At 43.8% G+C, this 144179-nt stretch overlaps 2 protein-coding genes across 7 annotated transcripts; one reads left to right on the forward strand and one right to left on the reverse strand.

The window, feature by feature from the left end:
• The first annotated feature begins 2393 nt into the window (after positions 1 to 2393).
• On the forward strand, positions 2394 to 31981 carry MATCAP2 (microtubule associated tyrosine carboxypeptidase 2). 5 transcript variants are annotated; one of them, XR_012633237.1, is made up of 8 exons: positions 2394 to 2628; positions 9662 to 10344; positions 19609 to 19752; positions 21911 to 22043; positions 23229 to 23534; positions 24031 to 24128; positions 28752 to 30183; positions 30864 to 31981. XR_012633237.1 is itself a non-coding variant. In XM_074900799.1 (8 exons), exons 1-8 carry the CDS (start codon positions 2604 to 2606, stop codon positions 28911 to 28913), a joined length of 1503 nt encoding a protein of 500 aa, XP_074756900.1. In that variant the 5' UTR covers positions 2394 to 2603; the 3' UTR covers positions 28914 to 31981. The 5 variants fall into 5 exon arrangements, 4 of the variants coding, with proteins under 4 accessions (XP_074756900.1, XP_074756899.1, XP_074756901.1 ...); XM_074900799.1 differs by having other exon boundaries at positions 9662 to 10016; positions 10065 to 10344; positions 28752 to 31981; XM_074900798.1 differs by having other exon boundaries at positions 28752 to 31981.
• Positions 31982 to 32432: 451 nt separating this feature from the next.
• On the reverse strand, positions 32433 to 107600 carry EEPD1 (endonuclease/exonuclease/phosphatase family domain containing 1). 2 transcript variants are annotated; one of them, XM_074900802.1, is made up of 7 exons: positions 106430 to 107600; positions 70240 to 70291; positions 51146 to 51256; positions 47780 to 47914; positions 46349 to 46481; positions 40700 to 40894; positions 32433 to 40591 (listed from the first exon to the last, which is right to left on the reverse strand). In XM_074900802.1, the coding sequence occupies exons 1-7, from the start codon at positions 107281 to 107283 to the stop codon at positions 40392 to 40394; spliced, it is 1680 nt and encodes a 559-aa protein (XP_074756903.1). In that variant the 5' UTR covers positions 107284 to 107600; the 3' UTR covers positions 32433 to 40391. The 2 variants fall into 2 exon arrangements, with proteins under 2 accessions (XP_074756903.1, XP_074756904.1); XM_074900803.1 differs by lacking the exon at positions 51146 to 51256.
• Between the last annotated feature and the right edge of the window lie 36579 nt (positions 107601 to 144179).

The raw sequence follows: 144179 nt of genomic DNA on the forward strand, positions 1-144179 counted from the left end.
GAGTAGCTCATCTTTTTCACACTGTCTGTCCAGACAGACTTGCACGATAAGACGTTGAAGTCAGAACTGCTAGAGGTACATTAAATATATATATATAGAATTGTCATATTGAGATACTCAGTGATGTCGTTCTTGACTGAGCTTTCCATGTTGTGCTTTTAATCAACAAATGTGACAAAGCTTGCTCAGAGCCAAAGCAGAAAACAGGGGCAGGTGTCCTTTTAGCATCCCTCCTCTGTGCCTTCTGCTACTGCTTTTGGCATCCTCCTGCTAGAGCCAGGAGCTAGTATGACCTAACGAAACCTTCAAGCCACCCTGCAAAGGAAAGAGGCTAGCGGGAAAAGAAGTAAGATGGAGGCATCAGATTCAGGGGTGACTGAATGCCCAAGTGCTCAGTGAGAAAGGGCTCACAGACACCTGGGAGAAGTAGGCAGGTGAGAAACATGGAGAGAAGGCATTCACCGGAGGGAGTAAGGAGAGGGGGCATATGTGTAAAAAAAACATCAAAAGCTGGAGTTACCAATTTCATTGCTATTTCTTCCAAGCATATATAAAATATCATCTCTAAGAGGAGAGAGAAATCAGGGTTTACACAGCAAAACCATTGGGGAGTTTTGGTAAAATAGTACACTGACTTCATGTTGTAGCAGCCATGTGTCATTTCTTCATCTTCTGTGCGATTATTTGCAGTGCTTGAAACGATACACTGGTTTGTTTTTTTTTTTCTGAAATTGCCATGTACTACAAGCAAACTCTAACCCATTAGTGATAGCTTTGTCTCTCTAAATTTAGAAGTGTTTATTCAGTTCCTGCAATTTGAGATTTGGAGACAAGCCTGATACTCCAGTGTTAGCAAAGTACTTTAGATGGTATTTTAGGTTAAACTTAGACATGTTGACAGAGCATATATCTTCTCTGTTCCTCAAAGAATTCAAGTTAAAAGGGACATCAAATTTGTCAGCTAGGTAGAAGTGTATTTCAGCACTAGTTCTTCATTAACAGACTGAGAAAAATGAGACACCTCAGTCTTTTCATAGCTGGCACTCTTAAGTGCCTGTCTTCATGTGTGAGGCAGTAGTAAATAAAATGAAAATATGTGCTTTAAACTTTTATATTTTTAAAATTATTGCCTGTGAAGAGTGATATGAAAGCAGACAGAACTATCTGATTGGTGTCCACTCAGTCGTATGATTGCATACATGCAAGTGTCTCTAAGAAGGATTCATGAAGTTCAGTAAAACTTTTCCAGGTAGGACACAGAAAGGGGTTCTCAGAAGTATCAATGAGTTGTGATCTGTGGAATTCCCATCCCTGCTACATGATGATACAGCCAGATCTTGTACCACACAGGATGATGTTATTGAGAGAATCTATGTGTACAGGTAGGAATTTACAGATGGGAAGGAAGGTGGCAGACATTTAAGCTATTCAAACAAAGCAGCGCACAACTTCCCAACTCTCCTCTCCCTGGCAGATCACTACATTCACGTAACGTATGTTGAGCACTGTTGTGCTGTTAAGACACTTCCAATTAAATTGCTTCCTCTAAGTGCTGACCATTTAGAAAAGGCATTAAAATACTAAAATGTATTCTTGTGTAATCTGACTTTCAGTAAGGCCCTTAAGTCTGCATGAAGAGCACAAAAATCTTCCTACACCATGCCTGCATTAATTGGTTACACAACTGTAATTGCTGAGGTAGAATAGCTTGTTCCAATTTGATTGATGTTCAATAGGCATTTTAAAGCATGCAGATTACATTTCAGGGAGTGAAAGGTTTCACAAGCAAAGCAACAGATTGCACAACAAGCAACAGAAGGGTGCAATATAAAGTCTATCTTATGCTTTAAATTCTATTTATTACTTATCAATGTGTGACAGTTTCTTGATTAGTACAATCAGTTACTGCCGAAAACTGTTGCTCTGATGAAATTTCTCCCTCCTCTTTAGCAAGGGACAACAGCTCCTTGCCGACCTCTCCCAGGGCGGCACGCACCCTGCTGAGCACCCTTGCCTCATGCAGCCCTTTCTCTGCCCACCTTAGGCCCGGCAGGTAATTATCAATCACAGCAATTATTATCAATTACAGCAACGGTGACAGCTGATAATCATCCACGTACGGCAGCGCACCCGCTGGATTCAGTACAAGTTCTGCCTGCTTAGATTCCCGCAAGGGATGACACCGAAAACCCGGCGGTGGCGCTGGCGCCTCGTGCCGTGCCGTGCCGTGCCGTGGCGGTGTGACAAAGCGGGCTCTCTCGGCCCCGGTTTCGGGGTGGGAGCAGCTGAGCGCCCGCTGCCCGGCACTACCGTTCCCAGGGTGCACCGCGCCCCGCCCGCCCAGCGCAGGGCCTGACGGGACTTGTAGTCTGCAGGCGCGGGCGGCCGCTGGGCTCCCGCCGGCTGGGCCGGGCCGGGCCCGGCTCCTTCGGCCGCCACTCGGGGCCGGGCCGCTTTCGGTGAGGCGCTGCGCCCGGCGTCGCTCGCTGCCTCCCTCCCCGCCTCCCCTTAGGGCTCCCCGCTCCTCCCCGCCCAGGAGGCGGGAGCCCGCCGCGCAGGGGAAAGCAGCGGGGCAGAGCGGCGGCGCTGCCCGGTGGAGCACCATGCTGGAGTCCATCCGTGTCACCGGTGAGTACCGCCCGCGGCCCCCGGCTGCTCCCGGGGCGGCAGCCTGAGGCGGGGCCGGGCTCCTCCGGCGCCTCCGGGGCGTTACCGGCTTGGCTAGGGGCTTGCGGCAGCGGGAGGAGGGGCGAGGTTGGGGCCGCTTTCCCCGCGGCCCCTCAGGCACTCCCCACGGCACCCGGACCCCGGGCGGCACCGGGTTGGGTGGCGTGCTGGTCACTGCTCCCTCGCGGGGAAAAAATCACCCGGGGGGCTTCCTTGAGGGTACGTGCTCCGGCGGTGGGGGACGAAGGAAAGGTGCTTCGCACCCACCTGTCTCGAGGAGGGACGGCGAGGCAGGAGTCCCGTCGGTGAATACGGACGCGAGTGTGTTTACCTGCGGGTCCTGTCCCTTACCGGCGACACCGGGGAGTGTGGAGGTGACAGCCGCCCGCCTGTCAGTGGAGCGAGGGGCAGGACATGCAACTAAGATTGCTATTGAAACTACTACTAATTATATCTGGTGTCTTTCACTCTTCGGCTCTCCTCTTTGTCATGTTTTCAGAGAAGTTAACAAATCTTTTTAATATGTGTATATAAAAACCTGTATCGTGACTAGTAATACAGGAAAGTATTTGATATCACACAAAACTATTATCTTCAGTGATGTGTAATGTGGTATGTAGGAAAAACTACAATACAGTTGCTGCTGCAAAACAAATTTTTCTCTCTTTTTTTTTTTTTGTTTAAATTTGACGTCATTTCAGGTATCATTGCTTCAGCTACTTCAAGCCAATGTTATTTTGTCATGAGGAAATATATCTAGAAGAGAGCTGGTGGAGATGTCTTGGTGTCCCCTCATACAGTACTGTTACAATCAGCATTAGGATTTCTTACAGCTACTCTTCCTCTCTGCAATTTATATGCTGTTCCATCTGTGCATGGATATGAGTAGGGTGTTACTGCTGGTAACAGGAGTAGAAAAAGTTTGTGGAATCAGACAGAGCCTCCCTAGAGATGTGCAACAGGAACTGTAATCTTAAAGGTTTAAGATTTCTTACAGGAATAATTATTTTTGGTCCATACCGCTCCATCAAATGAACACACCTGTGCTGCAGCAGAGTGAGCTAGAGATCTGCTTGGGTGGAAGTTTCATCCTGTGCAGGTCTGTCAATAAATCAGTTTTGTGATTATATCCTGAGTTTATTAAATTAATGGGAGTTTGTTGCTTGGTTTCATTACAGCCAAGTCTTCACTTTTACTGATTATTACCAGCTATATAATTTAATTTGAAGAATCTGAATTTGGAGTCAATTACATAATGTCATATTTCAGTGTAGAAACATGTAAGGAAGAAACTGCTTGTAAGTCAGTTTATACTTCTTTTTTTTTTTTTAAGGCAGAAAGTACATTTTTCAATATCATTGCAATTTTAAAGACAAAAAGCAAACCACGCAGTCTAAAATCATGCCAGTGAATCCTTAAAATGGTGGATTTTTCAGATTTATTTACAAACACTGGCAGCTAATGAATCAAACATACAAGTTGGCTCATAGTTGAATCTTGCACTTGGTTTTGGAGCTCAGAATTAAAGCTGAATGACAGATATGCTTATACAGGAGAAAAGCAAATAGGTGGATAATTTGGTGGAAAAATTTTCATAGGTTAAATGTCAAATTTTCCAACATCATATAAGCTCTAGCTCATAACATGCTGTAAAAATAGAAAATATCTCAGTGTCATTTTTTTTTTTACAGGAGTTCACTGACTAATTCTACACCAAAACTGTTTTCAGTCATTATAGACAGAGCTTCTAGTGCTGTTTAGTTCAAGTGGCCTGACACTTTCTGTTCAAAGCTTGAGTATTTTTAAGCCTTAAAGGTGTTTATAGTGGTGAGCAAATATACTACAGGATTCTGGTCAGATTCTGTAACACCACAGAAGCCTGTAGTATTTGAGAGGCAGTGGAACATTATAGATTGATATAGAACACTCTCCATTGCCTGCTTGTTGCAGAATATTCTTTCTACAGCTCTTTGCACCCACAAACCTACAGCCTAGAGCTTGTAAACTAGAGAGCTGTTAATCTATTCACATTACTTGATCACTGAAGATAAAAAATTTATTTTTAATATAATTGTACATTTGCAGAATGTATCATAGCAGCAATCTTACTTGTCACATCCATATATTTTCTTTTCATCTTTCAGTTTCAAATGTCACTATTTTCTCATTGTAGATAGATCACATTATTTGCGGTTCTATAAATTTGAAAATTCAAGTCGAGCTATTTGTTTCTGATTTTGAACAAAAAGAAATTCAAACATATTCTAAGATGGTAATGCTGCACTGAAAACCTAAAGCAGTGTCTCAGATCATTACATTTCTAGGACAGGAGGAACTACTCCAATAACATCTTTGCTAAGCACCTCAAGAATCATACCTGCAGTTCAGAAATTATTTGTCTATTATGCGTATACAGCCTGAGTGACAGCTGCTCAAAAACCACAGGAGCTCTCTACTTTTTTTAGAGCAAGGCTAGCTGGACAGAGATACATCTGTGCCCACAAATGTCTATCATGGTTCACCTCATTCCACCTATGGAACAGGTATTTAAGAAGCTGCTTGAGTAGTAGCTACCGAGTAACCTAGAGGAAGATTTTTCTGTAATACTCTCCAAAGTCTGGAAAAATTCTTATGTTGGGATTTTACACCTATTGTTAACATAATAAAAGATTAGCTCAATTCAGCAATATCTAAAGGATGGAAGCCAGTAACATAATCTAGCTCCTGAATATAACATGGAATCTAACATATTTTTCCAAACAAATAACCTCTTACAAGATTAGGCAGTGTCTGCGATGCTACAAGATTGAAAGCTAGTGACTGAGGTGCAACTGAGACATGGAAAATATTTCATTAATGTAGAATTATAATGAGATTTGTGGTTCCCACATATCTTCTGATAGTGGTCTTGGGGTACATCCCTTCTTCAGTACAGCTGTGACACTGGAATAACCACATGTATAATAAATGAAGTGTTACACAGGGGTACAGCTCCCCTGTTGGCAAACTCGAGCCAGTGGTATTGTTCTGTGACACAGAGTACATTTGTATCTGCAGGATGGAGTAAGTCCAGTACTGCCAGTTCTTGAAAATACTGGGATTTTGGCTAGGGTATGACCTACTCTAATGTGAGATCATTTAAACACACAGAGGGGAATTGCCTCTGGCTGCCTGCCCTGCTAATCCACCTCATGGGGTAGCAGAAATCAAGCTCAGCTGCTCCAAAGAAGGGCAGAGCTCTACTCTGGCCCAAGACAGACCAAGTTCTCATGCAACAGGACGGTTTTCTGTCCCTTGATACCCTAACGATGCCAAAATGGTGACAGTTAGCTCTTCTGCCTTCTCCTTCTTGCCTCTTTCTACAGCACCACCTTCCACTCCAAACGTGGCAGATTGTTTTGTTTAGTAATTCAGCCATGTCTCTAGGACCTATGTTTTTACTACTGTGTTGTTGCAGAGAGGAACAAAATATAAATAAATGGAAGTAAACATGATGGGAAATCTTTCTGGGAGAGACTATTCTACTTTTGTTGTGGGTTTTTTTCTTTTTTTTTTAATTGTTCAAGAACTTGGGTTTTGTGACTTTGAGCGCTTGGAAGCGAGAGCAATGAAGAGAATCATAAATTGCACATTTTTAGGGAGGTTCTCAAAGGTAACTGGAGGCTTGGGTATATGTTCTTTGATAATTTTCTGCTGCAAAAGCTGAAATAAAGTCAGGAAATTCAAATTTGTGCTTCTCAGAACACACATAACACGTGGGTGAGATACAAAAGATAAAACCTATATGGTATTGTAGCATTATATGTGAGATAGAGTTATGCCATAGTACGGTGATTTTCAATTTGCCTTTTCCAGACCTTTTAGAAGTAATCTGTTGACACCTGTCCTATGGTATTCAGAGTTTAACAACTGAAAATTACTGTGGGTTGATAGTCTGTTCTCTGACTGGCTACTTCATAACACTGTGATACCTTGGTACTTTTCGAAACACTGAAGCATGTTTTCAGAACACAGGCTGTGCCATGAATTGGTTTTATATGCAGAATACTAGAACTCTGTTTCAATCATCAGGCATTGTTAATCCTTGGAAACTCTTGGGTATAGTTTAATAAGTCAAGTTGCCTAGAAGACAGTGTATTTTTAGTTTGGTTGATGTTGTCTGATGGATTAAGTGAGTTTGAAGTTATAACTATTACAGATTAAACCAATGAACTGGAGAAAGAACTTTAACATTTGGTGTTTTGCAACATGATTTCGATGTTTTCTCATATTTTTTTCTATTTTGTAAAATAAAAATGTTCACAGAACCAATCCAAAAGTTTAGAATGGCAGTTAAATGACTTCTGTGAAAAGTGTTACCTACTATATAATCTTTCAAATCTGCTAGATTATCCGTTGATTCTAGGTTTCCAGCACAAATATGTATTAAACAGTATCCTTCTTTAGTTGGAAGCAAATTAAGGACAGCCACACTTTGTTTGGCAGTTGAAAAATCACTTTGCTACAAGATTGCATATATAAAGTAATCACAGAATTGGGGACAACTATTTTTGATATCAACCATGTGCATGTGAAACCTGCCAGTGTGTGTTCAGCACTCGATCATCATTTGGGACACTTTCAGGAGAATTCTGACTCGTGATGTTCAGAAATTTTCTAGATATAAATGCATTTATTATTGGCCAACTGTACTACTTAGGTCTGAAAGCTTACTGTCATGAGTTTTTGATATTGGATTTCCACAAGAGCTTGGGGGCAGGGTTTTATGGTAATTTGTAGTTTCTGATTTATTCCCCCCCCCCGCCCCCCCCCCCCCCCCCCCCCCGGTTATCACTTCTTAGATACGTGTGTATCTAAATCAAATTATTCCCTGTGTAGTAGCAATCTAAGGCTTCTCTGCTCTTTGTGGCTTTTGAGAACTGATTAGTAGAGAAGGCAAAGTGTTACAGCTGTTACTATTATGTTACTATTATGTTGTTATGTTGTCTGTATTTTAAGAAGTAGGGGTGTGATTTCCAACTTCAATTTTGTCTATGTAGGCAAAGTCACATGCTCGGAAATTTAATATTTCTGTATTCAGAGTTTCTGGAAACCTGGCTTTTCATTTTCATTTAACCTTCTTAAAAGTAGGGATTCTCATACTGTAATACCTGGTACAGGCTTGAAGTTTTCAAATACTTGCCAAGAAATATGTGAGTGTGGTCATCTTATTCTGTTGTCCAAAAAATACATCTCATTTTATGGTAGTTGTTTTGATGTTGTTTTCCTTGTGATGGGAACTGCAGTTTCTCGCCACGACAGCTCATGGTAAAGCAAGATAAGCCATGTAGGCAGGTTGTCACGTATGTGATGAGAATGATCTGACTGAATTTGAACAGGGAATGCCAAGGAACGTGTTTCTGTGCCAAGCATCGAAAGCAGATTCACAAACTTACTGTGAAACAAAACTGAGCTTGCATAAGATATACATGCTTTAGTGGAAGAGAATAATCTAGTGCTTCTATCTCTCTCCTTCCAGTGGAGGAAACATCCAGGCTGCAGATTTCCCATTGTATGCTCATGCAAATAGGACCTCTGTCTTTTTGCTTTTTAGAACAGCATCTTCAGAAGAACTGAGGAACACAGATTGACATGGAACTGACAGAGGTCCAACAGCATGAAATACATTGTTATGGTGCTTATGTTGGGAGCAAAACCTAATTTTACTATGAAAATAAAGCTGAAATTAAGCTACTATCGATTTTTTTTTTCCCTTGGAGGCATTTAATGATCTCTTGCTAATGTTCCATTGAGAGTATAATTACTGTATGTAAAGTAATCACAGCTCAGCTATGTATAACTGTGGGCCAAAGCCCTTCTGCGGGCTTTAATCAAGCTCTGTCCATATCTCCTGTCTGTGAATCCTTCCCTTTTAGGTGCAGAAGTAGGAAGCATTTCTCTGTGGCAGGATTTATTTGTGCCCGCCCTTTCAGCTCACCTAATGTTCTAGGATGAATTGGTTGGCAAGAGAAGGGGATGGTTAGAACCAGTGAAGAAAGGTCAATTCTCTCTAACAAGCCAGCCACAAATGGCTTTAGTTCTCAGTGACTTTTCCATGCAGCTGCTGTGCACCAGGTACCCGTCTCCCCTGAAAGCTGTGCCAGGGGTCAGAGCAAGAAAGGAGGGTTCATTCATTAAAGGAAACTTACACTCTTCCTCTATTCATTTTAATTTACAATGTTTCTTCTCAAGTGTTTTCTTAAAGCCAGCTGTTATTGTAGAACAACTGAATAGACGACAGTGTTGTCTTAAGGATTCTTACGAGTCTGTTAACTGGCTGATCTCTCTTCTCTCTCCTCTTAAATATAGCTTACTGTGTGTATTATGAAGGAATATGTGAAACTGAAGTCTTTTAAATGTATATTACTATTTGTATGGTGTTATAACTTGTTCATAGTGGCTGGCCCATTCCGATGTTCTCATCCTTTCTGAGACTAAATTCTGTGAATCAGATTTTGCAGATGAGACCACACCAGACTGCTTCTATCACAGCACAGATCCCTGTGGGACTTCTCTGTAAATACTGTTCATATACTCCTATACAGTTTCTCATGTTTTAAGTTCCTCTTTATCAATACAGAAAGCCTTCCTTTGCATGATAAAGATCAATCAGATTTTGCTCAAAACTAAAAATCTGTTAATGTAAGAGTAAACATTCGTAAAGTCCTGCACAGAGTCTTGTTTTAAACAAGTTAGTTCAGCTGCAAACAGTGCACTCGTGCGTGGAGATGCAAGCATAAAATACTTGTTTAGCTGGATCTTACAAGTCCCAGTCTAACTGTTCACACACAATTCTCCTGTATGTCTAGAAGTCAAGATTAACTTGATGTGACTGCAGTTAAGACAAATTCTGTGTTTCGTTTGTGTTGCAGTTTTGAGTCCTTAAGATTAGCATTGCTGTGTGAAACAATCAAATTTGTCCTCAACTTTTTTTCATCTTCCTGTCTCAATGCAGAAAAACTTCACTGGCCTAAGACAGAGCTTTCTAAGAAATCAGTCCTGAGTCCAGAAGAACATAAGCTGAACATTAATAATGAAAACAGTCTCCAGCACCCACCTTCTGGGATCCTTAAGGACATTTTTACAACAGGAACCAGTAGCTACAATGTCCTTCTGCAGAGCAAAGAGGAGAAAAAACACCATGCTCAGAAGCAGTCATCTGCTCACCACAAAAAACACAGAAAAACTACAAAGTGTTTGACCACCTTGAGAAGCAATGAGCACCGCAAAATCAAAGTCCCACTCTCCTTGCTCAGCAGTGGATGGTACTGCACAAACAGACAACCCTCCCTCATCGTCACTGGCCCGGTGTCTACCAGCATGAAGTTTACAAACAGTATTTCGGTTGCCGGCAGCAGCATAGCACTGCCATCCCGACCCAGAAGTAGAACTAAGAGGCATTTTAATCTAACAAAGCCAAAGCAATCCCAGTCCTCAAAAAGCCATGGGAAAGAAGGTGATGTCTCTGGGCAAAAACTCTGTTTACTGACTGCAATCAAGCCTTCCAATGTGGAAAAAGAGAAGATGAAATTCTTCAAGTCAGATTTCACATACAATCCTCAATTCGAATATGCAAACCCTGCTCTGCCAAACGTGTTAGCTAAGCACAGCCATGCATCTGACAGATTTCTTAAGCAGGTATAGTTACTTTTTTCCCTCTTTTTTCAGTGGTTATTTTTTCCTACACCTATTAAGGTGGCATTTGGCTTTGTTTGTAGTGAGTTGTTTCTCCTTGTCATCCTCCCCTACTGTTTGAAAAATGCATCAAAGATGACAAAACAACAGTAGAACTAAAAGAAAATAATTTTGATTGAAAAATTAAAGCCTTCCTAATACTTACAGGATTCTGTAGGATAAAGGCACAATTCCTTTTAAATGGGCTTACATGAAACATAATTTAAGGCAAGAAAGCTTTTTAGGCAGTGAAGCGGAGTCCAATACAGGAAAAATATAATGCCTAAATAGGCTTTAATAAGCAGAGGAAAAAAGCAGTGAGCAATTCTGCCAATCCTCTCAGTGACACAGGGATTGGGAGGGGATAGCAATTTGAGGTCATGGTTATTCAATAAGCATATGTTGATGTTCCTTGTTTTAATCAACTTTGAAAGGATATTTGCATATACATTAGACTCAATAAAGCAGCAGACAAATTCCTTTCCACAGAGAGCTAAAATTTTAAAATATACCCCCCCTTTATTTTTCATAATATGCAGCCACACTGGTAACATAGCTACAGACATTCCCATTCTGTGTAACTAGCCTGGCTTCCTACCTGTCTTTGCGTTACAAAAAACCCAAAACCCAACAAGAACAATGAAAACCTCGCTTTCAAATTTGACCTAAGTGACAAAAATCAGAGCTTATCTATACGATATCAGTACCAGTCATCTTCACAGTTTTGCCATTTTAAAATGGTTTATAAAGACCTTATTTAAGTCTAACAAGCTCTGCTAAATGGAGAATCTCACGTTTCAAGTGATGCTTAACTTGGGAAGAGCTCCTGACATTCCATGAGTTTCACTTCTTTGTGATAAGAATATTTCACTGAAAACCCCTGAAAATTCCTGATGAAAAGGATGAATTAATTAAAGTACCATGGGTTCTAATAACTGACCCTTGACTTGTGAAGAGTGACTTCTTTTTTCTTTCCTAAATCCAAGAACGAACATAGGTGTTATTACCCATTAAGTCATTGTATTATAAGGCTTAGTCTGCGTTTTCACATTTAAAATATCTGTATATTTTAAAAACTCAGTAGCTGGGTTTTCATTAAGAATTTATTTTCAGAGAAAAGCTGTTCTGTTCTTAAAATCAGCTTCTATACTTCTAAACAACCAACTAAATCATACTGACACCAAATGAAACTACTCCTTGACTAGAGCTTTTTAGCAAGTTTTCCTTTGATTTTTATAGCAATATTAGCAACATTAATCATAGATTACAGCAAATTGACAATAGCTAATTTGCCAGACTGGATTTAATATAAACTTGTATGAGATAGCAGAGCCTTAAAAATTATCTGTGATTATTTTATAGAGCAGGCCTGTTATTGATTTACCCTTCTTTTATTTAAAAAAACCCACACCTAAATAATACGTATTTTAATAATGATTCCTCAATATTATTCTGATTTGTAACTCCACCTTTTTCCCTTTACATAAAAAGTATGAGAAAATAAAGGCTTTGTAACAACTTTATAAAAAACAGTGAAGGATTTAATGTTCAATGAAGTATGGTATTTCTGAAACTTACCAAGGAGGATATAAATTATTTCATAAGATTTAGTTTAAGTTACAGAAGTTCTTGGCAAGAAAAGCATTTCTTCAAAGTTCAGCTCCTAAAAATACTGAACAATATCTTGCACTTAAACTAAATTGACTAAAAAGTACAGCTTTAACCCAGCTCCAAGCCCAGCAGGTGGCAGTCTCTCTTTTTTATCTATTACTAGCTTTAGCAATTTTCAGCTCCACGCAAATCTGAATTTTATTTCATGCAAATTTCCTATCCAGAAAAAGCATTAATCAAAATTTTAATCAGCAAATATTGTACGAGCCCTTGTTTTTCCTCAGTACTATTTTTTTTTCCTTGCATATTTTGATTGTCAGAAGAAACACTTAGATATAGGAAGTGTTAAGTCCAGGAAAAATTACTTTAGTTGCAAAAAAAGTACTTACAGTGTCCAGATTTGGGTCTGCAGTAAAAACACAACTGAGTGTAGTCATCCTTTTTCCTGCAACAAGGAAGAATTCAATTTTGGCTTTTTGAAACATTTACTTTTATTTCTTGCTGTAATTATTTTAGGAATCTTTCCGTTCTGTGAACCAAACGAGAATGATTTCTGGTTTATTCTGTAAAAGCTGCTTACAGCAACTTACACTTGCTTGCTCTTCTATGACTAATGTGTCTGTAAAACCAACTTTTTACTGACAGAACTCACAAATTTTAAAGGGGGCTTTCAGGATACTTCAGTGAAGTGAGCTCCAAACCTGACATTTCAGAATTTTAGATGATTTTTAATCATTTCAAAAATATTTTTACCCACAACTGTGCATAGCCTGCTAGGACATTAAAACAGATTTCATTTTCTTATTGCCTTTTCTGCTTTTGTGCATGTCTGTGGAATTGGTTAATATAGCATTACTGCAACATATTTGGAAGATGAATCACACCCTGCCCCATTTTTTTTTTTTTTTTTTTTTTTAAGGCAAAGAACACTATGCGTTTGCAAACCATTAATACAGCAATGCTGCAATGGGGAATACACAGGGTGCTTATGAGTACCCACTTCTAGTCAGATCAAATATTTTAATCCTTGGACAAATCCCAACACTTTTAATGATTGACTTTTCACAGACATAGACTAAACATTTTTTAATTATTAATACATTTGAGAATAATATTTTAAATATCTCCTCATACTTTGTTCTGTTGTTTCTCTCTTTCTACTTTATCTTGTTTTCTTCCTAATAAGGTTCTTTCATGAGTCACACAATATGTGCCTTTAGGAAAGAGACCTTAAGAATAAAAAATTGTATGCAGACTTGCAGCTTTTCACATTGATTGACATATATAATATTACAGATATTAATTCTCTTATTGCTGTGTTTCAAGGTCAGTGCAGCAACTGTATGCTCCAAGTGCTATGAAAGTGTTCTTTATTAGCACTCCTTCTGGCTCAAACTACTTGTCCTTCATTGTTAAGTTTTCTTAACAGTTAAAGTGTTTGTTATTTTTGCACAGATGCTAGAGGTGGCAATACTTAGCTAGAAATAGTTGTCCCCTACATTTGCAAAGTGGATGACTTAACAGTTGCAATTTGCTGAACCAAAATCAGCAATGAGGTTGCAACTTCCAGTAACCTGTATATTAACACCCGTTTCTTTGAATTGTACATGAAAGCATGAAGTCTATTGTTATATACATATATATTCTAAAAAAATCATCATTTTGTTGAATGAGTAATCCCCCCTGTGAGAGAGCTGTACATCCTTTTCCCTTGTACTCATAAAAATATAGCAGTTCTGAGTTAATAAATGAATCAGTTGTGCCACATCACAAGTGTTTGTACTACACACATTTTAAGTTGTTAATACAAGTAGCCTACAATTAAGAAAATTTATCAGATGTTGGAAAAATAGTTAGGTGGAGCTGGAAGGCTAAACAACATGGCATTTAACACTGAGTAATCCTTTGCAGTGTCTAGGTGATGTCACAGCTTAGGCATGTTGAAGATTCAAGAATGTGTCCCTGGCTGTAGTTGTAAAACAGCTCATTCTCCACTAGTAACAAATTCCCTCCTAAACTATCTAAGATTTATAGATAAAGTGTGTTAATATATAACACGAAGCATATCAAGCCATCCAAGTAGCATAAGTTCTCAGGTCCTACACAAAATTCTTTTTCACTAGAAGAGACTGTAGATCACTTCTGGTGATACTACACTAGGAGCATCGGTTTATTTCAGGACACGGTCTCATAAAAAAACCCAAGTATTAATTTTTAATTCATTGCAAAGTATTTGAAAAGTATTTAATTAAAAATATTTCTACCGCCTCTAAATTACTTAAACATGCTCTTTGTCACACTGAGAACAAGCATGCGAAAGAAAAGCCACTGTAAACACTGAATAAAGTACCACAGCCTGAGTAGACTAGCCTCAAAAATCTGCTCTTACCTCTCTCCCTCCTTTTTTCCCTTGACCCAAAAAGGAGGCAGCCACCATTTTACAGCTGCTGTTTAGACTAACAAGTTACATATGGTACATCTTAGTGTTGCCTAAAGACGTGTCTGGGAAGCTTCCCCCCCCCCCCCCCAAATAAGCTATGCAGGGAGGAAAGTGATGGTGCCTGTGAGACTTTGTCTCACAAATCTCAACAGAAACTGCAACCCTTTTGTAGCAGAGCTGCTTCTGAATGAATGTAGGATGAGCTGACTGAATGCAGGGGCCTGACTCCTAGGTCACTGAGCCCGTTTTCTAACTTGATTGCCTCAAATGTTTCATGAGCATGTCTTACCAGTACATGCATCTACAATAACTCTGAAGTAACTAAGCTGTGTTGCTGCGCATGGGTGACTTGGGATTCAGAGACCTACTCAGCTGTAAATAATTTGTTTAAAAAAGCCAAACCACCACAACATAAACCTGTCAATTAGAGCCCTGTCTTGCTCTTGTTAGTGCTTCTGTGTCATTATTTTCTTGACCAACAGATTTGCTGCACAAGGGGACTTGTCTTGGGACCACTGCTTCTTTTGGCACTCTTCAATAGTGATAAGAGGGATTAAACCAGACCTTTTAGATAATAACGAAAAGAACAGGAATTACTACTCCTAACTAGTAACTTGGTACAGACACACAGTCCTTCTTTTCTTCCATTTTTTTACCTGTTGCTGAAGAGTTTAGTTTGGCTGTCAGAACTGTGACAGTATCAGTACCTTGCTTTCTGCTGGCCCAGAGGCTGGAAAATAAGCTCACGGTTGGATGCTGGAATAGGCAAGAGCTGTCAGGCTGGTCTGGATTTTCCCCTTTCCCAGCAAGTTCTTGCAACACCTGACTTTGAGTCATCTCACCTCAGAGACAGGTGTAGAACCCCAAGTGAGGGGCTCCGTGTTGTATTCAATGCCTGGGATCCGAAAATATCCTGAACCTTTTCCCTTCAGGAACCACCACCAGCCAGGGTGGTTGTAGCAAGAAGTGTCAAAACCAGCAGCGTCACTGGGGACAGGGCCCACCTCAGTGCTGGGACGATCTGCCGCTCCCCAGAGATTTATATGCTGGTGGCAATGTGTGTGTGTGATGGCTCTCCCTGTTGTTTTGGTGCTTCGAGTCACACCTGCCCACTTGGAAAGAATTCTCGGGACTTCTGTTTTGCTTGAGACAGAATCACGGAAGAAGGTGGTGGTGATGAGCACCCTTCTTAGTGATTTCCTAATGAAGAGAACGTGTTCAGCAATGAGGAGGCTAAAGCTTAGTGACTTTCTCAATATTTATGGGTTCAAACTTGCAACATCTGTTTGGAGGTGGCTGAACTGCCAAGATAGAGGTTATTCAGCATGGCACATAAGGTAGAGGAAGCACCCTTCAGTATCCCACTCTTCCCCTTGAAGCTGCAAACTGTGCACCGGGTTGAAGTGGGAGAGGCCAGAGTGGGTCTGTGCTTCTTCAGGGGGAAGTATCCCTGAAAACCAGCTAGTCATATTGTGCTGTTGATTCAAGTGTCTCACAGCATTTTAGGAAAAACCTGAAACAGCCCAGGAAGGATTCAGGAGGTAGAACTTGGGTCTTCTGACTCCCAAACTCGTGCTGCCTCCCTTGGCACACATAGGTCTCAGCTGCAGGAGTTTGCTGTTACAGATGACCAAGCAGGAAGTTTAATGCTTGTTCAGTGCTTATTTTCTCACTGTTTGCTGTGATTAAGTGGTTTTAGAAAATACCTGCACTCTGACTAAGGTAGGAGAGTCCTCTGAGAGAACACCACCAAATAAACCTACATAATGCTGCGTCTCATAGCAGTAATGCCTTTATAAACAGTGTCAAACAGAGAACTGGTTAATAGAGTTTACAAGCCATTTTCAAACACCCTTATTTTTATGAGCTTGCACATTGAGTTGAAACTGCCCCCTTGCTCTCAAACGGTTTTGGCAGTCCTCTGCTTCATCAAACCTGCTCTCATCCACCCCTACTCGACTTTGATCAGCACTCTAGATTTGTCCTACTCTTTTCAAAAAATACGTAAAGTATCTTTGCTATCCTTCAAGCCTACTTCTTATCTTTTTGCTACCTTTATTGGCTTCTTTCAGCCTGTGAATCTCACTTGCCCGTTTTTCTCTATCCAGAGGCTTTGCCATCACGTCGTCAAAAAACCTTTTTTGCATTGTTTGATATGAAACTGAACTGGACCTGATGTTTGGTTTGCTGAGAGGCAGTATGGGCATCAAAATGTAATATTCTTGTTCCTGTGTTTGTTGGGAACCCAACAGCCACATGATCCTTTGGCAATAGCCAAGTGTTGCCTGAGAGGAGTGCTGGTTCACCTTAAGGCAACACCGTGCCTGGGGGCCTACCAACCATTCTGCTCAGTGAATGGAGCCCTTCTAGCACCTGAGCCAATATCCTCTTCTTGTTTGATTTACTAGCAGACAGATGTAACCTGAGTGTTGGATACTTTCTGAAAGATGCCTTAAAAACCCTTAGAAGGGAAAGGACCAAATCCTGGTGACTTTTGAATATAACATCCATCCCAGCATCAGTTCCTGCAGTAAATAACTTCCAGAGAATTTAATGCCAAATCTTCCCACCCACAAGATCGACTGTGTTTTTAAATCACATTATTCAAAACTTTTGAGGGGAATTGCTGTTCTGTACAACCATACATTTGAACGTAAAGACCTATTTCAGAAAGTGAGGATTTGGGGGATACCGTGTAGTGTAGCTGCTCCAGGGATTGCAGTTCTCTGACAAGCCCTGTTGCATCTTAATTCTTCATCTCACTGTGATTTTTATAAAATGCTACTAATTATAATGATTTTTTTCCAGAACTTATTACTGAGAGATAGAATTGGCCACAGGAAGAGATAGGGAGAAAAGGAAGATGTTCAGGAGACAAAACATGGTGCTGCTGGGCCGCAATTCTCTTTAGGAATGGAAATCACTGGTGCACATTCAAAGGAACTTAAGTCTCCAAGAATTTATATGAGTACTTACTGTGTTTAATCTAATAGACTTAATTGAAAACTAATATCAAAAAGTTGTGGAGACAAATTTCATGCAAGAAGATTAATTCAGAGAAGACTTCTTTCAGAGTAAGCAAATAAAGTTAATTAAATGTTCAGAGAAATTAGATACACCAAACAACTACTAGGAGGCATACGTATGTTAAGGATCTGGCACCTTGCAAAGGAAACTGCAGAACTGTTGTCATTAATTACTCAGGTTGGTGTCTGAGAATAAACTTCCTGGGACAGGGGACAGGAATTTTTGGGTTATTCTTTAACCAAGGGTTTTGTGTAAGGCAGGAAAATGACTCAGCATTTGCAGACACTGAAAAACTTCTAAAAGAGCCCATGTTTTTAGAAGTTAGAAATTCATATGTAAATTAAAAAAAAAAAAAAAAAAAAAAAAGGAAAAAATCCTTTGGGAAGATATACAAGCTATTAAACAAGAACTAGATTTTGCTCTGATTTGTTCTTTACATCTAGTCCTTGATCCTAAACTTTGCTAGAAGGAATTGACATTAGTCTCCAGAAATATTAGGCCTTGCCTGAGGGATTAATGTATTCCTTCATTTAATACTTAGACACTAACCTTGCTTCATTTATTTGAGAGACTCAAGAAAAAAATATTATTTACTGACATAGAAAGACCTCTCTAATCTCCTTCTATAATCTTTCAGGCACTGCCACACCTATGCGTTTGTACAAGACCTGATATACAGGGAAGTTACCGAGAACCAAAATCCCCTTTACCTCGTTGGTCAGCAGTACAGATGTGTAGTTGTCCTTGCTTATATTTCTGTGCAATAAGTTTTAGGAGTAACAGCAAAAATAACAGCACCGAACTTCTGTCAAATACCTACAGCAGCGGGTTGGCAAAATGATGCCAGAGCTACCCAGTTTGCACCAGATGAGGGTATATCCTCTATTTGTGTCTTTCAGTAGCAATTACACAGGGTTGCTTGGTTTCAACTTGAAAAAAATTAGAACAGGATTGTTAGTAGCTGTGAGAGATACAAAATGAACCCTGGTGTTGTGGACAATCAGCCACTCTGGCAACATCAGAATTACATAGCTGGAAACAAGCATGTTATCAGCTTCATGCATGATATAAGTGTACAACATAAAAAGAGATTCAATCTGCAAGATTTCCACCTTCATCATTAGTGGTATTTTCTCAGCAAGAACATTCATTTTTTAAGGTAATATCAGTAATATTTTTTTATCTGGGGGAGCTTCTGTTACCATATCTGTGAAAAATGCCATTCCCTGTAGCTGGGCTATTGCTGGGCAAGAAGTTATTCTATAACATTTTCTTTTAAGGGTGTGAAATGACATGTTGGAAGTAAATTACTGGGAATGTGTATTTCACACCCTACCAGTAACATCTTCAACATGCAGAGTTCAGATCACATAATAGGTATCATGCTCTGCTTTCCATCCACAAGGGACTTCTAGCTGCAATATGTAAGAGAATTGTTGATACCAGTTTGTTTGCCTAATGAAACATGTGTCCTTCATTTTGGGGAGTTATAAGTAAGTATTGTGATTTAAATGAAAGGTTTAAATGAAAGTTCTATGAACAAAGTTCCTGTTCTCTCTTCTCCTTTCTGAAACAGACACCCATGGTGCAGAGGATTTTATTGTAAGAAGATATTTTTGGTAGAAATGCTATTGTTAAAATTATAGTTACACATCTGCCTAATCATGGTTCAGCATTTCTAAATTAGAAAATACCAAGAGATGAAGTGAGATGACAGTAATAGTTGATCTTTGTAAACTTCGTTGGAAAATCATAAAAAGAAACATGCTGACAAACTGCAAATGTCCTTGTGACCTGTTATGTCTGATTTACAAGGCAGTTGCACAACATTCCCAAAATTAAAAAGAAAATGGGTATTATTTCGGTAGACTGATAATCATCTGTGCCATGCTGACGTACGTGGGTCCAAGATGAGTTGATCAGAACATTTTTTCAGTACTTTGACATTAATGGATGTCTGAAGATGGTATAAATTGATTACAGAGCACATCAGCCTCTATGACTACAGTTTGATAGTGACTCCCAGGGAGTTAAAAAAAGAAGAAAGATTTTTTAAAAACAGAGATTGAGAGAGAGAGAAAGAATGCACATGCTAGTCTGACACAGGGGCATTGCTGCATTAATATTTGCTATGCTTTTGTATTTTATAGTCCATTAACATTATGGAGCGGACATTGCAGAAATATGGAAGCTATGAAAAATTTGAACAGGCCACTGGAGGCAGCTTGCTGACCAAAAGTAGGATCTGGAATCATGTCAGGAAATACATGGTGAAAGAAGGCTGTCTCGGTGAGGTAAGTCATACACTGGATCAGGAAAGAAACATTTATCTAGATCTTAGAAATTACAGATGGATGGACCTGACAGACCATCTGGGAGGCCTTTCTTTCCTCCACAATTACAAGAATATTCTTTACATCATATTTTTCTCATTCCTGTGCCCAGTCTGATTTCTGAACAATTGAAATGATGCAGATTCCTTGTGAATGCTTCAGCCATCTCTCTGAGCCTGTTTCCTGATTCATATATGCTTTTTCTTAAGTTCACCTCATATGGGAGTGCCCAAGAATGACACCCTTCCTTCTCTCCTTTTTTCAGCTGCTTGGAGACTAGCACATTTCCATTTATTCATCCGTTCTGCCATCCGTTCTCTTGTGTCAAATTATTCACACCAAAGGAAAGAGTTAAGAAATGGCCAAGAAAAATAAGCAGCAGCCCAAGAGACTGATTTATAAGAAGCAACACAAATGAAAGTGACATAAATGATTTAAAATGTCTGAAAGAGGTTGGCTTGTTGAGTTGGTTTGAGTGCTGGATTTTCCTGACTTCAACCATCTAATTTTTTTAGAGTCCTGTGCAAAAAAATTATTTCCTATATTCAGGATTTTAAAAGCCCACTTGACTGAGTTATGTAGAATTGCTTGGAAGAGTCAGATGAAATTGAATGCATAAAAAGAGAATTATTCCAAATGAAAGCACCAGCTGACACAATCTAAGACTTGGGTAAGATCACTGGCAGCAAGCAAGAGGAGTCTGGAATGGGAGGTTAAGAGACAAAAATGAGTTTCCCAGGAACTAGGTTTAATTAGTAAACATAATATTATTAGGAGAAACTGTTAAACTCATCACACCCTTTTGGGAGACTGTAACTTGACACTGATAGCAGACTTTACCTGTGTTTCTAAGAGTGAGGCTGTGAAACTACAGTTTAGAGCAAACAGAAAAAATTTTTTTGGTCTTTGCTGTGCTTTTATCTCCCTTTGCGTTCATTTTTGTCTTAGTTTGTCTTCATGGAAGCAGGATCCTACACTCTTATCGAACATCTTATATCCTTCTTAATGAAATACTTTACTTTCTCTGCAAAAATAGGGTTAATAAATCATGCTTAGTATGGTCTAAAATATTATGCAAATAGTCTCTCCAGTTGAAGAGGTGTTAATAAAGCTAAGTGGTACCCATGCTTTAAATCTAAATGCTTTGGGATTTACCTGTCTTTCCTGCATGTTAAATATAAGTTTTACGGGACTGATTGTTTGCTGTTGAACTTGAAGCTGAATGGTGGGTTTTGAATACAGGGAAGTGTCATGTTAATGGCTTTGATACCTGGGTCCTTTTTTATTAACTTTGACATGAAAAAAAATTTACATCTCTTGTAGGTACTCTCCCTTGTACTCTTCTGAGCAGTACTGTTTCTTTAGGCATTACATGAAGAGGGAAAGGTGCTTAGTCTTCAACAGAGTTTCTCTTCTCCCTCCCAGTCCCTTGTCTAAAAAGTCTTTTTAAATTCAAATAACAAAATATATCCCTGTGCATTAATTTTCTTCTCTGGCAGTTTTTGTTTTGATTACCAATTTTCCAAGAGAAAACAGGAAAACAAGAACTACATTCCTGTATAAAACAAACCAAACCCATACCAGTATTTTAATAATATTTCAAGCCTGTCTCATGTATCAGGAAAAAAAGTACACAGTGCTTCCCTCTCTCATTCATGTGGCTTTAGAAATGCAACAAAAAAGATTTCAGACAGTGAGGTATATGGATATCTAGTCAATTTATGTGTGCTTGTCTTATTTTTCAGTTCTCAGTAATACCAGGATGATTAGACACAGTTCAAAAAAGGGAATTTTTCTCTAATTTACTCTGCATATGATTGTTCCCTACCCCCCAAATCGAGTCAGTGTTACTGTATTAAATTTTACAGTCTCATGTCTGTCTATCTTAACCTTCATGCTAAGCCCCACTAGAGTCCAAGATTTGTTCAAGGCAGCAACACGGGTGACTAGGACAGCTGAGTGGAGTCAGAGGTGTCTCTCATAGGTGACTGCTGGGAGCAAGGAAGAGTTCTGAAGGGCAAGGGACCAGAGAGAAATGAAATAATGGGAGAGCTGAAGGAAAAAGCAGGAACAGGAGCGAGAAGAGAGCTCTTTGCCACCTGCACTCTCTTATCTTCAGATTGTGGTCCATCTCACGGAGGACCTGCTATCTCGAGCCTCAATGACAGTGGTGAATGGCCGCCCCACTCTCACTATCAATATCTCCACTGCGCGAGAGCACTGGCTGGAAGGGATGCTGAGACATGAAATTGGTATGAGCATGACATCAGTTCTTCAGGCAAAGGGGAGTACTTGCATGCATTCTTACTTATTTTGCAGTGATGGGCCAGGCACTGTATATATACAGAAGGAGGGAATGTCCCTATGCTGTAGGTGTGCTAATGGGAAGGAGAAACCTATTTATCACTGCAGCATGCAGTAAAAGGATGATAATTCACTTGAGAATTCCTAGAGTTCATGTACATTAGCATTCTAGGTCAGGTCAGGAGCGAGGTTTTGAAATGAGTCCACAAGCTAGTCCCACCTACTGCACTGAAGTTCACAAGCCAGAGGGATCTTGGAGCAGGCAAAGCGAAATCCTTTCAGATGATGCTAGGCCAGAGGCTATGCTCCAGGGCATACCTTCTGCACTGCCGCTGCTCAGGGTCACTTTGCTCATGAGAGCAATTTAGAGCTAGTCTGGAGTTAAAAAAAGGGGAAATAAAAATATTTGTGACCGTTCAACCTCAGCACCAGCCATTTCACTTTACAAATCTGCTTCTGTTATGCTGCACTGCTTGCAAACGTAGGCATGCTTCTAGTATGAAGAATTTACCCAGCGACCACTAAACTAGTGTAAGATTGCCTTGATTTTGCATTATAGAAGGTTGGCCCAGCCCCATGGAAAATTTCTACAAACCTTTCAGGGACTCTGTTTTAATTAAGTACATGAAAACTAGATAAATTTGGCTAGTACCTGAATTTCAACTGGAGAATAAGCCCTGCAATTGCCTTGGACCACTGTTACTCAGGGGACATAGCCTCTTCCAAGGCTGCAGCAGGGCTGTTTAATCACCTTCAAGAGGCAACATTTCAAGGACCTCCTTACTTTGATTCTCCTTCCTTCTGTTCACTACAATGCCTAGCCTATGCTGGAGGCATTCAGCTCGTGAGACACTTTCGTAAATTCCACGGATTTGGGAACTCAAGTCCAGCTAACACTTGTATTCCTTAGGCATTTTTGGGACTGCCACCTGCAGTCAGCAGATTAATAATTGCACCATGTATTTAATTCTGACAAAAATTCTCTGTTGTAGACAAGGCTAAAGTTGGCACTTTTCCCAGTGCTCAGTCCTACCAGTTCAGAGTTCTGAAATGGTCATCTCCTTCCATATTTTATAATTTCTTTTTAATCACTAGATGTTACTGTTCTAAATCCCATATTCCTTTCTTTTCAGGAACTCATTATTTTCGGGGTTTTAACAACAACAGCCAGCCTTGGTGCAACTGGAACGGACGTAGAAAACACGGGTTAAAACCAATCAACCCTACAGAAGAAGGGCTAGCGAGCATTCACAGTGTCCTGTTCCGCAAAGACCCTTTTCTCTGGAGAGCTGCCCTACTCTACTACACAGTGTATCAGGCCAGCCAAATGTCTTTCAGTCAGCTTTTCGAGGACGTGGGGAAATTTGTCAAGGACCCCAATACCAGGTGGGATTACTGCGTACGAGCCAAGAGAGGGTGGACTGACACATCACAACCAGGTGGGTTCCCTATTTGTCTTCTCTATTTTTGTACTTCAGGGAGGTTTTCAGAACAGAGCTCCTTCATCATGTCAAACAGTAAAACCTTTGCAAAAGGAAGAAGTGGGACTCTGCACTTTCTCAAATGAGGCAGCAGGAGGCTGAAAATGCACACCCATGAGACTTTCAAAATGAACCAGTAATGGATTTTTTTTGTTGGAAGTGGTAATGTAAATTGCAAAACCATGAAAAAGCCCATACTCCCAGTTTGACCTCCTTTCACGTTTATTACAAGAGATGTAATGTTGCTGTGGATATTCACATACACCATCTTCTGTGTTTGATTTCTTTCTCTGGCTAGTGGGTTTAGCCTTCTAGTTACATTTGGGGAAGGTTTTCAAAGTCTGGGATATAAATATCTAGTTTTTAAAAATAAAATTGTTCTGCTCATAATGGCTTCTGAGAATATGCCTTGAATAAACCCTGATAGAGTCCAACATATCTTGATTCCTTTTAGGCTGTTTCAATAAGGATCAGGTGTACTTGGATGGCATCCTCCGAATCCTGAGATACAGGGAGTCCATTGATTTCCATCTTCTAACAGCCCTTGGAAAGGTGAGCAGACTCATTCTTAACAAAGGGTACAGTTTTATCATTTCAGCAAGCCTGCCTGTAAAGAGCTGTGAGTCATTGTGCTCAGTTTTACTTTGATCTAGAGATCTCTTTTCTGTACAGCACCTTGTATTATGACACAGTGCAAGTTACAAATATTTTGAGGTTCTAAAAATTTCTATGAACTTTTCCTCATTCCTCAGTTATCAGATTGATTTTATGGTCGTATTTCTCAGACTTTCCTTTCCTCCCTTTACAGGGTACTTACCTGACTTGCAGTACAACAGACTGCCTTGGGCAAGCAGGACAGGGGCTAGATAAGGTGGTGGTCCTAGTAGAAAACAAAGTAAACCATTTGATGCTAACGTATCCCCCTCCACCACAAAGAGTTTTTAATCTCAAATATCTGTCACTGGTGGCACCTCTGATGTTTTTCAAAAAACAGTTTGGGTTTTTTTCCCCAGAAAATATGGTATTTCTACGTCCACAGAACATATTTTATGCCCATTCTAATTGTCACTGCTTTTTTGTTCTAAAATCATACTAAAAAGGTGCAGGGTCTGGAGCACATGTCGTACGAGGAGCAGCTGAGGGAACTGGGGGGGTTTAATCTGGAGAAGAGGAGGCTGAGGGGAGACCTCATCGCCCTCTACAGCTCCCTGAAAGGAGGGTGCAGAGAGCTGGGGATGAGTCTCTTGAACCAAGGAACAAGCGACAGGACAAGAGGGAATCGCCTCAAACTGCACCAGGGAAGGTTTAGTCTAGATGTCAAGAAGTATTTCTTTGCAGAAGGGGTTGTTGGGCGTTGGAATGGGAGGTGGTGGAGCCCCCATCCCTGGAGGGGTTTAAGAGTCGGGTCGACATAGCACTCAGGGATATGGTGGAGTTGGGAACTGTCAGTGTTAGGTTAACAGTTGGACTAGATGATCTTCAAAGTCCTTTCCGACCTAGATGATTCTGCGAAGGGCAAAAAATTTGTCACACTTCCTTAACCAAATCCTTGGATTGCTAAGTTTCCACAGCTCATACTCACATAAACCAGGATCCAAATTGATGTTAGGCTTGCATTTAGAGCACTTCTGCCTCCTTGGCAGTCATGGGCGATAAAGGGAATTGGCATATTATGATAGAGGGTTTTGGTCCACATTTAAGGAGTTTTGCCTTTAGTGTCAGAAACATCTGTATTGGTGAGCAGAGCTATTTAGGTAACTGAACCAAATTAGGAAGCTCTGAAAATAAAATCACACTGTTAAATAAGTCTCTGCAACCTTATTCTCTGAAACTTCCTTTTCCTTTAAGCCTGCTTAATTCCACACAGCCTCTGCCTGCTAAACTACTGAACACATACGGTTCCTGCGCAGCTTTATCCCCTTCTATCTTAAGGGAATCTGCAGGATTCTCAAGCCCCTTCAGAAACATAATAAGTCATTCCTTATATAATTAGAGATTCCACTATAATCCACATTGCAATGCATCCATATTAAGGGTCTACAAGCAATTTAATACTAGCAGTATGATAATTTATAAATGCTTGACTTTACAGTTTCTAAAATCAAGGGATCTTAAAGTCTACTCTGAATGTTTTTGTTGCACACATCTGCAATCAAACTGGAAATTTGTGTATAAGAGCAGTGCCTGCTTTCAGCATCACAAATTGGTTGAGGTCTTCAGGGATCTCTCAAGATCATTTAGTCCAACACCCATGCTTAAGGAGGCTCAGCTAGAGCAGGTTACCCAGGACCATGTCCAGTTGGGCTTTGAATATCCCCACTGATGGAGACTCCACAACCTCTCTTGGCAGCCTGTGCCTGTGTTTTACCACCCTCACCATAAAAATGTATTTTGTGAAAAACAAGTTCTCTGAGTGTAGAGAAATGTGAAACTTGCACTGAGGTCTAGCCTGTGGTTATTACAAGTTTATCAGCACTCTAAAGAGTGATTTATTTGTTTGCTTAGGGTGGAATAGGAAGATCAGGTTGTTCCAAAGGGTGTATTAAGGTCAGCTGGCATGTCTTCCAGGTTAGAAGAAAACACACAGAATTTAAACGTAGGGGAGCCCAGCATTTTGTGGGAAATTTTTCATTGCCTTTTGAAGGTTCTCAGTGTTGTATTGTAACATTTGAGCTCATCTTTCTCAGCATATTCAAAATATGCCCATCACATTTGGCATAATTTAATTGCAAATACAATAAAGGTATGAACATAATAGGAAATGAAAACAGTCAACTATATTGCTGACAACAAATAGCTTCTGTGCTTTAGTAGATAGTTATCACAGTTGTAAGACCAGAGCACTGCTTTCTCAAGTGAACGTATTTCAGACAGAGCCATGCTGAGGTTTCTGTGTCTTCTGTTCTCATCTGAGTGCTAGAGATCTCCCTGGTGGAGGCAGCTGTGCCTTCCTGATGCTTCTCCTGACATTACTTACAGTGTAGAAGAGAGCGGTGTGTGGAAACAGAACACATGCAAGCTGTTCAGCATACCTTGAAACGACTAAAGAAAGAGATTGAAGCCTCAGAAAAGATGCTTCTTACAAGGAGCAGTTTTATCAGGAAAGAATCGAATATGGGAAGCGCTGTAAAACATACATGTACTAATCACATGCAAACGGTATTAAGGAGAAACAGAATGTGGATATTTGGTGCACTTCAGTATGGCATAATTACCAGAGTTTTAAAAAGCAAAAGCAGCAAAATGACACCTACTATTGAGTTTCCCAAGAATGTGAACACATTACGAAGAGCCTGAGTAAGCCTGTTTTAGCCTCAGTCTTTTTTACCTAGTACAGTTATTTTAATTACATGTGGTAATAAGGAAGACAACCAGTTGCCACGGTAGGATGAGGTTATGTTTATGATCTCCTCAGGATGCCAACTTTTGTCATATTTTAGCAGTTGCAGGGACTGGGGGAAACCATGCCTCAGATCACAGATACTTGTTTCTTGGATGCAGCAGTACAGAAACCCTTGAACATAAATATGACGGGGACAAGGTTCTTTTTCTTTCCTTTGTTTGGGCAGAAAAGAGGTAGAATTCCAAGTTGGGACAGAAGGGGGAAGGTCAATATTTAATTTCATTTGGTGCTGTGTCCCCAGACTTAGAGGAGATGGGTATGATTTTGTATAACTCTTACATTTCTGCTTCTAAATACATTAATCAGGTGTAATGCCACACCATTTTCAAACAGCAGTATCTTAGTGACTTGAGTAAGCCTGAGCATGGGTATATGTTCATTTTTTAAATCAGGATGCATCTTGTCATTGCAGCAAGAAAAGCACACGTGTACTTGGATGCAAATTCATTCTCTTTGCAGACTTTGTTCCCATTATCATCAGCAAGATACACATCTATCTGACTGCCTCTATGGGTCAGGTTTAGCAATCTGGATTAGACCATCCTGTCTTTCCAGAGACCCCTTCCATGCCCTTTACACATTGGTGAGTCATTCATGCTCACTTTAATCTTTTCTGAAGAGAAACCATCACCTTCTAAGAGGGCAGGCTGTTTCCAGGGAAACCTCACTGAGCAGTTCTTCACTCCTAGGAAGAAACATGGGGTAAAAAGGCTGGAAGGAGCAGGCTCCACTCTCAAGCCACCTGGCACAAACCTGCTGTGAGGAAATAGGATGTGCCAGTTAGTAAGCACAGCCAGGCATTTGGTTTTTGCCAGTACATATGCTTCTGTCTGTAGGGTGCCCCGAACACGCAGCTTGTAGACAAAGCGTCAACCACATAAATTTCATCACACTGGATTGCTGCCCAGTGAGTCCTGCTCTGTGCTTGCAGGGCAGCTTATGTAGCTGTTGCACAGTCAAGGCATTCATCCTTTCTGCACCATCATTCACAGCACCTTGAACTATTGTGAGCTCAAGACTTGAAGTCCTAGCTCTTAGAATCATAAGACTATGAAGAAAAATCTCAGCTTTCATTAGAAAAAGAACAGTAGACCCTGTAGTAGCTGGAAAACATTTGAGAGTGTCACACCTATACCCAGAAGAATCTGATGCCAAGAGGCAAACCCAGTCTCTGCCCTGCTATTGAATGGGAAAAAATAAAATAAAATCGAGAAGCTTAAGGGTTGCCCATGCTGTAGTTAGTTAGTAGAGGTGCATTTTAATTTGCTTTCCATAAGCACACTTGATTGTGAAAATGAAAACAGTAGAGTTCAGGTCAGCTGGCACCAGGCCTTTCCCAAAGCCAGAGCCTGCCTGCTTCCAGTGCCATACCTGTGCTGCACTCCTTTTCTAGTTCCTCAGTCTTTGGCACAGTGTTTTTTCCATTCTTATGTTAATCTTTCCACCTCTTTGAGAAAAGACTCTGAGACTCATACGTGCTCCACCCTTTCCCTCTATTCCTGCAGCTGTTGTAGGTCATTCTCACTCAGGTTCCAGTGAGTCTGTTCACTCACTCAAAAGCAGAATCGGGAAGTATGGATGCATTTGCTAAAATTACTTTTTTTTTGCATCTTCTACAGAGACACACAATTGTTCATGTTTTCAAATGATTCTCACAAGGTTTTAAATCCCTCTGCTCTGAAATCTTTTCTCATCTACAAGAGAGGATTTAGATCTGTAGCAGAGAAATAACAGGACTGTGGTGCAAAATTAACTCATGTCCTTCCTTACAGATCTCATATGAGGATGTGGACCGCCTGAAAGGATTAGCTGTGATTGAGAACATGAGGGTACCACACTTTTTGCAAGACCATGCCCGGTATATGGAACACTTGGAAAAGATCATGGAAGTCAATGAGCTGACTGATGAGGAGCTCCAGGATCTCATAAATTAACAGTATTAGCTCACCATTCACTTATTCTGTGAAGATGTAGAACTGGACTTCCCAGAGCTTGTGAAAATGGAATTATGAGGGGTGGAGTGGGAGGGAAGGGTGGCTAGAATACATGGAATTCTGAAAAAGCCTCTTTCTGTTCCTTTTGCATTGTGATTGTATACTGATTATTTTTTAAGGGGTTTGTGCATTTTTAAAAATTTGGCTTAGGAATTCCTTTGCAGTGATCTGTCCAACCATGTACTGTGTTTTGTATGCCAGGTATAGCGCTTGACACTGTCTTTTGTAATATACTGCCTTTTCTCACCCAGGTTTAGATGTGGAGGAAAGGAAAAATAGGAGAAATTCCCCCTTAGTTCACTTGTGTTTGCCCTGTCTTTGGTCATAGCTTTCAGGTTTCATGGCAATAGAACTGCTGTAGATTATGCTACATTGCTGTCTGTGTAACTCTTTCCCATTTGGTCTTCATTGCAGTGAAAAAAGAAAGTTTAAAAACACGGTGCACAGAAGCAAGTCTTTGTGCCATAGGATCGAAGCTCTGTAATGTTATAAAAAGTTTGGGTATTTTTACTGGGAGACTTAGCATTTGAAAAAAAAAAAAAAACCAAAAAGAAAATAAGTATTGCTGTTTTAATGGCTGTAAGCAGGTAGCAAAGTTATCCCCCCTTTATCCCCTCAAAAATTTACACTGTTCCACAGCTTTATCTGTATAGGACATGTTTTGGGAAGCTGAATTCTGGAAAGGGTCTCCCTCCTTTGAGGACCAGCATAGCATATCTAGGAAGTTCAACATGGCAGTGTTTTGGAAGAAGGATCGGGCAGAACTGTGATTTCATGACTTACGTATTTTGAATACATTCAGGAACACAGGGACATGATTCAGTACAGCAGGCAATACCCAATCTTCTCTGGGTCACCTGAGCCTACAGAGGGTCAAGTCATTTTTTGGAGCAGTACCTCCATGCTGCAGCAAGCTTGAGCTTGCAGAGCTCACAGAAGAAACAAGATGTGAATGGGGGGCGCAGGGAAAGAAGACTCACAAGTGCCCTATTCCTGTGTTCCAGCAGAAGTGCTACACCACTCTGAAGCAACCTTACCTCTGTTTTAACTGCTGGTGCTATGTCCAGAACCAAGAAGAGAAAGGACCTTACTGTAAGGCACAGCTCATCACATGATAAATAGCTTAGATGGCTCAAGGAGGACTTAACTACATAAGCTACATATTCTGATTCCAGAGTATTATGGAATTATCGAGGCAAATTTTGTACCTGTAAGTATTCTGACTTTCTCTGGGGTTTTGTTTTAGTAGATGGCATTTTATCAGGGCTCCTCTGAACTCCTGGGAAGCAGCTATGGTAGGAGAGGCTGGGCAGGAACTAGGGACATCTTTGGACAGGGCTTCTGCCATTTCTTCCTCTTCTGCCTTGGCCCACTGGTAACAAGCCTGGCATTGGATAAGGCGGATAGATGGAGCCAAGGTTTCCTCTACACCACATTTGCATGGACCCGAGCCCTGGTATGCATCCCTCCCTGCTTATCGTGTTCTTGAATGAAATGGATGGAAAAACCCTCCCACTTATTTTACACCCAGGGCATTACCAGCCATGACAGCAAAATCATGAGAACACATTTTCTGATGCACAGGAAAATCTGTGAGGGAAAGCTCTCAGTTGGCTAAGAGGTCTGAAGGGTTTTGAATAATCCCATAAAAGCAGCTGCCTTTAGATAGTTTTGCAGGTGCATTTGCAGCAGCTGGCTGGCTCACTGCTTCGAAAAAGAAAATGCACTCAACAAGCATAAATTTACTAAATTTGGTTATTTTCAAAGCAGGGACCAAGAACTGCTTGCAGCAGCCTTAATTTTATATTGTCAGTATTGTTCACGAGCTGAAAGCCTTTCAGCCTCTGTATGCTGAAATAAAAGCCCCCTTTCTCTCCTTGTCCCCTTCAGGCTGTCTGGTTTGATCACTGGTGAATTTGCCTGCCCAGCTTTGTTTTTTTGCTGTGCCGAGTAGACACGGTGTTGCAGCAGCCTGACAGGAACTATTTGCATCTCCACACCCACGTGCTTTGGTTCCTTTGCCAGAAGCAGCAAGAAAGACACACATGACTGAGGCTGAGTCAAACATCGCAGTCAAAAGCTCTCTTTGGAGTAAATCGGGCAGAGATTGTTCGAGCTATACTGTGGAAGAATCTGGCTCATTTTGCTGGCTCAGGGGCATGAGAAAGGGCCAGTCCTGTATGAAAGGGACAATTCTGAACTGATTTTCTTCTTATAGGAGCGATCCTTGCCTTCCTCCAGTGACTTCTACATAATCAAAGTGCTTTTCCTCCTCACCCAGCAGTAATGTTTTATAATCTAAGTGTGTGTACATAATGTGTTCTTGAAACCAGGAGGCTCTGCTAGTCACCCTGCCTTTGCCACAAAATACCATGCCTACAGCCCTTCGTCCAACAGCCAGCTGACTCTGTTACCACTCTGTAGCCCTGAACACTACTACAGGCCTTTCTGCTTTACACGAAGACCCTCATCACATTTTTGTCAAAGCAGTAGGTGCCATCAAACTTTTGTTCTTTGTTATGCCAGAAATAGATTCACCTTGTGCAAGGTTGGAGTCTGGAAGTGGTCAGTATCAAAGTAACACTGTAGCAATGGATGAAGCTGTCAACTTCTGTTTTCAGCATCAGATTTGTCCTTCCTCCTTTGTAAAAGTGTTTCAAATTTTGAAGTGTAGCTTTTGTAAATTTTCCTGATTTATTTTTTTTTTTTTTCCCCACTGTGAAGAGTCTGGTTACTAAGTCGTGATACTGAAGTTCTGTTATAAAGCATACGACAGCAGTCCACGTGAGCTCGTGTCACTTTACAGTTTCACGATGTCAGTGATGTGATGACAGCCTTTCCCAGCAGTCTGTCTCATTTGCTTTGCTGTGTATCCACATCTTGCTACTTCTACATTATTCCTATACAGAAACCTGGTCAACATTGGAGAAGCTTCCCAGTCTCACCAGACCAATCTTGAAAGGCATTTTATACAACTTTTACAAATAAAGATAAATGAAAGAATGACAGAGATGAGAGTACTGAAGTGTTATATCATACCGTGTGAGAGCATTACTCTCTTTCAGTGGCATTAGCTCTGCAGCTAGTTGGACATCCCAAGCTGTGCATGGAAAAGATGGCTTTCTGATAACAGTTTTGAAAAAGTCAGGGTTGGAGTCATGAAAGGGTCTGCTGAAGCCTTACATTGGGTACAGCTCCCTCTGCTCTGTCAGAAGGCCTGGCTGCTCACAGGGAAATTACACACCCTCCCTTTTTTCCAAGATACGCTCTGAGGCATCATCAGAGCCACTTTGCTGCAATGCGTTTCTCAGCGCCACCCATGCAGGAAATGGTAACTCCAAATGCTCTGCTTTAACACTTGGATCTGCCCCCCCCCCCCCCCCCCCCCCCCCAGCTGTTTCATTTCAGGGCTTTGTGTCCCCTCTCACATTATGAAACATGCTTGCTTATCTTCAGGGAGTCCTGTCAGCTCCTTATGGTTAATAACGTTTAAGGGTTGTGGGTTCTTTTTAACAGAAAAATACTTTAAAAGTCACTAGCTGATGTGCCTTGTGAGATAGCTAAATATTATTGCATTATATTCGCCCTCCCTTGTTAGCCAGTTTGGAAAACGCAGCCTGAAATCTCCTGCCACCACAGGCTCCCAAATCACCACTGCTGTCTCTCACCCAGTGCATCCCAGAGACCCCTTCTACAGTGTCAACAGCATGAAACAACGCTCGAGCCTTGTATTCCAGTACTGAATAAATTTCCCATTTGTTACAGGAGATCTGCAGGACTACTGAACTCTGAAACCCTTTTTCCAGCACTCAGGTGCCAGCCTTGTGAAGCTGGATGCCCTGCAAGCAGGTTCAGGAGAAATTCCAGCACCGAGGGTCTCAGTGATGCTCCTGCCTGCCTGGTGAGGAGGGAAAGCTGGAAATCCTTTATGCTGGAAACCAGATGGAAGTCTGACAACACACGAGTCAGGGTGGAAGTTGAAAGAGGCACTGTCTAAGCCAAAAGAAAAGCAAAAGGAAACAGCTAAAACAATAGGGTTTTTTTTAAGGAAGGGTTCATTTAAAAGTGTTCTAAATTTCATAATATATTAGCACCAAATTAAGAAGTTGAGTTCTTTTCAGTATGCAGTTTAAAATGAGATTGTGTATCTTTAATATACACAGGGGAGAACATATTTTGGCTTTGCTGAACAATTACAGTTTTCATAACTGTAAGTCTATATTAAATTAAATCCAGAAAATTTGGATATTTAATTTTAAACACATTCATTTACTTTGATTCAATAATAAAAAGATGCCACCAGAATTACCTCTCAAGGCACAGCCGTACCCTTCCCATTAAAGTGGTCTCAATAAATTTCTTATGGTGCTGCTGAAATATTTTGTATCTTCCCCAATCGCATAGTGCCTCAGACACAGCCCCATTTCCTAAAGTGTCTATGGACACACAGGGCAAAGTACAGTGTTATTTCAGCTCTGTAGATGATGAAGAAAGCAAGGCTGAAGTTACAACTATGCTGGCTAGTGTACAAAGCAGAAAAGAATGTGGATGGAGACCACACAGCCAGGGCTCATGTGAGTGAGTGGGACTGGGTTGGATAGATACGGTTTTGAAGAGAAAAAAATTCCCCAAGAAAACTTGGTGGTGGGAGGAAGGTGACCGGTGATGCAGGAGCGGCTGCCTCCAGGCCATGGTACCCTTCTCGTGGTGCAGGGTCAGAGCAGGGTGGGCACATTCCCACAGGGACCCTCTCCGCTGGCCTGTGTGATGCTGGGGGGCTTTGGAGGAGAAAGAGCACACGCCAACACCAGCCCCCCTGCACAGCTCATCAGATATAGCAGAGCTGGGCTCACGTTCAGGCCCTGTCCCAGCAGCACCCTGAAAATTGTGCTTGGGGCTCTCATGTACATACATCAGGGTCCAATTTCCGTCTCATGCCACGTCACAACAAGAGATTGGTCAGGATGTCTCTTCCAGCTTATTTTCTGTGTTTTCTGCTTGGATTTTTGCCCTGGTCTCTAGCACTCATCCTTCAAGCTCTGTTTATTTAATCCCACTCCTTCACTTTCTGTTTTATCTCAAGAATACCTTCACTATCACATCATCCATCTCTGAACCTAGGAAGTAAGTCAATTCACTCCCACCCATCAAAAAAATACATATGTGATCTACGAGTCAAACTTCTCCCTCCTCTTCCCCTAGCAATATTTTAAAGATGAGGTCCCTTGTATTTCTGATCTTCCTTTACAGCTTTCAGAAAAGAAGCTTTTCCAGGTTTGGGCAAGATTTGTCACCAGACACACAGGACCATGTGGAGAAGCCTCCAGCTGTGATTCACTTCTCCATCTGGTCTCCCATCTCCATCTTTCCTCCTTTCCCAGCTCCTCTCTGCCCCACACTCCTCTAGCTCCCATAATCCTTACTCAGGTATTTCTTCCCCCTTTTCCATAGGACACTCCATGTTGCAGCTATGTCCTAGATGTGCGTCACTTCAGGGAGCCCTCGTGCCATTCCTGCCTGTCCCCCCACTCCCCATGCGTTTGACATCTCTCTCACATCCCCTTCCCCTCCTCTGACTCTTTGAGGCTCCTTCATGGGTCCTCGCCTGTCCCAAAGGCAAAAGAAATATTTTTCCTTCTTTTTTAAAGTGAAAAACGTGGTTAAGTGCAGCTCTGGTCACACCCTCCCAACCCAGAGCCCTGCCTGTTACATTGCTGCTGCAGATAGAAAGGAGCAACAGCAGGTCTCCAGCCTGGTGGGACAGGCTTATTTCTAAGCATAAAGCAATGCATGATGCTACAAGCAGACATACTACTCCCTCCGTCCCAGAGGCGACACACAGGGAAAAGCACGGCACGTATCAGCCAACCAATATTGCTGCCCTTTGGGTCTCCAGATATGCCTCCATACAGCCCCCCAGGCACGGGGAGGAAACTGAGCACAAGCACTTCTACTCCGGCATCTTGCTGACCCAAGGGAGCACTGGTGTGGAGGAGGACAGGGTGAGAAGGCCCTTTAAAACAGCTGGGAAAACCTCACATGCAAAGGGGACAAGTAGCATGACCACAAAACTACTAGCGAAATTAATAGTCCTAGAGTTGAAGGAATCAGGTTAAGTTTCCCCCAAATGAGAGTACGAAAGAGTGCCCAGCCAGGCACATACTGTGAGTGACCTTCATGGGAGCAAGCCAATCACCTCAAGCAGTAAGAGAGGGGAAACATAAAGTAACCACCCAGCTGCAAGGCAGCCCCTCTTGGCTACCAAGCGTGCCAGGGGCTGGAGGACGTCTGAAAAAGGAACAGTTTCCTTGAAGGCCGCTCCAAAAACCGGTGGGCAAGTGCTCTGAGAGCTCAGTGCTGGTGCTCCTTGTGTTATCTCTTCACACAAAGTGTAACCAGTATGGCAAGTCAGGTCTGTGCACATTCCATTTTATTTTATTTTTTTTAAACAAGGCCTGTTCTTTCACACAACTGATAAAGAAAGACCTTTGGACATCCCTCAGGCTGGGAATGTCTCATCACACAGGGTTCCGAGATGACCAGAAGGATGGGTCATCCAAGGGTCACCCAGCCACATGTTTCCTGAGTGTACTGGTAACCTGTGGGCACTCTGGACTAAGTCCTACTTTGATTCTATGCAGTAGCTTTTTTACTTCCAGATATGGAGGTCAAAATGACTTAAGACTTAAAAACATTAAAAATTTTTAAAAATCTCATAACCTGATGATAAAATGGTCTGCTTGAATATGCATGTGCCTTTATACTATATATTGTCCCATATACGTGTGGCCTCTCGTAAGAGGCGTGGGATCACAGAGTTGCAGCCTCCTGACATTGCTTATAACAAAGCAGTAACCGGCCAAGGCAGAGGCAGCCAAGGGCTCCGTCTGCCATTGCGGTCACGTCCTGCCCTCGGGTCGTGGGACACAGCCCAGGGCTGCTGAGTGGCGGCAGCAAGAGCTGTGCAGGCCGCTGGCAAGGCGCTTCAGTCACACCCCCACAGCACCCGAGTCACAAGGGTCGCTCCTGCACCTCTTCTGAGAATGAAAAAAGCTGCTGCACGCTAATTTTCCCACAAGAACTTGCTTCACAGTCAGTATGACTCCTTGCACGGGGGAGAACTTTGCGTTTTGCTTTGGAAAAACAAATGAACACGAGTCTTCTAAGAAGTTTTTCCCATCTAGAAACTCTGTATGAAAGTGTGAAATCTGGAAAGTGAAAGGCCAGGAAATGCCTGTGTGGTTTTGCCTTGCTTTCTGCAGCTAAGGAAAAGCTCATAACTTAAATTTGGGACATTTCCACCCAATTTCTGAGTGCTTGAATTTATGACCTGAAGTGCCCCCAGGGAGGGAACAGCAGCTGCTGCCCTGAGAGCTCTGCTTCCCATCATGTCCAACTCCTGCCTGTGGCCAGCATGCTCGCTCCAGACACCAGTTTTAAAACCAAAAATCAACCCATTCTCAAAAAAAGTCATTTAGCTGCCCAGGAAAACCTTGAAATCCCCTAGGCTGACCCTTTTCTGTCCTTTCCTAGGAATGCTGAGCACTGATTCCCACGAGGGCTCGAGTGCCAAGACCAAGGCTGGTTACCTTGTGTGATCAAGCTTTCACCCCTGCTGCACCAGGATTTATTCAACCTGCTGCTGCCATGACCTGGTTCTTGGAAGTTCATTTCCAGGACAGTTATTTGATTGCGTATGCTTCTCAGAGGTTTTTAGCAGCTCTCCAAATTATTCCTCAGGGTTTTTTTCAGACGTTTTGCAGCACTGCTTGATGCAACAACACAGCAAAGTCAGGTGACCAAATGGACATTTGCCAAATAAATCCTCCTAAAAAGCCTAGAGGATGAAGCAGAGGCTCTGCTCTGAAGCAAACAGATCAGAGCAAATAGGAAAGGAGAATAATTCGACTGTGAATATTTTAAAAGCTTTCACCACAGGGAGCAAAGAGGAGAGGCCAAACACCAGCCATGCCTCCCTCAGCTTCGGCAAGCAGGGCGCTGCTTTAAGCTCTTATTCCAGCAGCTGCTAAAAGGTAGAAACAAGGTGAAAACCCAACTGTGCCCCACTAGGAGCCACCTCTCCTCTCAGAGGCAGCCAGGAAGAGGACAGAACAGAGCTCCCACTGCAGGGTCTCACCAGCCACAGCCCCCGCAGGGACCACGGGCTGCCCAGCAGCCTTCACCATGTCACCAGGCCAGGGGAGGTCTGAGGCTGGCATGTGTCAGGGGATAAGAGGCAGCACTTAGCTGTAAGAAAGCAGCCAGGCTCCACTTGCAGTGGGCAGGGAAGAGCTCCACAACTCTTTGCTGTGCACAGGTCAGCTGAATTGCCTTCCAGAAGTGACTATACTTCAGAAAAAATAAACCTGGACCAAATCAGTCTGTAGCCGTTGGTGACATTACTTACAAAAGCAGAACTCAGCCTCACAAAATTTGGGCTCCTGAGTGGAGCCCAGAGCATGCAAGGTGTGGAGCCAGTATCAGGCCTTTTGCACGAAAGGCTCACTGTTGCTGCGCTACCTCCATCATTAGCACCTCTCTTGGTGCTACCAGGGCAATACAGCTACAGAAAGCTGGGCTAGCCTAGCTTCTATTATAAGTATCTTGAAATAAAATTACTTTCCAGGTTTGGTCCCACGGTTGCAGGAGGAAGCTGGCTGCTACTTTGCCTTCCGAACCACCATAACATGACAAACGCTTCTGGGAACTCCAAAAATCTATCAGGCTCACAACCACCGCCTCATCCTCACACACAAAAAGCAAAGCAAGCTTTTTAAAACCAGTGAAACCAGCAAGATGGCTGATTCCCAACATGAAGTAACCAGGCATGTACCTTGTACTGATGCTCCATGCAAGGCACAGCTCCACCTGTAGCTATCAAACTCCTCTATCCTCCTCCTTCTGACTCTGTAGGACCCATCTTACTCCAAGGCATCTTTCTGTTCACCAAATAATCACCTTTCCAGAGCTCCCTGCTTCCTCCCAGCAGGCTGGGCAGAGCAACCTCTGGGCTAGAGACCAGCCTCATTAACCTTCCCCACAGCTCACACATGGGTTAGGGGAGCAGCTCAGCTCATTTCCCCCTCTGGCAGCTCATGCTAATAGAAAACTCATCAGGGCCCCTCCTGCAGCTGCGAGTGCTGCTGCTTGCAGACCACCACCTGCACAGGAGACTACAGATGCTTCTTTAGGCCTTGGTGCCTCTGCATTTATTTACACTTGCAGCAGATTAAATAGAATCTGGCCCTTCCAAGTTTTATTTCTAGAGCTATAAAGTAATTTCAGCATCCAAACATATTCATAGCAGTGAAACGCTACCAAACACTAATTGGTACAAGTGAGTGAGTGTGTTCTTGGCAATTTTACTGCCGCTCGCCTCACTTGATATTTGTTTGACTAAGGCAACTCTATTGTATCCTCACCTATAGTGTGCAGGGGTCCAGTGAGAGCTGCTTGGGGGATCTGGTGCTGCTCAAATTAAGGGGGGCAGCAAAATTGTCCCAGGTAGAAAAGGTCAAAGCAGCAGCAAGGATCTGGAATGAAAGTTGGCGCCAGATCTCCTGCTGGCTTCTTTAATGACCAGGGGTAAATGCCTGCACCTCCCATTTTTAAAAGGGAACGCTGAGCAACTAAATACACATTTTTAGTCTGATGCTCTGAACTCTTAGTCCTTCAGTTAACCTCTTGAAATGTCAAGTGAAACCTCCCTCAGCCTGAGAGTCACACCCATCCTATTTCACCTTCCTCCAGGTTTAGTTTTGCCTATAGTCAGAAAACCTGTTTGAAATACTCAACCGTGTGTGCTTGCATGTGAATTTAATCAGTTGTTGCTACCTGAAATGAGATGATATTTCAGAAAGTTAATGAACATGCTACAAGAATATGATACTGTTTTGCTCTAAACCCCTCTGTTACACGACCTCCTTTGGTGTGGCATTGCTGTCAGGAGTCATTTTCCCTTTATAGTTCAATGAGTTGTGCCAGAGAGCTTTCCTTTCCACTCAGCAGCAAACTGTGTGGTCATCTGCAGCCTGGAGCAGAAGGCGCTGAGCTAGTGGGCAGCTCAGTATCTTTCACACTCAAAATTGCTTTTTCCAGTCCTTGTATGCTTCCTTTCTAGGTCACTGTTTATTAATCGCTACTTGAAAAATCTTATGTAGGTGGCAAATTTAATGCTCCATCCCTGGCTCTGTCATGGCAGCTTGCTGACTGAAGTCCTCCCCACCCAGGATACGCAGAGAAACAAACCTCCTTAGAAGCTGACCCCATCCCTGCGATATGCACCATGACCACACACTATCCAGACTCCCTGTTGTGGTGCCTGGATCAGGCTCATGCAGCAACGAAGCTTAGGAAAGTGAGGTAAACTGCCTGGTCTTCCAGAGGGAGAAGTTGAAAACCCCTAAAAAATCAAGAGGCAGAGGTCGGTGCAACACGTGTCAGGCTTCGCAGTTATCACATGAACAGGGGATCATCTACAGTCCTCCCACCAACGTATGTCTTATTTCTCCCTAAGGCAGAGCCCTCCTCAGAACACCGACTCCTAGAGAAAGACTCAGGGCTACGTCTCCTCTTTGATGCCACTTGCAGGGCCACAGGACAAAGGCTGTTCCTGTGAGATCCCCAACAGGGAGCAAAGCAAAGGGCACTGGAGAAGTGGACCAGGGTCTGAAGAGGGACAAATTGGTGGTTTCCCAGCTCCTGAAGGCTAGCATGCAGGAAAAATACAACACTAAATGCTGCACACCAAACAAAAAGTCAAATCCAAGCTCCAGGAAGCCCTTCTAGGGCAAAATGCACCCTGCCAGGAACATAAGTAGAGAGGAAGGGAAGGATGACAGGTGCCCACACCCACATGGGGCTGTGGAAGGAACAGGGCCTCTCCAGTCTGAGCCAGAGGGACCACTCAGGCCTCATTTCAGGTCACGTAGGGACCAGCTTCGGCAGCTTTTGCAAGTGTTGAGTGGCATTTGCGAATTGCCAAGAATTTCCACGCTGTCTCTCTTTTTGGGGCCTCTCTTACTCCCTCCATTTACAAGGAGGCAAAGGAAAATAACTCTCCCCTCACCCTTGCAGCAAAGCCCTGCTTGGCTGTGTTTTAGCAAAGATCCTGTACAGTATTAAAAGTACACTTTATTTTCTGTACAATTCTCATCCAAATCTCCAGGCACGGAAGTGTCCACTGTGTCCCCAGAAAAAAGCTGCAGATTGCTCTGCTGCTGTGAGACACCCCACTACTGTCCAGGAGGGGCACAAAGCCAGGGCCACCAAAATGAAGTGCTGATGCTTTCTAGGCGTGGGGAGGAGAGCGGGAAGGAGGGAGAGGGGGTGGCAGTCCTGCTCCGCTGCTGAGCCATGAGCAAAAACAGAGCCTTGGTCTGCTCCCTGGGGAGCAGAAGAGGCGCCCTCGAGTTCATGTCATCGTTCGTGCTTAGCGTGGGAATCGTTGCGTTCAACTGTCACCCCGTTCCCATTCCGTGTCACCTCCTTCCTGTTCCAGTCCTTTTCCAGGTAAAATTCAGCAAGCACGGGGCAGTGGTCTGAAGCTACCCCACCCCAGGACCAGTTATCAGGGATCCATGGGTTTGTAAGACCTTCTCGCACAACAGCCCAATGGCCTGCATGAAAAAGAATCACAGAGAAAAAGATAAGTAATATTGCCCAAATCTGACACACGATGCTAACCTAACTAAAGGTTACATGACCCCACTAAAAAGTAACTCTACCTGTGAAAACCTTTTTCAAGCTCCGACTGATCCAGATGTTATCCAGCGACTTGGACCCTTGTGGGTTCTTTGTGCTGATGTTGGTGAAGGTGCTGGAAGGGACCAGGTGATGGAACTTCTCCTTCCTCAGGATGTCGTGGTCGCTGCTGTCCGGAGCCTGGTTAAAATCTCCGAGGATGATCACATCTTTTTCTCCTAGGAAACAGGAAAAGTAGAAAAAAATGTGAGGAATGGACATCCATTGCTTAAGTACAAGACAGAGAAAGGATAAATTGGAGAAGGAAGAACACAAATACTGAGTAGCAAAGCTGGCTTTACTCTGAAGTCCTAAAAGAAATGATGTTAAAGCATTTTTCACAGGCTATTTATTCACAGCCATTCTCTTTATGACAATAAAAAGCAGCCAGTACACATTTCATGCTTGTTTTAAAAATATCATCTCATTTATATTGGCACCCTTTGCTTGTTACTCACTGATAGTGACAAACTCAGCTTCAACCTGCAGTTCTGGTCCTATAGGTTTTTAGAAATCTGTGACTTTTTAAGCTTATTTTTTTATTTTTCTGTGAGAAACACATATTGGCTTTAACTTGTCCTGACATCATCTTTTTATAGATTTGCTGTAAGAGACACGGACACTTTTGTGAGGATCCTGGGAAGACACAGGTTATGCTAGTATATACCAGAGTTCCAAAAGTGCAGGACTTGTTCTAACCCTCTGCATTTAAAAAATGCCAAGAGACAAGCCTGAGGAGCAGCCTGCAAGCCTGATGGTAGAAGATAAGGTCACAAACCACACAGACACTCCCTGACTACAGCAGCTTTCCTTTGCCTGGCCGACTGAAGGGATACTGCTGAACTTGGGATGTCTTAGACCTTGTCTAGGGTTTAATTTTCAAAGAAACAAAGAGAATGGCTTGAAATGCTCATCAAAAAATCCTGTCTTCATATGAATAGAAAATGACTTCAGTTACGTTTTATTTCCAAGTGAAAAGAAAATATGAACCCTAATTTCATACCCACAATGTGTGCACTCCTAGCTCCACAGCTGCAGATTAAGACATCCCAGCTGTGCACTGGGTAAGAGTACAATGCACATGCCCCAGTGCCCATCTCAAACCACTGCCAGAAATGTCTGATAAGATAAACTCAAGAATGCTGACAGCTGATCAAAGATGTTGCTGCGTTACAGCTTGGTACTGGAGAAGGAGGAAGATGCTACAATGGCACAAATGAACCAAAAAATTATCCCAGAGATGACATCAGAGAAAGAAATTACGACAGCCTGTAAGCTTTTTGCTTCCTGGGATTGAAGCGTGGGAGGAGACGGGGTGGACAGATGGATTGCTCTACCATACCTAATGCTCACGGACAAAACTCGCTTTGTGCTGTTGCTGTAGAAGTAGCCAGCCAGGAGAGGGAGTGCAAGTTCAACAACAAAATCTCCGCTCCTGTCTTGCACTGCATGAAAGATGAACTGGGAAAGGGCAGGACAGCAGCGAGATCAATAGCCTATGATTTACAAAAACCAATACTTCAAAACATGCTGCTTGCTAAGATGCAGAGGGGCGATGAAGAGCTAGTGAAACTGTGGTTTCTCTACCCTTTGCAAGTCACAAATCATACTGGAATTGACATGAGATTTAAATATTATTCTATAAAGTGTTCATGACAGTGGCCTTCCCACCTTTAAAAGAAACAAAAACCCCAAATCTGAACCTGAGCTATTTTAAGCTCCATCAGAACCCAAAAGAAAAATCAGTCCTTGTCTAATGGGACGATAGTGCTTGCTGAGAGCTGGCGGTTTTGCACACATCTCATTGCAAAAAAACCAAGATCTCTCACTTTGCAGGATCAGGAAGCCTGAAATGCAACCATGCGATCTCTGTCCTTCAGGACTGATGCTTGCTTAATGGCCCAGGTAGGACTTGGCTCCTTCCATGCCTTCAGCTTGGCCATATAAGTGGGGAAAGGTCATTACAGAAACCTCTGGAGCGCATCCTTGGAGGGCAATGCTTAAAAATGACAGAGAGGCAGGGATCTTAACAGCAGTATCCCAATCCTGCACAAATTCTATTCTATTCTATTCTATTCTATTCTATTCTATTCTATTCTATTCTATTCTATTCCTAGTCTTAGTCTAGTCTATAAATACTTGCACTTCTTTCAGCAAACCTATTTCCCTTACATGAAAAATGTGTGAAAAAACCATACTCACAGGTGAAAATTTTAACTGACTGCTCCGATCTGGACAGTTTAGAAATAGCAGAGGCTAAAAGACCCAGCACCTGGATGTGTGCTCAGAAGGAGGTAAGAAATCAGCCTGTAGCATGCCCAGGGAGGCAATCACTGCATTCTTCACCTGTTTAAACTTTTGCATGCAGAACAACTAAGCATAAAATCATAACTGAGCGCAAAATTGACAGACAGAATAATCCGGGGCATGTCAAAGAAGCTGAAACCCAATTTGCCATTGGGGATGGAAAGGATTGCTTCTGGTCCCCTCTCACAGTAGCTTCTGGGTATCCCCATGACTGCAAATCACTGCAGAAAAGGCTGGGCAGCCCTGCACTAAGCAGGAAAAGCAGGCCAACACCAATTTTCTAGATAGCCACCAAGTTCATTTCCCCTTGTCCTGGCTCGCTCTCAGTGTTGCTCCTGCCTCTGCCAGCTCCTGCAACAGTAATGCCACGCATGGCAGCACACTGGTTTTGTGCTTTGTCTGCCTCCTGAGACCCCAACAGACATCAAGCAGCAGGAGGGAAGAAAGTAAACTTGCCTGTGTCCTCCCAGGTGCGTGACTGCGCTTAATCGGTCACCCCTCAGCAGGGGCAGGGGGCAGAGCCACCACGCAGCAGCCGCAGCTCTCGGGGGCCTCACGGATCAGCCCCAACAGCTCCCAGCCAAACTCAGCAAAAGCTCCAGAAGAATTCACGCCCCTGCCCATAACGAGGGATGATAACTGATCAGATGCAGACACAATGTCCACAGTTACAAGCAGATGGGGGGAAAAGAAAATCAAGATAACGATACTGGTGCTGTGATGTGATTTTCCTCTTCTGGAGGGAATGAGAGTTTGAGGCTGGCAGGGCTCGTTCCTCCTTCTCCTCAGGACTGAGCAGAAGGTGCTCCCTTACCAACCCACCTTCTGCTGCAGAGGGCCCTCCCATAGACTACACTGTCCCACAAGGACCCAGACCCTCCATCTGGTGGGACGTGGTGGCATACAGCCTGCCACAGACAGCCGCGCGTCCCGGTACCTCTCAGGGTGCTCCCACGCACATTCACAGCCATCGGTCTCAAAGCAACCCTGCCCTTGTCAAGGGAGAACTCTTTAGGCGAGGAAAAAGTCCAGGCTTTTTGCAAATGCATCTGCAAATTCACTGAAGCACCAGCGACTTTTAGCAGCGTCTGCGGGTGGCTCTCAGCCAGCAAAGCAAAGTGCTGCCTTAACTCAGCCCTGTGCTGCAGAGGCTGAGCACTGGGGTGCAACGTGATCAGCTGAGGGACTTTCAGTGCCTGCAGAAAGTCTGCAGTGTTGAAATCTGCTTGCATGCAGGAACCAGGAAGCCCTCCTTTGCTGGGTGGTAGTCCAAAGAGAGATCAGTAGAACACTCTCCCTGACTCCCATGCCCTGAATGGGTCCCCTCATGAACTAACAGACCCTTAAACTCCCAAATCCTTCTGGGAGCGAGTGAGAAGCAGATGATAAGAAGGATGTGGTGGTACATCAGCTACTAAGAGGCTCCCGACCACCTCTCAGAGGTCTTCTAAGCCTAGTGCCTGTTGCACAGGTAACACATGGAGTATGGCCAAGCCAGATGGGAGAAGCTGACTAAGCCAACACCCTGGTTCCTGGGTCTAAGCACTACCAGCATGTCCAGAACAGCATCTGTGTGCTGCCTATGGTCACTACACTGAAGACAAACTGGTGGAGTTCTTGAGAGAAAGCAGAAGGGCCTCTGCAAAGAGTTAGCTATGAACAGCCAACAGCCACCGCATCTCTCCAGTACTGCTGAAGGGAAAGGAAGAATGGAAAAAAGGCACCAGGACCCACTGGTCTAATGGGACAAATACAGAGACACTAGTGCTCTGCATTACAGGAGACTGTGGATGGTAACCAAATTTCCTCAGATGCTCACATGCCTCTTCATAAGAATGAAAGATAACAGAGTAGGCGTCTGTTAGCAAAATGTGTGGAGAAACTAAAATTTACTACAGTACTCACAGACAAATCAGTTCTTATTACACGTATTTTATGGATTGATTTGGAAGAAATTGAAGGATGGTGGTAATTTTAAGCATGACATTCATTTTGGCAGGGTAATTCAGTACTTCAAAGTCACACGTGTGTACTACCATTTGTTTAGGAAACAAGACTTGCACCCCACTAGTTTAGAGGAATCTGAATCTCTTCTTTTGTGAAAAACTAAGCCAAGAATAAGCATGCTCCAGTAACATGCCCACCCTACGAAAATATAAACATGAAATAAAGAGAGGCCCTAACACCGACAGTCTAAATTTAGATGCAGTGGAAATGCAACTCAATAGACTTTGGAAAAGCTACACATTTATCTGTGTCTCGGTTCAGCCTTTGGGGATTAAACAAATTATCCTTTTGTTTACCTTCATCCCTTCCAATTTCAAGGTACGTGGACAAGTACTTAAATCAGTAGCACTTAAAAATAGCTCTGACTTCTTGCAGCTCAAAAGGAAAAAGAATAGAACACGCATAAAAATTGCAAATATCTCATGTTATAGAAGAGGGATATTAATGCTTCCAAGTGAACAACCTTGCTAAACTGGGCCAAGCTGAAAATCATCATGCGTATAATCTTGTAACCCTTTGGCATCTTTGTTAAGCAGTAAACAAAGGACTAGATTTTTCTATTCCTACAACAAGATCAGCAACATTTAGAATCTGAAACGTCCTGTTCTGCTTTGTAGGAAATCGAATTTAATTTGCAAGCACCAAAGTAAGGAGCAAATTCTCAGAAATGAGGTAAAGAAATTCAGCTGGCTATTATATTGCTCAAGTTCAGATCTAAATTCGGGTGTCCCCTCATCCTGGTGTAAAACCAGAGCAACTTCTCTGGAATCAACAAAATTATCCTGCCTATTGCACTCAGGTACCAAAGCAGGACTAGGTCTCTTTTCTCATTAGCCGCCATCTCCTGATTTGCATTGGGTTTTACAATGTGCTTACAATTACCTAAAACCCAAATATCTAGAACATATTTCTTTTGGAAAAAGAGCCATTAAGCTTTTTTCTGATATCAGGTAGGTGTCATTTCCAAAAAGTACTTACAATAAGGTCTTAACCCTGATGTCTGTTCTGTTTTTTTGCCTGAACTTGCTCTTACACTAGTGTAAAATCAGAAGGAACTTCATTTGAAAAAACAAAAGCTGGTAGGATCCCCTGTGTTATTTGTGTTAATTAGGAGAGACTATAAGACAATGAGCAGGGGAAAAGCACCTTTCCCATGCTATGGATCACTCAAATTCAAATACCAGTAACAACAATGCAAAGCTAATGAGGATATTTGTGAAACCTGCACTGAGACAGAATTATTTTTTTTTTTTAATTCCTTTTAATTAGATAAGATGGCCAGCGTGCATGTGATAGCTGGCAGGAAAAAAATGCTATACCTTTCAGAGTCTCCTGCAAAGTCTGTGCAAAGGCTGCCAGTTTGTGGCTGTCGTGGTTCTTCCCGGTATTCTCTCCTGCCGAGGGTGGCAAGGCCAGATGAAGGTTAACCAATGTTAGATCGTTCATCCCAACCTGGGGGAGGAAGGAGGAGAAATTGGTGCCGGGCAGATAGGACACAGGAGGTCACAAAGAAAAACCACGTGCCTGTTCCCAGTACTTCTGGTAGTAAATCTGTGTGACTAGGCTTCGCTTCCTTATCTGTGTGGTGTGTTTTGGTTGTTGTTGTTTCTGGGAGGAAGAGGGGGAAGGTGTTTTGCAGCTCTGTTTGCAATAATCTGACACCCTTTCAGTTCTGGGGAAACTGGTCTGCATAAGCAAACAGCTTCTTTCCACCACGGTTGCAGAAAGAAGCTGGCTGTTTATGAAAATCAGCTTACGCAAAACCAGTTGTTAATAAGCTACAAATAATGTCGTGGTCACTACATGGGCTAATTATGACTCTTGTGACTAGCTCTGGCCCGTCACAGAGACTAACCAAGAAACTTAATGTACCTTGAAAGGGGCTGTTGGCTCCCTGCAACCTTCTGCTTATCTTCTGGCACTCACTTTGTCATGTAGCACGAGTAATACTTGCTCCTAATATTGACCTGTTTACATTATTAATTGATTAATATTAATTCTAAATAATTATTTACCCATAATTATTTTATTAATGTTTCTCTCAAAGCATTACCAGAGATGTCAAGTTCCCCAAATTGGACCCCTCCATCACACCCAGTGTGGAGAAGGGGGCTGTATGCTCACTCAAGCATATGTACAAGAACAGTTTCCAAAATGCATGATGTTCTTTTAGATGGGTTCAGCCTAGTGAAAAAGATTTAAAATGGAAACTCTGCAGTACGCCAGAAACATGCGAGAGATCATCCTGCATCCCTCAGGAGCACTGTGCCTTCCTTATTTATAGAGATCCACTTTCACTACCCTCTCCACTCACAATTTGTGGCACTGACAAGAATCACAGCCCTGTGGCTGGCTGCTGCTGGATACGTACCTTGTTATTGCTGTGTTAATTTGGTAAAAGCAGAACAAAGTGACTGGTGACTTCTGTCACTCTCTGAGGCTCTGGATGCTACTGAAGATCTACCAACTCTTGTGTGCCTGAATGCTGCCTTGTGGCAGGGTTTGCTCCCACAGAAGCTAAGGAAAGGACTCATTCTGGTGATCTGCCATATCCATAAAGACCCTATCTGGGTGTGTCTCATGGCCTTGACCTATAATCAAGCCATGAGACAGTGCTGAAGTGACGAGATGGATTAGAGACTCATGCAAAGTTTTATCTGCTAGAAGACTGTGTGTCTTTTCAGCTTCTTACCCCAGTTTTTTAATAGAAGCTCAATTCTGCAAGGGTCAGTTGGTGCAACAGCAGTTACCTTGAAATGTGCAAGATACGGGTGAGGATATGAGTGCTTCCCATTGCCATTGGTCTGTGCACTCTCCTGAGACAAAGCATCTTTCAGTTCAATGCCAGCTGTTGTATCCCAGAGGAAGCCAGAATATTCAACTCCCTGGAGTTTAAAAGAAAAAAAAAAAACAAACAAACAGAGAAGAGCTTATAGTAAGAAGATAAAACCAAAACATTCTGTCCAAATTCAGCCCCCTAGGTGAAATTTTCACCTGCAATTTTCAGTACCACTGTTGGGAGTGGCAGTGGTAAACATCACTTCCAAAACATGCAGAGGCAGTAAAAGATGATGCAATTTTATATCTTGGCTTGGCACCTGCTGAGGGCAGGATGCCCAACTCGCTGTGCACAAGCATAAAGGAGAAACAGCATCCTAGGCTATCAGCTGGAGACAAAGAAACAGGTAGAAATGCTTCTTTATCCCACCCCTCTCAAAAGCCCTACCCGATGGGGGAGGAATGCTCCCTGGGAAACCCAACTGAAAACTGAGCATGCCAAGCTGAAATACATATTGTTTGGCTACTCGCAGCCCCTCACACCTGTACACTGGCTATCGGACACCCAGGTAGCCTTAGCACTGCTCAATCCAGTCAAGGATTTAATAGGCTGTTCTACTCTATACAGGTAGAGCGTGTTCAGGACCACTGCAAGGGTGAAAGGTAAAATCCTAGTCCAGGTAAGACATCGGATTCTTCTGAGCATGGTGAGCAACAAGGTAGTTCATTATCCCTAGGACTGTTTGTCTAACCCCGAGTTCAGTGCCTTGTGGTCTCACTGGGCAAGTTCTATGGCTTGTGGCAGAGGATGCTGCGTGCAGTTGTTCCTTCTCCCCATGCCGTACACCATCTCACAGACTTCTGCCACCCGCAAGCTAAAAATATCCAGGCTCCTTCAGTCCCTTGGTGTGAAATCTGGTCTAGACCTCTCAGCTCTGTCAATGTTTTCTCTTTTCCTGCTCGAATATTTTCACGCTCAGCTCTCTGCTCCTTTCATCTCTGCTTCTGTCATCCTGCATGGGGTTTTTTGATTACTTTGGGATGTGGAATCGGCATTTTCAGAAAGCTGCCTGCCCCAGTCATACCAGCAGTGGTATCTAGTTCAAAGCCTGTTAGCCTCTCTCTTCCCATCATCCTGACACCATTTTCCTTGGTATCATTCAAACCCACTTCCCTTAACAAATCCTAGTTAAATCCATCACAAGGAAGAGTTTTTTCCATTTCAACTGCAATAAACAAGCATTATCTGCTCTGCTGACTTCCCGTGAGCTTTGAAAGGAAGTATTAAGGTTGGCTAAAATCCTTTGGTAGCTTCTTTAGGTAACTCACCTTTACAATACTAACAAAATTATTCCACTCGTTGGAAGTCTAAGGTCTGAAAACCACTATAGGAAAGGACATGGAAGAATAAAACTGCTGTCAACGGCTGTTTGCTATTTCCTGGCTCCAGATTTCACATCAACATGGTGGTCAAAAGTCACTGCTTGGTTGAAGGACAGATGCCTGGGATGTGTGGAAGCACGAGCTTGAAGCACCATCCATAATTTTGCATTATTTAGCCTGTAGAGCATCCTGAGACTAGCTTGTGCTGAAGATGCTATATACTGTGGGTTACACTGCGTTACTTCACTATATTGCATTTGTGTACATGGTGATCAAACCTGCAGGACTCATTAACTAACCCAAGGGGTAGAAGAGACTTTCTGGCTTAGTGGAGGGTTCTCCAACACAGCTAAAAGGAATAGTCAGTAGATAACATTTGTATTCTTAGCTTAGTCACAGACTTCTTCCACAATTTTGGGAACCATTCACCCTTACATTCCTACCAGTAAAACAAAGTAGATGATGACTTTTATTTTCTCAGCCCATTGTCAAAACTTTCATTGTCATCTTTGTACATATAGCTCAAGAAAGAATTGACTAAAGACTCTGGATTTAGAAACTCTTGAGACAATTATTAATAATTCTTGGAAAAAAAGGAGGAGGGAACAACTTCCAACAACTTCGCACAATTTTTTAAATTCAGTATTTTAATGATCTGACCTAACAAGAGATCCCAAAGGAAAATTTCAGCCAGGAATAAAAATGTCCTGAAGAGAATTTGCACTCTGCATTGGAATTAAGTGTGAATTGTGTTAAACCTTAGACACATTCAGACCCTCCGTGTCTTTCTAGTGGTAGCTATAGCCCAATCCTTGTGCTGCTCAGGTGGTGGGTTTGGGGATTTTTTTCTCATTCTTGGGTTTTACTCAGAAGGGCAATAAAAGGATGTGCACCTCCCAAAACATCAGTCCAAAACCAGTGAACGATGGCACAGCCTGATTTGGAAAAGTCAAATTAAGCAAATGTGGATTCTAAGCTGCGTGATTATGGGATACAACTGCAGCCACATATTTAATAAGGACAGTGCTCAGAACAGATGAAGACAGCCCTATGTACTGCTAGGCACCGTTCATTGCATGAGAGGTCTTGGTTTTTGCTTCTACCCCACAACACCAATGCTGCAATAACTGCATCATTAGAATGATCCTGTTCAGCAACAGCAGGCTTGAGCCCAAGGAGGACCTTGCTCTGAAATATCATTAGCAGCTTTAAAGGGAAAAAATAGAGATTTCCCTCGGGAGAGGCTGCTTTTGGGCACCTCTAGTGGTGTCCAGACCAATGTAGCTATACCCCGAATACTGTCAAGGGCAGCAGTTGCAGTGATCACCACTGTATAAATTAGTACTTCACTCAGTGCTTATCTATACTCCCACCACAGAAGATGCTGCAGGGAAAAGCTGAGTGCAGCACAGTGCAGATTTCAAAGGGAGTCCACAGCATTTCGAACACATGTAAAGAACACTTGGGAATGTGTGAGATAAGACCCTCTTCCAGATGAGGATGGCATCTGGAAGACCTCTGTGGGGCCTTCACTTGCAAACTAGGAAAAAGAGGAGCCCTTCCAAATGCCAGCCAGTGATGCACTAGAGAATAAGCTCAGGTCACTAATAAAAAAGCTCAGCTGCCAGGGGCAAAACCAAGGACTCTTTCCTTGTCCTAACGTGTAGCCTTTCTTCTGTAGTTCTGCTTTTATCTACCATACCTCCCCTAAATGCACACACCTTCCTCCTTACAAGTGTGCCACAGGCTGAGGAAAACAATTCTTCCAAAAATTAAATTGCACAGTCAAATTGAAAGCTATAGGAACAAACAGATTAAAAAACAAGAGATGCAAACCTTGACAAAAAAGATTTGCAAAAAGTTTTGCCTTAAACGTTCAAACTATGTCCTTGGTGAGAGGGGAAAAAAAAAAACAACAAACCAAAGCCAAAGTTCAGACCTAGGGATTAATGTACCTTGTGTAGCTGGCCTGAGGGTTTTTCGGAAACAACACCCTTCCAACATCCTCTAGGGCCCTTCCACTTGCGGATGTTTGGCAGTGTCGGCTGGTTCAGCTCCATACAAAACTAGAGAGAGGAAAGGGGAAAAAAAAATATCAGCTTTGTAGGGTTTTTAAAAAATAGCAAATAAAGCATTGGTAAGAGACACTGTGGAGAAGAGGCTGTGTTCTCTGCCCCTCCCCTGAAAGGGGTCTCCTCTGTGCTGCCTTCAAAGATGCTGAGTGCACCGTATCGAACCCTCCCAGGGGGCAGGAAGCCCCCATAGCATGCCTGGCTCCACTCCAACACTGAGGCCACCGGTACAACACAAGAGGAAGGGTGTAGGCCGAGCTCAATAGCTGGATTTTTGGGGTTAAGACTGCTCTGACTTTACACCAGGGACACATGCTTGAGACTCCCTGTGCACAGAGGAATTGGCTGCACACTTGCACACAGAACAAGCAGATCCTTCTGATGCTCCCCAGAGGCGTTCGTCCTCCTGGACACTGCTGTACAACCACAGCACTGGGACACCTTTACACATCCAGAGATATGGAGGGTGCACCCTAACACCCAACAGATCAGGGATACTGTAGCTGTGGACACCACTGAAAGCCCCCAGGTCCACCTGGCTAACATCCTCAAATTAAAATACAAAATAATAATAACGATAATAAATCCTCTATGCCCTGGAAAAGCTGGAATCTGAAACCCCTAGATGCAGACAATATGGAATATTTTTTGCCAGGATTTTCAAAATAAAGCTTAATAGGAGGAGCTAGAGCCCTTTGCAAAGCCAAGTCCCATCAGACTTGGGCTGGAGGCTGGCAGGGAGAGGCGGCAGCTGAACGCCCTGGCCACGGAGAAGGGACTGCGTGCTGCAGCTCGGGCTGCGGGGAAAGGGCTGGTAAAAAGTAATCACCACAAAAGAACAACAGGGACAGTCACCGAGCATCATTTTGTATTATCTGATGCTGGAGAAACTGCACTGAAATGAAGAGGTTTTCACAGTGAAAGAGTATCCTCAGACACAATCTTGTATCTGGAATGTCCCTCCAAATCAAGCAGCAATTTAATGAAAAAGGATTTTCAAGGCAAACAATAATCTCCTGTACACAGTGACTCTTTGTAGCGGGACATACCAAACACAGTTTGAAGAGCGGCACAGATATAAGTGTTTCCTATGTGGGTATCAGTAAAATAATGGGACAGCTATTCTCATGTTTATCTTTTGATTCAAAAATAAAAAACAAACCCTGCTCCTTCACTAACTGCCTTGTCTGTGAGTTCAGTATCCTGGAGGCTGAAGCTGTGAGCATTGACTTCTCAGATACAAGTAACCCAGCAACCCCTTTTTGCATTGGAAGGCTGAGAGTCATTTTGGTTGCAACACCCGAAGAAAAAATGCTTGGCACACCTTTTAAAACAGTTTTGTGAAATGCAGAGATTGGCCGGGACTTCTTATTCAAGATGCCGCATTAACATACAGTGTTACTGTCCATCATATACCTTCGGGCAGCACTAGGGCTGGGCTGATTTATTAAATGAGGAGGCACGCAGGGTGTTTGCACAGCCTGGGAACAGAGCTTTGCTCCTGACTGATTGCCAGGTGCTGCCTTAATAAACACAATAAATCACAGCAGCAACAATTATTCATTCCTGATGTCATTCTGATGACTTTAAACAGCATGAATATGGTGAATGAGTTTTCTAATATTTAAATAACTTAAATCAGGAAAAAGAAATTGTTGAAATTAGCAGTTCAACTGTAACCTGACAAAAGAGTTAACTTATCTCTGGGTTCCAGGTACCTAGAAAGTTCAGCCAGCCCAAAGTATATGACAGGGCTGAATAAATCCTACAGAAACTATGACTTTACTAAAAAGAGCATCTGCAGTCAACTAGTCTGAATATTTTGTTTCCTCCAAATTGAATTTTTTTTAAGGCCCTGATTTAACTTTGCTCAAACAAAAAGATGACAAATAAGATTACATGGTTTGTCCAGAAAAAAAGCCATCAGCCCATTCTGGGTACAGTTGCAACAACAGAGAGCTTGGCCTACAGCAGCTGACTTTAATCTGTGCCCATTTTCCAGGGCTTACAGGCACACAGATTTTGAAGCTGTGACAGGATACTTGCTTAGGTCATGTTTTTTTTGCTGAAGGGAGAAGGGCATTTCTCAAATCATGTTGTTCTGCTCACAAAACCCAATGTCAAACAACATTACACTTTCTCTCATACAGTAAAAATATACGGACAAGCTCCTAGCCCACATTGGAAATGAAAAAAAATGCCTTTCCTCCTTTGTAAAACTAAGTTAGAGCTATGCCAATCTCTTTTGAGGAGCAGTTCTTCAGGCGGTAGAGAAAAGTCAAAATTAAAGTTTCAATCAATCAGAACAATATTTTTTTTTCCCAAAATCCTCCTAAGGGAAAAAGTTCTAGTTTTTTTTTTTTTCTCTAGAACCTTTCAGGCTTCAAGTTTCCTGAAATTCAATCAGCTCCTTCATTAAATCGTACACATACTGAGACAAAACTCACACACATACAAGAATACCAACAGCAGCAGGACTTATTTACGAGGATGCCCTGTATGTCACCTATGCCACCACGATCTCTCTTGCAGCTGGGTGCTGTTTTTTGTGGGAAAGGCAGTGCTGCCAGGGAGCAGAGCACAGCAGCACCAGGCTCCAGGTGTGTTCTAGGCAAAGAGCAGCCTGTGCTCTTGAGAAGTCAACCCACTAGTGACAGGTACCTGCCCATTGCCCCCATATGGCCTGCAAGGCGCCAGCAAGGGCCACCACCCCAGCAACTGGGATAAGCCCTGTCGCCTTTGCTCATCAGCAACATGTCATTTTCCCAAGGAGGGTGGATCCAAAGATGTAATTGCTCTTTGTCCAGCCTGATAAGGAGCTGGTGCTTGTTGCTCCTAGCTCCTCCAGAAGCAGAGATGGGTAAAGGAATGAGTTTATAACTGACACTGGAGAAGTACAGAGGGCAGTTGGAAGAAGCTGGGGAAATGCACATTTGAGGAGGGACTGGAGAGGGAAAGGAAAGGGGTCTTGGACTAATTTGGGATCAGGGAGAAGAATATATGCTGGGCTGGCACATGCTGGACATCATAAGGGAGTAACAGACTCCCTAACACACCTACCTGCCTCCCCAAGACACTCCATGCACGGCTAACAAGAACATCTACTTTATGCATTAAGTCAAATCTCTTCCTGTACAGTAACTCTGCACACTAGGAGAGCTGCCAGCGAGCACCCTGCTGTAGCCCACGAGCAGATCTCACCACCTCCTGTTCATCAGGATGCCCTGGTTTTCTTTTGGGGTACTATTTATGCAGCCAGTCCCAAACCAGGCACAGCAGGGTCACCTTTTCCAGATGACGACACCACTTTGTGATGAACATCTTTGCCTGTCAAGAGTTACCCCCGTAATACCAGCACAGGGCACCACATCCAGCCAGCAACCTCCCTTAAGGTGAGCATCTTTTGCTCAAAAAGAGGGTGCACTGTTCCTAAACCCTGAGGAAACGAAATGTGACCCAGGAAAACAATGCTTTAGGGCTTAATAAATGACACATTTCTTATTAGCCAGTGATTCCTCTTTGGAGGACACTTGCATTTCAAACCTGGAGTCAGAGCAGAGGCTGTAAGGAAGACAAGAGGAGAAACAGTGAAGAGGAGCTTCCAGGCCCCTGTTGTTACAGCATGGTACATGCTGGTGCAGTAATCATTGCTTGAACTTTAGAAAAGCACTCAAAACAATTAACTGTCCATTTGGATTAATAACCACAGAAACTTTCAGGCCAAAAGGGCACCGTAGTAAAGGAAAACAACAACTTACTTCATCAAAGTAAAGGTGATTTTTGGTTCCTCTTAACTGAGAGATGAGAGCCATGTAATAAATATTTCATTTCTAAATGTCACACATACACAATTCCTTTATTTTTAACAGGCACTAGAGGGAGCAGCTTTAATGAGTGCCAGAGACATGAAACTTCTATTGATTCTTTATCATTTCAGCTATGTTGGGGTGTAGTAACATTAGTAAAGATTTGACATCATATTGATGAAAGAGACTTGGAGTTTGAGTGTGAGAGCTGGCAATAGTTAAAAAGAAGACCCTGATGAGAAGAAAAAAAAAAAAAAGTTGAACTGTATTATTTGGTCAAAATTAAACCACCTTTTTTTTTTTTTTTTTTTTTCAAATATAGATCCTGGATAAATCTTGAAGTAGAAATCTGTACCTGTGCATGATCAATTTAAGTCTTCCAGTAAGTGGGCTCACTTTCTGGTTACTTTTGAGGGACCTTTTAGTAATAGTTCATGGACCAGAGGAATCTGCAAATCATGGGCTCAAAAACACCAAGGTAAGGGCTGTTCTGTGCTACAGAGCATCTCCCAGTGATGGACTTGGTGCTTCAGTAAAGGGTAGATAGAAGAGCTCTAAGATATACCTTGCAAATTTGGCAGTGGCACCTGAAGAGAAGCCCCCCAACCCTCTCCAATAAAACTACCATTCTGATACACGATCTAATATACTTCTGATAGAAGATACAGCAAAATTGACAGTAGCTTCATAAAACCATCTGGCACCACTCTTTTTTAATCCTTCCTTTAATATATGTATATACCTTGCCTGTTCCATCACTGGGTATTGTAAAAGCTAAAAAACCATGTTCCTGGAATTAAATGCACATTATCCTTTCTTTTCTTTATTCATCTGAGTGGACTGTACTTTTATTTCCAATTGAAAAAGCAGACTCCAATACATGTAATCCTAATCCAATCTACCACCTACAGGGGACAGCTACTGTTGGTGCACCCTAATGACACCTGACCTGAAAAGCCAGGAGCAGAAAAGTCAAACATATTTCTGAGAACCTGAAATCAACAACTTTGCTTTACAAGTAAAGCGTCTTGATTTGACACCTATGCTCCAGAAGAGCGTTTTGTTAGATCATGTTTGTGAGGGGGAAGAGGCAGAGTTAGGAGGTAGAGAGATTTATGGGTGTGGTATTTTACTGAACAGGCTATTGAGGTAGGGGTAAGGAACGGTCAAAGGCTTCAGGACTGTTGCCCAGGTGCAGCCACATGTGGCAAGACACAGCAGGCCCAGGATGCTCAGTGCACTTCTGCAGCCAAACAACACTGCATCCATTTCCCACAGGCAGGAGCAACCAAGGAAGGGGACACAGAGGAGCATCAGGCCTTTCAGTTGCATCTGGATTCTCCTATAACCATATATGTAACAGCAGGGAAGGAAGTGTTATTATGACTAAAGCCTGAAACAGAATCAATGTTGGATCCCATTTCCGACTGACAACAGTGTTGTCTCAGGTCTTCACTGCTTGTTTGCCTTTCCCTCCAGTGGATCCTCTTCCTGTTTGCAAAAGCAGCCAGAAAAAACACAGGCAAGAAATAAGATGCATCCACTGGCGTAGGGAATACACTCACAACCTCTGTTCAGAGGAACCATACAAATAACACGAGGGAAAGTCAGGGTAGCTCTGTGTTAAGATACAACATTTTTCACATGCCCATTCAACTTGTTCCTTCTAGGAAGACTTCATTAAAGACTGCATAACATTTATTGCTTGTGTTGTTCAAGTATTGATATTACATAAAGGCACATAACACTTGGCAGGCACATGGGGGTCTGACAGTCAGATAATTATGAGTGTTTGCAAAGGAGAACAACCCTCCCCAGGGTATCAGTTTCAGTCTCAGCCATATCTATACTTCTGTGTTGGAAAAGTTTTCTACTTCTCCCTCTAGTATATAATTGTACTTAATTCTACAATGACATCAGAGCTGAAGAAAGAAAAAAAAAATATAAAATTTAGGGGAAAAAAAAAAGAAAAAAAAAAGATAAGGAAACAATCTGCTGAAAGTGCAGCAGCCACTCCTGGAAAGCTTATCTGCCCCTTCTGCCTTGCTAGTGTGTCCTGCTTGCACTGGGTCATCGAGGCCTGGGGCAATACCTTCCCATCCTTTATGTACTGGTTTGTTGTTCCTAGAGCTAAACCAAAACATTCAGACTCATGTCCAAATTAATCCTTGGCATCCTCCACGTTCTTCACAAAAATTATCAAACACATCCTTCTAAGAGCTCTATAAACTCATTGTGAGCAGCAAAACTGAGTCAGAGCCCTTCAGCACAGGCAAATCCTCAAGCAGTGTCTGTCTTCAGAAACAATCCAGCACCTACAGACCCAGTCATCACCTCTGTGTGCCTTTGCACGATACAGATATACAAAGCTCATCTGCTGGGATAATGTGCATGCATATTGGGGTTCCAAATCCTGGCCCATCTGAAGGCATCTACAGCTTCTTCATCAACTCGATCAGGCCTCATTTTTTCCCTGGAAAATGTGCTGCTTCTGCTTCTTAAAGAGCATCCCAGTAATTCAGACAGACACCCACAGAGGAAGGATTTCCTTCCTCTGAGGATCAGATTCTCACTCAGCTCCTAAATGAGTGCTCCTGGCACCATGTTATGGACCGGAGAGCAAACATTTACCATATGGCAGCCACGTGGTGACCCAAATTCCCAGCTTTGCAGCAAACGCCAGTTCTAAACTTAATACTTAAAAAGGAAACCTCTGGCACTGAGTTCCTCAGAGGAGACAGGATGAGGAAGGCTCATTTTTGAAGCCCAACTATGCAAAGGCGACAAACTAAGTGTTTCAAGTCTGCTCTGCCTGCTTCAGATGGGTCTAATTCTGGATCTGCAGAGAGGCACTGCTCCACTTACCTGAAGAGCATGAAAGCAAAGCATCGGAGGACTCTGTCATTTGGGCACCTCAGGGTTTAGGTAGCAGCTAAAGGATGCTTGGCAGGATTGGAAAGTTTTTCAAGCTGAAGGCATCATTTCCCACGTCATGTATCTAAGCCCCTTCATGAGCTTGGCCCTGTTTTGCACTGGCCCGTGTATGTGAACCCAGCTGGTCACGCGCCTCTCTCCTGCCGCTGCTCTGTTACACACCCATTGTACTTCATGAATGTGTGGGAAATAATTATGCTGATAAGCTTAGCATTATCTCAATTATCAAAAGTATGTAATGATTTGTTTCCATATACAAACCTGTCTGAATCAAATCAGATTTTTTTTTTTTAAGTCAGGCTTTACAGGATCAGTTGGGGAGTGGTAGGAGCCTAAGTTTGCACTCCCAAGTTTTTTGCTTTCCTTTTAGAGTACTTATTTTGGAAAACTTAGCAGTGAGTTTCTACACTGCCCTCCCAGATGAATTAGAGCTCACCACAGTCACCCAACTGCTTAATTCTTTGTAATATCTAAGAGGAAATTACTTTCTTTATCTTTGAATATATGATTCAAAAAACAGATTGTAGCCCATAAACCCAGTTCTCTGCTCGCCTTTAATCAGTGTTCCTGGGACAACAATGCAGACCGTTCACCAGCATGTTTTCCTACCTTCTTCCTAAACAAAAGTGATTATTTATATAAACAATGTCTTTTTATATCTTCAAAAGGAAGACATGGAAATTTTTGGCGCAGAGCAGCAAAACAACAACTGAAAGAAGCAATGCAATAACTCCCCTAAAACATTTTAAGTGCTGGGGCCACTATTGAAAAATTATGGGATGCTCAACTACCTATTGTCAAAATGGGATATGTAACATCTTTCAGCCAGTTTGCCATTTGATAAGAAGCTGACTTCACAGATGCTTAGTGGAAATCTATGCTGCCCTTTCCCTAAGGAAGAGAGCACCCACAGCTGCCAACCTCCAGATAGGAGAATTTTCTGGGTTCATAAATTACTCATGTTTCCATTCACAAGCTGAGCTTTTTCCTTGTACTTCATGGGGCAGACTAATTTTGCAAAGACACTTCTGACTACTTCTTTTCGTACTCTTAAGGATTTTTATTATTTTTAAACTTAATATGGGAATTAAGACTCAAGAGGTTGTCAAGAGTAGTCACAAATCTTTGCAATTTATTCTTGAAGCCTTTTCAAGAGAGTGTTTTATTCCGCAAAAGTGGGCAGTATAATCATTAACAGCAATAATGGCATGCTAAGGGAACTTATGTGATACAAGAATAAAAAGAAGCCTTCGTGATTACGAGGCTTTTTCACCAAGCTGCTTTTACGAGACATGAGTGGTTGAGTTCAAACACTTCCACTACACTGTCGTGAAACTGTTTGCTCAACTGTTTTGCTGTGCTAAAATCCCACCACTGAATTATTTACTTATTACTATGTTGTCTGCTGTAAATACTCAGGTGCTTGTCCAAGTATTTTTTCCCAACTCATTATTTCCAAAGAAAGAAGACAAGTTTCATTTTGCTGCCACTTCTGACACCAGAAATACACCTCTCTGGGATCACAGGTGCATGCTTAGGGGACACATAATTGACATTATTAGAGCAATGAGGCATCAGATATTTTAGAAATACAACTATATGTATTATTACAGCTACTGCTTCAAGCAGTGACCGACACAAAGAGATCCAAGTCTTGCACAAGGTGAGCTACTGCATGTGGAGGCTGAGCACGTGTACTTTGTTTTGATCCATTACAGCAACCACGCTGCACGGCCATGGATGTGCAGCAGATGTTCTGAGACCTAAGCGGCATGTTCATTTGGACCAGAACTAAGGCACCGGGCAACAAGGAGTCAGTAGCTTACCTGGGAACTCTTTTTTGTTGTTGTTGTTGTTGTTGTTTAATCCCTGAGCCAATTCTTTTCTCATGAAACATGAATCGATTTCTGCAGTGCAGTTTAAGACCTTACTCACCCACTAACGACCGAAACTACATGAGATTAAAATCAGTTTATCAGAACCTAGCCCTCAATATGAAAAGCAAATAGAAAATCATCCTATGAAACATGAGACCCAAAAGTGATAAAAAATAGTTTCTTGTTCACCAATTTAAAAAAATCCAAACCAACCAACCACCGAGCTATATTGATTTGCCATGATCTGAATCTCCTTTCCTGCATGTTGCCTTCAGCCAGAGGAAAAGAGGTGGGGGGAAAAATGTGGTCATACAAAAGAACAAACAAAACCAAAAGGGAAGAGGGAAATCACAGTTCTGAATATTATTAATCAATGAAAGCTGCTTAAGCACATAAGATAACTAGGTGTCTATCCATTCGCATGACAAAAATTTACTCATTTACAGAGGTGTTAACACATGAGTTGGGTATTTTTGTGGGCATTTTATTCAAAAAAACTGTGCCCCTCTGGCATATACATGGTGGTAAAGACAGACGGGACTGTGCTGATGTGCAGTATGAGAAGGTATAAAAGCAGTGTGTTAAGAAAACTGCTGTGTCACAAGGAAAACACAGGACACAGCCCTCCTTATTACAAGATCACAGCTTGGCCACCTCTACAGAGCCTTGCCTCAAAAATAGTTATTTGCTGGGCATTTTACTTCCATCCATTTCTGTCCTACTATTAGTATTACCATTTTCCCCAACTGATTTACATCTCTGCTTAGAGCAAGCATTCTTTCCCATGGTAAGAACACAAAAACAAGGAAGAGAAAAATATATAATATGACTCACAACCATTGCCAGCCTCAAATATTTATTCTTCCTTCAGGCATTGATTATGCCACTGTACAGAACACTGTGCCACCTTCTGTAAAGTTATTTAAATCTGTCTCTCATCCTATTCCATTAGTTGGTTTGGGTTTGGGTTTTGGTTTGGGGTTTTTAGGTGGTTTTTTGGTTTGTTTTTGTTTTTTTTTTTTTTCAATGCTCATTATTAGGAGGATTTCTTGCAGGCTGCTAGCATTAAGACATGTCATCTCACCTTTTTTTAAAAAAAATCTCATACACTTCTTACAGTCTTTTTCACACCTCTAGCCCCTAATTTAAAGAGCCCAATATGACACTGATTCCTCTCTGAAATAGCAGACTCTATTTATAGGCTTGCATGAGTAATAGATGGTTTTCTGTCTTCACCCACTAGCACACCCTCCACAGAGGCTACTGGACTGTCCTCCTACCCTGACCAAAGTTCTGCTCTAACAGATGCAATGGACTCTGGCTCTCCATAAAGAGCATATGCATAGCTTAATCCTCATGAACTACGAGAAAATTATTTGGGCTGAAAGTTAAAGCACTCTTCTGCTATTTCAATCTATTAAAAAGGAAAAAAACGCCACCCTTCCCCAAAATTGCTGACTATTCAGAACTCGTCCTGTTCTATGAACTTGTTTTGCATTCTGCCATCTTCTAGAAGAAAGCCAGGAAAAAGGACTGACTAAGGTTCCCTACTACTTCCACCACCCACAAATGAAACCTAAACACATGCCAGCATTTGTAAACACATATCTTCTGTTTCCCCCTGTTCTGGAAGTGTACAGAATGACTTTACTAATGGGTAAGTTTGGCTTCTGTTCAGGGATAAAACTAGATGCTTCACAAAAGAATGACAAGCTAGTAAAACAAGCAGTCTCCATACCACTCTCAGAAAGGCACAGCCATGCTCTAGGGCAGAGGAGGGCACCTCCTAAAGGACAGCATTTTAAGAGCAACCTGTGTTCTCCATGGCTCCCTGTGATGTGTATAGCATGGCTTCTAATGTTTTGTTTATTGAAGTCCACTGATCATCAGAAAATAGATATGCAATGCAACTAAAGAGAAAAAGCATCCAGCCAAGCTCAAAGACGCCAGAGATACTGGTAGAGGAGAGCCTGTGCTTCCAATGCTGCTGACCACTTGATCATAGTTTGCAGTAGAGGGGTCAGGAAAGACAAAAGTAGTCACAGGTCCCCTGCAGAGAGCTACTGAAATCATCATGGAGCTGGCCAGAGCCATAATGTCCACCAATCTCCTTAAACTTGTAGACATCTAGATCCCTCCTAGAGGACTGATAGGAAGAAAAGAAGTGAAATGTCAGAGACAAACACTGTATAGCTGCAGGGTTCCTAAGTCAATTTAGTGGATGGGATAATCCCAAAGAAGACTCTTATATTGTAAGAAATGGTGTCAGTATTGTTTCCAGTTCCACTCAGCCAAAAATTGTTCCTTCACAATAACAGCTATACTTCCCTTCACCCTGAGATTTCTTGACCCCAGGGGGTGAAGTCTGAAGAAAAGACTTTTCATCCCTGAGTATTACCTGTACTCAGACAAACATGCAAGACAAAGGAAAGAGATGAGGGAAATACGGGAAGGGTGTAGGGAATAAATTGAGAAAAAGAATTAAAATCAATTAGATGATTTGGAATAATCTCCTTTTACTCTGAGTGGTCAATCATTGACTCCATGATGGCTTTGAAGGAACCCCTGGAGGCCCTACTTCACCTGATGAAATATGCAGAAGACCATCCCAAGGCTGAATTAGGCAAAGGAGACAGCAAGAGAATTGTCTCCATCTCTCCTCTCTAGAAATGGGGAACAGAAAATGGCGCAGCCACAGGGCTGGAAGAGACTGATCAAAGGTCCTGACTGAGTCAGTGGTGAAGTCTACGTCTCCTTTTCCTGTTCTCCGAAAATGAGACTGCTGTTTCATTATCTGACTCTAGAGGACATCCAAATGCACTTAAGTTTCAAAGGGGACAACCTCTTTCTGGAAAGGATAGTTCTAAGTACAGGCAGTAAATATAACTCATTTACAGCAACTAAGTCATTTGTTGCCAATTGCCTTACAATTTTTTTTAACCAACAGCTCTGAAGCAAAGCAAAATTGCAAGACGGGGCTCACACTGTATGGGACGATTATGGCATTTTAAAATACGCACACAAAGACTCAGTCCTGAACTAACTGCATTTCTGGCATACTCTTCTGCTACAGTAAAAAAAAAAAAAATCACATCAAAGAAGAAGGACTGTCCTGGCATTAGAAGAGTGCATGGGACTCAGGAGACTGATGTTCCCTTCCCAACCGTCTGGAGTCGGTCATCTTAGGTGACTCTGCAAAAATCATGTGATTTCCTTATAATTCCAGTATGCCTCTATAAATCAAAGATAACTGTTCTTCCCTACTTTCTCTGGGACTGCTGTGTGATTGCACTCTCTAAAAAACTGAACAGCAGCAACAGTGCAGGATATTTTGGATGCGATACATTCCAGGTGATCCAACCCCAGTAGCTGCAGAGCTCAGACAGTAGTGGTAGACCCTTGCCCGGCAGGGGAGGTGTCATAAAGTCCTTCCCTACTCTTCCTTCAGGAGACATTGATGGTAGCTCCCGTGCTAGTGTCAGCTTACACACAGGGAATAATGTTTGCCTGCAATGGCAGAGTTGACCACATGACCAGCCACTTGGTGCTTTTACAGAGGAAATGGTGATGGGCCAGACAAATGGCCTTGGGTGACCAGCTGCTCCATGTCAAGGCATATTATAGGTCACTTACAACTGTTCTAGCAAATGCACACACAAACATATTTATATCCATGCAAGCAAGAAGCGATGTGTCTATGCTTAACCCTGCAAATGGAAAACAGCGCCTCTCTTTCAAACACCGAAAAGCTCCCAGGGATAACCTTTCACAAATAAACAACCTGCTCTGCTTTGAGAGGGATTTTATAAAGAACAGAGATTACAATGGGCTTAATCATGATTAAACACTGATCTGGCTCAATCTACTCAAAAGCAGACAAAAGATAAATGAAAACCTTCAGCAGATGCATTTCATACTGGAAATTCTGGAACCTCAATTGACGTCATACTTTTTATGTTCAGATAATATCTCGAGGAAACAGTACACTGGATCAAGAAAACAAAAGCAAATTTCTAGTTAAAATTCTTCGTGTGCTGTGTAGAAAGAAGGCAGCTACAGCAGGGAATGCGCAGTGCAGCTCAGCATTTTACAAACTCATTTCTGACTGTACTTGAAATTCCACTATTAGAGTGATGCCACTAGAAAGAAACAAGCACTCCTTTTGTCCTTGTCTCCTAGGCCTTGCCCTGTAGCAACATCAGGCATTGCATTTCCCCTCAGACAAAAGCTGCTTCTGATCGATGACCGGCAAGTTAATTTTCTTTTACTAAAATAATATCACCTCCTCAGTATCACTCCAGTTGTGGTTCATTGACTTCTCAGGCACAGTATGATAATTCTGCATGATAAGAAGTGGTTGCATCTAGCGAACATGTCCCTAATACAGACATCTGATCTTTCCTATGGGTAAGGGAACCCAGGAAACAGATTCCACATCATGGGAGACAACTCCAGCCATTAGTACTGCTGAGGGACGTGGAAAAAAATGTAAAAATTAGCACATATCATAAGGATTGCTTAGGGATTGCTTGCTTACAGTGCTAGGCTTTCCATTTTACTCAACAGGGTAAAGAAGTTCTCTTCAAGGAAAGAGAAATAACTCTTCACATGGGAGGTGTGGAGTGGGAATCTATCTGGCAGAGAAGACTGATCGGAATTTTCTCAACTTTTCAAGTCCACACCAGCAGAAATGCCCAAGTGACGACCACACAATGTTTGGCCAGCAGACAGAAGAGATCCCTTCCTGTACTAAGACAGCTAGAAGCTACATCGCTGCCTCTCCTGGTGCCTAGCGAATGTATCATGGGCTTCACAGCTACAGGACCTCTACTTCCAAATACCAGGTGAAAAACGTTCAATCTGTTTTGATTTGTGACCTTTAAAACTTCTGCAGTGAAGGTGAAAATCCCCATACAGACAACGTAAGCTTACGGATAATTACTTTGTTCTTCTCACTTTCTTTTCACTGACCTCTTGGACGCAGCTCACAGTGCTTATATTTGCCATCACTGGCACAGACAGACCTTGATAGTGAAACCTATGTTACTTATCCTGATTTTCAAGATGCAAGTTATCATCAGCTTCCTTCAAGAACATCATCCCTGAACAAAATCACAATTCTCACCCCAACTCCTACCATGCTTCAGCTCACCCACCCTCTCTCTCATGCTATTCTAGATAGATCACTTCCAACTTCAAGTAGAATAACCACCACTTTGCAGATGAATTCTACACTTTCACAAACTGCAGATCAGTTACATGATTTGTATTTCCTAGACGAGAAGCCAACAACTTGACTCTGTCTGTGGAGTCAAGTGGACAGTCTTTTCACATCCTTAGTAACAGCAGATGCACTTGCTTATTAATATACAAATAGGAAAATAATGGGTTATTGTTCTTTGTTCCCATAGCAGGCTTACCTTATAAAAAGCTGTCAGGGGGTTCCTAAATATAATGTTGTTGTGCAGGTTATTTAACTTTCCTGAATAACTTACATCCGAAGAAGAAATGAGCTCAAGAGCCCATGTTGACACCTGAAAGGTGCACAGAGGAACATTTGACAGAATGCAAAAACTATTTTTATTTCTCTTACAATATGGATGACTCTTCCTGCACATCCTACGGGCATCAAGTACCAATGAGAACAATCGTTTTGGCATATTTGTTGTCTATGGAAAAAGACTACAGATTTAAATGCTAAAACAGCAACCAATGTGAAATGTCACCTGGCTAGGGAGTTCAATTTGCTAATTACTTAAACAGATATATTTTTAAACTATAAAAACAGCATGTTCCTCAGGAGAATTATTTTTTCCCCTTCCCCAAATAAATACAGTTAACACTTGCCAAGTAGAATTCTTCATCTGCAATTAAGGACTTCCCAAAATTAGACCAAGTAAAGTACTCAAAAACACACTGGGGCAAGAGTGTCCCTGGGGGTCTCTCCCAGTGCTGTGCTTCTGGAAGAGATGCTTCATACAGGACACAGCGCCAACAAGCCTGTGTGCCCGATATACATCTTTCTAAAGCCTGAACGGCCTTGAATCCTTGCAGGGACGAGGTTGTCACGACCACAAGCCCTCCCTTGGCACCTTACTGTCTGCATTCCTTACTGCTCCTGGCAAACAGCAGCAGCACTTCTGAAGCAGAGGCACGCTAGCAATGCAATCCCACGGCAGCCAGAGCAAGCTTGGTGAGGAGGCAGGGGGAAGCAAACAGATCGATTTGAAGGTTCAAGGTAAGATATGTGCTTAGTTTTAAACTGCCAGTGAGACCACTCACGTGGAGTATATGCTGGAACAGATCTGATGGGCTATGGCCAAAATAAACACAAGCCCGTTTCTGACCCAGAATTTTCTCCAGGTAAAGATGCTTGTTCATCTTATGTGACCTGGTTCTGTTTCAGTGAGATAAATTATTATCTTCCTGTTCCTCTTAATGACAGCAAGAGTGGTGTTGGGGTCCAGCTCCACAAGCAGCACCCCCTTCTGCAGTGCTTACAGGCACCCATGGCACCCCAGAGAAACAAACCAGGTGATGAGCAGCATCCAATGGTCAGAAAAGCTTGTTCCAAGCCAAGACGAGCTGTAATTAAACCCAGTCAATCATCCCTTCTGTCTCAGCAACCCCAGGCATAAATGCAGCCAAGTGTGGTAGATCTTTGGCTTAAAAGGTCATTTTCGCCAAATTTGCCAAAACATTAGGGCTTAGAAAATTAAACAGAGTCTTTGCATGCCACAAAGCTTCTCATGGTGTGATCAATTTATTTTCAATGGCCAAGGTGAGGAAAACTTTTAAATAAAGTATCTAAGATATTTAGCATGGCATTAAACCCTTTTGCTGTAAGCAATCAGTAAATAACTGCACAGCAGCACTCCGCTACACAACGGCAAAGCTTTCTGCGACATACTCGTAGGGGGTTGCCATCTTCTCAAGACCCCATTGGTTCAAGCAGGTTCTCCCAGCCTGCTCCAACAGCCTGCTGCTTCATATGCCTCACCCTCCAGACCATCATCCTGTTTCAAAAAGGTGACAGGAAACCATGTTTTGCGGTGCTAAATAATTTTCTGACACTGTCTCAAGGCCCTGGTTCTCAAGAGACTCGCTACACCCGTGCTTAACTTCAGTGTTTAATGGAGCTAGTGTGCAGCACAAGCACTACTGTGTGCCCGTAAGTCTTTTCAGGAGGCACTGCTGTTCACCAGCATGCTTTTACTCACTCTGGGCTTGCCTGCAAGTGTCAAAAATATATAACGACACTTTCAAAACTGAGCATGGAATTTTAGAAATAATAAGGTTGTAAAACTTCAAAACTATCTGTGACAGACTAGAATGAGTCCTATGAAAAAAAAATAATTAGGGTTTCACGTGCATAGCTATCTTAAAGAAAATTTTCCTTCAAAAACCAGAAAGATCAATCTTGCAATGAATATTAAAATATTGTCATTCTGTATTCCTACAAAATAATGCAGATAAACAATGATTTATGAATACAAAATTCAGCACACGTTCTCAAAATGTGACTCTGCAAGCAGGCAGGATAAGGGATTTTATTCTAGTCTACTTCTTTTTCCCCTCCTGTATTTAAAAAATAAAGACAGAAAATTTCTTTGAACTTACATAATTCCACCCTGTTATTTTCCAGAGAGCTAAACTGGCCTTTTAAATTCTTTAAGCTTGGCATTGTATGAAAGCAGATATCAAATATTCAGAGAGCTCAATTTAGAAAGATCACTTTTCTGAGGCTGAGCCTTTCTTGAAGAGCTTCCTGCAGAGCTCCAGACAATGCCTCAAACAGCTATTCCCACTAGGCTGAGATCACTTGCCCTTGCCAAGCCATGTTTTAGGAGGCGTTGGGCCAAAGGGAGGTGCAGGCCTGATAGAAAGGTGAGAAGTGTGCAGGCTGTGAGGTGCCAGAGAAGCCAACTGCTGCAAACGACAACAATTTGTCAATATCAATCTGTTTAGCACAAGTAGTTGAGAACTGTGTCTTCTTTGCATGCAAAAAACTACAGTATCACCTGCCTAGTACTATGTTGCTGGCTTTTAACAAAATACACCTCTTCAGGACAAAATCGGAGTTCTCCAAAGCCTACGAAGAGATGCCCTTCTTGAATTAACTGGATTGTACGAAGGACCTCTGTGAAATGCACCACCAGTCAGTAGCAAAGCACGAGGCTGAAGCACCCACTGCTGCTGGATTTCATCTTATTCAGTTACTTTTAGAGCACCCAGCAGATGCAGTTGTAACACAGTGCAGCAGGATCTTCTCCTTCACACAGACAGAATCACAGAATCATTCATGTTGGAAAAGACCCTTGTGATCATCGAGTCCAACCCTCAGCCCTACTCTAAAAAGTTCTCCCCTACACCATATTCCCCAGCATCTCATCTAAACAACCCCTAAACACATCCAGGGATGGTGACTCCATCACCTCCCTGGGCAGCCTATTCCACTGGCTGACCACTCTTCATGGGAAAAATGTTTTCTTAAGGTCCAGTCTTAACCTCCCCCGTTGGGGATGCACTCGAGGCAGGAGAAGGTTTCTTCCTTCCTCCCCAAGCCTTGCCAGGTCACCCATAGGTACAGAGGCACTGCTTGGGTCAGCAGCAGCTCAATGCCTGCCAGAAGGCAGCAGTTCTCCCAGCATGGCTCTGAAGCCAGTTGTTTTCTTTTAATCCTACCAAGTCTTTCATATTTTCATGCTGCCTCCCGGCTGGCTCTTTGGTCTTCTAGATGAAGGAGCTGGTGCAGAAAGTGAAAAGAACTCATCAGTCTCAGTGTGGGCACTGGGAGTCCAGTCCTGCCCTCCAGGCCAGCAAAATCATAAAACAATAAGAAATACAACATTTGGTTCTTTATGCAGAAGGAAATGATCTACAGGGTACTGACACGTTTGCAATAACCTTGGCTGAAGAGTCACACCAGGTTTAAATACTTACACACCCTCCAGCCTTTTGCAGCTACTGGTTTTGCTGCAGCTCCGCAGGTGGAATCTCAGGCTGCTGAGACACCTGGTGCCTTGACTAAGCCAACAGGAGGTCTTGGGTGCTGGACCAGGGGGATGTACCCCCTGAACAGGGCCACGCTGCTTGGATGCAGGAAGCCATCAGTGCCGCACAGCTCCTTCCCTCTGCCCCCCACACAGCCAAGCACAGGCTTTTTGCAAATCCCACTGTTCCTGGGACTGTCAATGGAAGGCACATCCCTCAGCTCCTTGGAAGGCCAGGCTTAAAGGAAGACCTATCCCTGCACAAGGCAGACAGGAGCAGAGCTCAGGCTAACAGACACCATATACTCAGCTGGTGCTGTTAAGGCTGATGTTGAGTAGCTATCTGCTTTGATCCCTTCATGACTAAATTAAACCACATTTCTGCCAAGGCGCGTCCTGCCATTCTCCTGAGCTGGTGTTGTGGTTTGACCCCAGGCAGCAACTAAGCACCATGCAGCTGCTTGCTCACTCCTCCCCCCTCCCAGTGAGATGAAGAGGAGAATTGGAAAAAAAAAGTAAAATTCGTGGGTTGAGATAATTTCTACTTTAGTCAAGAGTTTAAGTTTTAGTTAAATAACTAAAATAAAATAACAACAATAAATAAGAATTGTAATGAAAAGTAATATAATCAAAAAGAGAGAGAGAAATAAAACCAAGACAAGACAAGTGATGCACAGTGCAATTGCTCACCACCCGCTGACCGATGCCCCAGCAGTGATCCGCCCCTCCTGGCCAACTCCCCCCAGTTTATATACTGAGCATGACACTATGGTATGGAATATCCCTTTGGATAGTTGGGGTCAGCTGTCCTGACCACGCTCCCTCCCAGCTTCTTGTGCACCTACTTTGCTGACGGAGCATGGGAAACTGAAAAATCCTTAACTCGAGATAAGCGCTACTTAGCAACAACTAAAACATCAGTGTGTTATCAACATTATTCTTCACTGAATCCAAAACACAGCACTCTGTCAGCTACTAGAAGAAAATTAACTCTATCCCAGCCAAAACCAGGACAGCTGGATGTTCAAAAGGGGCTCCTCAGACACTCTTTCTGCTTCAAAGATTCATCTTTGTCCGTTCAAGTCATCTACTTATCCTAGCTATTAGCAAGGAACTGATTTTGGAAAGCTAATATGGGCAGGCTAGAGGCATTGCTCACCCCACGACCACTGTAAAAATCAGAAAACACCAAAAGCATGCATCTAACTTGAACAAAACATCGCCCCTTTGACTTCATGTACTATGTAGCTAGGAAGATGTCCTATTTTAGGCTGCATGATTTTCCAAAAAGTTAGGAAGCCCAACTAACAGAGGGCTTTAAGAGCTTAAATGTATTATGACAGTTGTATTAGATATATTTTTAATACCTTTTCCAGTGCTTCTCTATCGACCAGCTCCTGCACAGCCAAAAGCTTGATACTGTAAGAAAAAACAGAGAGAAAAAAAAAAAAGAATGAATCATTCCATTGCAAGCATTACAGAGACACGGGTAACAACAGAACTGAAGCTCTTTTTGAATATTCTCACTTCACAAAAAGTTTATAGAGGTACAGATAAAAAAGTGCTCAGGATATAATAAAGCAAAGCAAGAGAGAAGCAGTGTTACTTTGTTTGCTTTGAATTAGCTGCCCCAAACAGCTTTTCTGGTTTCTGACTAACAAGCATATCTGAATTCACCTTACAGAGAAACTGCATTAATCTTTACATTTTTAGTACCCTACATTAACACTGAAGGATCTTCTACACAATAAACACAGAGAAAGACTCTAAACATTTATATAGTTTTTAGTTACAAGAACAAACTTCACTGTCAAGAGGTTTCTATGAGTCCCATGACAATTATTCCCAGGGATTTACAATATTATATATGAGGTATGGTAACTAAGACAATCCAGCTCAAGAAATTTGAGGGAGATACGAGGGAAATACGCATGACTGTTTCAAAGTAGGGTAGAGAGATAATCCATAATTATTATTCTTGTAATGCCATACGCTAATCAAAACCAAATTTCTTCACCTACTGATTCTTTTATAAGTTTAGCTCTAGGGGCTAAATCCTGCCCACTGAATTTCGTTCACTTCAACAAGATTATGAAAGTTACTCAAGCAGGGTTTAGCCCTGTAAAACAGGTAAAAACAGAGCTAAATCAAGGTATATAAGAGAACCTTTCACAACATCCGTACTTTCATATCTTATCCATCCTCCTTCAGTTACTTGCATGTGTCCCCATGTAGTGCAAAAGCCCAATCCTTCCCATGCTAAGCAATTTCAGGACAAGATCTTGTTGCATCTCCACCAAGCTGCAGGGCTCACAGGACAGGTATGAGCCTGAAAAGTTTGCAAAGCATTGCCAGTAGGATGAAGGAGGTGATCCTTCCCCTCTACACAGCGCTGGTGAGGCCACACTTCACGCCTCCCCATCCCTGGGTACGTGCCATCAACGGTCCACAGCAGGTGCCTTGGCCAGAGAGTAGAAGGGAGAACATCCACTTACAGAGTCGGCCATCTACTTTAGGACAGCATGGTTACGATTCAGCCCTCTTAAACTTCAGCTCTCTACAGCTTTGGTGCCTAATCAAAGCTAATGTTTAGGTTCACTATATGGTCAATGAAACGAGAAAGGAACCTCACTCTCCAGGGCAGTTCAACCCACCTATCCTGGCAGCATCCCCTATGTCCTCCCACAAGGGCAGAAGCTGCTGTCATGCTATGGCTGCCCCAAGTCAGGCTCATAGAAAGCTGCCAGGCTTTTTACTCATGGAGTAGATTAGTATTGCAACTCCAGGTACTCACCTTCCTTACTCAATCTTAAACAACAGTTGCTTAATATATTATCCTTGGGCTCCAGAGGTTCATTTCCTTTACTCAAGGATACAAAACATTTGTGTGGCAGTGCATGAATCAAATGATGCATATAAATATTATTTAAATTACTCTCACAACTCTGTAGACAGACACAGCAAAGAGTCAGTATAGTTAAAAGCTCATATTCAAAATTGTGCAAACAGTCGATGTAGAAGTCTGCCAAAGTATATAATTAGCCACATACTACAAGAAGTTTTATTAGCTTTTCAAAACCTCAGAGCAACGTTGTGAATTCTTGAACATCCACTGACAGAATAGTTTGGGTTGGAAGGGACCTTAAAGATCACCTAGTCCCAGCCCCCCTGCCATGGGCAGGGACACCTTCCACTAGCCCAGGTTGCCCAAAGCCCCGTCCAACCTGGCCTTGAACACTGCCAGGGAGGGGGCAGCCACAGCTGCTCTGGGAAACCTGTGCCAGGGCCTCACCACCCTCACAGGGAAGAACTTCTTCCTTATGTCTAATCTAAATCTCCCCTCTTTCAGTTTAAAGCCATTACCCCTTGTCCTGTTACTACATGCCCTTGTAAAAAGTCCTTCTCCATCTTTCCTGTAGCCTCCTTTAGTTACTGGGAGGCTGCTATAAGGTCTCCCCAGAGCCTTCTCTTCTCCAGGCTGAACAACCCCAACTCTCAGCCTGTCCTCACAGGGGACATGCTCCCTGATCATCTTTGTGGCCTCCTCTGGACCTGCTCGAGCAGATCCATGTCCTTCTTACACTGGGAGTCACAGAGCTGAATGCAGTACTCCACGTGGAGTCTCACAAGAGTGGAGTAGAGGGGCAGAATCACCTCCCTCAACCTGCTGGCCACACTTCTTGATGCAGCCCAGGATACTGTTGGTTTTCTGGGCTGCAAGCTCACATTGCTAGGTCATGAGGAGCTTCTCATCAAGCAACTTTCCCAAGTCCTTCTCTGCAGGGCTGCATTCAATCCATTCTCCTCCCAGCCTGCATTTATGCTTGGGATTGCCTTGACCCATGTGCAGGACCTTGCACTTGGCCTTACTGAACTTCATGTTTGCACGGTCCCACCTCTCCAGCCTGTCCAGGTCCCTCTGGATGGCACAACCCTTCCCTCCAGTTTGTCAACTGCACTACAGAGCTTGGTGTTGTCAGCAAATTTGCAGACTTAATCCCACTGTCCATATCACCCACAAAGATGTTAAACAGCACCAGTCCCAACACTGATCCCTGAGGAACATCACTCATCACGGCTCTCCACTTGGACATTGAGCTGTTGACGGCAACATTTTGAGTGCGACCATCCAACCAATTCCTTATCCACCAAGTGGTCCATCTGTCAAATCCATATCTCTCCAATTTAGAGACAAGGATGTCATGCAGGGCAGTGTTAAATGCTTTGTACAAATTCAGGTAGATGACGTCAGTTGCTCCTCCCTTAGCCATCAGCGCTGTAATCCCATTATAAAAGGCCACCAAACTTGTCAGGCATGATTTAATCTTAGTGAAGCCATGTTGGCTGTCACCAATCACCTCCCTATTTCCCGTGTGCCCTGGCATAGTTTCCAGGAGGATCTGCTCAATGATCTTGCCAGGCACAGAGGTGAGACTGACTGGCCTGTAGTTTCCCAGATCTTATTTTTTTCCCTTTTTAAGAATGGATGTTATGTTTCCCCTTTTCCAGCCAATGGGAACTTTACCAGACTGCCACAACTTCTCAAATATGATGGAGAGTGGTCTAGCCACTTCATCCACCCATTTCCTCAGGACCCACAGATGCCTCTCATCAGGTCCCATGGACTTGTGCACCTTCAGGTTTCTTAGATGGTCTCTTACACACTAAATATGTACATCCAACCTGTAACAGCAGCTGGCAAAACATGACTTTAGTCCTGTCCTTCTACTGTGTTACAGTGTTTTCCACTACAGGTATTCACAGCCTATCCCATAAACATGAATGTGTTTTCACTTTAACGCACTTCTAGTTTTCAGATGTCTTGAAAACATCATAAAAAGCCTCTATCTAATGAATTATAAAATAGCCCCAGACCATACATTTCCAGTCTGTAGAGGTTATTATTACTAAGACAGAGAGGGTGGATATGGTTCAGAAAACAATGGAATAATCAGGAAAAATAAAAAGGTATTCCATTAAAGCCCAACTACTACAGTAGCAGGGGGCACATGATGTTCTGTTACCATCTGGTGAACACACTAGGCTGCACACAAGAATTCAGCTGAACTGGAAGGTACTTAGGGAAAGTACAAAGCCAATACAAGGTATTTTTTAACATTATTTTCTTTGCAATTCAGCCAGCAAGCAAAATAAAGATGGGATGGGCACGGAACAAAGAAGGCACTTCCATTTAAAATACTGTGTCCAACCCTGAGCTTCAGAAAGAGCCCAGGCTGATGCATCCTGGAGAACAAAGTTCACTAACATAGGTAGGAGCAATGCAGCCACAAACAAGACATGTCTGTGAATTCAGGACTCGTCTCCTAGTTTTGGATGACCCACCTCTGTTGCAGTGAACTTCAGAAAAACACAGGACCAATGAGAGGTAGGTAGTCTAACATGCATACGGAGGCATCCAGGATGCTCACAGCCAGCTGGTCTGCTGCAAAGATTGCTTCAAGTCCATGCGTACATAGTAAAATCTAACATGTTGCCATTCCCTTCTGCAAGCTGTACAATGTGGGTTTTGTTATGCAAATTACTTTTGTCTTTTACCTTTTGAAGTCAGAGACTTTTCAATCACTTAATCATCAAAAGGTAGAATTCATCAATTGGCTGGATGGGGCCCAAAGAGTTGTGGTAAACAGTTATCCAGTTGGTGGCCGGTCATGAGTGGTGTCCCCCAGGGCTCTGTTTTGGGGCCACTCCTGTTTAACATCCTTATTGATGATCTAGACGAGGGGATCGAGTGCACCCTCAGTCAGTTTGCAGATGACACCCAGTTGGGTGGGAGTGTTGATCTGCTCGAGGGCAGGGAGGCTCTGCAGAGAGACCTGGACAGGCTGGAGCCATGGCCTGAGGCCAGCTGGAGGAGTTTCAATAAGGCCAAATGCCGGGGGCTGCCCTTGGGCCACAACAACCCCCAGCAGCGCTACAGGCTTGGGGAGGAGTGGCTGGAGAGCTGCCAGTCAGAGAGGGACCTGGGGGGTTGATTGACAGCCGGCTGAACAGGAGCCAGCAGTGTGCCCAGGTGGCCAAGAAGGCCAATGGCATCCTGGCTTGTGTCAGCAACAGCGTGGCCAGCAGGGACAGGGAAGGGATCTGACCCCTGTACTCGGCACTGGTGAGGCCGCCCCTCGATTCCTGTGTTCAGTTTTGGGCCCCTCACTAAAAAAAGGGACATTGAATTACTTGAGGTCTCAAGGAATCAGCAAATGCAAATATCAGCCTTCATACAACCACCTGCAAGATGCTTTTTGCCTTGAAGCATCATCACGGATTGCTGTCTCTGATCACTGGATTATAGTACACTACCTGGAAAAGATAACCAGTTATTTTCTGCTATTTCTTCTAGCAATTCCAAAGCAACATTAGCATGTTACATGTTACTTTATGCAATGTCAACTTGGAAATGCAGCTTCTTTCAAGGCTGCTACTTTGGGGGTCTGATGCTTTGAAAAGAAATCAGGTTGCTTAGTTAGGCACTGCATCAGCATCAGCAATCCTACAAACACTGAAAGCAGCTCATAACTGCATATGCTGTTTGTAGCTTATGTGTTTGCCAAGGACTTCAGAGTAGGTGGGAATATGATCAGTAACTGATTGAGGGTGCGGTGGGGGAAATCTCTAATTAAGCAGAAGTGCAAAGAGTTAGCAAAAGCCAATTCTGAAGCCCAAGCTCTTAGTGTCTACACACTTCAGTACTCTGTTTATATACCATGGCATCATTTCTTTCATCCTCACCTGCGGTATGCAAACACTAACTCATGAATAAAGTCATAGCAAAATCATATTCCTGAAGACACCTTTTGGTTCCTGAAACACCTGCTCTAATTTACCAGCTTTAAAGTATACTGGTAAGAAAACCTGTAATACAACTATCTGTACCAACTTGGTGAAAATGGCCCTGCTTGTATCTGAAACCCTATTAAAAATACTCACTGACTCAACTACTTACATGATCTATTTAAACAAAGCTATTGAAATTAATATCCTGGCACCCAGGCACATACTTTCAAATACTTGAAAACATGCAGTGATCAGGATGAAGGACTCTTCTCCAGCAGTAAAAATATGCAAACATGATGTGCTGTCAAGGAAACACATGACTGCCTCTTTTTTTGGCCATGGGTGACACACAGCATTCTCCTCTAAGGGAATTCCTTTTGGTTTCCAGAAAATTAGTCACAGTGCTGAGCAAACGCCTATAGCTACAGCACATTTCCACTCCCCAGGCTAGCGCTGCAATCCTTTTCTCAAAGTCTTCTGACATTAGCATTGGGTTCCACTCTCTAATGCCATTTACCCAGGAATAATTTAAGCCTTTTTAGCAACCTTTTGCAATGCTGCAAACTTGCCAATGGGTCCCTTACTGGTTGGTGCACCATGTGCCATCATCACATTTTATCTGCATTGAGCTTCACTTCCCATTTTGAGTTCAGATTGCCCACAAAATCCCATCTGCTTTTGCAACAAGGGATGTCAGAGCCTTCCTAAGAACCATGAGAGGGTCACCTCCCAGCAAACCAGCAAACCTATGACTCTGCCGCAAAGCAGATGGGATAGACAGAAACCGCCACGCTAGGCAGATCCAAGATCCATCCATGGAGAAGGTACCCAGGGTCTTCACCTGAAGAAGAGAAGCTGCTTCCTCGAAAAACAGCTTTAAAGGTGCTCTAGTATAGGGGTAGAGAGGATTTAGGATTACAGCCAATTTCTGGACAACCCCTGCACAGCACTAGAATTGCAGTCATTATGGACACAGGTCGCTTGGCTGCCACTATCAAGGGAGAAGGTCTCCAGAGCAGAGCCCTGCATCAACGAGCACAGTGACCTGCATCTGCTGAGCTGACCTTGGAGTGGAACTGAGGTTCCTATTCAATGCAGAGCATGACAATTTTGAGAAATAAAGAAAGAGGAGGAAGGGAGGAAAATGTGAGGCATTAAGTTCAGTGATCAGTGAGTCATCAAAGCATTTAAGCAAGCACTTTCCCACAGAAGCAGCTAGGTGCTTGGATACAGGGTGGCTGCAAAGGTAGAGAGCAGCAAGACCTCGTCTGGAAGCTGGCACTCCTGGCACCTGCACCTTAGCTCTCCATGCCATGTTAGCCTGCAAACGACTAGTGCACAGTGAGTCTCCAGGCATTCCAGCACAGCTGGATTTACTACCACTTTGCTTTTCCTTCCTGGCAGCCAGCCTCCCTCCTCAGCCTGGAAGAGCAGAGCTCCCTGGACAGCCAGCACTGTCTGTCTCCTACCTGCGGATCGGTACAGCTTGTGGCTCGTAGCCAGTTACCACCAACCCGTGTTTGTCATTCAGCAGCAACGTGAACTGAGGATTAGTCTCAACTTGTTTTGCAAGCTTATACATGTTTGCTTGGGGCCTGAGTTTTTCCAAAAACCTCATGCTTACTATTAGTCAGTGCATAAGCCTGACTAAAGTTAACATCAAGAAATACTGTTTGATTTCTCTTAGTTTTCTGGCTCTTTCTTCAGCATACAGCTGTACCAAATCACGCTTCAGCTAGACTCACAGACATTACTATAAATAGCCTGTGCAAAAACCACTCAACCCCAAACTGGTATTTCAAGCACTGTTAAATCATTCCCTTCTCCCTCCCTTTCAGCCCACCAACCTCTCCCCTTCGTTCTTAAGTAAGATCCCATAACCATGTTATGGCCCACGATGAAGTTTTATGGATGACTTTTATATCCAAGAGTAGAGCACGGATGCACATAACAAGCGCTCGATGACAGACTCACATTGGGGTTAGTTAACAAAAAAGAACACAACAAGACCCCTCGGGTCATGAAATTTGTATGCTAAAATTGTATTTGCATATCTACACAAACTGAACCCACTCATAAATCAGTTCTGCTCTAAGAAATGGGCATGAAACATGAAAGTTGGAAGAAAAAAAGCAAAAAAAAATGCCCTTGGTACCTGGGAGAGAGCACTTGCCATCAGCTGCCTGCTCTCCTCATACCTGACCTCAGTCCCCAGCTCTCCTGCCAAAAGGGCAGACTCCGTTTCGTCACCATTCACATCATAGCCCGCAACCCCTATTTTTCCTTTGGCGTTTGCCAGATGACAGGGTGAGTAACAATAAGGATGCGGAAACTGCCATCGCAGGTACATGTTCACTGCGAGGGCTGCAGCAAGGACAGACCACAGCCAACTGTCGACAGTCTGAGGTTAAAGGCTGTGATTACTGTTTTCTAATTTTTTTAAGTGTAGGTAGAAGCTTAGGCACCAAGCACATGCTGCTTCAGGAAGTACATGGAGGGTGGGGAAAGATAACAGCCAAGAAGTGACACACACGGGAAAACACATACCGTGTGCTTAAGCAAACTGAGGGGAGGTGTGGGGTGTGCACTTGGGGTGGCTTTTCTTGTGGGGTTTCAGGGGTTTTTTGTTTGCTTTAAATATAGAGCTGCTGCTGGCATATTTGGAGTTGTCCCTTGCTGCTAATGTCTAATAAGACCCAAGGTTTGGTCTCTTGACTCCGCCCGTCCTGGTGAAGATTACCTTGCACCGAGGCAGGTGAAAGAATGGTGGGCTCCCACCCGCAGATGACTGAGGATCAAGTCTCTGATCACCTACTCGAGCTCCAACCCTGGGGGGCTGCAGAGCAATCCATGGTGCTCCCTCCTCAGAGCTGCCCACATCGACTGTGGCAATGGGTGACCTAAATGGGGTGTCTTTACAGTGAAGGAGTAACCCTTAAGATGTTCATCAATGCATGCACTGTGAAAAGCCATCTCGTTTTTGCTGGCATATCCCATTTGCAAAGTTGTCTTTCCCCTCAAGACCCTGTTCACTGGAATCCCAGTAAAAACAAAAGCAGACGGACGAAAGGAAAAAAGCATGCTTAATGATTTTCAGCTTCATAAACTTCCTCCATCTACCCCTGTGAAGTCTGACAAGGAAATAAAATCGGTTTCTCCTTTTCCACAAAAAGCATCCTTGTCTTCTCAATCACTCCTTAAACGGGAGGAAAAATTGTGTACGCTGCCACGTCTTAACAGCTGCTGGAAGCCACTGGAGAGCTTACGAAGTAAGCTGACGGGCTTGGATGGGTATACCATACCATATTGCTTTGGGACTAGTTGCCAGCTAATGACACAACAAAAATGATTTGGAAGAGTCTCAGGGAAAATATATCTACACTAAGTAGAAATTCGGATAAAACCAGAGAGCTGCGTTTCCTTTAAAATAAAAAGAATATGTTTCTAATTACTTCATATATATGTATATTATGGTATGAATTTATATAAATATATATGCTTGTATATAAAATAGTTATTATAAATTTTATATATAGTTTTATAAATATATATAACACAATTCATATGTAAATTTATTTAGGGCTACTTTTTTGCAGTTTCCTAGTTCAGATGAAAGCAGCTGTTCTTTGATGTCTAGCCATCATTGATTTGCCCACAGAACGGTTTGAAACCAAAAAGCAGATCAAGGCACTGCAGCTGGGAAGGGAATCAGGAGTAAATGGAAGGAGCAGAGAAGTTGAAATCCATCATGAAAATTGGTGGTGTAGCACAGGCCGGACAAACAGTGTTCCCCCGATGTTTGCATTCACAGATCCCATTATATTATGTGAGTGATTGGAGTATTTGTCATGGGAAGAAAGGGAACTGTAATGGAACTAAAAGAGGAAAAACATGAATTATGGATGGTTACTACTGAGAGTTGAAGGGGAGAAAGAGCAGCATTACCCAAGCTAACAGGCAGGAGGCAACTGAAATAGTTCAATCCTTTCTTCTTCCATATCAGCAGTTCCCTGGGTCCAGGGATGCTCTCTCAATCCTCTCTCGCACACAGCTCTCGTCTTATTGTTTTCTTTCCCATACCTGCAGCAAAGCCATCATTTTGCAGGACCTACAAACTTTGTATCGAGGGTCTGGTTTATGTTCAACTGATGATGTGGTTTCAGGACAGCTACATCACTGCAGGAACAGAAGGATGATTCACAAACCCCAGACACTGTGTATTCCCAATACATGAGTGAAAAACCAAAAAAGGGAGGTTGCAAGAACAGCAAACATCTTCCTAGCAGTTTGGAAGGGAATAAGACGTGGTCACAAAATGACCCAAACCACAACCAGCAGCAGAAAGCATGGGAATTATAATGAGACTTGGAAGCCTTCTTGACCTCCTCCTTGGGAACACCCATTCCAAGCTCTTTTCAAAGGGATGAAATCCATGCTGCCATGCATATAGACATTTCCTACGTCAGTAAGCAGAGCAGTTCACACACAGTGAAATTAAGAGGGGATCTGCTCAAAACTCCCAGACTCTGTGATGCTAAAGAAACATCATTCTTTTCTTGTCCATCTACCCAGAAAAGGTGTCTCCTGAGTTGTGAGGCACTGATGCTTGATAGGACACTTCTGCAAATTCTGGGGGTTTCTATCATAGACAGGATTAAAAGCAGCAGTGAAGCGTTCTGTTTACCTCCTCCACCACATAGAGGATCACCTCTCAGGCCTAATTCGTTCCTTTTTCAGGTAAGGGGGAAGGAGACTGGACATAATCTACGCATTTCCACTTGCATGAAGTCTCCCTTTCTGAAGATTCCCTTGAACTTTTAAACCAGGGGAAGTTGCAGAAGGGGCATCCTTTTGGGTGCATGCAGTGTGCTCATAAATGCTCTCATCCATTATTATGTTCACAGAGATCACAGAATCATTCAGGTTGGAAAAGACCCTTGGGATCATTGAGTCCAGCCATCAGCCCTACTCTGCAAAGTTCTCCCCTACACCATAGCCCCCAACATCTCATCCAAACGACCCTTAAACACCTCCAGGGATGGTGACTCCACCACCTCCCTGGGCAGCCTGTTCCACTGTCTGACCACTCTTTCTGTGAAACGTTTTTTCCTAATGTCCAGTCTGAACCTCTCCTGTTGCAGTTGAAAGCCATTCCCTCTTGTTCTGTCACCAATTACCTGTGAGAAGAGACCAGCACCAGGCTCTCTCCAGTGTCCTTTCAGGTAGTTGCAGAGAGTGATGAGGTCTGCCCTCAGCCTTCTCCTCCTCAAACTGAGCAGTCCCAGCTCCTTCAATCGCTCCTCACAGGATTTATTCTCCAGGCCCTTCACCAGCTTCGTTGCCCTCCTCTGCACTTGCTCCAGCACCTCGGTATCTCTCTCATATTGAGGTGGCCAAAACTGGACACAATACTCCAGGTGTGGCCTCACCAGTGCAGAGTACAGGGGGACTGTCACCTCCCTACTTCTGATGGTCATTTCTATTTCCAATACAAGCCAGGATGCCGTTGGCTTTCTTGGCCACCTGGGCACACTGCCGGCTCATGTTCAGTTGCTTGTCAATTAGAACCCCCAGACCCTTCTCCTCCACACAGCTCTCCAGCCACTCCTCCCCAAGCCTGTAGCCATCCAGGGGGTTGTTGTGGCCCAAGTGCAGGACCCAACACTTGGCCTTGTTGAAGCTCATCCCATTAATGCTGGCCCACCGATCCAAACTATCCAAGTCTCTCTGTAGTGCCTTCCTATCTTCATTCAGATCAACACTCCCACTTTACTTGGTGTCATCTGCAAACTTACTGATGATACTGAGATTTGCTAACTCATCTCAGTCTGGGGTGCAGAGTACTGAAGACACAAGCCCTGAGCTTACTGCACTTCTTAGAAACGCTTTACTAAGTTATAGGCCATCCTATGGCCTTTTCTCTTTCTGTCCTCTTATTATTCCTTCTCCAACTCTATCTCTGCAAACTGGTGCCATGCCAAGAGAGTGGCAGCAGTTAGAAAAGAGTCATGGAAGACTTCCAAGGTCCTCAGAAGAAATGTTGATTATTAAGGACTGGGATACACTGCACTTGATTGAACAGAACCAAAGCTGATTCCTGAGAGGCAAAGGTTAATTAGACAAATGGCTCAAAAGGATCAATCTGTTCTAACTCATTATTTGTTGATTTTTTTTTTTTTTTAATTTTAAAAGAGAGTTTAAAATAGGCTAGGCAGCTGAAAATAACTTCCAAATTCCCAAACGCATGAGATGAAACCACAGAAGGCCTGAGACTGCCAGTAACAGAACGATTACAGAGTAGTAGCCTAATGAATAAAGAAGCAGCAAATCAAATACCTATATTAAATCGAATGCAGCAATCTTATCTGCTGTATCTACTAATGGGAATCAGGTACAAGCAATGGCAATGCATCTTAACTTCCAACATCATTCAAAACTCAGGGTGACAATCCAGGAGGCTTCTCTGTCCACTTCATTCTGTCCACTTCTCTGTCCTCCTTCATTCCTGTGCCAAACACTCCACTACATGATAATTCAGGCAGCAGAAAAGTATCCTACTGCAAGTAGGAAGGGGGTGGGGGTGGGGGGCAACGACACACAAATAATCTGATAACAGTTATATTTACTCTCAAAAAATATCAAGTTATTCCAACTCACTTCTGACAGATAGCCAACCAAAACCAGTTGCCTGTAGTAAAAAAAGGGGGGGAGTTGGCTTTTAATTTAATTTATATCGTGATAAAATGTATTTTCCTTCTTCCATATTGCATTTCTTACTATATTTAGCTAAGAGTCATAACGTCTTCCTTCAAACCAGTTGACCTTATGTCCAGTGGTTCTGAAATTAGGGAAAATGCTCTGTATAATGTTCATAGTCTTTTGATATTTTATTTTATTTTTTTAATTTTTCAAAGGGCGCCTGTTTCCTTATAATTCTGCAGGAAGAGAGAGGCTCACAAAGAGTGTTGTGTTTGTGGCAACATTGATTTCTTCTGAGTCATTAAAATTGGACATGGGCAAGTTATTTAACTTGCACTGAATTATTCAAATCTGTCTAACAAGGGAGGAGACCAAGACTGAAAACAAAAATTTAGAAGCTCATAAAAATCAAAGGTGACTTAGAGCTTCCAAATATAGGCATTATGTTATAGTGTAAGTGGTCTCTCGCATTTGGCTCTTTTTCCGGATTTTCTGAATCATTCCCTGCTGAGGTAGAGCTTCTTAGTTCCAGAAATGGCACCTTCTCCAATCTAACCCTGCCCTACTGCAGCAATGGAAAAACTGAGTAGTCCTTAATGAAATCAGATGGGCATGTTTGGAAAAGGGCATACCACCACACTATCATTCTGCCATGAAGAACAAAGTTACCAGTAAAATTATGGGGCCTCAGGAGGCAAAGCAATTAATAGGGAACTTTACTTGAAGAATTTACCTCTGTGTCCCTGCAAAACAGACTTGAACTTGGAAAGCGGTAAAGTGTTATTTGAAATAGCTTGCTTCCCTATCTCCATCAGGTATGTGAACCATATGCTATCAAGCTCTTATGTGAAAGCTCCTCATGCCCCCTTAGTTGCTTTCAGAAACTTAACGCAATATTACCTTGTCGTACATGCATATACTCTTCTCAGAGAAACGGGGTAGCCCAGTTAAAAAACTTACGAAGGAATACCATGGAAGCCAGTTTGTTTTGTTAAATACAGGCCCAAGAGCAACACTGCATTTTGGTGGCAGGAGAACCACAATCAGCTGGTGGCATCTGAGCATCCGTAAAATTTAGCCTGGCATTATGCAGTGTATTGAAGCTTCCTGGTTAAATCTTGATACAGAACTTCAAAGTCTTTTATAGTATGCTCTTAACAAAGACACTGACCCTCCAAAGTTGGCTTCTACTTTGAAGAGGCTGGCGGAGCGCCATAGCAATTGTGCGTTTTGTATGAGCACCTTCTGCCAAAGTGGAATTGTTTGAACAGCAGAGGAGGCCAAACACTGGCAACTAAAATAGGAGAACATACACCAGAGGTGCTCAGAGAGATGCTATGAAATCACTGAGGAGAGGCACTGTGACAAGGGGAAAGGAGCACTACAGAAATCAAGAGTGGTGCTGTGGCTGAGTGTACTCTTCTCTACAGCTCTTTCATAAGCAGCTTATGTTATCTAAGAAATTCAAAGACATTTTAACAGAAAGGATAAAATGAAGTGCATCATTACAACAGGTAGAGGATAAAGCAGAAACTGTATTAGCAGACAGTCTGTATGTTTTAAGGACTTCCCACTGTGTGGCTAAAAGCCAGCCCAACCGTGTTTCTAGAGTGGAGCTCAGGAAGCCGGTCACAAGACCTTGATGTTGCAGTGCCCTGCAAGAGCAAGGGGCAGGCATTGAAAGATGAAGAAAAAAATTTGTCAAGGTGACTGAGGTCTTGTCAACATAAGGGGGGGGGGGGGGGGGGGGGGAAGGAGATGGTTGACAAGATAACACTCCTTCATTACTACTCCAGCAAAAGTCTCTAGCGCAGGCCTGACCTAACACTATCAAGTTTGCATGTCAACAGAGCTGAGCGTGTTAGTCAGCACAGCCAGCTACTGCACCACAAACAGGAATAGCAGCAGGATCCACTGCAAACAATCGGGTCGTTCTCTTATAGCATCTCTACCCTATGGTGAAGGAAAGGCTGCAGTAGATGAGACTTCCTCAAAACTGTGACTTGGCTAAACCAACTTACAGATTACAGAAAACAGAGCAATTTGGTACCCAAGCTTTGAAGGAACATGAACATTCTCCTAAAACTGAGGTCAACTGCACATTCCAAAATGTGAAGTAAAGAAATGGAAAACTGTGAAAAAAAGCAGGCCAGAGAGAGCAAAAGGAGCAAACGTGAGTTTTGCACACCAGTGAAGATGGCACTCCTCTGTCTTGCATGCACCTGAGCCCTTAACTCTCAGAAACGACACTGAAGACAACTGAGTAACGCTACTCACAAATGGAGCTGATGTCAAGCTATAAAGAATTTTGTTTATGTTGATGCTACACTCTTAGGTCACCAGAAATGCAAAGAATATTGTAGTCAGAAAATAACAATCAACCAGTACTGAGGTCACATCTGCAAGAGCCCACAGAAAGCACAAATCAGATAAGAAAACCACCTGTCACATAAGGGTAAGAAGTTAAAAGCCTCCTTTCCAAGAGCTAATTACAAAAGTACCCTACCAGCTGCATCTACATCACATGATACTGCATTAGAATAGGGAATTTAGCTTATGGGGCATTTACATAACTTTAACCCAATAGCAGACCAGACGGTCTTTCTATCAGTCCAGTTTTTTTTTACTTTAATAATGACTCTGAAGTGTGATGGGAGCTACATGAAGCTTAAGCCTCTCGTTAGCCAAAAGCCACAACCTCATATAGCCTTTGCTCTGAGGATCAGAGTAACACAGAAAGGTTTTGATTTAAATCTCCAGGGGATGCATCACATAGCTGCAACTCTAATCTCAGGGAGAATGTAATCCTTCCTCAATTCTTAAAGTCAGAAAAACTGGCTGAGTCGGCACTCTCCCAGCCAACTTCTCTCCTCCAACCAGCCTTGCTTGGTTTGCTGGCAGAGTTTTCCAGCAGAGCTATACTAAGCAGAAGGGACAGACCACTCAAAAAGAAAGTAGACAACATAAACATATAGCAGAGCAGACCACAGCCTATTTCCACAGGCTGCTACCACTCACTTTTTCTACTGTATCCCAGAAAATTCCTAGAGGCTGTGCATCTTAAAGAGGAGAATCCTCCACCAACCAAACCCTGGGTGCCTGTCTTCAGGAGTACTACAGAACCATAAACACAGAAATGTTGGCCAAAAGAGACCGTCTGATGCAACAATCCCCTCGACACGGGACTATCATGAGGTCAGCTGTGGCTTCACCCAGCTGAGTTTTGAAAACCTCCAAAACACTATGACTCCATGGCCTGAGACAATCTCTTCCAGTGCTGCACCAGTTTCTCAGAGAGGAAGATTCTTCTAATGTCATTCAGAAAATCCCCAGCCAGCCAACTGCCCACTTGCACTAATGTAAGGGGTTATTTTACCTGCAGTGCTAGGCGATGTGCTTCCTTTTGAACTTCATAAGGCTTCTGTTGATTCAGCTGAGTTTCTCCAGGATCTTCTGGATTAAAGGCCTACCATCTGCCACGGCAGCCACTCCCCCAGATTACGTACTGTTATAGAACATAATAACTTACTACCCACCATAAAGGATAATTACCCTGTGTAGCAAATACATACTACCACAGTGGTCTTTGCTGACATAGGAGTAAGTTTATCTGACTAGACACATGGGTCAAGTGATGTTTTCTTTCTCCCACCACAACAATAGCTTGTGCCAGATTCTTCAGAGGACAGAGTAAGACACATAGTAAAGAAGGCAAACAGGTTCTCTGCCTTTTTCCCCACTCTCATCTCACATAATTGGATGCCACCACTGTCGATATAAGCATCTTCTTGGTGGTTCACAAGTTTTCTGGGCTGCAAGCTACTGTCAAGATTGAAGCTGCTCTCTGTAGAAGATTATATGCCATTGTGAAACATTAGACCAAAAGATACTACAGAAGGGATGTCTCACCCACCACAAAACCAGTCACCTCAGGAATGGCAGAGATGGTGGGCGACTAATCCTTTATTTGAGCTTCTGCAGAGCTCCTAAGCAGTGTGGCATTTCCTGGCATGGGCTTATTAATGTGATGTGTTAAAAATTCCCTTGAAGCAAGCACAGCAGAAGGTTTTTCCCTTGTTCTAATATGTACTTGGAAAATAGCACAGTTATTTTACATTCACTTACCACAGCAGCCTTTTTGTTCCAGTATCTCATGACTTTGAGATCAGAATGAACTTTGTCAGTTAAGGAGCCTTATTAAAATGATCTATTTCTTCTACAGAAGAGGAGAAATCTGAAGTTTCTATCATGGAAGATATCACTGAAAGTTTTAAATAGTAAAATACTTATATTTGGAATAACAAATTTCAAATTAAGAGTGTCATATGGGCACATACACAGAAGCTTATGTTGCTAGCAATAATAGGCATCGTTACAAAAGCAGATTAACCATCTTTCAGTCAGTATCTGCAAAAAATCCCATGTACGATGGGATACCTAGTAAACAATTCCCTGCAGCTAAGGGCTGTACACAGGAGCAAGGCAGCTCAGTTTCTCTTCGGTCACAAGGAAAAGTGATATGCTGTGGAAGCTCAAGAAGACTGCCATCGAAGTGGAGTCTCCTGAACCTCCAGGCAAATGGGCAGCACAGCCATGAAACCAGGACCTCATGTCATTTCTAGAATAATTCCTGCAAGTTCAAGGGCATCAGTCACGACCTTCCCACTTCTTTATGACAAATACAACCACTGCATTTGTCAGAGTAATCAAAAAAAATACCCAAATGCACCATAGCATCAGTCTCCAAGTGTTCTGATTTGATAACAAATAGTGTAGTGTGGCTGGACATCACCAAGCAGAACAGCATCACACTGAAACACAACAGCAGCACCACCCAGGCACCTGCTCCCCATGCCCGCACCACAACTGTGCTGACCGCGTCTGCCCTCCCAGGACGGCCGTGTAGCAGAGCTCGGTCTGCCCCGACGGGCAGCAGAGCTGCCCAGATGCCAAGGGTGACTACTGGTGGACCTCTCCCCATGCCACAGCCCCACCATGCAGCAGCTCTCCTGCCTGTGTGTTTTAAAGTTGGGGTCTTCACACACCACTCCCTGTGGACCTCCACATGCTTTACAGAAGAGGCGTTGCCCCAACACGTACAGCAGGGCACAGTCTGGCTTTCTCTTGCAACTGCAGACAAAGTGGTTTGAGCAGTCACCGCTCCTGTTCAGCAAGCTGCCTTCGGCATCTGTTTAAGTGAAGCCAATTTACTTGGCAGACAAAGAGCTCCCAGATTAACCTGGATCAGCTTCAGGTGCTGAAAAAGAGTAACAAGCAGCTAGCGGTAAGACCTCAGAAACACGTGCTTCTTAAGCGGTGATGAGCCTGAAGCTGCAGAGAAGTGACAACATCCGTCCAACATCATGTCAGAGATGGGGATGGGACAGAGCCATCAGTGGCTACAGTCCCAGGCCACAGCTTTCTCCTCTTAGACCACCTCACTTTTTAATGTCTCATTTAGACATTTTACAGTCCATGAAAGCATTTGCATTATATAAGTGCTAATTATATAGTGTAAAGGGCTCCTACTTCAGAATTAAGGAAAGCATTAATGCATTATTAATTATTTCAGCATTTACTCTTTGCTATTTGGATCATTGTTCTGATTTTTGTAGCACACACCCCCTTTAATTTTTATTTTTTTTTTATTATTCAGCCAAATAGTTCCTAGCTATAATTTTGATTACTATTTGCAAATGCTGGTTTGTGGAGGATTAATTACAGTGGTGGAGGCAGAGGAAAAACCTGGTGGATGAGAAGTGCTTGTTTAGAAGCACAGGACAGCAATGGGAAGCGTCACGGTTGTCTCAGCAAGATTCTGTTGAGCAGCAGAAGTTTGAGGCTGCCTCCTTCTCAAATCCGCAAACACACTGAACAGCTACAGTTTAGTCCTAAAAGGCTGTATGCTATTTAAAAAAAAAATAAAATTAAATAAAATTAACCGAAAGCAGAGCACCTCACGCAGACTGGGAGGATGCAAAGGGACATTAATTTCCTTACACAGCTCTCATTAAACACAGATGCTTGTAAACTGCCACAGCTGTCGCAGTATACAGCCAGAACACAGGTATGTAACTAGTTAATAGAGAAAGTTATAGAAATGACCATTACATAAATTGCATAGGGCTGTGTCTATAGAGGAATTTTCTTTAACCAGCCTGCTAGTATCCACTAAGCTCTAAAGCAAGGTTTAAGGTCTAAAGCAAGGAGGATGCCTCATATCTGCTTCACCAGATGCGTAACGGGACAATAAACGTGATCCTGCTGTATCAGTCCAGTCACCAAAGGTTTTCCTTTAGAGAGGACACAGGTAAACGTAAAAGCAAAAATCCCAAATCCTTCTAATTTTAAAAGGCTGGGAGCTTGTTGGGGATTAATAAATAAATAAATAAATAAATCTTTTTAAAACCTTTCAAAGAGCCATGAAAAGGAGATTTTGTTAAACACATGATTCTTGCCATCTCCTTATTTGTGCTTCACAGTGCGAGCGGGGCAAAGATTTAAGGTGCTTTGCCTGTGAGTGGATGCAGCCTGCCACAAGCTGCGGGCAGCGTGAACTCCCTGAACTGAAGTAACCCTGTGCAGGCAGGGATCCAGCCAGACGTCTTAGGGGTTACTAGGATTCACTTTTAAAGAGGAGAAACACTGTCTTTCTCTCTCTCACTAATAAAAATAAAAATTGCCAAAGGCAGATGTCTCCGCATGCTTAAATTCAGTCGGATATTATGTGGTTGGGATTGCATTGCCACAGGATTTAATAAGAGGAAGTTCTCTTATCTCCCTTGGTTAGGCAAAAAAAACATGTCTTTTTTGCTTTATAGAGAGAAGAGAAAAATAGCACCCACCACACAGCCTCAGTACTAGTGTAAGAGGGGAAAAAAAAGTTCCTGATGTTATGCAAGTCCTAGCGGCGTAAGAAAGGTTAACAGAGTTTATTGCACTTCTAACAGTGCGTAAGTCTAGCATACTTCACAGCCTGCATGCATCAAAAAGATTATTTCATCTGTTTTCTTGTTTATTCCTCCATGGCTAAATTCAAGGCCTTTGCCTCCAAACCCATTCTCCTTTCTGAGGCAACGACCAATTCCCCTTGCCATTCACTTGGCTAGGCAGAGTGGTTTTATGAGCTGTGCAGGGCACATAAGGGTACTGAGGCTTCTAGACACAGAACCGTGTTAATTCCTCCAGGGGGACTGATTTTGGTTTGTAGTCCAGGTGGCCAGGATATCCAGTGAGCAGGAAAGCCTCCTCACCTTCTTCTGATGAGGGGGAGTTCACGGAGCAGCACCTCAGAAGGTGCCTGTCCCCCCGTCAGGCTGGCTGCTCTTCCCGCGTGGTGCCAACCAGGCATCTGGGTCTTCCAGAACATGGCAACAGCTTTGTCCCACAACAGATCTGCCTATGGCCCCTTAGATTCTCACCAACCTTTCACTAGTTTAAGCAATCAAATACTATTCAAATGATAATTCTACTATGGCATATACAAGACAATAAACCTCTCATCCTCTCCCCGGTGCTTCAAACCCCCAGTACTCAAAGGACCAGCCACGTCACAGATGAAGAAAAGAAAGCAGATACAGCAGCATTCACCAGCACTTCACTGAAGAAAAAAGCTGAGTGCAAGATTGCAATTTGGCATCTCACTCTCAGTAAGGTCACCGTGAAGCAGAACCATCCTCAAGGGAATGAGCTCAAGGAAAGAAAAAGGGAGTCCTAATGGAGTGGAGAAGTATGATGGATCTCTGGGTGACACCGTAGAGCAAAGTCAATCTGTTATCGAGTCTCCAGGGTGCTCACAGAGGCAATGATGATAAGCTCCCTGGCCATGCACGAACCCGGGCAATCCCACCTGGGATAGCGCCACTCATGCAAACGACCACGTACTGACACAGGAGGATGAAGAAAGCTTACGCTTGGGCAGAGAAGGCTACAAACAAGAAGAGGTGGTAGTCATCTCTTCCTCTTTTAGAAGAGCACAGGGAGGAGATGACAAAGTACGTAACACCTCATGACGCAACCACACAGACAAATACTGAAGACAGCTTTCCCAGAAAAGCAGGGTAGGAGAAAGGAGCAGCAAGGAGAATTTCAAATTTCCTTCCCCTCTTCAGAGAAACACACAAATAATCCAGGCAAAAACTGTACCGCTAAGTCTGAAGCACAATTTAATAGTCAGGATGGGCACACAGAGCAGTGCATGGAAAGGGGGATGAGTAATCACTGGAACAGATTGTCAGCAGAGATGCTCCCCCCTTCACAACTGGGTGGCAGGGTCCTCTCTTCCCATAGCCCCAAAGAGCTGAGTGAGGAGCGCTATGAAACCTCCCACCATCTGAAGCCTGACAGACCATGCAGGAGGAGCAGACACACAGAGTTTATCAGTAAACGGCATACCTTCTGCCTACACAAAATAAAAAAAACCACACCACAGGTTATTGGATACCAATTGCTACTTTATGAAAGATAAAGACAACCCATTTTTTTTTCCAGCCTTGTAAGAAGTTGTTATCCACATGCATACAACAGCAACAACAGTGGAATTTCTGCTCAGTCATAAACCACCCGAATAAATGCACATTGCCCTGACACACAGCAAGAAAGCCAGGGCTGGGGAGACAACCTCTTCTGATGAGTAAGCAGGGCTGACATGTGCCTGTGCAGATGCAAAGACAATGTGCAAAGGGAGTTGGGTAACACCATGAGGTGAGCCAACACTTTGTTGGGATCACACACACACCACCCCACCCCCCCCGGCAGGAACGCACTGCTACCGTGAATTAGTCAATATTGCCACAAACCACCTCACCCCCAGTTCTGTGCTGAAGAAATCTCTCATGTGGCCGGCAAACGATCTGATTTCCTAAACCAGAAGAGCCAGGGTGTTGGGCTTTTGCTTTCCCCTCTCCCCCACCCCCATCCCAAAACACAATAACGCTCCAAAACACTCTTTCAAGAAGGGGAACACCCATCGCGTCTACAGGATGTGAGAGACGAAAGGGATGTGGGTTCGCTGGAGGAGGTGCAGCAACACGCCTCCAACTGCTGTGCCCTTCAAGTCGTACCAGGATGCGCCCCAAAGCTCACAGCAGCAGATCTCTTGTATCACACGGGACCCGGCTGTGAGGGATCCTACCCACCTCCCATTTTAGCTTTCCTTTCTCTGGGACAGAATGTAGACTTTTCCACAGGGCAGAACTCTGAGGGATGAAGGAAAAAGGTGTGAGATTATGGTTCACAAAAAACGTAAGTGTAGCTCCAAGTTAATCCTGTTATTTTTTTAGAGACCTTCTTCACAATTTTTGAATGTTCAGAACAGGCGAGACTTGGTTAGGGCCTGACCCTGCAAAGGGGACTCCTCCATCTATATGGCTTCAATTTAGGGATCCCAGTTGAGCTGGTTGGTGCTCAGGAGTAAAGCTGTGTACAGGTTCTTGTAATTAGAAGGAGACATCCTGAAGAAAAAACAAACTATCACACTGTGCACATGAGCTCCTCTAGCACACCTCTGTGCACCTCAGACCCCAGCTCTAATTCTACCCTAGCTTCCCCTCCTCAAATCAACTCCTTTAGCACTCCAAACACCCACAGCTAATAATATCAGAAGGGGCAGCAGAGCAAACAGAAGCACAGCCAGGTATACTGGGAGTTTTCATTTCACCTGACGTCCTGACCCGCTAGAAGGCAGGAAAAGGTGAAATAACTTAGCCAGAATAAATTTCCTTTTCATCCTTTTTTTTTTTTTGCTTTGTTTCCTTGGGCCTGCAAATGCCTCGGGAGCTGCACAAAGTCTTCTGGAGCAGCACCTTCATGTAGCAGGTGGGTTGACCTCAAGGTTACCATGTTAGAAATGATGCAATCCAAACCTCCAAGGTCAAATCCCAGCACTGAAAGATGTCCTTGTAAAGGCATTTGAATATATTTATATATTCATTACCTTGTTCTCTCTCTCTCCTTGTACCTGGTTTTGGGAAGAAAAAGAGGCCAGTTCAGTAGAAAACACCCACCCCCACCCCCCCCGTCCCATTAACCTGCTTTTATTTCCCCTGGCTGCTTGCACACAAAAAGAAAGAGCAAATCCATAGCAAATCACCACCCCCCTGCCCTGAGTGACTGCAAGTAGGGTCGAGAAAGAGACGTCGTTTCTTCCTGCTGCAACCCAGGAGCTGTGCTGTGCTGAACATTTGTGCTTCTTGTCGGCAGGCCAGCAAGCAGACAAATGGAGCACCACCATGAGCCAGCCCGGCTAGCTAAGCATCCTCGCTAGCGCGCCGTAGACCCGAGCACTCGTACCACCATCACGCCATATAGCTGCCCTCCGCCTTGGCTCATCGCTAATTCGGGGTTACGCTATTCCCATGAACTGCTGCTTGTCTTCCCGTGTGGAAAGCCAACAAGGGAACATGCTAGCCTCCCAGAAAACCATACTCTGTGAGGAGGAGGGGATTAGGAAGGAACAATGTCAGAGTGTCTTCAGTGAGCTGGAAGGAATCCCAGCTTCCAGCTGCACAATGACATGCAGGAAGGAGTTTTGAAAGCTTCCCAGTCACAGAATATCCCTGCGTGCCAGGCTCAGAGATGTCTGGACATAAGAATGGCCTTTAAAGCATAAGGGTGCAAGAGGTCTGCAGAGCCCCACACACAGATTGGCCTTGGCAAAGCAGGGAATGGTGGCTCCAGCTTAGCTTTTTTTTCCTGGCACTGGATGCTAATTGTGTAGTCCAGATCCTTAACCTTATTTAGGTCAGAGGCTTCAACACAAAACAGTCTTAGAAATGCCAGCCTTCTGTGGGAATGAGAAAGCCTGCTTGTCCAGACCCAGAGCTCTCCAAAGATTGGAGCTGAAGTGCAATCGTATCTTAGAAAGGTATGACAGGAGATCATGTTTGATGGGCTGCACACAGTGGTACAAAATTAACGTGTTTTGTAACAAGCTCTAAGGCAGACAAAGCAGCTCTTAATGAACTACGTGCAGGGCATGAAACAGGATCACGCGGATGCTCATGAAGATGTTTCCCATCGATCCGCCCTCATGCCCTGCCAGACACTACGATGCCATCCCTTCCTCTGGTTTGCCGCAAATCTTCTCCAGCTTGAACAGGTTATAATCCCCAAAACCACTGGAGAAACGGTGAAGATGGCAATGCAGGCACTGCCAGAGAGCAGGGGCGAGAACATTGCATACTGAGCACCAGTGATTATTTTATTGGATTCAATATTGGACATAAAGCAACATAAAGAGGGCTCCAATGATTCTTCTCAATGGTGCTTAAGCACCCGCAGGCCTACAAAGTCATGGAGCAGAAATGATAACCCTTTCACAACACTGATCCCACTCCTGTTTCTTGAATACTCTGAGGATAAAGTAATCATTGCTCCATGGAAAGCATTTCAGATTATTTGAAGAGGTGTGCCTCGCAAAGGTTTTGTTAGCACGACTGCCTCCTAAAGTTGTGCCATAGAAACAATCTATAAAAACAATCAAAGTATTTAATACCTATGCATTGCACCCATAAGACAAAATATCAGTATGGAAAACAGGATGTAAAAATAGGGTGACAGGGAAATATGCTGCAGCGTTTGACTGAATGCAGCATCCAGGAGGATGGAAACAAGGAATAAGCAAACTGTCTGAAATTTAACAATGAACTCAATGGAAACAAACTTCTGGATTTGGCAGACTTCCCAGGAGCATCCCAGTTTTGAGAAGCAGACAGGAGGTGAAACTTGGGCCAAGCACTGGGAATAATAAAAATGGAAGCAACAATCTCTCTGCTTTCTCTGGACAGTGGATTCAAGCTCTTGTATGACCCTTGCTCCCCAATAACTTGAAATTGCCCTGCAGCAGATAATAGATGTGCAAAGTTTATAGACAACATTTGATCAAGACTTTAGGTTATAATGACCCTGGGAAGATCTTATGAGCAGGAGGAAGAAAAAAAAAAAATCCCCCAAACCCCAGAATGATAGTATAGTCATCTGACAAATCTCTGCTTCAGAAGAACTGAAGTTTTCAGACCATCATACTTACATTCCTAGCAAAAACCACACTTACACACCAACTAAGAGAGTACCCACGCTTAGCGCTGATCTGACTGTAGACTCCAAACAATCCCCGAAAACGTACCAATAAGTACTTTAAAAATGGGGGCACAGGGAGTCCTTCATGGACAACTCAGCCTTTCTCCTACAAATACCAGGGTTTAGCCAAATCAAACTGTACTTAGGCACTGAAGAAAAATGGCACTGCCGTGACAAAGCTGATATTCCTCCAGTACTTTCTATTTTTAAGAGATATTCTGAACAACGTGCCGTGTTGAAGGGCTGCTAGACAAAAAGATTCTTCTGATATAAATTCATCAGTCTCTCCTCACAGAGCTGACGTCTCCAGACACTATCTTTAGGAAGATAAGATGCATATGGAAGAGGAATCGTAAACTCTCAGTGTGGCATGCACCCGCAAAGCATAATCTGATAGGCTCAACTGAAGATAGGAAAAAAAAAAATGCTGAGCGCTTGTGCTGCTAAGCTCCTAACGTCCATATAACCTCCATTTAAACAACTGCTCTCGCAAGTTAAAAATAATTCCACGTCCAACACATCAAGAAATTAACACGGTATTTTTCTACAGAGCTTCAAGTAACTCTGAGAAACAGAAATTAAAAACATAAATACTTTTTTCCTTTAAAGCAACAGTACAGGCGCCTCCTCTATTTGCAAGAATTTGTAACACTCCTGAAATAAACGGCAAGGCTGCAGTTTTCAAGCAGGTTTTGCCTGAAACTTGAGATATCTTAAAAGGTACTGATTTTCAAACTGACTGGCATGAGGCTTCAGCAGAGGAGAAGGAAATGCGGCAGCATATCTTGGAACCAGAAGACAGTGTCAGAATGATTTGGGGGGGAAATATCACGGGGATAATCCAAGGAAACTGAAGTCCTCAGCCTTGTAAGTGGAAAATTATATCATTCATCCCTCATGGTGTGAAAGCAAAGGCATGATCAAGAAACACCTGCAACAACTGGAAGCAGTCGAAGTGTGGCAAGACAATTTAAAAGCCCAGTGAAGCCAGTGAAAAGTTTTAGGTTCAGTAGGACTGGAAAGAGGACAAGGACAGGGGTCATGTTCAGATTATGAGAACAAGCTTTGAAGGTCAGGTCAAAGATAGAGGCAGGCTTACAAGGCAATTTCCCTTCAACCTATGGACAATCAATATATAGGAATCTGCCCATCTTCTTACTTTCATTTTCTTTTTTCCAAACTTCAGTGCCCAGCTGGGCAATATAGAGGGCCAGCATCACCCCTGCACACAGCTCCTCAAAAAGGCTGCTGTACCCTACACACACAAAAAAAAGTCAAAAACGCATAGAAAAGCAAGTCAAACCACAGCCAACTCCAAGTGGTCTCGGTTTAAAAAAGAAATGGGAAACACCACATGCTTAGAGGTGGCTTTTGCTTGGGCAGCACAACCTTCCTGCACTGACAACGCTTCCAGAATTTTACTGCCAACAGCTCTGTGTGGAAATTGTCCAAATATCTATTAAATCCACAAGCTGCTGACTGAGGACTGTTCAATCCCTGAACCTTGATCTTGTCCTTTAAGCCATAGTTTCCTTTTCTGCGGTGCTGCTTTGCAACAGAGAACTCAGAAGCAATTAAAACCGGAAATCATGGGGGTTTTTTGGTAACTAAAGGGTAATCTTTACCAAGAGATCCCTCTGAGATGTGTTGGATATAAGGCTGAGCTATCAGCCAGCGGTACCAACCCCTTCACCCTCACCCAAGCCACATGCTGTTCACTGCTCAATGCCGTGTTTTCAGGAGGGCGGCCAGTGCGGAGGACAGCAGGCAGCACTGGTAGTGCAGTCTCCATTGATTATGAAAGGGGAGTGTAAACACAGCTAGAGATAAGGGAAGGAGTTGTACAAAGGACTAGCAGGAAGATAGACAGATGATAGCCAAAAATTGCACTACCATTCCTGCCAGAACCATAGGTAAACTTGGGCTGGTCAGCATAAAAGTTGCAAAGGGTAGTCAGGTATCACTGCAGCATTTTCCTGCCAATAGCAATTATTTTAACACTTCATTCAGCAGCAGCTCTGATGTTTTATATGTGGCGGGGATCTCTTGCAGACACAGTGTACTTCCTCTCCCATGTATTACGGTGCTGGTATTTGCCTCACCACCATCAGCCCCATGCACCACAAGAGAGGAACAGCTCAAAAACTTCCCTAATGTGGTCCTCATGCAGGTGGGACCCCATCACTTCCTCCACTGGAAGAGCCACATATACCTATGTTAGCTTAAGATGGTATTACCACTGGAAAACTGCTGCCTTGTTTAAAATGCAAACTGGTTTAGATCAAGTAACACAGGTCCTTCCCAGCTAAGATTAACCTCCCTGACAGGGGTACAATGCTCTTCCATATTTTTGTCTGCTTAGAAGGTAAAAGATAAGGTAGTCATTTGACAGCAAGCCTATGAAACTGACCTTGCATGCATAAAAGCAACAAACTTGCCTATTTTACAGTTTATTTTGCAATACCAGATCAGAGTTGCTTCTGCCCCAACACCCTGCAATTCAGCAGCATTGAACTAGAGCCACACTTGGTCTTATTTGCTTAAATAGAATAAATAAAGAAACCAAACACAAGGTTTCTAAGTTAACATCCAGTCCATATCCAACAGCACGCTGCTTCCAGTTCAGCAGAAAGCTGGCTAACCTTTACGCCAGCCATGTCTGGGCAAGGGAGGAAGGGAGGGCACTGACCGGCAATTACCCTGAGCAGGGCTGGAGCAAGCCCTCGGTGGCCAGTGGGCAAGCGCCTGCGCCTCCGCACCCGCAGGCCCGCGACACACTGACCGACAAGGAAACGGGAAAAACGGAGCTATAAATATAAACGAGTCGAAGGATAAGTCTGAAAGCAAAAGCAACAGCCTCTCTGTGCTGTAGTCGGGAGAGGTTTATGCTGTCCCCTGCCTTGTTAAGCAAAGGGCACGGCGGCTTTGCAGGACTGGCAGCGTGTCGCGAGCACACGGGATTTAGGGGAGGAAAGCTGCCACCACAGCGCATGGCAATAGCCTTGTTGATCAATTAGCTGTTCAGTAACCCATTAAAAACCTGTTCAGCTGTGAACGGCTTGGACAGCTGTTGTAGCTAAATTTGCACAGGAACTCAAGCATGTTACCTGAAACGCCTATAAAAACACAGCGAAAAATAGCCACGCAGAAGCAAAAGGAAATTTTCCAATTCTTCCCCCTCATCTGTATCCTTAAACCTATGGTATGAACTGCTCCCAGGAATAGCTTTGCCCCGTGGGATGTTCCCCACAAAAAGCAGGAGGACATTACTGTGCTCTCCCCACTACTGCATGGCAGACACAGAGACAGGACGGACAGACAGCCAGCACAGCCATGAGGCTCCCTTCCAGACAGGAGGTGCCAGGCAGCATCAGACAGAGGGACTCCAGCCCGATCTGCACAAGCTGGCTGCATTTATTCCACTGCAAACACGGTGCATTTAGTTACCACTGTATTCCCAGCCATCATTACCATAGATAACAATATAATCCCAAATGTATTTTTTCATAGGAATTAATTTATTTTTAAATTATATTTTTATACACAGTTCAGCTTCTGGAACATGCACACAAGTGGGGCACAAGCAGGGTAAATGTATTTCTCTTACTCACTGGCCTCTAATAATTTTACCACAAGCACTGAAAATAACAGCTCGACGCTGACGCCGGGCTCCTGCCTGCACAAAACCCCCAGAAGCAGGGGTGGAAAGGAGGTCAACGGCACTGATCCATCCCGACGGTGACTGAGCAGTTTAAAACACTCATGCCATTTGAAAATGTCACACCGCTCGACTGGTACATGGATATGCTGCATATGCCAAGGGTGACATGAAACAGTTTCTCAACAGAAAACATCTTTTTTACCACAGCTACGTATTCCCTTCACCGTCCATCTGCTGTTGACGTGATGCCCGCCCTGCTCTCGGCACCGTATAGGGCATTTCAGAACCCACCATGAATCACCCAGGACGGAGACGAGGGAGGGACCAGACCGAAGCTGGGTGGCAAGCACATCCACACATCCAACGTAGGAGAGGAGGTCTTTGGCAGGTCTCACCCTCCCCTCAGCAAAGCCACCATGCACTTTTAATTCTCTGATAAATCAGTGGGGATTGCCAGCTATTATTCACACAAAGCAAAGTCCCTCATGTAAAATAATAAATCTGGAAATGAAGAAGCCACTGAGTTCCTATTTTTAAGCACTGTTATTAATAATCTGCCATGGTTCTTGTCTCCATCATCACACCATATAATAGCGTTGAGAAATTACTGCAGCATATTGTAATTATTTCAGTAAGGACACTGTGCCTCTGTCTGTCAGCTTACACCTGCATCACAATGAAGAACAATGAGACTTAAAAATAAGTTACATGCACACTGTAATCTGTGTCTATCAACTTGTCTCTGCTTATCTGGCCAAGCCTTGAAATCATTATTTGGGCAAGACTCCCAGAGAAACGCTAATTAGAGACTGCAGAAGCAGGGTCCTCCTAACAACACAGCTGTAGGAAACACGCTGAAGCCCAACTCCAGCAAGAAGGGTGCAGCTAAATCTGTAAAACCAGATTCTCTCGTAAATGTCCCCATTTAACACAGCTGCAGACCCGTGTTCACAGTGAGCCAGACCAGCACTTGGTTGCAGAGTGTTTTCCTTTAGTTAAGAAGGACTGATGGAGTTTCCACTTGCACCTTCTCAGGAACTTGGAGTATTTAATTCTCATGTTTGCAGTCCCTTGGTCTGTCTTCCCTGGCAAGAACAGCAGCAGCAGCATCTTTTGCCTTCAGGAGCAGTCCTATTGCTCTTTTTAAAGTGAAACCTAGAAAACCACCCTTCCTGTAGCTGTACTGTAAGCTCCCAAACCGCAGAAGAATCACAGAGCATTAAAGATTTCTGTTTACAGGATGGAGCCCTATGCGTAGGTACCTCGTCTGTCTTCTACAGTCATGTAGCACAAGCTTTCTGAGAAGTCTAGCAGGATGAGGTTATAGCCTTGTGGCCTCTGCTCATGTTTCAGGAGCATGTAGTAAAGCATCACTACTAATTCACCAATTTATTACCATAAATCAGCCAATCCATTTAATCTTTGCTGTGTGGAATACAGAAAACACTGCTGGATCTGCAAGAGTAGGCTGGCAGCTCTGGTTTACCAAAATACCTGCAATCTGTAACATGAATCCAGTGACATGTAATAAAAGTGCAGAATAGCCCAGAAGGCATGGATTGAAACTACGCAGCCATTAAGTGCTGCCAGATGTATCAAGTACACATGTTGGGAGAAAAAATAATATATGAACAAATGCTTTCCCCACTGATCTGTTCCATTTTAGTCCAGGCTTTACAGCACAAGTAACAGTGGCAGGGTATGATTATGAATTTAAAAAGGAGAAAAAAAAAAGGTTTATTTTATATGGATAAACGGGCCTTTAACTATGCCATTTTCCCAGTCACATCCTCAACTTTAAAGCAGATAAAAATAGGTGGTTGGATACAGCCTCTCAGATGTTCAAGGAATACACTGAGGCAGTTGTTCAAAGTCAACAAGATGCCCAGATCCCCCTTTAGAAGAAAAAATCCCTGGGAAGGTTACTCAGGGGTGATTTCAAGGGCCTGTCCTACATCCCTGTGTCATGCTCGAGGGAGGAAAGCTGTGGGGGCTGTGGCAAACCCACCAGACCCACAACTATCAACAGAGACCAAGCAGGATCAGACAGCTCCGTGCATCCACCTCCAAGGCCTCCTGTGGAGCACATGGCTCCAGACGCCTTCTGCAAGAGCCTGGACACGAGGATGGTGTACACCCTTGATGATCTTGCTGTAAGTCCACCCACTGCTTTTGATCTCTCCTTCAAAGACTCCAGAGTTGCAAAGTATCTTGAGTGAGCAATCCACCTCCTAGAGGAGGAGCAGGCGATGCCCGTCTCAGTACTGCATCCATATGAAGCACAGGTTTGGAAATGGTATTTAATTAACTGACATCACCTGTTTCCCCAGCAGCAGTCCCAAAAGGGGCTGGGAACCCTACCCAAGATGGGAGCAGCACTGCATAGGAGCCCTAAGCCTTAGGGACATGGTCATACCTTTTCACACTGAGCTCCGCAGACTTCATGTGATTTGACATAGGCAAAGGAATGGGCCAAATCCTGAACAGGAGTAAATCAGTAAAGTTTCATTTCACCAGAAAATGATGTAACTCAGGGTCTGACCCAAAAAGATCTTGCTGCTCTCTCCTGCCAGAGCACAGTTTCAGTCTTCAGCAAATAAAATATCCCTTATCTCATATAGGTAGAGGCCAAAAAAATACCAAAAAAAGAAAAAAAAAAAAACCCAACCGCAAAACCCCAAGCACAGCAGCTCTTCCATCACCCCATTTTTTTGTCCTCAGAGGTATTAGAATGTGCAAATTAATGGTGGCTTTACCTGCATCCGTATTTCTGTTGCTCATAAAAATCCCTTTGTGAAGTACACATAGAAGATACCATCTAACAATTACTTTTTTCTCAAGTTTTTCCTGAAGTCACAGGAGGCAGGATTTCCTCCCTATTACCAACAGGAGGAGAGGGTGTATTTGTTCTTTTGCCATTTAAGACTTATTAGCACCGCCAGGTTACTCAAGCCAGGCCCTCTTTCCTGATCTTTTCTTGCAGGGGAATTATTCTTGGCGAGGCTCCAGCCTAGTATTAACCCGATGGAGAAAAAACAAGTGGCTGTATAAAGAGACATAAAACAGATGCACCTCAGGGCTTTGCCGGGCCACTAAGAGCTGCAGCGACAAAGTAGAAATAACAACTACGGGCTGGCATGGAGCCTACAAAGCATGCAAGTACAACTATCGCTACTACTACAATACACCGCTGTGAGGAACGTGAGAAAAAGCAACACTGTCTGTTGGCAGGGGCATGTTCCCTTTTCATTGTCCTGCCTGGAAACATGGCTACAAGCCAGCAGGCAAGGTACCACACCACACCCTTTCCAACCAAAGCATCAAGCCCCCGTAGTAAATAATTGCCCCCTGTAAGCATTACACCACCTTTTAGTCCAGATTAAGAGACTGGACACAAAAACAAAGTTGCCACCCTATTTAATGTAGGCAAGCGATGGGAATGTGCTTCTCCTGCCTCCATCACCTAGTGTGATCCAGCTGCCTGAACTGCTTGACATAGAGAAGGAACCTGAGCTGGGCTTCGTGTACCTGAGTCTCAACCTTGGTACTCCACCATTTTCCTGCCACATATCGCACACCCCACACATCCCTCTGTTTTTTTTGTTGTTGTTGGGGGTTTTTTGAGAGTGACACAGGGGGAGAGAGACAGAAAGAGGGAGTGCCAGTTCTGGCTTTCAGACCCTCTATCAATTTTCATTTACTCAGCTGCAAAAAAAAAAAAAAAAAAAAAAGAGTTCTTCACAAAGTTACCACTCAATATTATAATGGATAACAAAAACCAGCTGGAAAAACTCCACTGCAAAAAATGCTGGGAAAGGTGTACAACTGATCAGTGCCCTCAGCTACGAGCAAAATTTCAAGCAAGCAATCAAATTAGAAGATGCACCTTCAGCATGCTCTGTGTATTGGCCGGTGTTGCAGACACCTGCATCATGCTTCTTGATGCAGTCATGCAGCAGGCAGCCCGGCACACAACAGTCAGAAAAAGTGGTTAAGGGGTGTCACAGCAGTCACGAGCTCCATTTACGGCCAGGAGGGACAGGCCTGAGGCAGGTATGAGTGAGGAGTGGAACGAGTGAAAACTGCAACAGGGGGAGCTTTGACTGGACATTAGGAAAAAATGTTTCCCAGAAAGAGTGCTCAGACAGTGGAACAGGCTGCCCAGGGAGGGGCTGGAGTCACCATCCCTGGAGGTGTTGAAGGGTCGTTTGGATGAGACGTTGGGGGCTATGGTGTAGGGGAGAACTTTGCAGAGTAGGGCTGAGGGTTGGACTTGATGATCCCAAGGGTCTTTTCCAACAAGAATGATTCTGTGATTCTGAGTGCACTTTCCTATGGACATGGGGTACAGGACAGCACTGGGGTACCTCCACTGATCTTGGCCTGAGGAGACATCTCCACTGGGGCTACTTATCCTCCCCATGAAAACACTTGCTGCCTTTGACCTGAACTTGCTCGCCCTTTCAATCATGATACACTAACCCTACATTTTTCTCTTTTTTGGTGGGAATTGCTGTTGGTTTCTTCATCTCCTGAGATTAGAAAGGACATGGCAATCTGCTGGAGGGAATGACCTGCATCCCCAGAGACATGCCAGCTCTGACCCCCTGTCAACAAATCCCAGCTTTGCTGAACCACACCCACAAGAAATGTCATAGGTTTGGGCAAATTTACCCCACATTTGATACTTTAATCCAATTATGCGTCACACTCGCCTCTGCGTTCATCATGTTAAGCTCTTCTAAAATTACCCTCTAGTCCTCTGAATGAAAACACCTCGTTCCTGCACTCCAAACACTGTGATAAACATAGATCCTTGTAATACGAGAAAGAAGGTGAGGACCTTGCTGTATTTCATTATTTTTGTATTGCAGCGATGAATTTCAAAATAGCTTAGCAGTAGTAGTCATACTTACTGATTTGGTATATGTTCCCTTTACTGCTCATCAGAAATGTAGCACTTCTGGATACACGTGTGAAAGTTTGAGGTTGGTTTTTTCCCTCCTTCCTTCAGCAGATTACATGACGACATTTTCTTGCCTTTTGTTTGTTTTGAAAGCACAACCCTCTTTCCTTCCTGCACAACTGTTCCTTCAGTGCCAAGGCTATGCAGGGCCTGAGGACAGAAGGACTTTCATCTTCTAGCCTCACCTGGAAACCAGTGGTAATTTTCCCCATTGTTAATGTCTGAAAGAGCAAGCCCAAGGGGTCTCCAAGCTACTTGCTGTGAACTGGTCATGAAAAAAACAAACACCAAAGCAAACCCCACACCAGTCTTTCAAGTGGTATGAAAGTCCCCAAAATCTCAAATTAAGATTCTTTACTGCTCTTTACACAGTTTTAATACTGTATTTTTGACTTGCTCTGCTTTATTCCTGCACTTAAAAAGCCAGATGAGGCAGGTCCTCCAGCTCCTGGGATCACCCCAGACTACAAGAGACTGGCCTGCAGGAGGACGCTTACGTACAGGAGGGCGGTTGTGCGCAAAGTACGTCAGCGAGCCGGTGCCCATCAGCATAGCTGTGAGAGCATCTGCCTGCTGCCAGACTAAATAGCCTTCAGATCCACCGGGCAACAGCTTGGGCCGTAGCTGTAGACTTCAGCAACACACGTGGGACATCTGCTGAGCACGCAGAGCGCCTTGAAAACACACCCTATGGATTTCATGAGGCTGAAGTGTGCTGGTGAGCCCTGTGCAGCAGTGTATTCTTGCTTGCAGAAGCAAGAGATTCATTTCTCCAGCTGATTATCAACTGAAGTTGATTTACCTGGGCAAAGATTAGTTTGCAGGGCATTTCATCAGTTCCCAGGGTACATGACTGGAGCCGGAAGGGAGACCATGGTGTTCACCCACAGAAAGGCAGTTTCTGGCCTCAGCTGAGGCCGTTTTACAGCTGCAAAGCTTCACTGACCTCAGCAATGCTAGAACAAGCATGAGGAAATTCCTCCCTGAGGTGATGAGTATGACTTTTCCCAACATATACTTTTTTCCTGCATTGTGATGATTTTTTTCTGTTCCCACATTTATTTTCCCAGGAATGTTTTGCAGGCTTGTGTGTGGATACACATCACTTTCATTTCTTTCCAGCTTCTCATGTTATCTCAAATTTGATCAAACACCGAAAACAATTGCATTGTACTATCCCCGTGTGATTGATGGCACATCTACGTGCAATAAAACAAAACAAAATCAAGTACTTGCATCAGGATCCTCTTAAACCTCAAAGTGTCAGAGAGACCTTTCACACCACACAGTACAGCTGAGTAACTGTTTGCTAAGCTAGATGGAAACAACGTACCATGCAGTTTAAGAGCAAAAATAAAACAAACTGCTAGGGCCATGCTCTGAATGCACAGTGGCCAGCTTGGGCTAACACAGGCTTATTGTGTGAGTTGTATTCTCTGCCTAGCTCTTTTAATAGGTGGAGTGTTTTGGGATGGTTTGTTTTTTTTTTTTTTCCCCCCCCAAAAAAAATGCTGAAGATGCACAACTGACAGTTAACGCTTTACTGGATTAGGTCCCTAAAAAGTAAAATATGTAAATAAATAAATCAAAGTCACTTTTCTTCCAAAACTGGATTATTAGAATAATCCTGAAACTAGTGATAATCAGCAAAGTTTCTTTCCTCAGCAGGTCTGTCTGCCTCTGACCCCTACCCCGATGCCCAACTCCACCCGACTTCATCCTAAGGTCTGCTCCAGCCAACTAACTGCCCATGAAAGAACAAGAGCAGTGACAAAGGTGGAAGTATGGAATACCTGAACTAGCAGAGAAGTCAAAGAATCCTTAAAGATGTTAGGCTGAAGCCATCAGAATAACATCTGAATACTCCTGCTAGGCTATCATCTCCATTTTGGCTACCAAACAGCAGTGGCCACGAGATGACAGGTGTAGCCTATGCAGAAGCACCAGACTCCTAAGCAGTGCTCAGCAGAGGTATCCCCGACCACAAATACTGTACCGCAGCGCAGGATGCCACATCACTGCCACTGTCCTCTTTGTGTGCCTGACCTCTGCAACCACACCGACAAGAGCCATTATTCAGCATATTACTGGAAAAGGGCAGAGCTCTCGGCACTGCCAGAGATAACAGTTCATCAGGACTTCCCCTCTCCACAATAATCACTTTTGCCAAAGTCCAAGAGTCCCCTGCTCCTATTCATTTCCAGCTGGAAGTCTGAATAGAAACCAGAGAGAAAAGTTAGTTTCCCAGTGCCGTAAACTAGATACCAGACCAGCTGGGACAGATTTCACATGTGGAGAGGAAAGGGTGAGAGTTATTTCAAAATTCTGATTGCATTCTTACATTTCTGTATCAAACAGAAAGTTTAGCAAGAGAGACATCCCCAGCACAGTTGCCTGATTACCTTACTCAAAGAGTAAAAAAAAAAAAAAAAAAAAACAAACAAACAACAAAAAAACCTCTCAGCTTCTCAGCCATTAACACCAGAAGCACCATCCCACTTGACCACACCACAAACAGACCTTGCTCCATGCCCGCTAGCTCCGTGAAATCAGGGGCCCGCCTGGCATGGGGACAGCACAGACTCCCCAGGCAGCTGCCCCATGTCTCACACCCCCAAGGGTGAGCAGCCCCTCCAGCTCAGCAGATACCCCATGACTGCTCGTTAATGAGCTGTGTCACTCCTGTGGGACAAGCTGTGGCATTCCATGCTTGTTACACAGTTCAAACCATCCTGCCTGTGCTCTTGAGCCTTTCTGATTTCAGGAGCAGATCCGAGAGAGTGCAGACTACAGCTCTGATGCTGATGGTCACCACCCAGACAAGACTTTCTGGAGAAGAGGCACTAGCAGGTCTCAGTTTAGCAGCTGAGAGAGAGGCTGATGTAGCGCTGCATCCTGCTTCCCAAAGTGGCAGTGAGATGCTCCAGGAAACATCGTAAGAAACTGGGTACATGCAAAACAGCCCTTCCCCTGCTATTCACAGCTTCTGGGAGGAAAGACAGTCCTCTGTGACTTGTTAAAAGGCTCTTTACAGAGAAACAATCCTTGACCAGCCATTAAGAGGCCTGACATGTCTAACCTCAACAGCTCAGTCTTCCCAGCACAGATGTGTGTACACACACACCCCCCAGGAGGTGCAGCAACTTCCATGGGCTATAGCGGCTTTATCAAGGGACAGTCACTACAGTCCCGGCGTTAAAACTCAAGCAGGGTTCCGTGCAATAAGTGGGAAACATGTAATAATTCTGGGAAGGAGCAAGTCTCACTAGGATGACAATGAGAGACTAGAGTGCCCAAAGCCCAAAAGGCCTTAAACTACAATGCTGCACGGTGCTGGGCCTACAGGTCAGGTGCTGTCTCTTACCTGTTCTCCAGCAGCGTCATGCACACGACCTCCCGCACGCCTGGGTTGTTGGCTTTCTCGAGGGAGCAGCTTTGCAGGTTCCAGGTAGCCACCCTCAGGACGGGTCTGCCGTCTCTCACCCCGCCGAACATCTCCACGGAGGGCCGAGTGGATATGATCTGGGTCGGACCCCCAGGAGGAAAGTCCAAGTCCTCGCTCTGAAGGCTCAGAGAAGTGGGGCTGGGGTGAGGCCTGGCAGTGAAGTTGAGGCCACCGTTGGTGTTCGTCGAAGGGGGCCGGGACCGCTCCGCGAAAATCTGATGCCTGATTTTGTCCAGAAAGGAGGAATTGATGCAGTCCATCCTCACCAGGTCCTCGATACTTTTGAAGGGCCCGTGCTCTTTACGGTAGTCCACGATGCTGTTGGCGATCTTCTCGGTGACTCCGCGGATGCTCATGAGCTGGGCGGGGGTGGCGGTGTTGATGTTGATCTTGGTGGCAGAGAGGTGATGCTCCGAGGCCGGGTCCTTGCGCAGAGAGCTGGGCGAGTGCTGTGCCGAGCTGCCCTTGCTGCTCACGCAGATCTCGAACTTCACCTGCTCCAGCTTGGCCGCCCCGACCCCGCTCACCAAAGCCAGGTCCTCCACTTTCTTGAAGCCGCCGATGTACTCCCGGTACTCCACGATGTTCTGGGCCACCACCCGGGTGACCCCGGGGAGGGTCATCAGCTCCTCCTCCGTGGCCGTGTTGATGTTGAGCCTCTCCTGGTTGACGAGGATGTTGCTGAAGTTACACGCCGCGCTGAACTTGCGGCTGTGGCACAGGTCCGCCGGGTCGCGGGGGATGGAGCGGTGGCAGCCCAGGCTGCCCCCCATCTCACCACCGCCGCCGCCGCCGCGCCGGGCCGCCGCCGGAGCCGGGGGAGCGGGCCAGGGGCGCTGCCCGACCGCGACTCATGGAACCCCGCGGGAGGCCGGCGACCGACCGCAGGGCACCCTGCGGACACAGACGCTCGAGCAGCGGACCCCGCGCCCCGCGGAGGGGCCCCGCGCCCTTCCTCCGCCGCCGCCTCCGGGGGGCACCGCCGCTCCCTTGGCCGCCGCAGACACCTCCCTCCCGCCCGGCCGGCCGCGGCCCGCCGCTCCGCTCCCGCCTCCGGCGCTCCCGGCGGCGGCTGCCGCTGCCCCGCGCCCGCCGGCGGTTGTAGTAGCTCGGCGGGAGCTCCCGCCCCCTCGGCCGGGGCGGGGCGGGGCCGGGCGCCGCCGTCCCGCCTCCCGGGGCGTCACCGCACGCCTCCCTCCCGCTCCCCCCGCCCCGGCGGCGGGGACCGGCCGGTGCTGCGGGCTGGGACGGGCCGCGGGGTCCTGCTCCTGGTCCTGGCTCCCCCCGGAGGGCCTGCGTGGGGCTGCGGGGCGGGGGGTGGGGAAGAGGAGGGGTGACCCCCGAAAAGTGTGGTCGGGCTGGCGGGGCGCGGGGGAACCCGAACCACACCGCAGCTGCTCCCGTCCTGCGGGTGGATGGACGCCGGGGCCGCCTCCCCGCAGCTGCCAGGGCGTGACTGTTCCCCAACCCCACGGAAACCTCACCAGGCATCCCCACTGGCTTGTCGTGCTCCTGCAGGCACTATGCCTTCACACACCTGCGTAAAGTCTGCTTTTGTCTCTTTTTTTTTTTTTTTTTTTCTCATCCCCCCCCCCGCCATCCTAAGAGGTCTCAACGACCTGAAGGTCCCGCTTTGGGATGTATTAGTTGTGCGTACTAGGCCTGCCTCAGCCCGTGCCCCCTGCCCCGCTGCGTGCCCAGCCTTCCCCTGAGACACAGCACCACCGTGCCGCACCGAAATCCCGGCTGCGTACCGCCCGTGTGCCTGAGCTGGCGTTAACAGAGTTCCTTCGGGCCCCGAGAGCCGCCGCAGCCCACGACAGTCCGTGTCGGTAAAGCCGCTGAAGCATTTACCCGGCTTCTACCGCACCGAGTGCCATGCTGCGCTGTCTGCAATGCTAGCTGGAGCCAAATTAGCTCATTTGAAACGAGCGTGGCTGTGCCCACACAGGAGGGACTGCAATGTCAATGAATCCAAAATGTAATCGGTGGGTGTAATTGAAAGGAAGGGGGAGGAAAACCAAAAGAAAGAGCAACACATGCTTGCAGATGCCAGCTATGCAGCCTGATGCTGCCCGATGCTGACACTATACATATATTCCTTTTAGCCAGACAGAATACGGCGCATGAGTGTTTTGAACATCAGGATTCTTGGTTTACCCTCTAATGAAAATGAAGCAGCTTGTAATAGTGGTTTATACATGTATTTTTCATGGGAAGTCAATGGAAATTTTTTGGGTTCACCTAAAATAAAAGGCTGCGTTCGGTCAGCTTCTTAGGGAAGGAGAATGCGATGGGCACAAGGGAGTACAGGCTGCACTGGGCTTTCAGATTGCACAGGGGCACTGCTGCTTTAACATTTACACTAGATATGCTGCTGAGGATCACACATTTCTCTTCTGTTCCCCTGAGCAATAGAGGTAGCAAATTAACATTACGGGAATAAGTACTGGCTGCATTAGGGTATTGGCTCTCTGCTGACTGTTGGAGTGGAGAAAGTGCTCGCTTAGGTGATTAAATGCTTCCACGTCTACTGGAAAGTGCTCTGTGTGCTGCGATAACAGTGGCCAGTGCAGCAAAAGTCATGCTGGGCCTAATCCTGTTGGGATGATACCAGCACAGAGCTTGGAACAATTAACCATTAAAATGAGTATTCTTTGAAAGGCAATATTATCATGGGGTAATAGCTCCACAAGCTGTTATCTCAACACAGAACATACTCTTCTGCTTTCTACAGCAGGTTGTTTCAAATTGCTCCAGGCTCATTAAATAAGTTTTGAAGCTGAAAAGCACCAAAATCCATCCAAACCGTCATCTACATAGCAGGCAGTACTATATTTTCCATGTTTCAGAGAGACAGCAGGAACATCTCCAGAAATAAAATAACACATGTCCCTCTCGTCCAGCACTTTCTATTGTGCAACAATAGAAACTAGCAACTACTCAACAGTTTTTGAATCTGCAGCACCAAGATAACTTGTGAGACTGGATGCAGCTGAGGAAACGGAGCTCAGAGGGATGCAATGAGTGTCCCATCACCTAATCCAGAGTATGACCCATGCTAATATGAGGTGTGCGGGGAAAAAGGGGGGTTACCACTCCATTAGCCCCTTACCTTTATTTTTTTTGTCAGCACTCTGAAAATGACAGTTATAGGGAGCTTATTGAGCTCTGAGACAACTTTTGACACATTTTGGTATTTCAGGGAAGTGCCAAAAGCTGTGAAAAGGTGCAGGTTTGGTTTATATTTTAAAAGGTTAAAAAAAACCCAAAAAAACCCAAAAAAAGATGAGTCAACTGGCTTGACTTCAGTGTTAAGCAACCCATTAACGTGAGAAAGCTAAAAATGGGGTGCAGTCAATAAATGATTGAAAAAACAATGGCGCAATTATTGACAGCCAGTGTAGGCAACAGAAAATAAATCGTGTGACACCCGGACAGATACTAGATTTTATCTTCGATCCAACCCCAAGCTCGGTGTATTTAAGTTTATTCAAGAAGTGATTGATCGTGGTCTGCTGGTGCTCACTGGCTGGCAGGTAGCCTCCCCGGGCTGCTCGGCAGCTAACGTGGCAAGTGGCCACAGATCCGGGATTCCTGGATCTCTGTCAGCCCCAACAGGTTAGAGGCCTCCAAGACGCTGTGGGTGGCTTATTCCTCAGGATCCGCAGCTCGCTGCCTACCGAGCAGCTGGCTGCCTGCCAGGGCTGGCTTAAAAACCTCTCAGCAAAGGCAAAATTGAGTTTTGCCTCTCTGAGAGTGTAAATCTGGGCAGGACCTCGCAGGGCCACAGTGAGAGGAGAGGGGAGGACACCCGCAAAACGCCCTCGGGAGCAGCCATCACCCATCACACAGAGTGTTTTCATGTATCACTGGATAGCAGTACGAAGCAAGCAGCTAGGGAAACGTTTTATCACTGCTCAGCAGACATTCGTTGATTTTGGATTTGCTTTGCCACTGTCTAGAGCCCTCCTCGGCTGAACAACTCACACCCTGACTCGCCACACAGTTAGTGAAAGAGGTTCCTAATCAGCTGAGTGGCACTGGGACAAGCAGTTGACTACACAAGAAACATAAAGGTAGGGCAGCATCATCTTCTTGCCAGCTCTGGAGGTCTCAGACTCCTCTTTCCTGCAGGAATTGTTCAAAGAGGAAAGAGCAAACCAGCTTTTTCCATAGGAAGGGGGTCCTGCAGCATTTAAAGCCTTTAAATGCAATGTTCGAGGAGGATATGGAATTGCTGGAACCCATAAGGATGGAGTGGGTGCAGATACTGATGAGCAATGTCTTTTGGCTTTGTTCATGCAAAGAATCATCCTAGAGGCCACTACATTTTAAAGGCATAACTTCTCAGCATTTAAAGATGGTCTTACAAAAATCTATTAACCTATTTTCACATTTTCCAAAACGCACCATCTACATTGCAGAGACTCTAAACAAATAAGCTCTGTTTCATGATGAGGGCTAGAAGGACTCGGGAGATGTTACTCAACAGAACACCACAGAGTTTGCCTTCAGTCTTCAGGCAGCAATTGCAATTCCTACCAGCCCACCATGTGATAGCAGCACCTTTTCCAGCTCTCACTTACGTGGCCTTTGGGCTTGGTGCTGAGGAGCAGTCACGCTCCTAGGGACGACATTTTCAGACCTGCTGTACTGGGCTTTTAACAGGCAAGGACTCAAAAAGGCAGCTGATTAACTGCAGTGCCTGTATTTTTATTTAAAGGAGCTGTTAAAATAATTGTTTTCCTTCTGAGAGGACATCTTCAGTAACACCGATGCCCGAGGCAGAAGACAGGCAGTGTCTTTATGAAGACAGGTAATAACAAGTAGAAGTTAGCAATTTTATGAGCGCTGGAACTTACAAAGTCTGATATCTGATGGCTCTTTTGTCTGTTGATTTTCTGGTGTATAATAATAGTAGTGCTGAATATCCATTAGTCTCTCAGTGGGGTCACTAATTTGGATGTCTCTGTTCTATGTGGCCATCAGTTTTTGTGGCACTCATAGGAACTCTGCATTTTTGAGACCTTTAACCTCTCTCAAATTTGCTTGAAATTAGCCCACATGCTAATAAAATCCATGGAGAGGGGATGACTAGCAGAATAGCAGAGCACACAGTGACATGAGTTTTTTCTTAGGAATCCAGTGTCTATGGTGTGAGCTCTTTTTCCTGTAAGGCATTTTCTATGGCTGCCAAACTTGTTGCAAAAAGATTAAGTGATGTCACCAGTGCTGGGTTGCCAAGTCACAGTGTCACATCCTACAGAGAAATACAGTCAGAAGTGACTCATCCTTATACCTTGATTAAGGCATCATTTTGGTCAGTGTTGGGCCTGAAACCCGGACCTCTCCCTCCCACAGGAGATCCCAACCGCTGGCTCACTCTTTTCTCTGGTTGGTGCATGGTGGGACAGCTCATCCTGGAGGGAAATGAGAGGAACCCGTGCTTCTCCAACAGAGCTTGGGGTGTGGTTTTCAGTTTCCTTAGACAGCAGGGGGATTTGATTCTCATCCCCCACATCTGAGGTGACACTTACTCAGATATCCCTTGGGTCACAGGGCTGGAAAGGATTGTAAAAATCTAGTCCTTCCTTCACCCCAAGCAGAGTCACCATGGCCATGCTTACAGAAGCTGGCCTCTTCCAGGCCTCCAGTGGTGGCATCACCTGAACTTCTCAGATGAGAAACATGGGATACAGTGGACCTGTGTCACAACTCATGTTTTCTTTGAGGCCTAGTCTAGCAAGTCTCTAGTAAAAACACCCACAAATCGCTACTCCATGAATTTGTCAGCAGGGAGAGTCAGAATTTGTGACTTGTGAGCTAGGTGTCTGAGCTGTCACCCTGGGCGAGCTTTCCATGGTTCCACCCAGACACAAGCATCAAGTGGATTTTTATGAAAAAGGTATGGGCAGTGAGATTTTAGGCACCTCAGGAGTCAAGCAAGAGGAGAGGGAAGGTAAGCCAACATGCTGGAAAGGGACGTTCAGAATAGTGTTTAGCACTTCGCATGACACTTTGGTTATCAACATTTGGCCAGCCAGCCTCTCAAACATTGCCTGTCACATAGGCCTCTTACCTTTCAAATGGCTTTAGGTGATGCCTCTTGGTGGCAGGCAGGGATTCAAAAATGCAAGCAAGTCAGCTCACTAATTTATAGTGAACCACGGACTTCATAGGGAATGTGTTTATTTGTCCTGTCTAAATATTTGCATTTCAAAAGCAGTGTAACTTGTTGATGTTAAGTGCCAGAAATAATTATAAACATTGAGGCCTGTCTCCTGATCATTCTGTTGTTTCACTGAGTAAATTATTATTTTGCATTATCTGTCATTTATACCTTGTAATTACTAGGTTACCTTCTACTACATGAAGAGTTAAACTTAATTCATTTTATTGTTAACAAATTGTAAAGAAATGTTAAAAAAATCCATTTCATGTTTACTTTAGAGTTTTCAAAGAGTTTAATGAACGTTAATGAACTCATGCATACAGCTTTTTAACAAAAAGTGATTCTGCAGTTACTGTACCAGTCAATGCAATTCTGCCCAGACTTATAGATTGCTTAGAACTTCTGCAACCTGAGGGGTGTTCTTTTGGGTTTTTTTTGGTATAAAAACTTAAGAGCTCAGTCTCTATTTCTCATTCACATGAGCAGTTGTGCTTCAGACCTTGATATTATTCAGAGATACAAAACCTGGACTCAGTTCTCCTAACTTTCTTGACTGTAAGGAGAGGTCGGTCAGGTCTCTGTGTTGTTTACTTGTACTAAGATTCATTTGTTTCTTGTCTTTGCCTCTTCATGTATAAACTTCTGTTTGTGAAGAAGAAAATAAACCACAAAATGGAGTAAAATTTTTTCTTAGCCCCAGATTCTCAGAGGATATCTGCAGAGGACAGAGCCTCAGTATAAAGCCAGAGGTCTGTTGAGGATCTGGTCATTGGTTTATGAAATAGTAAACGTTTTGTTTAAGACTTTTCACACAAAACATAGCATCTTGCGTAAATGAGCATCTCTGCAATACTCTCTTGAGAAAACCTGTGTCTCACATTTCAAGTCCTGCACCAGCAATTAAAATGGTTTCACGACCTCAGCCACTCCCAGCAGACTTTGAACTTCTCTGAGGAACCTCCCTGACAAGTGACACCTATCTGCCTAATTATTACAACATCTTCTGTGAAGATTTGATCCAATTCTTATAAAGAGAGAGGAAGGATACCCAGAATGATTCAAAAGGGTTTTCTGCTGTTCTACACAAGCAGGTGGACCTGCATTGTTGATGGAACTGACTTGCGTGGTTCTTCATCTGAAAGCCAAGTTTGTTCAAATGAAAGCATAAAGGAGGCAGGAAAACAGGACACTGTAGAGGTCTTCCTCTAGAACCAGGTCCTGTAGGGTGGCTGCTTGGAGGAGACAGGTGAACTCAGGTCAGTAGCATCTGGAGGAATGGGCAGCAGAGCATCTGAGTGATACTGGACCAGTAGAGGACAACAAGTAAGTCCCTAAGCACCTGGAGATGAACAGCACTGAGCTATTTAAAACCATACATGAAGGACCCATTAAACCTAGCTTTGATCCCTGGAAAGACCCTGGCACAAACAACGATTCTAAGTTCTTGGAAGATAATTACATGTTCAAAAAATTTACCAGCATGGCTTTACCAAACTCACTTTTTTCTTTGATAGTGCAACTGCTTGAGGGATAGAACAGAAACAGCTGATTAACGACAGAGGGGGTGGAAGAGAGTATATTTACAAAGCTTGTGGGTGACAGTGAGCTAGAGGGTCTGCAAGAACTTGGGCAGGTGGGTTCAAAATTCAGACTAAGACTATTCACATAAGATCACATATATATATATATATATATATATAAGATCACAGGGAAGTTCCAAAACCAACAAGGTGAGTTTTGGTAGAGACCTAGGGAAGAGAAATCCACAGCATCCGTTCAAACTGAGGAATAACTGAGCCACAGATGGGACAGGAATGGCTCAACAATGTAAACAGGAATCAGCAAGGTGGCCCATTAGGTAGAGACCAAAGGCTATTTCTAGCTGATCTCGTGAAGCCTAACAACATGATTAGGAAGATAGCTACGCAATGACACAATTACATGTGACACAAGAACATGATGCTTAGAGCCACCATACCAAAGTTTTGATGAATGGCTGCCAGATGTTGTACAAGTTGCAAAAACCAAACAGTTCCCCCCAAACAAAACCCACAGCCCTGAAGTGCTTACTGTTTTAAGCCTAGATCCTTGTCCTTGCTTATGCCAAGTAGTATATACTCTGATAAATGGCCTAATTGGAATCACAGGGACTGTGAAGTACTGTTGGACAGGAATAAAGCTTGCATAGCCTGGGGTGAGGAGTTTTCTGCCTAATAAGGGCTTAAATTACATAAGAAGTCAGAGTGTTCTAAAATTTTTACTGTATGAGATGTTATGGTTGAGGTCATGTCCACAGCTCCAAACCTTGTTCCAGACAAGTATCATCTGCTTTGGAGAGACTTTTCCAAATTTTGAAGAGCCATGAGGAAAAATACCTGTTGCCATCTTACACAGGCTTTTGCATTATGTCAGCAGCACGAGCTCCTTGTGCTCTGCAGGATGTTAATTCCTATTCATGTGGAGTATTTATTAGCGTGACTCAACATGAAAACAACACAGCAGATATTGGTTGGCCATAATTTCTATGCAAACATTGTTTGAATATTGTTGGACTTCTATTCTTCAGACTTTGCTGTGGTTCAGGAACAACTCCCATCACGTCCTGCTTCAAAAACAATCTCACTGTGTATCCTGAAATCAGATTTTAATCCTTCTCCCAAGTGTCCTGAAGCATGCAGTTGATTAATCCTGATTTCACACCACAGATAGCCATGTCACCCTCACACACCCTTGCCAACCGGTACATGAGCCACATTCTTCTAGTGTTAGTCATGGAGCATGTCTGCCTTTAACCTACACAGCGTCAGACAATTATGGGACACAGGGTGCTCCTCCTGTGACTCAGGAGACGTTCTTCTCTCCCGGCACTGCAAGGTGCTGGGCATCCCTATACTGAACACCAACCAAGTGACGTCAGGGGATGCTGGTATCTCACCAGTGTTACTCCTAAGGAAGACGGGACACTCAGCGGGGACAATAAGCTCAGAGAAATGGTTGGTTGAATGACTTGCTTAAGCTGACTAAGGCTCCATCCCAAAGGTGACAGCTGCTGAATCTGACTGTTTCTCACGTGCACACACATGGAGGCTGTGGTAGTCAAACACCTCCGGGGAGACAAATGCTGCTCCTTCAGTATATATACCATACTGTCATCCCAAATTGGATGTGGACTCTACACTTAATATAGGGCTGGCTGTGTGGTGACCTCTGTGCCTTGGGCTTCAGGGTGTCAGGTACCTCTTTTGAATATATATACTGATTCCCTTGGCTTGCCTGACATCCAGCACTCCTAGGCAAAGCCATCAGGCTGCTCACCACCTCTCAGACCGTTAGATCTGCCAGGTATGAGTTATCCAAACTAAGCAAGCAGTTGCTATTAGGTGTACAATCATCTTCATGCTGCACAGGGATGGGGAGACTAATTTTTGGCAACCAAGGCATCATTCATACTTTTTTTTTTTTTTTTCCTGCAGCTTTTTCCACTGCATTTCGCTTCTTTCAGGCATTACTCCTAATAGCACAGGACAGTAGGGTTTTAGAAAGGCAGGTTGAAAGAGAACCCAGAATGGCCTCCGTTTATTTTAGAGAGCCCCAATATAGTAACTATCTATCATATCAACGGGGGCTTGCAGATTTCTAACGGCTGCTGGTCCAGCTCTGTGAGGTCTTTGGACCTGAGCCTGCCATTGCATGCTGTGCATGAGGATCTGCCATCTGCACTGCCCTCACTGAATCTAACTTTTTGTAGTGTGATTACGACTAGCTGGAAAGCAGGGGATTGCCCAACATGAGGAAAGGTATCAGCACATGGCCTTCACAGGGTGTGTTTGAGATAGGCAGCCATGCATGCTAACAGTTGGCAGGGACATTAAATTGCATTGACATCAATTGATCTCGATACCATCTGGTTCTGAAAGGGCTAATTCTGCCAAAGACAAACACTTGAGGGTTCTTGCTGTCTTTGCGGTCGATTGAAAAGAAATGGTGAAGGAGTTTTGCTCCGTCTGTATTCTTTTGTCCTCGCTGCTTTTAGATAAGGCAATACAAATTTGCAGATTCCCTCTGGATTTAAGCTGGTAATTGTTTAAGGCACAATGATGACTCTGTATCACAAGAACAAATCATGAAAGAAACATTGTTAGAGAAGAAATCCCTTGAATCTGGGAAAGCACTGTATTTTCTCCTTTGTTAAACTCTGAATTTAATCTGGCGGGTGTAATGTGGGGTGCACTGCCCAGCAGAAACATTCCACCAACTTGCTACAGGATCATAAGCTGAAGTAAATACTCAGAGGCAAGTTCTCTGTGGTGTTTGCAGGTCCCTCAGCAGAGCCAGGGGCATTCTTTCCCTTGGATTTCAGGAAGCCTTAGATGTTCCCAAGAGATCAGACCAGGCGTGGTGCATGAAAACAAAAAGGCAAGACAAGAATTGGTGTTACCTTAAACCAACTGGGGAATAAAAACAAACCAAAAAAGAAAATAAAACCCACAAACAAACTAAACAACAATAGAACCCAATACCTGATTATATAAAGGCCTAAATAGATCTCTTTCCCACACTCCAGGAAGTTCTCAGTGCATTCTCTAACTCACATTTTTAAATCAAAATGTTCAAAAATATTGTATCAAGTAGTTTCACCTTCCAGAACTGGAACATTCAATAAAAAGTCAAGTATAATCTTGTTTTTAAATGTTGAATCAAGCTTTAAAAAATAATACCTTAGAAAATGGTATATCCCAACAAAATTTCCTTGATTAGAAAAGGCAGTCTTCCAAAAAGTTTCAGACACTTGTGATGTCAAACAATTATTCCAAGCTCACTGTTAAAAACAAAACAAACCAAAACCAAACCAAAACAAAACACCCCCCCAACTTTTAAAGGATTTTTTTCAAAAGGGCTTGAAAAGTCTGTAATAGTTGACTGATCTACGTTATGAAAGGAACCAGTTGTAAATGGGTTCCCCTCACTATACTGTCTCACTTTGTAGGGTCAGATATTTAATGCTCACGTATTTTGATCTTTGCAGAAAGGGCAGAGTCTGCCCACAGATAAGATCCAACACTTTCCATGCTCTCTTCTAAGCTGCCTGTGGCTTTGCTTAACAGCTCCCTGACTCATATGATGGCATCGCGAAGAGGCTCATAGTCAGGCCCACTAAGAAGCATTTAAGAACCAGGAGCAAATTATCCAGGAGAAGCTATTTTCTTTGCTTCCCACCTTCTGTACCACCTACTTGCCTTTCTCTTGGCATCCACTCCTACACTTTAGAGGCATTTGTGACTTGGAGCTAGCAATGGCAGAGGAGCAGCAGCAAAGGCTGAGCTGGGTGAGGAAGCACGGGATGGCACAAGGGTTTCTCTCTTGGCACCTCAGCATCCTCGCAGTTTTATCTCCCCTTCACAGCTCTGTGCACAAGGCTCTGCCAGCCCACTGCTGTGGGTTTTTTGTTCTCCCTGTCAACCAAGAGACCCTTGTCCGTGCCTCTGAAATGTTAAAGCTGTGTTAAGATTCAAACTCAGTACTAGGATTGCTGAGATAGAAGAGAGGGGCTCTCATGTCTGGATGCAAAAGGAGAAAATCTGTCACTCCTAACCATGGCCTAGTTATTATTATTATTATTATTATTATTATTATTATTATTATGACTAATAAAACTATTTTAATAATATTAAACTCTTGAAATATATTCAATTTCAGCAGAAAATTCTGAGCAATCTTTCTCCCAGAAATATCCCCATGAGAATGGTGCAGCCCTGGGGCAGGAGTCCAGAGAAGCTGAGGAGTCACCATCCTCACCGAGGTCAAACTAGGTGATCACCCTTCCAATCTAAATTATTCTGCAGCTTTGTAGAAGCTGGTAGCCTTGGACTTGTTGCCTTGGTAAATAGGAGCTGGGGGAGGATTTGGTGAGCTGCAGACAGCATGGCTATGAGAGGGAGAGGAAGGGAATAGAGGCTGGGTAGTATGGGACTGGCAGTGTAGTATCCATTCTTGGAAGATCCGTGGGGATAACCATCCCATTTTAAACTGATGAAGTAACTTACAGTTGTATGTTATTTTTGATTGTTAAAGAAGATATGTCATCTAAACTGGACCAGAAAAAACAAGCAAAAAATCCTCATCCATCTGCTCTCAAATAATTAAATTTTTTTCTAATCCTGCAGGAATGGAGATAGTGATTTGTTAATACTGTACAGGTAAATCCACAAGTCCTGAGTCAAAGCTCTGTTGAAATGGTCCAGCAGAGAGACTCCCTAGTCAAGGAGAGATGCTTTCTCTGGGGAAGGAGAAACAAGGCAGCCTTCAACCAGCAGCATCACAGAGATTTTATTCTGCTGTCACTCTGCATGATATATGGGGTTAATTTTAAGAGAGAAAAAAATGGCAGGCTCTTTTTGCCAAATAGGGAGAAGTTCGATCAATTCAGAACAATGGAAGCAAAGAGAACTCAAGGGAATTACTCATCTTGTAAATGGAATTTGATTTTCTAATGCAAAGAGCAGGCTTTAATTACAGCAAATTGAAACAATAGAACATTTCCTTACTAAAAAGTTTGAGGGGTTTTTTGTTGCTATGATTACTATGTGAAGGGGACGTATGTGCTTAGGATTCCTAGCAATTATAGTAGGGCTTAACTTCAGCAAACTACTTTGTAAAAATTACCATAATTTACAACAGGAATGTTTTCCCCTAACTCACTCCTCTTAAGGACCAAACACAGATATTGTGATGTGCTCATAGTCATTGTGCAATATACTGCATCGGCACAGAAAGGGACGATTACTTCTGCTTCAGGAAAGGAACCCTTTCTTCATTTGAGAGCATGGCCCAGAAGAGAAGTAACACAAATGGATCTCCATCTCCCACAGCAAATAGGATCTGCCATCCCACAGAATGAAGACATCAGATACTAAAGCCACATTAAGATTTTGCTCAGTACTGGAGGAAACAGTCCTTGCTAGCTTGTGGTCCTTATATTTGGTAACATCTCTAATAAATAATCAGATTATGACTAATTGCATTAATAGGATAGCCCAGAGGTCTGCACACATAATACGATATAGCACTCTGTCCAGGTTTTTAGATTTAAAATGTCCAGTTTATTCCATAGCTACATACTTCACTTTCATGGTCACATCACAGGCTGGGGACACTTGCAGTGGTTCCTGACATCACTTTTGGAAATAGAGATTCCAAAACTTGAGAAAACTGAAGGAAACTCCCACACTCCTGTGAGGCTTTCTGAGTATGAAAAAAATGCATGCTATGTTTGTTAGAGGCTGCAGTCAAATTAACATTTAATTACATTAACATTTAATGCTTAAAAATGTCAGGAAAGGACTTGGGGGGGGGAGGCAGGGAAAATAAATCAGAACTCAGAATAGAGACAGGTGAGATGCAGACAAGTTTAAATGCCTGATTTGGATTCCCAATAAAAACCAGTCTCCATTTTTTTTGCCTCATGCCATACTGTAAACAAAAACTTAGTGTGTTCAATCTCAGAATGCCCCCACCTCCAGCTTTCTAAACTAGTTGAAGTTAATCAAATTTAACTATTGCTTCCAATTCATTTTGTTCCCTGGAATGTTGTCAGATAATAAAAAATGTCATGTGGATAAAGCAGATCATGCTCTTCTGAGGTCTCAGGACTATCAACCATGCTCCATTTAACCTTAGCACTCACCTGAGCAGCATCTTCAGTCTTTTGCAGGGAGTAGATGCCTTCGGGTCTGACATAGCAGCTAATACTGTGCCCAAACAAGGAGCAATAGAGAGCTGCTTCTCATGTTCAGCACCTTGTTTCTTGAGCCATGTAGCTCAGAAGCTTTCACCTTCAGTAGACCAGTGATCTGTCAGACTGAGAAGAGTCTAGACTTATGGTCACTTCATCCAGCTGAGAGACACAGAAGCTGGATACATGGACAGTCCCTGATGAAGTCCTGTGCTGTCATCCTTTTAATCATGGGATTTCTCCAAGCAGCAGCTGTGCAGAAGACTCTGGTCCTGGTTATCTCCTACATAAAGGCCATATGAAGTATTTTTTCAAGGCTCTTCTTGAAGAAATGTTTAAAAAATATTATTATCCCCTCAAATCTTAGTGGCAACTCCTACAACATATAAGCTGTGCAATCCTAGAAGGTCCAGTAAAGGCTTGTGCCTTTGTGTTGCTTGGGGAATGACGATCCATTGGGATCACATTGCCAAGAACTTGGGATTTCATAGCAAAGTGAAATTACACAAAGAAGAGAACATTCATAATGTACATTCATTTTTAATGAAGACATTAACCAGAGCTTTGTCTCTTCAATTCTATGGCCAGCTTACTGCCTAGTAATGAGCCCCCCTAGCCTTGGAAGAACAGAGATGCCTCTCTGCTAAAGAGATTTCAGGTTTTTCATCTCTTCACTTAAGAAATTATTTTACAGTAATGGATAATAATGAAACTAAACTGCCTGTAATATTTGAGAATAAATGTTTTTCTGAGTGGGGCAAAGGACTGTGTGACCTTGACGAGTCTTCTCACCATACAGGAAGCCCCAAGAGGGATCTCCCAGACTCTGAGAGGGTAAGTGGCCTGGAGGCTGAGACAAATGAAGCAAAGAATGATGGATCTCTAAAAATGGCCAGAGGGGTTAATATAGCATTGCACAACGCATTTCATCTCCTCTCCCTTCTCCTAACAGTGAGGTTCAGACCTACTACATATGTCTTCTTCATTTCCAGGATAGAACATGCAGGGAGGAAACCCTTTGGGAAAACACTAATGAAGGTATTTCCCACAGAATTCTGATGATCCTAGGTCACAGAAGAAAAAGTTCAGGAGTACTTGCTCTACCACACTTTAAGAGAATCAGGTCTGAAAACTGAAAAACTAACAATGTGGGACTGAAAGTCATCTGCTGGGGTCCTTTCCCCAGTCTTTCTAGTCAAATCGCCTCAGGAACGTCATAGAAATCTTTCCTCATAGCATCTTTGTTACAGTTGGAAGTGCCATTAACCTCGTTTTACAACTGAAAAACGAGGGAATAATATGGAATTCCTGAAATCACAGAGCCTGATCTGTTCCAGGCTTTCCTCTTGCTCTCGAAAATACTCCTTCACATATATGACATACAGACAATCCTGTAAAGTTAAACCAGACAGGACAGAAAATTGGGAGAGCAATTTGTTTTGAGAAACATCATCTAGACACTGCATTTATACTGTATGAGTCAAAGCAAATATTTTCTTCCTTCGATACCCCCACCTGCCAGCTACCCAATTTTCCATGACAATATCCATAGAGTGGAATTTCTGTATGGACATGAAAATGAAACATTACTGTACTGTAATGGCTTTTGGCATAGACATGTATTGCATTTGAATGATTTCTCATGATGTTTTTATTTCTGAACTGTGAAATCTTGGCCACCTGACTCATAGATTAATATATTAACAAGAGAAAACTATATAACATAAGTCTTCTTAGATAAAAAGCTTAGCTATGCAAAGACTTCCTATTACCCTTTTTTATCCTTCACTATGTCAGAGTTGTAGCATCTAATTCTTCAGATAAACCCCCTATTCAATACTTAATGCTCAGCAGAGAGGAAAATATTTATTTTATTTGGGGGTTTAATTTTAGATGAGGTGACATGCAACAGAATGGAGCACAGACACTGGAAAACCATCTCCCGCAGTGTGATAAATGACAGAGTACAACTGAATAATGCAGAAGCAATTAAAAAATGAATATACCCCTGGAAGTTGGCACCCTATAGCCCCATGACTAAGTAGCCAAGCAACCAAGTGAATGCCAGCATCCCTGGCTATGTTTATGCAGTATGCTGCTCACATCTAATCATACTGCAGAGCGTGAGGGGGAGTAGCCCAGATGAGGAGAACTTTGGGCTAGCTCTGTGGCAGTGGTTATTTTTCTGCACAACACAAAGGGACCCTCTATACACCAGCCATATACTTTCCTGTGCCATTACCTGTGTCACTCAAGACCATGCAGAGCAGCTGACTAAGTTGGAAGACCTTGTCTTGGATGAGACATCACTCTGCATGCAACAAAGCTTTCAAGCCGCTGCTTCTCTTGCAGCATGTGCATAGTCCCATTGGCTTTACTGGCTTAGCAGTCCCGCATGCATGCTCGTGTTTCTTTCGCTGGAAGAAGTCCTCTTCAGATGTCTCTATTTGCCTGGCTTTTAGGAGGCTGCATGCCCTCAGCAACGTGACCTGCTGAGTTACAGGAGCTGGGATTTTCACCAGCGTACTTTAAGTCAAGCAATGCAGTTGTTGGCACTGTCCTCTGGGAGAGATGGTCTACGCTGCAGTTATGAAAGGCAGAGGGAGAACTGGGGGACAGGTGGATTTAAATAAATAAATAAAATTTTTTAAATGTCCATGATGATAGAGCAAGGAAAATGTTAAATCTCCTCCTAGCTTAGACTGCAGGGTGGAAAAGACATCTGACAAAGTCCATTTCAGAAACACAGAGAGACAAAGATCTAAGATAGGCCTAACTCCGAGTTTCATATCTGTTACCATTGTGTAGCCTTAACTGTGACAGCATCTGAGTTATCACACCAAGGCACTGAAATTAGTCATAAAACAGAACACTATAATAATTCATACTGTCAAAGCTATTTTTGTTCACTTGGAGCTGTTTTTACAGACTGACATAATTGGACAACAGGTATGACAAGCCTTTACTGTGATGTTATCTTCACTGAGCCAGAGACTTTGTTGTAGGAGAGGATGAAAAACAGGGCTCTGCCAAACAACACAGCATGGAGAAAGCCTACCTAACCTGAGGAAATCAGGAGGCCGTGGTTTTCTTTCTCTGAAGCTAGTACCAGTCCCACCAAAGCTACCACATTGTAAGACTCAAGACCTGTAGTGATATTTCATGCTGGCACTTTCCTAGAAACTAGTTCTAAGCAGAATACATGAGTAATATGGGGGAAGAAAGAGGAGAAAAAAAAGGAAAAAAAAGACAAAAAGACAACGTATTTTTGATCTAAATATATTCACCTTTCGTCAAGCTCCTGCCCTAGGCTTCTGTTTCCACATCCCCTTCACAATCCCACCTGCAGACCTGGCCATACACAGCCACACATCTTCAGAGCACATGGGGCATGAGGCGTCAGCATAACAGCCCACATTCATCCCTTTACCTTATCTGCGAAGGAGAAAGAATATGATAGCCCATACAACTCATCTTTACTGAGCCAAGCCATACCCCAAAAGAACAAGAATTTATCTGTACTCCATTATTATTAGTGTGACTTTGTAGTGCTTTTTCATATTGCTTCCCACCTTGCACACAGACTAACTTCTTGTATTGCCCTCATCATGGAAATTGTTAACATTCAGCCTCACCTCGCCAAATGGGCAGCTCTAGCAGAGAAATTAAGCTAGAACTCTGTGGCCCCACAAGGCTACAAACTCTACTGCTTGGCACAGTAGACTGTGTCTCAGCAAAGCAGCAGCACCTCCACAGGCATAAGACAACAAAACCAAAATGAAATCTTTACCCCCTCCTGACTTCAGCCTGATCTGTGCTAAAAAAGCCTTTGCAAACCATTCCTAGCCCTACTCTCAGAGCCTCTGCTCAAAGGGACTTGACAGCTGAAGCTTAAAAACCACATTGGCTAGAGATGGCCTGTGCTGAGTTAGAAAACCTGATGCTTAAAAAAGGCAGCAAGTAGCTAGCATCCCATGTCATTAGACGTGTTCCCCATAGCACCTAACAAGCCAGCACAGCGCTGTCTTTCAGTGGGAGCTACTCATCTTGCTGAGATTGCCTGACAAGTTTCCCTGAGCACAGGCTACTTTGTCATCCTTCCTGTGCTGTTTAGCCCTGGCTAGGAATAACAGAGGCTGCTATAATATGAATACGAAAAAAAAAAATCCCACTGTGCTGCTGACACCGGGAGAGCTCGCTGCCTTGTGGCAAACAAGGCGATAATAATTCTTCCAGTCCTGATGGGGATTACTGAAATGTCAAGGCTGGTAGCTGCCCTTTCCTTTCTGACATGATAGTTAGTCCCTGGGAAGGAAATAAATTACTGAGCCACTTATCACCTCATTAGAAGCTAAAACTATATATTCAGCATCTCCAAGCAAATTTTTAAAGCAGCTTGGGTGTTTAACAGCAAGCTGTGAAGTTAGCTCTGATGGTATACAGCACCATCTCCTTAAGGGAAGATTCTCCTTTAAATGACTAAAAATCCCAGGCAAATAATTGTTTCCATTCTTGCTGTTTAGCTGTCCTGGTTTGGGTTGTATAATCTGTCTGTATTTATAAATAACTCACTTTGTTTACCAATTATTTTAAGTATTTTCAGGAAAGGGAAGGAAGAAAACTCTGGGAATACTGCAATTGCCTGTCTGCCCTCATTAGCCCGGTAATTATTTCACTGTAATTCGATTGTTTCTTGTACTCAATTCAAGACAAGAAGACTGCAGCAGCAATAATAGCTTAAGAAGTTTCTCTTCTCTTTTTTTTTTTTTTCTTTTTTGCTCTTTTCTCCAAGGCTGTTTGTCCCTGCCTCTGCATCACTCCTCCCTTCTAGTTATGATACATGGGGGACTTGCTGCTGTGCATTGAATCAGAGCTAAAAATATTTATCTTCCTTTCTTTTTTTGTAGGTTTTGATTGTTTTTAAACCCAGATCAGTTGGCATTTACTTGGTGGGTACATTGTGAGAGCTAAATAAGATTTCTCTTATTTTGCTCCAGTTAATAAAATCTGCAAACATGCTGTGACCTATTGCTGAAAACTAAGATATTTTAATACCCAAATCTGTGAAGACTCAAGACTGCATCAAAGCAAATGCTTTGAACTATACACCAGATTTTTGATGCTCTTTACTGTAGCAATGGAAGTAGGAGGAAGAAACATAGATCCCATGTGTACAAGTCTTCCTTTCAAAGTTATCAATGGCGCAAACAATTCATGTAAGTCTGGAGTGTCCGGATGGGACCAGCTTCCTTCTACTGGGGGCTTGGACTTGCTGGTTGAGATGAACAGACAACCTGGGATGCTCTGCAGAGGTGCAGTGATTTAGGCTGAACATCACCTGCCATCTTCATGGATTTGCTGTGACCAGAGGTAGAACCACAGTGGCACCTCTGAGGGAGAGGGCGCAGAGCTCTTCTTCACTGTGGGTTCACCGCAATGTCTCAGCCATCCTCTCCCATAACCCCAAGGCTTCAGCTCAGTTATGAAATCACAGTTATCATCTGCAACAGGGTGTTCTTCTGTCACTCACAGCATTCCCTGGCTTGAGAGGGTATAATTTATTCTCTGTTCAGCTTCACTGGCAAGTTGGATCGTCTCTAAAGATTGTCACCCAGTCCATTTGCTAAGGGGGTCTCCTTTCACTGGCAGATTCAAGAACAGATTTGGGTTGAAGAAAGGTGACTTTAACGCACTACTAGGAAGGGTGTGTGTGTGTGTGTGTGTGTGTGTGTGTGTGGTGTCTAAACACAGCTCCTACTTTTTTAGAAAGCAAGTCTAAGTCTAAACTTGGTTGGTGCAATTTCCTCAACCAGGATATGTTGGACCAAACGGGTTTAGAATTGTATCTTAGCTCAATTGTAAAGCTAAATTTATTAATCCTTCCACTGCTTGAGCCAGAACTGTATTTCAGAGCTTAAGGAGCTTTCCTTACATGGCAAAGAATTGTATATTACTCCTTCTGATGCATGAACTCCAGCTTGCATGTCATCAGAGAAACAGTATGGAGCTGCTGTGCAAGAATCTTACTTTTTCAACCAAACAGCAGCTACTATTCTCCCTCTGCTTGATGTTCAAGTGTGTGTCATTAAGTTACCCTTTGACAAGCTTCAGCAACCTCTGTGCATGCCTGAGCCCACCACAACAGCCAGGTGCTCATATTTAACCTGTGAAGGGCAATGCACCAGAGCAGATAGAGCATCAGGGTCCACGGATCAACTCCAAAATGGAGAAAATAGCTCTGGCTTCCCCCAGACTAGCTGCATGTAAGGAGTGTGAACTTTGCCCGAGTTTCTCAAAACATCCATGTGTTTATCTTGTTCATCAGCATGGCCCTTCTCAGAGAAGTCAGGATGTTTTGGGAACTGCACAAGAAGGAGAAATTTCGTATTGGATCTCACTGATGTCTCCCGGACGGGAACAACGTGCATTTTGGTGGCCCAGTCAAGGCTTTCTGATTTGTCAAATGGCAACTGCCTTACCTCTCATAAACACTCCATATCCAAAGGGGTGGAGAAAGAAAAAGAGAAATAGATAAGGAAAAAAGGGGAAAAAAAACCTAGGAGGCCTCTCCAGCTCCCAAGAGTGAATAAGAACTGATTTATGATAATCACTCTCAGTGCCAAATCTTCCATTAGCATCTGTCTCCCCAGAGGCTTTTCTGGGGGGGTATTTTTAACTCCCATCACTGTTATGAACAGGTAACCCATGTAACAGGTAACCTCACAAGCAGATTACCAGCCCCACTAAGAGGCCATGGGGGAAGTGTAACCTAGAAGAAGAAGAGAGGATGGTGGATTCTTCAGAGCCTGGCTTAAGCAGGCTGGGTCACTAACAAGGACATCTGAAAGGGGATGGAAATGCTTCTTTAAGATAGTGTTTGGAAACTGCCAGGACCCTCTGAGACAGCCTCAACCCTAACTCTGCATCCAACATCCAACATCAAGGTCTGTTCCAGGCAGTGCACATGGTTTACTGCCACATTGTTTCAGGTGAAATTTAAAGTTCTCCTCGGTGCTATGTATTTTCATAAGGGAAGGACTGGATCTTGTTGGCACATTGCAATTGTTCTTTGACACGGTGTTTCCAGAAGGAGTTAACACCCAGCATCAGGAATGGGAATGGCTTATCTTGCAAAGGAACAAGAGGGGCAAGGGCCTGCTGCTGTCCTTGGTGGGGAGGAGTCAGTGCCGTTCAGCTCCTTGCCTTCAGCCCTTCCTTGCCAACAGTGAAGGAAATTATTCTTCATGTTCTGAAACCGCAAACATCAGCTCAGTTTGCAGATTTTCCTTTATGCTTGGCAGCAAGCACCAAGGCCCGGCATGAAGAAGAGAAACTAGCTCCAGTGGCAGCAGCCTGTGCCTTTGAAAGCGGGGAGAGCTTTTCCCCATCTGCCACAGGTGACTCTCTGAATTACCTTGGCATGAAGTGGTGTGACAACCATTAAGACCTGGCTGACTGATTTGCTACAGCAGTGTTGTTTCCAGATTTACTGCAAGAGATTAGAAAAGTCCATCACAGTGTCCTTTCCAGAGAAGGGATGACTAAAACATGCACCCCCAGCAGAAGGACTGCTGCTGATTTTCCCGTGCATGGACTGTCTCAGTTTAATACATCCCCAGTTTTCAGTCCTGCAACCATGACTCCTCTCCAACAGGAGCCTGTAGCATTTGCAGTACATTCAACAACATTGTAGAGTAGCAGGATTATCCCGTAGGGATGGGTGAACTTGTCTGACCTCATTTCAGATCCCCTCAGGTATGATGGATTGGAAACTTCAGCTCAGATTCCTGCATTTCTAGGTGCAGAATAAAAAAAGTAAACAGGAAGAAAATAATGCAGGGGGAAATGGTACTCAGCCTATTAAGCAAACAATATAAAAATTACTTTGAAATCAGAAGCCAAGAGGGGAAAGAGAAACAGTCTAAATAAACCTCGAACAGCCTGTGCCGTGTGGAAAACACTGACTCTCAGAAGGAAAAGGGAATGTTATTTCATCCCTGGATCATTGTCTGTCCTCTAGCTAGAGAACGCTTTCAATCTAGATTAACAGACCATCATAGAAACCCCAAAATATAATATTTTGAAAGCTAGGTAGGTTTGCAAACCTCTTCAAAAAGCACATTGAGCCGTTTGTAAAGCCCTGTGTTCCTAAACATCTACTTTCAGTATCAGGATTTTGGGACACCACAGTAGAAGAAACCATGCTGTTATAATAAAAGACTTAATCCTTTTTTAATATTATTTTTTAATCAGTATTCCTGAGACTATTCCCCAGCAACATCTGCAGCCCCGGGCCAGCCTGCTTCCCCATGGTGTCCTGAGTCAGGGCAGTGCTGGCTGCTTACCCGCTCTCAAATCACAGATACCTTCTGGACATTTCTTCACCCCCACCGGCGGATGCTAAACTTGGTCAGGTAGGCTTTGCAAGTGGAAAACTGAGTTATGGGCAAGTAAAACCACTTACCTAAAGATACAGAGCTGGTCAGGGACAGAACTGGATGTCAAATCCCAGGCTTTTCAAGTCCAGGTCAGTGCTTTCTGCTCTGAAGTGGAACTTGCTTCAGGACAGCCAGCTGCACACATGCCTCTGCATGGGACCTTTCAGCAGGGACCCCTCAGGAACACAGCCCTTCCCATCTCACACCAGCCCCAGGGCTGAATAGCTCACACGGGGATGGAGAGGGATCTCAGAGCTGCTTCTCTCCCCCTAAGCCATGGTCTAGCCTCTGGTAATACCCTGTCACGAAGACTCTCTCATCTGTCAGTGTGGAAAAGTAATATGCTATTTTACATTCCTAGATAGTGGGAAATTCGCACACTGCCAAAATTGCCAGCCTGGTACAGCACCACCTAAATAGGCAGTCATCTCCTTTCATGGGAGGTGCTCTGCAGATGTAGCAGGACGCTGCTCAGGACTGCGTGGTGGCTCTGGTGAGGCTACAATGATGGGCTTTATCAGCTCCCCAAAGCTGCTCCTCTGGGGACTGAAGCTGAGAAGAAACCTGCTTGTTCTGTTCAAAGACATCCATTAAATTCCCATTTTAAAATGTCTTCAGACATAATTCAGCATTATCTGTAAACACGGATTACTGACTTTGTGAATATTTTATGATTTCTATTAGTCATCTATATTTTTAGAAACATAGGCCGTAAAAAATTGAAGTAACTTTGCTTCAGTTCTGCCACGCCAGAGATCTTTTTCTCAAAAATATATTTTGCTAAAAAGTCTTGTATGTCTGATGAAAGAAACTGGAGTGAAGTAAAAGGGACAGCTCTCTGGTCTCTAATACTTCCCCAAAATATGGGCCTACCTAGGCAGATGGCAGTGTATAAAGTTTCATTAAGCAGTAGGAAATTCTCCTCTCTAGATCCCCTCCCGGCACTGACTGTCCTAAATACCTCCCTTTTCACCCAGTTAATTTCCCTGGAGCTTCCCCTTTTCCTAGATAAAAACATACCTTTCCATTTTAAGCCATACATTTGTGCTCCATTATATTTAAAGTCCTGCTTGTTTTTCTAATCACCCACAGTGCTCTGATGGCTAAATGCATCCTCCTGCACCCACCCTGAGCCTTATGCTTAGCCCAAGGGCTCCTAACACTGCTCCAGCCCCAGGGACGGAGCAGGACCACAGGCTGCCTTCTCCTGTGTGGGCACACTGCCCAGAGGCTCCTATGGGGAGTCCAAGTAGCCAACCTGCCTCTGGGTACAGGCTATAGGGGCTGGGCTGAGACTCAGGGAGCTCAGCAAGGATGAGCAGGTCTAGGCTCTCTGGGGCCAGGACGATCTGTTAGCACATCTCTCTCCACCACCTGATCACCCAGATTTTGATGATGATAATCTCCGAGCGAAAGGATAACCTGTGGCTGTCAGCATTTGGGTCAGCTGTGTCTCTGCATGGATAACGCCATCCAAAAAGTGTGAGCAGCATTAACAGCGGATGCTGAAGGCACAGCATCCCCCCATGCAAGCTCCAGAGATGAGCTATGTTTGAGCTCACTTTAATGTCCTCAATGTCGGAAATGTTCACTTTACACTAAATAAAATAATTCCCTGCGTTATCTGTGGCTGGCAGCCACATGAGGTTGTGACTGATGCTGCCTGTCACTTACTGTGTCAGAACTGGGGAGGCAGGAGAGTATGAAAGCAGGAGCAGAGGGTGTTGCTGCACAGGGCCATGGGTTTGCTTCCAGCTTTTGGGCAAACCAGATCAATTGTTTTCATCATGTGGATACTACTCAAATACAGTTTATCATGTTTTAAAAGATTTTTTGTTTTTTTTTTTTTAATGTGGAATTATAAAATTCAGCACTGACTTTTTTGCAGCTGGTGATCTGCTAGATAGGATTTTTAAATTTATTTCCCCCCCACCCAAGAGCCATTCCTTTGTAACTAGGGTTTGGCTCCTCAGAGTTCTTGGGCTCCATTCGGCATCTCAGTGCTCACAGACATCTCAAGCATGGTGGGTGTCACAAGATCACCACAGACCTGGCCCCACCAGTGGTACCTCAACCTGCCAGACTGACATCCCCCCAAAGTACACATTCCTCTTTTTCTTGTTCATATTTTGTCTCCTGAAATTTTCAGGTCACAGTGGGAAATGAAAACTTGCTTTCCAACAGGGGGAAAAACCCCAGTGCCACTAAAGTTGTGCTAAAATTCATTAATCACAGATGTGAGAACGGGCCTAGCACAGAGCTGCAGCAGCGTCCCTGCTCCAGAGGCGAATGAGACTTTCCGACAGCAATTGGACTCTTTTGGCAGCATGTGGCTGTACGTTATCGGCACATCCTGCAAATTTCTAGCTGGCCCCTGAGTTGTAAATGAAATTTTGGAGCTGCTGCAATTCTTACCCTGACTGTTCAAAAGCGTGGTGCCACTCCAGGCAGGCTGGAACCTATTAGGTCTTTTTTTCCCTTATAATATAATTGCTCACAGCTGCTGGGAGTGCACATACTCTGATTTCCAAATATAGAAAGCTGGGTAGTTTCCACCTCACTCCCGTTTTTCCACAGCTTGCTTTATAGCTTCCAGACCCACATTCTGCTTTGAGCTTTACACAAATTTCTGAACCTCACTGAAAGACCCAGGAGGCCTGTGATGGAAAGTCACCACTTCTTAAACTCAGCATATGTAAGGTGAAGGAAGACTCAAACCACTGCCAGTTATTCCCCTGGAGCGCTCCTATTCCTTTCATTTGGCACTGGTAGCCCAGTGAAAGTAGCTGGAAGGGAAAATGTTTAACATGGGAACAAAGGGAAATTAAAAAAATCACTGGGTTAAAAGTCTTTGCTGGCTTTGTCTGATCTGGCAGATTCTCTCCTTTTTTAAAATTCTTTATGGCTTACACTGTTTTAAAGGGAATCTGATCTACAAACCATGAAATGACACATAATTTTAAGACTCATGTTCAGCCTGTAGACCTTAGCTTCATACTACAGCATTAAGGGATCAAAGACAGCACAGAGATACAAGCAGGTTACGATTTCCAGCCATGTGTATCTCCCTCCTGCAGCTCCAAGGACCAGATTCTGAAACATGCCAAAAGGTTGTACAACTACAGCAACCAGACAACAAGAGGGAAAGTAATTTGGTCATTGAGGTCAACACTGTGGGACAGATGCTGTGGGACCACCCCCACAGCCCCCGCTCTCCTTCGCCCATTTTTCAGTCACAAGAGACACAGGGCAAGAAAGCTACTCTACTTTTTTGTTGTTGTTTTTAATCTCCTGAGTACTGCTCCACACATCCGTGAACTAGATTTTACAAATTCCGTTACATCTGACAAAAACTACACAAAAAAATATCCCTGCACTTGAGATCCCTGCACATGAGATGCCTGGATGCTGCTTTCCTGTCAGAGCTGAAAAGTATCTGCTGGCTTCTCTACACTCAAGTTTACTCCCATAATTTGTGCAAAAAAATAATCTAGTTTCAAGTTTCTAGTTTTAGGTTAGCTGGTCAAAGCCATGGGGTCAGTCCCTCCAGGCTCTGTCACTCAGAGCCTCTGCCAGGAATAGTACTGATAACTGAGTTTCTTCATGTTGCTGTTCTTCTTTTCATCATAGCTTCATTGGTGGCCCAAAACATTTGTGTGTTGGCTTTGAATTTAAAAAAAAAAGACTACAAAAAGCACAAACTGAAGGGCAGCGACATGGATGAATGCACCAAAGGCCCATCTCTCTGGGAAAGTTTTGCCACTTATACTAAGTACGTTTAATTTTATGGATGAAAGTTATACTGGTGTAACTGTGGAAGAATACTTATTCTATGTGTTTCAGAGCAGCCTAGTTACGGTTTTTATTAACGCTGTTCGTTCCAAAACACCACAGACTGGAAAAAAAAAAGCAGTTTCAAATAGATACCAAAGTAAGCCTATGCGGGTACCTATGTAAGTATGCACATGGCTTCCATCTCAAGGCAAAACCTGAAAAACGTACTAAATAAGGTCCAGAAAGAAAGTGCATAACTCACAGAATATGAGTGGGTGAAAAAGTCTTAGATCATATAGGACTTGGGACAAAAGGGTAGAATAAATGCTCAGTTCAAGCCATGCTTGCAAATAGTGGCAAAACTCCCCTGGAGTTGAAGTAGCAATAGCTGCGTGCACAAGAGATTTGATCCAGTGGATCAGTCAGGTACATTTTAATAATAATTTTATAGTTGCAAAAACCAAGGTGTATTTCATGATTCAGTTGGCCATAAAGGCATTCCAGACCACCCTAGTGCTGGAGTGCCTTTCCCTCCCTCTCGGGCTGAAGTGGGAGGAAGAAGACTCAGTCTCCTGAGGTAGTAGCTCCAGCACTGCCAGACATTAGGGCTTCTTCCCCTTAGAGCATGTTCGTTTTGCCCACCTCACACTCATCTGTGGTTTTTTCAAAAGGATAACCAAAGACATCTCTCATTTTTATTCAATGTTTATTAATTCCTTAAATATTTAACTTTCCTTATTGTTTTGTTTTTCATTAGGACATTTCTTTAATTCTTCAAAGATTTTGTAAACAAAAAGAAAATGCTCGTTTTAGTTTTTTTGTTTTTAATTAAACCTACTCACCCCGTTAGCATCTCACTTTCCACCCTCACAAACCCAAATCCTTCTCCTCAACAACAGTCCACAACGGCTGTCAGAGATTACGCCGTTTGGGCTGATGGAGTGCTGCTTCTCCCTGCACTTCAGCAGCAAAAATACCTCACCAGATAAAAAACTTTTAGCTCCTTGAAGCAGGGACCTTTTTAAATTACTGGAGAGTAAAAGTTCAAGTACCAAGCCTGTGACGTGGCAAACTGCTGCAATTACCAGGCTGAAATCTGAAAGCTTTTTCTCTCCAGATCTGTCCATTGGAATATTTTGGTGTCTGCTGGATGCATCCCACCATGGGACCCCATGTCTGCCTGGCACGAGGCTCAGGTGGGACTGGTAAGCCCTCCAACATTTGTCCCAGGGTTATGTTTTCCAGATGCATGTCATAACCCTTTTTGTGCCTGCGAGATTGTCCTTACTCTTACCTTTCTTTCAATGTCTCGGAATGCTGCACAATGGAAGTGGAAAGCCTCTAACAGAGCTGGAGCTGCTGTGCTGGCCCCACTAAAACCATCTGGAGGGCCTTAGTCAAAATTCATTGCCTTGTCCCGCTTCAAAGCAGAAAGTATCAGAGAAACCACCTTCTGTTCCCGATTCTTACATCTGCTCCGTGACCTTAGCAAAGGCATTTCACCTTTTACTGCCTCTGTGTCCACATCTGCAAAGATAAATGGTAAAGAAATGCATGGCATATGAACACTGAGTGCTGCAGGAAACTTAAATATCACATCAGGGAGGCACTAGTGGTATCAATCAGCAAATGAAGGCAGAACAAGAAGTGGCTGTCTCTGCAGGACTGTTATATTTTGCAATGTTTCTATGTTCCTTTTCTTCTCCTGCAATTTCTCTCCCAAGCAGTTGAGCCTCTAGCAGGGAAGTTTGCAGCCCTCCCCCAGCACACCCCTCTGTCTGCCTTTCCCAGAGAGAAATTACACGTCTCCAACAGCAACCCAGAGCTACAACAGGCAGGATGCTCATATTTCACTCTGTGCCTGCATGACCTTTAAAAATATAACCTGCCAGTGATAGGAAACAGGTAAAGGAGAAATGTGTTTAACACAAAGCGCAGGTTTTCATAGCAGCACAACCTTCGTGAGGCACATGTGGTGGTGACCAAGCATGGAAGGGCTATCAAGACAAGCAAGAAGAACAGCTGTTCTGTGTGCCCACAGCTAGAGACACACCCTGACAGAGACCCTGAGGGTGCAGAGTACAAACACACTCACTGCCGCCTTCATCACGTAGGTCACAGGTCAGACCAGCCTTGGTTGGCAGCCCATTATAAAAGAGGATCAGCAATGGGTGGCGTGACATTAGTCAGAAATTACCGGGTGAGAAGAGGGAATACTCAGTCATATACTGAAGCACAGCCCGCCTGGGAACCTCATTTTACAGCTAATAACATCACCTACTATGAATCCCCTCACTGCACAGGAGAGGTTTTAGCAGAGAAATCCACCATGTTGTGGGACTTTCATCTGATGGCTTCTCTGCTGCATTCAACAGCAGCAGATTAAAAATAGGAAGAAGGTGCAAGAGAGTTAATTAACACCATTAATTTTCTCTACAGTCAATTAGGGTGAGCAACAACTACCTTGTCTTTTAGGAAAAAACTTAACTCAAAGCCTGACTAAGGAGGAGAACCAGAAGAATAAGCAGACCATAACGCTTCTGATGTTCTCCAAGCCACGCTGATGGAATTGTGATAAGTAGCCATGTGGCCCAATGCACAATTCCCAGTAACATTATCTATTTCAGTAGAAGTTATAATGCTTTTGAGAATCCCAGCAGCTGCTTTTTTGCAAGTGAAAAATCTTCAAGCCTTAGAAAAGATGTCCTTCAGTCATGGGCTCCTGGTTTTCTCTCTTCATTGGATGCTATGAGAATCAATTTGGGAAAGTAGCTGCCTGGACAGTGCTCAGGCTGAGATAGGCAGAGCAGCTGCTGACTGGCTATTTTATTCCAATGTACCAGAAGAGAAGGATGTTAAGAAATTAATTCCATCTTGCCCGGGCTCAGTACATACCCATTTAACCAGAAATGCTGGAGATGTTGTAATCCAACAAGAACAATGTTTTCTACTTAACAAAAAATCCAATTTCCCAATGTATGAAAAATTTTGGAAGAACACTGAAAACACCTTGAGTGTTTTCACAAATTATTTTGTTGGTTTTTGTTTTGAAAGGAGGCATTTTTAAGCAGCAAGATGTTGAGTGAAAAAGTCAAATAGTCTGTAATTGAATTCAGCAGTAGGACTGCTACAAAACCTTGAAAAAAGCTTGCCAAATATGTGTATCTTATCATATTTTCAGTTTATTGTTAGCATGTTTTAGAAATGGAAAGCAAGAAATTACTACAGTTGTATTTGACAAACAATACTTGTGAGATGTAAATTAACAATGCCTGTTTCTGGGATCTGCATCCTTCTTATGACATTTTATAACACAGGCAAAGTGCAGCTTGTGCAATGTTGGCAATGAAATATTAAGATGCACCCAGCAGAAAATTGACTTGTCTCTTCTTTCAGCTTTGGCTCCAGGTTAGACGCTAGCAGAAGCTCATTTTCCTGACAGGGCCAGTCTGGAGAGCAAAACTTGGTCATCAACAGCGGGAGAAAACATCACTTTGAAATCTGTAGACCCACATGAGCCATGCAGCCCCTTTGCTACTTTTTTCTGGATGTTAAGTGAAGGTGGCAGGTTTAAAATGAAGGAAAAGCAGCAGTCCTTCACGCAAAGCTTCGTCAAGCCTCCTGGTGCCTAATGGTACAGACCCCATCAGTTTGCCCTCTACAGCTCCCTGAAAGGAGGGTGCAGAGAGCTGGGGATGAGTCTCTTTAATGAAGTAACAAGCAACAGGACAAGAGAGAAAGGCCTCAAGTTGTGCCAGGGAAGGTTTAGACTGGCTCTTAGGAAGCATTTCTTTGCAGAAGGGGTTGTTGGGTGTTGGAATGGGCTGCCCAGGGCAGGGGTGGAGTCCCCATCCCTGGAGGGGTTGAAGAGTCGGGTTGACCCAGCGCTGAGGGATCTGGTGGAGTTGAGAACGGTCAGTGTGAGGTTAATGGTTGGACTGGATAATCTTCAAGGTCTTTTCCAACCTAGCTGATTCTGTCAGTTCTTAAGTACTCAAGGGGTGGCTACACAAACCATGAGACAGAGCAGTTGAGAGCCGTGAACAACCCAGAAAATGCCTGAGCATACCCTATCCCCGGGCTTGTTGATGGGCACTCAAGCCAGAGATGGGGCAGCACAAATGGGGACCGTGCCAGCAGCCAGCCACTGGCGTGGGCACAAGGAGAGCAAGGAAAACACTGAAACACACACAGCAAGACATCAACGGTTAAATGGACACCTAAACTCTGTGCAGATCAGCCCGAAGTTTATCAGGGGCACAAGAGCTATGAGGCAGCTGTGGCTCTGGGGACTGTTCGGGCCAGAGTGACACTGACCGAAAAGATATTTGATTGAATTCTGCTTTGGTGACCTAACTACCTGGCTGCAGCCCAGCTTTTGACATCTTATCAGCCTTTCTTAAACTAGAAATGCTGACCTATGGCCAAAAAGCAAAACCAGGGGGGGAAACTTGTTTTGGACAGGCATTAAAAAAAATAATTATATACGTATATTTTAAAAGAGTCTTAAACTACTGGATTAAAGAGACCAAGAGGCTTTCATATTTCATTGAATCACTTCTGTAGTATCTCAGTGACAAACAGGTGAATGCTGGGTCAGGATTACCCTGTGATTTCCAGTCCTATTTCAATGTTTTACTGCTGCCTTACCACTGGCAGAGATAAAGGCATCAGCCAAGTGCTGGGATTTTTCTCTGTAGAAGTGGGTATAGGATCAGAATGTAGATTTGTAACAAAACCCCAAAAAAGGAAAAGGTCCTCAATCGGAGTATTTCTTCATAAAGACATAAAGCTGACAAAGAAAAAGCAATTCAAATCATAGTCCATACTCTGCTGCAGATGATACCTGTGCCCCTGTTCATGATGATCCCTCTGGGGGAGAGCATAGTGTGGGGCATCCCCTGAGCCCCAGCCCGTTTCAGTTGCTGCTGTGAAAGCATTTGGTCAAAACCAAGAATAAAAGTCCCCAGGGCACATCATTTCCATAGCCCAGAGAGTGGGTCTTATTGAAAACTTATAGAAAAACTTTCCATTTCCTCTATCATATCACTTTGCACACACTGGGATTAAACTTCTCTTAGGGCTTCTGGTTCTCTGCAAGTGACATTGCATATACCAGTAAGTTTTTTTACGCTCAGACAAGCTCTTGGAGGTATAAATCATCTTTTTCTTCTGCTTGCTGAGGACCCTGGCACAGTTCCCACATCCTACTGTGACACATGTAATAAACAATAAACTTCGAATATTTAAGTAGTAATTTAATACTGGCTTGGGAGTTTCCTTGGATCCTGTGGAAAGGACCCAAATCCCACTGCTTTTGCTGTCCTTTGATTACAAACGGATGTCTGCTCCAGGGCAGCATGTCCCTACCATAAGGGATGCCTTCACCCCTGCTGCAGGGATATCTCTGCAGAGTACACACCCCACACCAGTAACGGGGCCCCTTGTTTCACCTTTTACTAACATAACTCCCTGTCAGCAAACAACAGGAAATATCTGAAGAGTGCATTCAGCCTAGCTAGCACTTCAGCACTTTTTTTCTTTTTTTGCTATTTTTTTTTCCCCAATGATTTTAATTTCTCTAATCCCTAGGAACGCTCAGGTGAACAAGATGCACTGCCAGAGAACAGACTTTAGTGTGGAAGACTAAAGTGGCCAACTAGTGTCCCAAATGTGTCCTTCTCTCACAAAGTGTTTAATGCAATTAGAGACCTCATCTTCAGAGTGTCCAGAGATAGAGTTGTAAGTGCCGAGTTTCCTCCAGCGTGTGCCCTGTAGGGCATCATTCATCTCTCTTCCTATGCAATTTGCCTCACTTACCCACATTACATTTTGTCTCCCAATTTTTGCAAACATTGTACAGGGTCAACATAAGAGGCTCTATTGTGCTGGACTTATAGATCAATACTGGTATGAGCACTGACAAGTACCAATTTCAGAAGTCATTTGTTGCTAGATGATGTATATGTATATAGATACATTTTACTTATTTATAAATTCTTAAGATACATTTATTTGTCTGCATCTGTAGGTGTGTCTATATATAGTTCCCTGCATATCTGTCTAGTTGGGACCTCAATTAGTCTCTTAAAAGCATGTTCACAGTTCTGAAGTCCCCATTTCTCTATTCTCCCACCCACACCTCTTTCCCTTTCGCTTCACCCACCTGTCCTTATCTCCCAGTTTCTCTCATTCCCTTCATCCCTTCCTAGGCTCCCGTCGATTCACTTCTCATTCCCCTTTGCCTACAACCCTCAGTGATGTGTGCCCACAGGCAGCTCCCTACACCCGTGGCAGAGGTAGCAGCCACAAAAGAAAGAGAAAATAAAGATATTGCCTCCTGCCAGCTTGCCGCAACAGCTAACCCGCTTCTCACTTGTCAGATTGAAGCACAGGCTCTCTCACCTGATCCAGAAGCCCTAGGGAAAACTACATTTTGCTATTAACTTTTTCCCATGATGTATATTCTCAGAAAGGCCGACAAAAGCAGACCAGACAAGCACAGACATTCTAATTCAAGCCAAAAATACAGCTGAGCCCCAAACCCAACAACAACATAAAGAGTAGTTATATTATTATTTTTCAATCATTATAACTTTAAAATGCCTTCCATCATTTTTAATAAAAATCACAGATTAACCTGCGTGGGTGAACTAAAGAGAAAGAACATGTCTATTATTGGCAGGCAGCTTTGACTTCAACTATAAGAGCTTGCCTCTCCTCTTAACATCTCCTGAAACAGTCACCAAGGGTACAGAGAAGGGGGGCAGTGAAACAGCTCTGAATTTGCTTGCACATGACTCACTGTTGAATTTTTTCCCCCCTCCTGCACCGGCAGTGGTGGGGACATGTGGTCTTCCTTTCTGCCATCACTTCCTTGTGAACCTCTTCAGGCACCCTAAAAGCCACATCCCAGGGAGAGGCAGAGTGTGTAGGAGGGCAATATAGCTTCAGTCTTCCCTTCTAAAACTAAAACTTGGCAAGTTTTACATGTAACAGGCCCTTGCTGGCATAGTGCAGCCAGAGCCAGCTGTGTGCTAGGATGAAGTCCTGGCACTTGATGGTAACAGATACCAGTAAACCTTACCAGCAGCTTGTTGGGAGGACTGGCATAGCTCGGCAGGGCAGGGGGGGGAAAGGTCTGACTCCAAGCTATAATTAGCAAGTAATTCAGCATGATAGGAATGGATCAACAGACCAAAGCAGCTGGTGCGCCTGTGCTATAAGCAGTTCAGAGGTTTTATTTCAGATGAGGTCTGGTCTGGTCCCCCAGACTGGAAGTCCCTGCCACAAAGACTGAGAATTGGTCTGGGCCACCACTGCACTGGTTTTGATGCGCACATGGAGGTGGGTTCTGGCTTGGTTTCCTCCCCAGATGCCTGAGTCATGTAGGCCAAAGCACCTCACCGATGCATCCAGTGCTTGCATCCTGACACACAACTGCTCTGAACCACAAGACAAGCAGGAGGGGAGGAGGTGCAGCCCCTGGCTCTCAGGCTTGCATCTCTGTGCTGGAGGAAAACGAGAGTTAAGCACAAAGAGAGCAGCCCTGGCTCCATCCAGTTGCTAACACGCAGCACGGGCAGATAATGGTGCCTGCATCCACAATTAAACTGCAGGCACAGACCTGCCCTCTCCCAACAGCTGGTCCCTCGGTTTCCCCCATCTCCCAGACAGAGCAGGTCTCATTGGGGTGGTCCTGCAGCTCTCCACACTGCACATTGCATGAGACCAGCTGACACCATTGGTACAGAGATGGGGATTGCTACAGACCACCACATCCTTAAACTGGAAATGAGAGAAGGAAAAAGGCAGACAAATTGTACACTGCATTATGAACCTAGGACTTGCTACTGACTTTTACCAGGGAAATGTCACAGGTCTGGACAACCTTGTGCCTGAGCGGACAAATGGACACATTCATCACAGCTTATGGCATCTCTTGACCTTTGGGGTAGGCTTGGGGGATTATTTTTTTTTTCCTTCTTCTTCTTCTTGCTTATCTGCATGGGATAGTTTTAATTAGCTCTGAAATGCCATTAAGAAATAAAGCAGACCAAGTTCATCAAGGGGGTAAGTATCCTCAAGTCAGCTGTGTTACTTCATGCTTTTTGTGGTCATGTTATGAAATATGTGGAGTAACAAATAGATGTTTTGACTAGAAATAAATTTCACCAAGGAAACATTCCCTAGTTTTAGCACCCATTTATTTGACCTAGGACAAAACCAGCAGCAGCCATGCCTCGCACTCAGTCACAGAGCAAAGCAAAGCAAAGCCTGAGAGAATTCTTGTAGCAGTTTGCATAGCTGAGGCCCCAGATGGCCACCACCATCCCTGTGCTATTAATAAGGACTATTTTGGAACAAATGATCATTTTGCATGCAACCGGTCTATTTATTAGCCTTATTATTACCGCCAGCTGCAAGGTGTTTCAAATCCCTCATGCACTGCAGATGTAGCCTAACCAAGAGACACGATGGTGCAAGCAAGTGTGATGAGCTGGCCTCTTTGTGCAGTTCTAGCACTTGGAAAGCTGATGGCACCTGTCTGCCTGCTTGAATGTTTACAGTAATGACCTGCAGCAGTTATTTTTGATTGCTAGTAGCAAAAGAGACAGTGCTGCTCAAATTATCTGGGTTAGTCCCCTCAGGTACTGCTGCTTCCCTTCCCGGCACGTGCTCTGCAAACGGAGTTTGACAACTGAGAGTGGCAGAGCTGTTCCCAGATGAGCCAAGGCTGCAGCGTACTTGTTGCTTTTTATAGATTAAGTTCTTGAAAAATTATGTATCCTGCATGTTGAAGAATAAAACTACATTAAAAAAATGGAAAGCAGGAAGGGTGATGATGCAGTGTCAGCCTACTACAGTACCCCAAGGGGATCCCTGCTTGGAAGCTGTCCTGAAACTTCTACTAATTCAATTTTGTCACATGAAAAGGCAGCAGTGGGTTGGGGTTTTCTTTGCTATATGCTTCTTTTGCTATATGTGTTTGATTAAATGCTAATGCTGTCATTGACTTCTATTCTCAATTGAGTGTCTTCTACAAAAGGGTCTTTTGCCCCACCTGGCTCTTAGTCCTCTCCACTAGCATTAGGAGGACAAAGGTAGGGCAAAGCCCAATTTTCAGACAATTTTTTCTCCCATCATCATTCTGCACAGTGAGGGGTGTAGCGTGGGATGGGAAAAACCTGTCCCTTGTTCCAGGGATAACAAGCTCTTCCCAGCCCATGACCAGCAGAAGTTGGTCCCTGATCCAGCAGCCACCAGGAAGGCACACACCAGGGAACGATACTCCCCATATCTGGGCTGCTCCATGCACCCCGCTTCAAAATTTGGCTACAGAACGCAAAGCAACTCCCATACATCCATCCCTTCCATCCTAAAGGCTGCCTGCCTATGGATTTTGCAGCATCTATGAAGTCTTTCACAGTTTGGGGGAAAAGCCAAAAACAGACCTACAATGGAAACTTAACCACAGCCTTCAGTGTAGTTTGGCAGCTCTGATCCTATAATAAACCCAAAGCACACGTGAGTCTGCAAACCAGTGCAGTGAATTCTCTATTCCTGTCTGCAGTATTTTTAGCAACCAGGGTCATTTTTAGCCTGTTATTTTTTCTCTTTTGGTGTAAAGATGTCAAAATACAGGCGTTGCTCACAGTGCAAGCTTCAGTCAGTTGATTCGGACAGACGTGCCTGACATTTCAAAACAAGAAATACTCAGCAATCAAATTCCTGTCATGCTATAAAACACAAAAATGTGAAACCGTTACCTATGGCAAACATTTCTCCATCAGATGTATCATAGGACTGGTGAGGAAATCGTTGGAAGAGGAGGGAAAAAGTCAGAGTTTATGTTTTGCAGATAGCTTAAGGGAAAGGAATCCTAAATCTTGTGCAAATGTTTGGGTTTGCATTGTGGCAAAAATGTTTGTTTCCTTAACACGGGGTGATTACAATGCAATCTGCATTTTTGTTTAAAAATAATTCTCCCACTGTCTGGTCTGCAGTGTAAACAGGATGCACTGAAATGTCAGCCCATCCGTGGGCTCTGCCATGGCAGATGCACACAGGGAACCAACGTGCTAGCACTCAAATCTGACCTGCTTCCCCAAAATAGATCTCCATTACCCTTAGAGTCATCATTGTCTGATTTCGGTTTGCTGGGCGCGGGGGAGCACAGGGATGGGTGACTCAATGGTTGCAGTCAGTGGTACCGAAGGAAAAGCTGGGATGTGAGCCTGGGGGATGCGCAGCCAGAGCCCAGCTGTGTGGGAGGGTGATCTCAGCAAGGAGCCCAAACCTCACTGCTTTTGTTACCTCCCCTCCCCATGCCACGGGATTAAACCCATCCTGGCTGGCTCCCAGCAGTTACCAGTACCTGGCTGCCCGTGCATTGTTAGCTGACACTGATCTGGTCTGTTCGTTAGGTGACTCATTACCGCAAATGTCAGGAAGACACCAAGATGTTTGTTTTCAGCTGCTATTCATATCAGTACAAACTTAAGAAATAGCTAGGGACTGTCTTATTTGTTAATTTTTCTCCATTAAAAAAAGACAGGAATCCTGCAAACCGCTCAGGCACAAGCACCATCTTTGCCAGCCTCTAGGCAACAGTTTCCCAGATACTGGCAGTCTCCCAGAATCAAATAAATTAAAATTTACACTGTGAAATGTTGCTAGTGCTGGATGCAACTTTTTCTTTTCTGCTTTCCTGTCACAAGCTGCACACATTTAATCTTAAAAGACAGATATGTGCGATCTATGAGAAGCATCTGCTATTATACAACCAATGCGCAACAGACTGCCTGTGACAAGGCCACCACCCCTTACGCAACACGGGTGTCTGGCCTGTAAGAACTAACATTTTCCTTACCAGAGTCATGAGCTTCGTACAACACATTGCACAGTGTAAGCACCTTCCCTGTTAAAAGCCACTCCAACAGGTCTTTAGTAGGAACAGGTCTTCAGTAATAAAAATGTTCTTTCTTCTGCATTTTCTTGAACCCTGACACAACACAGCACTTGAGAACAAGGTTACCTTTAAGGATGCCTGTGATCACACTGAAACCAAAAGGCCTGCAGTGGCCTCCCTACAGACAGGGACTCTGGGTTTCCAAAGGTCTCTATTCAGATTTCTTAGAAATAAACTTTTCTTGAAGCCCACTTTGACATTTAACACATACTTAGATATTTTGACCAGTAATACTTGGGTCAGTGAACATGCTCCAAGCACTTCAGCACTCCAAGACCATAGTCAATTCACGAGTTACACACAGATTAACAAACCCCAGATCTTTTCCCATATCCCAAAGCTTGGCAAGAATAGCAGTAGGTAGTTATGGTGAGTGCAACCACATTAAATTGAATTACTCATTATCCCACAAGTTCATGTGTCTGTAGGGATTCTTAAAACTCTGATGAACAAATTTGTTGTCTCCAGTGATGGTGTCCAACCAAGCTAAAACTGGAGAAAGGGCTTGGGAAAGCACATTTCACTCAACTATCAACTCTTCACAAAAGATTCCCAGAAGAGCAGCTGGGGTTTTATGG

The sequence above is a fragment of the Athene noctua genome, chromosome 2 (genome assembly GCF_965140245.1).
Source record: "Athene noctua chromosome 2, bAthNoc1.hap1.1, whole genome shotgun sequence".
Taxonomy (NCBI): Eukaryota; Metazoa; Chordata; class Aves; order Strigiformes; family Strigidae; genus Athene; species Athene noctua.

Bases quoted from the DNA above. Each gene is read 5' to 3' on its own strand.
- EEPD1 (XM_074900802.1), bottom strand. From the start codon at position 107,283: ATGGGGGGCAGCCTGGGCTGCCACCGCTCCATCCCCCGCGACCCGGCG. The intron at 70,292-106,429 runs GTAAGAGACAGC...TTTTTCTTACAG, and splicing joins ATGACGCTGCTGGAGAACAG to TATCAAGCTTTTGGCTGTGC. The intron at 46,482-47,779 runs GTAACTGCTGTT...TTCCTCCCCCAG, and splicing joins CGTATCTTGCACATTTCAAG to GTTGGGATGAACGATCTAAC.
- MATCAP2 (XM_074900798.1), top strand. From the start codon at position 2,604: ATGCTGGAGTCCATCCGTGTCACCG. The intron at 23,535-24,030 runs GTGGGTTCCCTA...GATTCCTTTTAG, and splicing joins GACTGACACATCACAACCAG to GCTGTTTCAATAAGGATCAG. The intron at 24,129-28,751 runs GTGAGCAGACTC...CCTTCCTTACAG, and splicing joins TTCTAACAGCCCTTGGAAAG to ATCTCATATGAGGATGTGGA.